General features: G+C 42.4%; 12 protein-coding genes across 21 annotated transcripts in view; 9 read left to right on the top strand and 3 right to left on the bottom strand.

The window, feature by feature from the left end:
- Positions 1–21,051, bottom strand: part of myt1b (myelin transcription factor 1b) — a 118,949-nt gene extending 97,898 nt beyond the window's left edge. The window contains exons 1-3 of the mRNA XM_085781047.1: positions 20,999–21,051; positions 20,653–20,725; positions 19,538–19,653 (exon numbers count right to left, since the gene is read on the bottom strand). Coding sequence (XP_085637173.1) covers positions 19,538–19,653; positions 20,653–20,725; positions 20,999–21,044 — 235 coding nt within the window. The 5' untranslated portion in view covers positions 21,045–21,051. The remainder of the gene's footprint in view (positions 1–19,537; positions 19,654–20,652; positions 20,726–20,998) is intronic.
- A 1,866-nt stretch (positions 21,052–22,917) lies between these two features.
- On the top strand, positions 22,918–37,525 carry tbc1d22b (TBC1 domain family, member 22B). 4 transcript variants are annotated; one of them, XM_085781034.1, is made up of 14 exons: positions 22,918–23,210; positions 27,749–27,805; positions 28,146–28,323; positions 29,248–29,407; positions 30,570–30,737; positions 30,910–30,980; positions 31,255–31,383; positions 31,489–31,554; positions 33,405–33,519; positions 33,672–33,778; positions 33,869–33,944; positions 34,038–34,165; positions 34,261–34,356; positions 35,115–37,525. In XM_085781034.1, the coding sequence occupies exons 1-14, from the start codon at positions 23,155–23,157 to the stop codon at positions 35,241–35,243; spliced, it is 1,536 nt and encodes a 511-aa protein (XP_085637160.1). In that variant the 5' UTR covers positions 22,918–23,154; the 3' UTR covers positions 35,244–37,525. The 4 variants fall into 4 exon arrangements, with proteins under 4 accessions (XP_085637160.1, XP_085637159.1, XP_085637163.1 ...); XM_085781033.1 differs by having other exon boundaries at positions 29,245–29,407; XM_085781037.1 differs by lacking the exon at positions 27,749–27,805.
- Positions 37,526–39,023: 1,498 nt separating this feature from the next.
- Positions 39,024–43,152, top strand: LOC146984139 (uncharacterized). 3 transcript variants are annotated; one of them, XM_085781031.1, is made up of 2 exons: positions 39,024–39,213; positions 39,626–43,152. In XM_085781031.1, the coding sequence occupies exon 2, from the start codon at positions 39,661–39,663 to the stop codon at positions 41,296–41,298; it is 1,638 nt and encodes a 545-aa protein (XP_085637157.1). In that variant the 5' UTR covers positions 39,024–39,213; positions 39,626–39,660; the 3' UTR covers positions 41,299–43,152. The 3 variants fall into 3 exon arrangements, with proteins under 3 accessions (XP_085637157.1, XP_085637158.1, XP_085637156.1); XM_085781032.1 differs by having other exon boundaries at positions 39,037–39,213; positions 39,623–43,152; XM_085781030.1 differs by having other exon boundaries at positions 39,037–39,213; positions 39,591–43,152.
- A 569-nt stretch (positions 43,153–43,721) lies between these two features.
- Positions 43,722–45,864, top strand: snrpg (small nuclear ribonucleoprotein polypeptide G). The gene is made up of 4 exons (XM_085783078.1): positions 43,722–43,871; positions 44,061–44,083; positions 44,663–44,787; positions 45,621–45,864. The coding sequence occupies exons 1-4, from the start codon at positions 43,840–43,842 to the stop codon at positions 45,669–45,671; spliced, it is 231 nt and encodes a 76-aa protein (XP_085639204.1). The 5' UTR covers positions 43,722–43,839; the 3' UTR covers positions 45,672–45,864.
- A 1,084-nt stretch (positions 45,865–46,948) lies between these two features.
- plpbp (pyridoxal phosphate binding protein) lies at positions 46,949–52,317 on the top strand. Its single transcript, XM_085781029.1, has 8 exons — positions 46,949–47,066; positions 47,820–47,927; positions 48,021–48,056; positions 48,159–48,234; positions 49,054–49,194; positions 49,301–49,443; positions 50,526–50,624; positions 51,600–52,317. The coding sequence occupies exons 1-8, from the start codon at positions 46,977–46,979 to the stop codon at positions 51,777–51,779; spliced, it is 873 nt and encodes a 290-aa protein (XP_085637155.1). The 5' UTR covers positions 46,949–46,976; the 3' UTR covers positions 51,780–52,317.
- Positions 52,318–54,110: 1,793 nt separating this feature from the next.
- tmed4 (transmembrane p24 trafficking protein 4) lies at positions 54,111–58,542 on the bottom strand. The gene is made up of 5 exons (XM_085781028.1): positions 58,358–58,542; positions 56,786–56,886; positions 56,569–56,694; positions 55,447–55,593; positions 54,111–54,999 (listed from the first exon to the last, which is right to left on the bottom strand). Exons 1-5 carry the CDS (start codon positions 58,491–58,493, stop codon positions 54,850–54,852), a joined length of 660 nt encoding a protein of 219 aa, XP_085637154.1. The 5' UTR covers positions 58,494–58,542; the 3' UTR covers positions 54,111–54,849.
- Positions 58,543–59,287: 745 nt separating this feature from the next.
- On the top strand, positions 59,288–76,731 carry ikbkg (inhibitor of nuclear factor kappa B kinase regulatory subunit gamma). 4 transcript variants are annotated; one of them, XM_085781023.1, is made up of 16 exons: positions 59,362–59,716; positions 60,291–60,431; positions 61,933–62,198; positions 64,350–64,424; positions 64,511–64,612; positions 65,138–65,323; positions 66,348–66,409; positions 66,695–66,742; positions 68,065–68,167; positions 68,285–68,400; positions 68,495–68,647; positions 69,596–69,668; positions 69,759–69,893; positions 73,146–73,282; positions 73,584–73,660; positions 75,512–75,981. In XM_085781023.1, exons 2-16 carry the CDS (start codon positions 60,293–60,295, stop codon positions 75,700–75,702), a joined length of 1,863 nt encoding a protein of 620 aa, XP_085637149.1. In that variant the 5' UTR covers positions 59,362–59,716; positions 60,291–60,292; the 3' UTR covers positions 75,703–75,981. The 4 variants fall into 4 exon arrangements, with proteins under 4 accessions (XP_085637150.1, XP_085637152.1, XP_085637149.1 ...); XM_085781024.1 differs by lacking the exon at positions 66,695–66,742 and having other exon boundaries at positions 59,288–59,716; positions 75,512–76,731; XM_085781025.1 differs by lacking the exon at positions 64,511–64,612.
- A 647-nt stretch (positions 76,732–77,378) lies between these two features.
- On the top strand, positions 77,379–84,791 carry sephs3 (selenophosphate synthetase 3). The gene is made up of 8 exons (XM_085781027.1): positions 77,379–77,726; positions 78,436–78,539; positions 79,536–79,643; positions 79,797–79,951; positions 81,918–82,008; positions 82,100–82,199; positions 82,306–82,518; positions 83,640–84,791. The coding sequence occupies exons 1-8, from the start codon at positions 77,450–77,452 to the stop codon at positions 83,888–83,890; spliced, it is 1,299 nt and encodes a 432-aa protein (XP_085637153.1). The 5' UTR covers positions 77,379–77,449; the 3' UTR covers positions 83,891–84,791.
- A 1,142-nt stretch (positions 84,792–85,933) lies between these two features.
- Positions 85,934–112,370, top strand: ap4b1 (adaptor related protein complex 4 subunit beta 1). Its single transcript, XM_085781019.1, has 14 exons — positions 85,934–86,026; positions 86,496–86,623; positions 86,776–87,000; positions 88,164–88,294; positions 88,439–88,586; positions 91,461–91,746; positions 93,669–93,767; positions 94,644–94,755; positions 96,018–96,101; positions 96,783–96,886; positions 104,084–104,291; positions 104,440–104,754; positions 109,058–109,210; positions 111,646–112,370. The coding sequence occupies exons 2-14, from the start codon at positions 86,511–86,513 to the stop codon at positions 112,125–112,127; spliced, it is 2,460 nt and encodes an 819-aa protein (XP_085637145.1). The 5' UTR covers positions 85,934–86,026; positions 86,496–86,510; the 3' UTR covers positions 112,128–112,370.
- Positions 112,037–119,213, top strand: LOC146984132 (alpha-1,3-mannosyl-glycoprotein 4-beta-N-acetylglucosaminyltransferase C-like). 2 transcript variants are annotated; one of them, XM_085781021.1, is made up of 5 exons: positions 112,037–112,123; positions 115,030–115,128; positions 115,376–115,526; positions 117,297–117,551; positions 117,652–118,854. In XM_085781021.1, exons 2-5 carry the CDS (start codon positions 115,033–115,035, stop codon positions 118,554–118,556), a joined length of 1,407 nt encoding a protein of 468 aa, XP_085637147.1. In that variant the 5' UTR covers positions 112,037–112,123; positions 115,030–115,032; the 3' UTR covers positions 118,557–118,854. The 2 variants fall into 2 exon arrangements, with proteins under 2 accessions (XP_085637147.1, XP_085637146.1); XM_085781020.1 differs by lacking the exon at positions 112,037–112,123 and adding an exon at positions 113,062–113,324 and having other exon boundaries at positions 117,652–119,213.
- A 6,146-nt stretch (positions 119,214–125,359) lies between these two features.
- On the bottom strand, positions 125,360–128,886 carry cfap126 (cilia and flagella associated protein 126). The gene is made up of 5 exons (XM_085783077.1): positions 128,814–128,886; positions 128,636–128,698; positions 126,897–126,971; positions 126,604–126,804; positions 125,360–125,719 (listed from the first exon to the last, which is right to left on the bottom strand). Exons 1-5 carry the CDS (start codon positions 128,838–128,840, stop codon positions 125,480–125,482), a joined length of 606 nt encoding a protein of 201 aa, XP_085639203.1. The 5' UTR covers positions 128,841–128,886; the 3' UTR covers positions 125,360–125,479.
- Positions 128,887–129,642: 756 nt separating this feature from the next.
- On the top strand, positions 129,643–137,219 carry ccnq (cyclin Q). The gene is made up of 5 exons (XM_085781018.1): positions 129,643–129,999; positions 130,808–130,991; positions 131,863–131,995; positions 132,369–132,587; positions 135,861–137,219. Exons 1-5 carry the CDS (start codon positions 129,879–129,881, stop codon positions 135,948–135,950), a joined length of 747 nt encoding a protein of 248 aa, XP_085637144.1. The 5' UTR covers positions 129,643–129,878; the 3' UTR covers positions 135,951–137,219.
- Positions 137,220–140,699: the final 3,480 nt, after the last annotated feature.

Below are 140,699 nucleotides of genomic sequence, written 5' to 3'. Positions count from 1 at the left end.
AGAGAGAGAGAGAGAGAGAGAGAAGGAAACACACTTCTTCCTTCATGTCATTACTTTTTGCTCCAGGTGCAGAACGTCACACGAGCACTGCGTCTCCTTCAGTCTTGACATGTCTGAATGACAAAAAGCCAGAACTGTGACAGATGAGCGAGCCGAGCAACGTTACATATTCTGTGTCTGAAAAGAGAGAGGGTCGAATCACTCAAGCGGCTGCCGACTGTGTTTACACCTGCACCGGCACAGAACGAGAGTTTGCTCATTTTGAAACCACAGTCCAACTGATTAATCATCTCCTTTGGCAAAAAGATATGGCAAGGCAGAAACATTGTTTTGCAGGAAAAGTTAGTGGCATAAATAATGAGTAAACCCTGGCTATGCCTGCTCAGCCCTGCAGTTGCAACGAGGCTAATTAGTCCTTAAGGGAGAAAAACACATTTTGAGAAGAAAATGAATGATCCTGCACTAATACAATGCTGTCATGGTTCTCAGAGAGGGGACCCAAGAGCACGACTCAGGAGGCAGATGTAAAAGTAAAGAGTCTTTACTTAGAGAAAAAAAAAACAAGGATACAAAAATCCAAGTGGGCAAACAAAGTACAAAGAGGTCGAGCTGAAAAAAATTCACTCGAAAAACAAACAAAATAAGACAAGGTCCAAAACATAGGCAGACTGGAAATAAGGTATAAAGACGACCTGACAGACAGCAAGTGGAAACTGACTGGTATATATTTATACTGTATGTTGTATAGCAGGAGCTAATGAGGGGATGGGGAACAGGTGAGCAGTAGAATAACACATGAATGCACAAACCATGCAAGGAAGGAATAAAATCAGAAAAATGTATAGCGACATGACTGAACAGCTACAGACCGACACAACAGTAACTAATGCAGTGTAGTGGGAAAACAAAGGAATCCAGTCGTTTACAGTAAATGGCAAAGTCCACTTCATTTGCTAGATGTGTGTTATTGACGGGAAAAGAAAAACAGATGCAGAGAGACAAGATAGAGAATCCAGATCAATAATGGGAGAGGGGTCACTGAATGCAACACACACACACACACATAAATAATGTCAGGGAAGAGGAATACTAAATCATGCTGGTGACAGCACATGCTGGCACGTAAGTGAAGACTGTCACACAAGCCTATACAAATTTAATGCATGCTACTACACTCTAGTGTAAGTGAATGCATCACTTCCAAACTGCAGTTCAGTGCACACAACAATAAGTGAATGCATCACCGTTCATACTGTTTGAAGTTCAGTAGGATGTTGCGTGTGGTGCTGGTTGAAGCTGTCAGGTGCAGTTCAGCAGCCCTGTGAGTTGTGCTACCTGCAATATGCTTCTGTAGCTCGTTGTGTTTGTAGCACAAATGTAATTAATGAAGTCTGATGAGTTGAGTACACTACTAGGCCCATTTTAGGCCCAATTTGTTAAAACATGTGTGATGGAAACAAAATAGTCTCCTGTTATTTTAACAGTTGTACCATTAGTTGAACACACAGTACTATCAGTCCACAATGAATCTAAGGATGAATTGGACTATGAAGGACAAGGAAACATTTAATGGGACAGCCTTGTTAGGGGTGGGAATACAAGTCACAATATGATATTATTTCTATTTTAAACATTTTGTGACATAAAGAGTATTGAAGTAACATATTGCGATAGCAATTTATTACCACCTGCAACTTACATTCTGTGAGGAAAACTTTGTTAAAGGGATTGTTCAACATTTTGACAAATTGGCGCATTGCCATAATCCCTACAGTTTTAGGAGTACAGTAGGTTTGTTACCTTTAATTGTCGGTGCAAGCTATTTTTAGAACGGTGGAGCAGAGCCGTGAGTTGCTCAGAGCTACGGAGGCTCATGGGATTTCTTGGTTTCCCTCATCAAACTCATCAAATACACAATCCAACAACTCCAAAACGCTCTGGTGGACAAGTTGTGACGTGTACATTCACCACGCTATGAGATAATAACGTAACGGAGAGACAGAGTTGTTTTCAAGGTAAATTCTTTGGGTTATTGAAAAGCGCTATATAAATTAAATGAATTATTAAATTCATGCAAAACCACTGATGCGCATTCCCGTCGGAGGCAGTTTTTCGACAAGCAGTCTCTGCATTTACCTCTAAAACAACTCTGTCTCGTAACGTTCCATTATTATGATGAATGGTGAATATGCAGGTCACAACTTGTCCACGAGAGCATTTTGGCATTGTTGGATTGATGACAATGGGCGAATTTGCCAATATGTTGAACTATCCCTTTAACATCTGTTTAATCTAATCAGATAAACTTCTCATCTCAATCAATCATTTTGATTCATACAAAATGGGATTTTGGGGGGAAAAAAAGTACTCCAGTATTCTAGTACTAAGATCCTACATTCATAATTGCAATTTACATCACAAAAAAACAATATTTAGCCTCCACAATACAACATTAAAACTAAATGTTGCAATACTATGCTGTATCTATTTTCCCCCTCATCCCATAACCAGTGACACCATCAGTCTTCATGCAGCCTCTGAACAGGGACATGTTGGTAAAGCAGCCTCGAGGTCAACAGCACTTCAGTTCAGTTTGAAAACTCATCCATGTCCTGAACTTCTACTCACTAGAGCTCATGTGTGTGATTGGGTTTGTATGTGAGAGGACATGGCATCCAATTTTGAAAAAAAAAAAAAAAAAAGCCCAGGTCTGGATGCACACACACACACACACACACACACACACAGACGTCTTGTCGTGTAAACAAATGTTTGCAGCACAAAAGAAACTCTTTATAACAAGTCAGACCTGTTTAAACGCTTTGTAGGTTTGACAGTCTGATCCCAGTTGGTTTATTTGGTTTATTGAGGCCTCATGCACAGTGCTCCCGCTCTAAGCCTTTTCCATATACGCAATAATGGGATTCATTGCTAGCCCCCCACCACCACCACCACCCCACCCCCGTGGTCCCCTCTATTTTTTTTTCTCCTGTTCCTGTCCTGCACGCCATCCATTTGAAAAGGAAGGCACTGCATTTAAATTACGCAGGCAGTTTACTGTAAGAGTCCACCAGGGAAATCGAAGAAGAGACAGAAAGAGAAAAGGGGGTGGGGGGTGGGGAGGGTGGGGGGGTATGGAGAGATGGGGACGGAGAAGGGAGTTATGGGAAATAGCAGAGGATGGAAGGAAGGCAAAGTATGCACAGAGAGATGGGAAAGATAGAGACGGTAGGATGGTGGGAAGACAAGAGCGGTGGGGGGGTGGATGATTGAACGCATGAGTGTGAGGGACGGGGGGCTGTAGAGTGAGTGAGTGAGTGAGTGAGTGAGTGAGTGAGTGAGTGAGTGAGTGAGTGAGTGAGTGAGTGAGTGAGTGAGTGAGTGAGTGAGTGAGTGAGTGAGTGAGTGAGTGAGATTGGGCAATAACAGCGAGAGTCAAGAAGGGCAGGGGGTCAAGGGAAGAATTAAAATTTGAATTAAGATGTGAGGAAGACAGAGAGAGAGAGAGAGAGAGAGAGAGAGAGAGAGGTTAGTAAACAGGAAGTGTCCTTGATTTGTGTTTTGTTGTTGACTATGGTGAATCCATTTGCCAAGTCTCTCTCCTTCTCTCCTCTGTTGGCTCTCTCTCTCTATACTCTGTCTCTCTCTCCTCCTCTCTTCTGTCTGCTCCCTCTCTCTCTCTCTCTCCTGTGTGTGTGTGTGTGTTGACCACGCTGACCGCCGTCCTCTCCTCTTCTCCACTGATGGATGACAAACAAGCCCAGGCAATCCCAGAATGCTCTTTGTCATCCCCGCAGCGGAGGACTGGTGCGTTTAGCTATTTACATGCAAATAGAGTCTCACCCCCCTCTATCCCATGCACGCACGCACACACACACACACACACACACACACACACCTTCTATCAGCCCTCTCTCCTCTCTTATTCATTTTGTCCTGCATTGTGTTCACTTTATTTCAGAGGTGTACTTACTGGGTTGTGTGTGTGTGTGTGTGTGTGTGTGTGTGTGTGTGTGTGTGTGTGTGTGTGTGTGTGTGTGTGTGTGTGTGTGTGTGTGTGTGTGTGTGTGTGTGTGTTGTGGAGAGAGTATTAAGGGGTTCCCTCTGACTGCAGCCACACATTATACTGCACATGCACAGTACACAGACACATACACACAACAAATGGTAATGTGTGTGTTATTATACTGAGTAGTTTCAGAAAGTATTCAGACCCCTGCACTCTCTGCACACTTGTGTTGTGTTAAGGGTTTAGTTTTAAATGTATTAAACTTATTTTTATGGCGAGCCAATAACGGGTTCAGAATCCCAAAATAATCAAAAAGAAAAACAGGAATATTCAGACCTTGTATTTTGTACTTTATAAAGGTTTTCATATGTGGTTCAACATACCCTCGTACAGACAGCGTGATGCTGTATCAATAAACAAGCAGCCGCAGACAAAAACAGCAGCAACATAACAATATAGGCTGTGAATGTGAGGTCAGAGAAACAGCCAACAGAGTGATGAATACACAGCTAAATGTTTGTGATTCAAATCCTTGAAATTGTTTAGTAGATTTGCTTTATAGTATAAATGCAGACAAACAGAGCAAGCTGACGTCCTTGGGTATTTTCATGCACCATGAAACAGTGAGGCATGAAAGACGATACAGGAAGTCCAGAGACAGATAAATGAGTCTTAAGGTTCAGCTCATCACAGTTTATGTTGAATACTCATCCTAATGCAGCTGCATGCAAGAGAGGAGTATTCATTAGTGTGTTTATTAACAACTCCATAACTATTATCCCTCTACTGAAGCATCTGTAACTTAATTAATGACTGAATATATTATATGTCACCAGATTGTTTCATATTCTATACGAATATTATATTTACAATTGCATTTCCTCTCTTCATTATTAAGTGGACTGTATTTTCTGATGAAGACCATGAGATGAAGCAGAAAGCTGCAAATGAGATAACACACAATTATTAAGTACGTTTCTCAGTCAATTTATTGACTGTTAATGCACAAGTCATGGATGTTAAACAGGAGGCGACGCATACTAGTTCATCATATTATATATATATTTTAGTAAGGCTTAAGTAAAATAATGTAAATTAAAGTTTTTATTTAAGAAAGGACTAAGGCAGAAAGCTGCATTTGTGGAAATCATCAATGATTCACACACAGGTGTTAACTTCTATAGAATAGTCTCCAGTCTCAGCCTCATAACACACCCTCTCGGCCGCAGCAGGAAAGTGTGTGTGTGTGTGTGTGTGTGTGTGTGTGTGTGTAAATCCTCCTCTGGCATCTTTCCCCTAACATCCTTTGCACTCAAGTTACTTATGGCTTCTCTCAGCTTGTATTCAGCGATAACGATGAAGAGTCTAACTTGTTACAGTGTCATAAAGAGGGGCTCATTTCTCACCGGGCCTCCATCACTGTAGCAGACGCAGTGTGGTTGCTATAGAAAAGCTTGTTTCTTGTTTCCATTAAATTCAACAGATAGATTATCGGTTTCTTCACTCAGTATATCTCCACCCCAACCTCCTGAACAGTTGGCAAAGATTGGGGCAGAGGAACATCGTCAAGACGGGAAAATTTGGTAATTATGTGGCTCTCAGAGGCCACATTTTGGCACAGATGTAAACCAAGCCGTTACCTCTGGGCCTGAAAAGTGAACTCAATACAGTAGTGCCTAAAACTGCCACAAGAGGTTAGCTCTAAAAGTGAGTCAATCCCATAGGCTGCCATGTTAAAACGTCCAACTTTACAGCAGAAAGAAATCTTCTGCATGGGCCACAATCACTGTTTAGTTGTTTTAGTTTCATGAAGTATAACGTATCAGAGTAGTAGCCTAACATTTGAAGAGAGGATCAGGTCAGTGTCTGATTGCTGCAGGCATTGCTCACTTCAAGAATTAACTAAATTTATAATTTGCTCACAAGTGGCAAAACTTGTGAAAGAGTTGTACTGAGTAGGTCCTCAGACCCACAGGAGAGCATCAGTGAACCCACATGCCCTCTGTGACCACTCTAAGCTAATGCTAATGCTGATGCTAATCACTTGTTAGTGTATGTTTGTGTTGGTAAACTCACTATCCTTCAATTGCCCTTTAAGGCCAAATAATGCATTTTGATTTGAACTGGACGGAAGATTTGCAATGCAACTAGAAAACTTCAGCAGGTCATAGTGTGGAAACAAGATGTAAAAACGTGGCCAAGAATTTGTTGTTGAGTTGCTAAAAAATAATCAGATGCAAATCTAGTTTTCCAGGCAAAGATATTTGCCTGCAGTGCCCTACATATTTTTAGTTGTTACACATAATACAAATGAGCAGAGCAACAACAATTAGTGTCAAGCACTTTGAGCCACAACTCCAGTATGATAAGTGCTTTAAAAGTAACGTTTTCTTTTTTTACTTTTTTTTTAAAGGGGAAAAAAAGCTATTTTTAGTATTATTGTATATTATTTATTCATTATTCCTAATTATTGATTAATGGGTTATTTTTTGTTTTGTTTTTTCAATTAAACATTTAGTGCCATCAGAATTTACAGGACCTGAATCTTGGCCAAAAGTAACCTATTGTTTGCTTGATTGATTTTTTTTAAACAGCTGATTGATTATCAGTATTCATGTGGTTTAATTTATGATTGATTGTTTCAGCTTAACAATTAGGCTACTAACCAAAGGAGAATCAGCATAGACAAGGCAAATAGATGGCAATGTGAATTTTGAGAAGCACACTTGTTTCCTCATGAGGAGTAAGATGAGTTGATCTACCTGCTAATGAACGCTGTTTGACCCCTTTGCCACTGTCAGTCAAATAGCGATGTGTACAGTTTCTATAGGCCAGGTTACATTTTGATGTGCCTAGTCTCCTCTCTATAGTCTGAAACTGAAAGTACTATGGACGACTACAAAATGACAGAATTACACTGTAGGAAGGTGGAGGTTGTTATTGAATAGGTTTTCAGTGTTTAAGCTAGCTTGAACAGACAAGAAGGCTGTCCCTCAAACTTAAAGGGATACTTCACCCAAAATCAATAATTCACCAATTGTCTATACTCACCGTCATGGAAGGGTTTGGAGAACTTTCAGAGTCATCAAAACGCTTCTGGAGGGGGGGGGGGTCCAGCTGGCAACAGATTTTCATATAACGGTGGCGGATAGAGCTGACTTTTGAATCATCCAAAACACACACTATGAAACGTCCGTACTGACCCTGAAGCCACCACATGAAAAAGTGTATTAGTGGCTCTGTTTATGTTTGTGCGCAGGCATGAGATTTGCTGCAAGATGTTCTTCCGTGTTTACATCGTACATCCACAACGACAAACGAACATCTCGCCATTGTATGAAAATCCGTTGCCAGCCGGACGCCCCCTGGAACTCCAAAAGCATTTTGATAACTCTGAAAGTTCTCCAAACCCTTCCTTGGCATGACGGTGAGTAGAAAATGGGTGAATTATCGATTTTGGGTTAAGTATCCCTTTAACAACCACACAGGTTTCTCAACCAGAGGAGTGTCTCGTGAAATTGTGCACCTCTGGTTAGCAAAATAAACATGCAACTGTACCAACATAAGGGTACCGATAGTTGCCGTGGTGACCATACTGTAAGACCAGTCATGGCTTGGTTAGGTCCATCCATCAAGTGGCTAGCCAATCCCAGCTGACGGAGGGTGAGGGGTGGGGTACACCCAGACAGGTCACCAGTCTATCACACAGAAACAAACAACCGCACACCCACTCACAGGACAATCTCAGGTACGGTATCGGTATGCATGTCTTCAGACTGGGATGGAAGCAGGACAACCTGGCAAGAACTCACACAAGCACAGAGAGTTCATGTTAACTCCACCCAGACTGAACCCAGGCCTTGTGATTGAACCCAGGACCTTCTTGCTGAGATGCAACATTGAGTTTGACATGAGTTTCACATGGGAATCAAACAACCTATGTGTAATTTCCTACAGGATAACAGTCTCTAACTCGTCTCATCTAATTCTTTATGACACAGCGTGCTGATAAGTCTATTTCCCAGCATGTCAAATCACTGCATTTAAATAGTTGAAAAAATGAACAGATGCAGATCCAAAGACAGATAGGTGAGAGGTTATTCTTGACTTTGGACCTCTGCTGCTCCCTCCCTGTCTCCTCTCCTCCAGCACTCTGGTACAAACAGGCCATTATTCCAGACAGGCAGACATGATTTCTTCTCTATCTGTCTCTCCCTCCAATACAAACACGCAGCACACAGCCCCGCCGCTTCCTCTGCCTGTGAATGAAAGAGGAAGTGCAGAGGAGACTGAAGTGTAAAGAGTCCTCTGTCTCCTCCGTCTCTCTCAGACAGGAGTGACACCACAGCCGACAACAACAACAACAACAACGACAGTGACAAGCGGTGCTGCCGAATTATTCATGAGGGCTGAAGAACGCAACAGCAAAGAGCTCAGTGTCTGAAAAACTCACTCGCTCAGCAGCCTGTGTGTTTTCAAAGCGGCCCCGTTCATGAGTTACAACCCCAAACTTACTCCCTCCAAGAAGAGATTTCCCTCTCAATGGCGCCCACCTGGTCTGAGAAAGGAAGGCGCCAAACTAAAGGCTCAAGTATCAAAGTGCCTATTCTCTAACTTGCTTGAAAAGTTTGCAGTTTGTCACAAGTGGCGCTCTGTTGCGAAACGAGACAACTTTGTGTGACACCTGAGCGCGAACAAAGCGGCTGTTAAAACGCACTGGTGCTGGTGGGAGATACGTTCCACATCCATAATGAGGAGATAAACAAACTTTGTCTCAAGTCACTTTCGACTCAGCGAGACTTTGCAAAAAGGAAACGGAAACGATACTTTTCCCCAGAAACAGCGTTTCTGAAAGACCAGACTGTGCTTTCGATGAAAAGCACCGATTATCACTCATCTTTAAAAGACAGCTGTGACTCCCTTATTGTAAAAGTGCATTTAGATGCCTTGTTATTGCCCTCATTATGCTGCAGTGGTTTATTTGTTTTGCTGACTGGGCCTTAAAAAGCTACAGGCCTCAGCGGAGTCAGTAGGGGCAGGCTCCTCGCTGCTGACACCATAGGAAAATTAGTTTTGTTGTTTTGTTCTTTTTATTTCACAGCAAGTTAATGTTAAGAAAACTCATTTCAAATCCCCTTAACACACTTAACTGTAAGCTGTTTGATGAAAGTAGAAGCTTCACCCCTAAAATATCCGTCCATCCATTTTCTGCTGGTTATCCGTGTTCAGGTTTCGGTGGCAAAAGGTCTCACTAAGTTTTCCCCACATTGCTCTTTGTAGCAGCATCTTCCAGCTCCTGAGGAGGGATCCTTAGGTGTTCCCTAGGCAGATGAGATATATAATCTCTTCAGAGCATACTGGGTCTACCCCCCGGGCCTCCTACTGGAATACTTCCAATGTAAGGTGCCCAGGAGGCATCCTAATTGTGAGGCACGAACCGCCTCACCTGGCTTCTTTCGACGCAAAAGAGCAGCTACTTTCCTGGTCTGAGCTCCCTACGGATGTCCCAGCTCCTCACCCATATCTCTGAGGCTCTGAGGCCCGTCAGTCTCACACTCCGCCCTACCCTGAACAACACTCTGAGATACTTGCACTCCTGCGTTCGTGGCAGAAACTCTATCCCAATCCCAAAGAGAGCAAATCCACCGTTTTTTTTCCGGCAGAGAACCACAGATTCAGACTCGGAGGTGCTGACCCTTGTTCCAACAGCTTCACGCTCAGCTGCAGACCGCCCCACTGCTCACTGAGGGTCACGGTCCGATGAGGCCGAAGGAACCACAGCACACATTCATTACATTCTTTCAAGGCAAACTGAGCGTTATTAAAGGATAAGTTCACTTTTTTTTCAAATATTATATACCATTCACACACCATGTCAGATGTGATTTCAAACTCCCCCATGTCTTCAGAACAAGCAGGTGGGTTGTTGTGAAATTGTCTCAACACATTCGCCTCTCCCTCCGGATGAACTGTACTGACTTTGGTGATTCCATGACTTCACATTTAACATCATCAACAGGTCCCAACTGAAAGTCATCCGATGTGTCAATTCACAAACAACACTGGAAACATTCCCATTATCCTCAGCTGTACTTTTCACATGCTAACCCAGTATTAAAGTGCGTTCACACCGGGCCTTTTATTTTTTTCGCTGTTGCTCGTATCGCCCCTTTGTTATCGCTATATCACTCAGCTGCAATCGCTCGTCCGTTTGGCACAATTCAAAAGACTCGGACGACACAAGAACTTCACTGCCATGTCTCTCTGTATACACGGCACCACTGGGATTACGGCAGCCAATCAGCATTGAGTGGCAAGCAACTGACGACCAGCAAAATGATGTCGACTTGGAGTTTCTCATCTCGAGCGATGAGCGAATTTTCCCTCTATTGCTCGGAGCGGCAGCGATTTTTCGCCTGAGCAAATATTCGCTCAATTGCCCATTTGCATTGATTTAATATGTAAACTTGTCACCAACGAAACCACCTTTAACATGCAAACGCACTAAACTAAGAGTGATTAAACAAACTGTTGGTGTTACTTTTCACATCACTATCCATGTTGCATTCAAAGCTTGCATGTGGTCACACTGCAAAAACTCAAAATCTTACCAAAAATCTGAAAGTTTTTCTTTCTTATTACAAGCACAAAAAACTTTCTTTCACTGGCAGATTTTTCTACTTATTTCAAGTAAAAATTATGTTTGAAACAAGTGAAATTATCTAAAAACAAGTACATTTTTAGGTGATGAGTCTTATTTTAAAAGAAAGAGATTAGTTTTGACTAGAAATGAGACATTTTGACAAGAAATACGACAAATATTCTTGGAAAGATTTTGAGTTTTTGCAGTGCAGGACTGATAAGACCTGATCATGGTCACCATTTACCTGTCCAGACCACCACACAACAACAATACAACCCCAGAGTCTTCAAAAGTTTCCAAAGTGGGTCCAAATGTCTCTTTTTGAGTGCAGTGGGCACCAGGAGTAAATGTGAGTTAAAGCCAAAGGGTGTTAATGTGGACTGTTTGGCTCTTTGGATATTATTTTATACTTTAGACTGAAGGTCAGTGTGTTCACTCATGTTGTTATATTGCCGGCTTCACTTTGTGCTAATACAGACTAATGTTAGTTGAAGAAGATGGAGGCATTTAACTGAATACAAGGTAGTATTCTTTAAAGGAGAGACTTCATGGACGCAAGTATCAGGGAAAATATTTAATCAATAAAACCAACACAAGCAGAATAAATTCAGTAAGAGGCTGTGGAAGTTTATCTAAAGCTTTTCTTTCTGTATTTCTGTATTGATCGTGCACCTGTTCTCATAAACAGAAAACAGCAACAAGGTGTATCCATTCAGATCACTGTGGCTCTGATGAAGGTCTGCATGAATCAACTGGCCGCGCCACTTCTCTAATCTCATCGTCTCAATGGCAAAACTCGCTCAAAGGTGGATCTGTGACAGTGGCAACAGGCAGCATTGATAACTGCTGGTCCCCCTGGACAGGATGGAGGGTCCCTGGTTCAGGGGCTTCATATCTCTGAGTCAAGGCCCTGCCACGGTGCACCCTGCTGGGGGCATGACTTCCCCGCAGCTCCCTGGAGGCCCCACGGCGTTGGATCTGATGAATGTGGGTCACAGGGAGCTCCCTCTGTATGCGCGCACATGTGAGTGCAAGTCTGTGTGTCTGTGTCTGTGTCTGTGTGTGTGCGTGTGTGTGTTTTTGAGACAGTCCACACCCAGACAGCCTTTGGGGTAATAATGAGGAATGGACCCATTTCTCAAAGCAGAGCAGTGGAGCGTAAAGAGGGCACATACAAACACATGAAACATGCACACGCCCGACTACGGCACGTGCATGAAGCAGGCAGCCCCCTACAAACGCACACAGATGCTCATGTGTGCACGGTATAGAGGGCACACACACACACATACACACACACAAAAAAAGAAAGAATTAATTCTCAAATATCAAAACAGTTCACACTTTGGGAAAAGAAGCAGTTCCACTTCACGGATCGCTCATCAAACACAAAAAAAACCCCACACATACACTCACAGCGGAGTGTATAGTGTATATTGTGTAACAGCAGCGGCGCCCCGTTCAGCTGCTTGCAGCGCACTTCTACAGTGTTTGCTGTTTCTCCCATCCCCGTGACTGAGCCATGAATACTGCATGGCTTTCCTGAAGCACAGGGTCCTGTGGAAGTAGCAGGAAAAGTGTACGGGTTCCTCTGCAGGTCACTGTGCCACAGTGTCTCCGCTCTAGATTTACTCCACATGAACCCGACTGTGAGTGCATACAGCGTCTGTGTGTGTATTTGTGTGTGTGTATGTGTGTGTGTGTGTGTGAGAGAGAGAGAGTTTGTTTGGGTGGACCAGAATGAGAGAGATTGTGAAAGAGCGTTTATGTTTGTATGCAGGAAGGTGATGTTTGTGTGCATGAGTGTGTGAATGCGCATATTTATGTGTTAATGTGAGAATCTGAGAGTGTGTGTTTATGTATGTGTGTATGTGTGTGTGTTGGGGGGGATGGAGGCACACACATGCATACAGAGTGTTTGTGTGCACATGAAGGTGAATGTGTATCAGTGCATCCATGACCTAATGGGTGTGTTTGTGGTTGTTTCATGAACCTGGGGATTCATGTGTGTGTGTGTGTATGCGCATGCGTGTGTGTGTTTGTGTGTGCATGTGTATATATGTGTGTGTGTGTGTGCTGGAGATGAAATAATACTCTTTTTCTGGTAATGTCATATGTTTGCCTGCATGGACCAATGCTTAGACTGCATGGAGAATTTATTCAGTGTACCAGAAGAATCATGATGTCTCACCCTGGGCAGGGGTGGGGGAAGGGTGTGTGTGTGTGTGTGTGTGTGTGTGTGTGTGTGTGTGTGTGTGTGTGTGTGTGATAGAGACAAAGATGACCAAACACTAGCTACAGACAATATGTGCAGCACATTTCCCATTTCCTTGTTGTTAAGTGGGGCAGCAGCTCTTTTGGTGATAACAGCAGGGAATATAGACAATGGCGAAGGTGATTCAATAAACAACCCAGATGCTTCATTTTGAAACGGAAAACACACAGGCATATTCATGTACACACACACACACACACAGCATAGGTGCACAATGAAAACCTCCTTTGCAGAACTTGACATATGGCACACACAATTTCCCTCTCAATTTCAGATCCAACTCCCACAGACGTCCTCGCACGTCGGCAAATTGCCACACCCCCCCTCCTCCTCCTCCTGTCCTCCTCCCCCTCCCCTCTCCCTCTGCTCCTCTTTCCTCATCTCCCCATCTCTTCATCCCTCCCTCCCAATTCACTCTTCTTTCTGAAAGTCATCTGCTCGCTAAGCAGTAAGCAACATCGCGGGCCGCTCGCAGAAATGAGAGTATACAAATGATTTGTGGCACAGGCGTCCCACTGGCGCCAGCCTAGATGGCTGTGCGGAGAGGAGGAAGGGGGGGAGGCGGAGATGTGGGAGGGGGTGGGGGGAGCGGGGGTCCAGGGTGGGGGGATAATGTCACTTTCACCTTGTGTTTCTCTAGCAGGCCCATGATGATCATTTTTCCCCATTTTCATCGCAAATTTGTTTCAGGCAAGGGAAGAGAGGGAGTAAGAGAGCATGAGGGAGAGGTGGTGGGTGAGAGCGAGTCCCCTATGCTTTGTAAAGTGGAGGCAGAGAGAGAGAGAGAGGGAGAGGGAGAATGAGGGGGGTAAACAGGAGAGAAAGGGGAGGAGGGTATATATAAGGGGGATGGAGCAAAGAGGAGAGAGGTGGGGGGCGCATCTGCACAGTGACCTTTTTCTGATCCAATCTCACTGATGAATCCTAATGAAGGATTTAATAAAATCACAGTTTACAATCTGTCTCTGCATCAAAGCGTGCAATCCAATTCAAAACACAGGGCCCATCTACATTTCCAATATTGTTGCAAACCCATCAACCCGACCAAGCCCTTCCCCGAAAATAAGTGCGCACATGTTTGTAGAGAGAGAGAGAGAGAGAGAGAGAGAGAGAGAGAGAGAGAGAGAGAGAGTGAAAGAGAGAGAAATATTGGCCAGGCTGGAGAGAGTGAGCGGCTGGCACATTTGTTCCAGCTGTAGCCTAATGTCACAACTCGTCATATTCATTTGGCCTTCTAATGAGGCTAAAGTCAACAAGGTGCAGCATACATGAGTGGAATTGCAGCACTAAATGAACAGAGAGAGGTAAGAGACACAGAGGACGTGATGCTGAGAGAGGGCAAGACACGGGAAATCATTTCAAACTTGATAATGTACAGGGCCCCACACACGCACGCACGCAAACACACACACACTTTTCATACACACCAGCATAAGATTGCGTTGACATTTCCCTGAAATCAAAAGGGCACACCTGTTACTCTGTCAGTACACTCAGTCTGCAGCGTAAACAAGACGGACGGGCAGATCAATGCAGCCGTTCAAATGTCTCTAAGTTGAGGCAGTGAAGTGAAGAGGAGAAAAGAGAAGAGAAGACCAACTGCTGTTAACTCAGCTCAGAGAAGTGAAGAGACTGGACTCCAAACCAGACGCTCAGGAAATACTCTGCAACAGTGACATCTGCTGGTAAGAAGTTACAATGACAAGACCCTCACAGCCTCCAGCAGGGACCACGATTCAACACATCAACACAAAACTGGACAAAGGTTTGATTTAGGTTTTGATTTAGACTTGATATGATTGATATAACATTAACTCTCAAGGCTTCACTTCTATCTACTTCCACTGATGCCAAGACTCTGCATGTTAACCGATCACCTGTGAAAGGGCTTCTTAACTTATGATACTTCAGTGATTTAACCTTTTAAATTTCCTATTCCCCTTCTGAAGCACTTAATTATCAACTGGACCTGTGGAGGTATTTTAACCTCAATGAAAACTGTGAAAATTAGTGGGTTTTCAAAAACATAATGAACTATAACTCATGACAAATTTGGGGTTTGAACCTTTCCCCAGTGAAAATCAAGTCTTAAAAGGTTTCAGCAGCACTAACATGAAGGGCCACTTCACCAGTTGTACACGTGGAGGTTAGTTCAGGAACACTACTCAGTGACAGTGTGTTTCTACAAATCAGTTATAGTGAAGCGGAAAAAATTGGAGATCAAAATAGCAGATTTAGCTTGACACAGAAATTCATTGCAACTCAGTGGGTATTTTAATGCAGCATTATGGCATCTGTTGTTTCCATTTTGACCTTTACTGGAGCACAAAACACTAACACATGTAGCTGAAGTGTAGAAATTATAAAGTGTGAAGGTAGGCTATACCGGAAGGATAAGAGCAAGGCGAGAAAGTTTAAAATGGAAGCCAACACTCTACTTTTAATTGTGTGTGTTTTAAATCTAAATCCACCACAAAGTTGGTTGGCTGCAAACACACCATTATCTAACAAGCAACTACAGACATGAGATGTAGGTCCTGCACCTGTACTTGAACTTCATAGAATACAGCAGAACTTAACGTATCATCATAACAGCTCTAATTTACCTTTCCGCATTTACAAATATGTTCTTCAAACACTTCCTGTTTCAGAAACCAGACCTGCACTCACTCTTTACTTCACTGCAGTGATACATTGCATGTTATTGATCCCTATAGTCAAATTATCAAACAGGAAGAGCACGTGTTCAACTACAGAGCAGACTCTTTGGAGGATAACTCAGCGGGGATAAGAGCAGCAGGATGTTTGCCCCGGCCACAGCCTCCCTGCTACATCTGCACAGTGTGTTAATACATAACATAACTCCATCTGCCTGTATCTACAAAAAATGGGATCAAAGCCACAAAACCAATACCCCGTTAATGGATCAGTGGTATCTCTGAGGAATAGGTGCATTGATTGGATATGAGATCTAATGTCTGACTGCTGCCTGCATCTGAACAGCTGTAATTTCTCTCTGATTAGACTTCAGATTGCAATTACTTTCTGTATCGACAACACACGTTAATGAGACTGTTTGTGCCAGAATCCCAATCTACATGGACTGGGCTGTGAGCATGTACGGTTTAATACGGATGTTTAGGTGAGGGGGTGCGCACTGAGTATTTGCTAATTCTCCACCCGTGTGTGTGTGTGTTTGTGTGTGTGTGAGAGAGAGAGAGTGTGTGTGTTTGTGTGTGTGTGTGCGTGTGTGTGTGTGTGTGTGTGTGTGTCTCCAGAAGGCCTGAGTTGATCAGAGTGTGGAGCGACAGCTGTGCTACAAATCAGAGCCCATTTACTGGTGACAGAGTCATTAAAGCCTGCTCATCTCATAAAACACAATGCACATGGTCAAATACCATTCACTCCATTCACGCTCATAACTCAGTCTACTGGGCACACACACACACACATAGTTGCACTCATTAACACACACAGAGGCACACATCCACACACTCACATTCACACATACAAACACACAATCGCTCACAAAGCTAAACCGAGTGTGTCAATTGGAATGAGTGGGGGACGGTTTCCTGTGTCTGTGTGTGTGTGTGTGTGGTGGTGTGTGGATCTATAATAAGTAGGGTGATAATGACAGAGGTAAAGGATATTTGCTAAAAGCACAGCAGCAGTAAACACTGCCACACTTCGTCTATGAGTAGTTTTACGATAAGTGCACAACACAACATTCACACTGCAGTATCCTCTTTTTCTTCATCTTTGTCTTCTTCTTCTCACTCTCAGTGCAGCACACATAGTACACAAAACACACAGGATTCATGCAAATCATTTGCAATCAGCAGAATTCAGATATGAACTCTTGTTTCGTTGCTTTCATACACAACCTTGACTCGTCCTGCCACTGCTAAGTCAGCAACCTCTCCACTTTATCACAGCCAGAGCTCATCAATATCGCTGGAAATATCACAATGTCATAGAGATGTTAGAAAATATAATGTCATACAGTGAGTCATAATGTACTTTATGGCAATATCTCTGTCATTAAGTTAAACCAAGAAGCTAAAGTAGAATCCACTGATAATATTCACCCATAGCATGAAATGCTAAATATTCGTGAATAATTGAACACAGTGGGTTCAAAAAGTATTCCGACCATTTTACATTTTATTGTGGTATTAATAAGATAAGGTGAAACATTGTTTTACAAACAAAAAAAAGAGATCAAATCAAAAACTAAACCAAACTCGAAACTGTTGTCAGCTTTAATTGTGCTTGTATCTAAATCTAAGTAGACTTCACCTGTGGCAAGAACTGAAAAGTCATACACCTGTGTATATATAAGGCCTTGCAATTCCTGCTGCATGTTGGAAGATAAACTACGAAGCCAAGTGAACTCTCCGTGGACCTTTGTGATGATATTGTGGTGATCAGAACAAGGTATTAAACCATTAAACCATTACACAGCCTCGCTAGAGCTTCAGGACTCCTCGGCAGAGATGACGGAAGGATGACGTCCGTTAGTCAGGCTGGATGCAAGCCTCTTTGTGTGCAAGACAATACAACAGCCGGCTGGAGTTTGTCAAACAGTATTTAAAGGACTCTGACAGCATGAGGGGAAAGATGCTCTGGTCTGATGAGATAAAAGTTCAACCCCTTTGGCCAGAGCTCCAAATACTGTATGTGATGAACAACAGTCACTGCTCATCACCTGGATAATAGCATCTCTACAGAGAAACATAGTGGTGGCAGCAGCATCATGCTGTGGGGATGGGGATTGGGCATGGAGACTGGTCTGAACAGAGGGAAAGATGAATGCAGCCAAATAAAGAAAATCTCATCCAGCGTGCACAAGACCCAAGACTGGGGTGGTGGTTCACCTTTCAACTGACGCTGTGTTTTAAACCCAACAGAACATGTGAGACCTGAAGATGACAGTTCAGATCCATCCTCTAACGGAGACACTGTAACCGGTGGGACGACTACAACATACTCCATGAGTCTTAATGAGAGATTTCAGCTTTTGAGTTTCAAATAAATTAGCAAACAGTTACTTAAAATATGGTTTCACGTTGGCAGCATGGAGCATTAAAAAAAAAAATCCAAATTATCAAAGAAACGTCTCAAAGAGCGAGCACCTATGTTTCTTTTTTAGTTTTTTCATGACTAACACTAACACAAGGAGAGGGTAGGTCAGCCTTCCCCGTCACAGATTTAAACACCACGTTACGAAATCCTATCAGAGGATTAATGTGCCATAAGCAGGCACCGGGGTGTAAAATGTCGCTAACCTCAATATGATCTGGGGTCAGCTGCTACACACTCAGAAGGTCATCAGCCATGTGTGAGCTTGCAGCAATGCCGGGATCATGTAGCATGCGTCAATATGAAAATGCAGCTGTGATTTATTTATTTTTTTAAATCTTGTGGTTACACCAACATCCAAAGCTGTGAACAATCTATATTAAGTTGATCAAGTTCAACTTTATGACATGAGACAACCAACACGGGCTATCATCTGACAGTATAGGCTATAACCAGACGCCTTGGCCAGGGTCTTTTCATCACAACCACATTGTCTCACAGCTCATTTAAATCCAACACTGACTGGTCTGTATGTCAGCCAATCAATGTGTTGTTGTTTAGGTTGTTTGGTGGCTTTTCCAGACAGAACCTGTCAGTATGCTAACGGTTAGCTGTTGTGCTGAAGAGACAGTTGGTCTTTTCTACAGAAATCCATGAGACTTCCTCCTTCATAACACACCTGGCAATAAAAAATGATGTCTTTGTAAGTGCAAACTTGTACATGCATATGGTCGCCATTGCCAGTAAGCTACCTTAAAAGATAATCAAGTGTTGTAGAGCCCAAATGGAGGACACTACTGTAACCTATTAGCTGCTCCATCCACTTTTCTACAGTCCCTCTCTCCCTATCAAGTATCAACTACTTCACATGAAAGCAAGGTTGAAAGGCAGATATGAGAAAATAATAAGTCACAGTGTGAACTTACTGTTTGCAAGAGTTTGTTTTTTCTACCCTCATTAGCTCATGTTGAATTTAATTTTGTACAATCCTGCAAACATGATGAGCAGCTAGTTTGCAAGTACAGCAGATCACCAGCTCTGTTGCTACGTCAGTAGACTTCTATGACCAAATGCATGACTTATATCTTTTCTTTGTTCGGGAATTGCAATATCCTGACCCACCGTGAGTCACCATTTTTAACTATGATTCTGGTCCAATATGTCTACAGCATGTCTGCTAGATACAAACACAGCCTCGCTGTAAAAATTTTATCTGTGCTCTTTCTTTCAGTTTCATAATTGGTCTTTTTTCTGACCAATAAGATGATTTAACTGACAGTCTTCTGTCACTATAATAAACCTTATTAGCTACCCATGACAACTAACAGGGGAAAACAACAACACATCCCCACGTGCTAGATGACATGTGGGAATAATAATCCATGTACGTAGACTTATAGTTCCACAGAACAGCGATTAATAAAAGTCTGAAAGTCACAAGAAGGAGGAGTAACACACACACACACACACACACACACACACACACACACACACACACACACACACACTGTCACAAGAGTCTTACCTTTGTCTGAGAATTCACAATCCTTCATGGCCTGGTCACAGTCCGAACATGTGAGAATAGCTGTCGATGACCTGGTGACCTTGTGATGAAGAACTTGACTGTACATCACCATGTGCCTGAAAAGGAAAATGACTTTGTTTTATTGTTTACAACAAAGTCATGTTTTTGGCAATTCAAATTACATTTCACTGTAAAATACATCATCATTCAAAATCCTCAAAGTGGAAAAAAAAAGAAAAATACCAATGCATTTCATCGTTTTTATTGCAAAATGCTAAAAACTTACCTCCTTTCCTCTTTTTGCTTTTTCCAAATACTTTCAACTCTAATTCTCCAAAGGTTCTCCTAACTTAGTAACTGTAAAGTAAGTGTAGAGCTGAAGGCAGCCACGATGACAGGACAACACAGTAAAAAAAAAAGTTCCTCTTTTCTTAAAGAATGCTGTCAGAGAGGTTTTGTTGCCACTAGAGCATCCAGGAAGAGAAGAAGTCACAATGCTCTCCATTCAGGGGTGAGAGAGAGCAAAACAAGGGGGTCACACAAACCAAAATATGGCTGGGGGCTTAAACTCCACTGAGCATGTGCCATGGAAAAGCACTCTACGCGTTTATTTGGAAAAACATTTATCTTCAATGAGAATTCAGAACCATGAAAAATGACCTTTTTTTTAGTTAAAAACAACAACAAACAGCAGCAGAAATTTAGTTTATACTTGGAGGAGAAATTAAGTGAGTAGCCATGGTGGTCTGGCAGGAAAAAGTTCAAAGTAAATGAAGAGTGTCATTCAGCAAACTGTTACGCCCCAGGCGACTCAAGCAGTCCTACACACAGTTGTCCATTGTCCCGCCTTGTGACTCTATAAGTGTATCTCCTCTCAGCCTGCTCCTTTCACACCACTGTTTTCCACACCAGAAGCATCGCAGCGGCAAAAAAGTCACAAGAGTTGCTTGAGGCAAGATTCAAAAATCTCTTAAAAAAAAAAAAAAAAAAGTCATAACAAGTGGATAATCCCAGAAAAATGCGTGAATGGAGCTGAGATCCACAACACACATTTGTTCCCAGACTGTAAAACTATCAGTGGTGGCACAGCAAAGGACCCAGACATAAACTCTCACCTGGAATTTGTCGGTTGAAGTTCGTTGGATGCTGGAGGATGTGAGGACAGGTGGGGGAGCTGCAGTGATTTCCCTAAACAAACAGACATGGGAGAGCACCTGCAATTCAAATGACAGACCGGCACTAAAAAACAAAACTACAGCACATCTCCAAAAAAGCTGCATTTGCCTGCATTTGAATAGAGCACAAGGACTTTAAAACGCTCAAGGAAAGCCACCGGGGTCACTGAGTCTGATACAATGATGATGAAAACAAAATAAAACGAGTATCAGTCAGTTTCATTTCAGCTGGCTACACATCTGTTCTGTCAGCTGTCTGTTGTCAATGCAGTAAAAAAAACCTCACTTTTCAAACATTTACAGTAAATAAGAGGTGGTGGAACCTGTTTCATTTTGAACAGGCTGTGGAACAGAGAATGTCTGCCCTCGTGTGGACAAAGCCTCAACATGCATGTGGGACAAAAGGAGAAGTATTACTCAGCATCAAACAAGATTCAAGCTTCAGAGAGCAGAGGAAGTCTTTTTGATTTGCGGTTTGTATGATTTGTAAAAATGAGTAGGCTTCTCCATTAGGAATCGGTCCGGTAAATATGGCAACATGGGTTTTATACACTTTTAATTAGTGCACTTAATAGCACCTGCACTTGAGTTGAAGTTATGGCACTTTATCTGATTTGCACAAGACTTTTTGCACATTGCATTTTTGAATATTTTGTATGGATTATTTAACTCATTTTTTGAATATTTTATCCATATCTATTGTCCTTTTTATACCATGGTTGTGTTGTCTTCTGGTAGGTGCTGTGGTGGCCACTCAGCTCCACCTGGAAGAGAGGGACTTTAGATTAGATGAGGAACCATGTGGTTTGAATTGATGGAACACTGGGTTAAGCAACTAAATATGATATGATGTGTTATGTTGTGGCATAAGTGTGCGTTTGTGCACTGAGCAAAGTTAAAGCAAAAGTCAGTGTATACAATACTCACCAGTCTCCTTGTCTTCTTCAGGGTGTACAGGCAAAGGCTTCCCCAGGGGACGGTGGCCTTTTCTTATAGCTTACTGTAGTTTCGGGGGCAATTCCATATGGGACAGGAGCATGGTGTGTTGGAGGAGGTGTATTTTTGTCAGTGCAAATTAAATGGGGTTTAGATTTCCTCATTTTTTGTATAGGCGAGGGAGATGGGTGCGTGTTAGTTTGTGAATTTGTTCATAGAATTAAAAATGGGGTGCGTTAGGAAACTGTGAGCAGGTTATAAATCTCTGGTGATGGAATTTTCCTGTGCATCATTTTTGCTGTATCACCCAGTCATTCCAACAGGTTTATAGCAAGAAGTAATAAATGTCTGTTATAGGTAGCCTATTATATAGGTTATAGGTTATAGGTTATATAGGTAGCCTATTATTGGCTAAACTTTAGTTTACTATCACAGAAAAAAAATGGTTGGAAACTGTGTAGGAGCCTTAGGCCCTTGTTGGTTCTTATCTTTTGGGTTTACATGATTAATCAGGAGTTATATTTTTCATTTCCTGTCTTGAACTATGTATTGGTTTAATACTGAGCTTTTCAAGTTTTCTTAATCAAATAGCTCATTGTTTTCTGCTTCAAGTAATAAAAACATAGAATTATACCATAGAGAAAAGTAGGCTACATGTTTTGCAATTATTAGCCTATCTTAATCAGAATTGAATGGGAGTTTTGACTGCCTCTAACAGTAGTAGCAGTAGTAGTAGCAATGTTCATAATAATATTGTCTGCATTTCAATTCTAGTCTGTAGCTTTGTAACCTTTAAATGTCCTAATTAATCACTTATCAAAAGTGTTGCCAATTAACTCTCCTGCAGCCTCTGGTGTAGTCATGGTTTCTGGGAGGGATGGAGGGATGAGGGCACTGTCATGTGCTAACAGGGGCCTGGGGCCCTCCAGATGACGGAAGGCCTCTTCAGCCATTTCACCGTGCTGCCTGGTGAAGACACACACACACACAAACAACATGCAGGCATCAACATGGCCGCACCAACACCTTTATCATCCAACAACAACAAACTCTCCCCCACGAGTAGCTGTGAGTGTTCAACCCCCCACCCCCACCCCCTGTGTGTGTGTGTGTGTGTGTGTGTGTGTGTGTGTGTGTGTGTGTGTGTGTGTGTGTGTGTGTGTGTGTGTGTGTGTGTGTGTGTGTGTGTGTGTGTGTGTGTGTGTGTGTGTGTGTGTCTCATCCTATTGGTCGGTCGCGCTGCACCTGTTCCAGCCGGAGCGCCTATCGCACGGATCGGCCGCTGTGCTCCAAGATGGCGGCTCCCAGTAACTCCGCTCAACACATCATCGCATCCGAAAGCTAAATATCTCTATCTCTCGACCGTGTGAAAACCCATGAGGGGGCAGAGCAGAGGGAGAAGAGCGGGCCCGAGCTGTCTCCGCTGAAACACGGAAACGGTTTCCCCCTCCTGCGGCGTGTTTATGCGGGGAGGAGCCGGTGTGACGGGGGCTGTGTTATCCGAGTATGGCCACCGAGAACAGGATCAATTTTTGGAGGAGAAACGCAAAGGTTCCCGGAAGGTGGGTTTTCGTTACTCTTAATTTCTTATCGAAACACGACGAGTTATGTTTCTTTAGTAAGTTTCAGAGCATTATCACCGACATTTATTGTTTGTTTGGCCTGAATCAACTCACAATAAAGAAGTGTGCAGGAAAACTAGCTTGAAGCCGTGGACGTCACCGTGTCAACCAGCAGCGTAAACACCCAATAATAATAATAATAGTCGTCAGGTGATAGTTTAGCAGTTGTGTGTGTGTTATTATTACATTCACTCCTCCTGGGGGCTCACTGACATCTCCGCCGTCCTGTGCTGTGAGTGTGTGTCAGTCCGCCGGAGGCAGCTAGACCTCCATCTCTGAGCTCGCCACCGGGCGGAGGTGTCAGCTGTCACAGCCGTGCACCGGCGCCATATGCTGCCTCCGCCTGAGCCAGAGAGACGGAGAGGCAGCCTGCTGGCTCACTGCAGCAATCTCAGACCTGCTATTGTTGAAATCCAAGAGCGGAGTAGTTGAGTCATGCAAGGGCAGAAGTTTAGTGAAACACATCCTCTTTTTTGTGTGGCGGTTTTAATGATGACTAACATCTCATCCTTGAAAGCAGTTGGTTAAACCATAGCTCATCTTTGGTTTACAGGGGGAACACTCATTGCAATGTGGAGATTAGCCTACATGTGTGGTGAAAAAATTGAATTAAGTGGGAGAAAGCACATAGCTAATTGGACCTAAGTTAGTCAAAAGCCCAGATCAGAGGCATTAGTGTATGACCTGGTTATAATCAAATAATAATTTTTATGCTCTTCCAAAAGATTTTAAAAAAAATGTATTTGTTTTTTAATCCAGGCCAGAAATTATATACATCCATGATCTGTACACATTTTGAAACCTTGTTGAGTTGACTTGAGTTAAGTTGAGTACTTTTATTTGTCAGTATCTCTTCTGAAATTTTTCTTATACCACACGTCCAAGACACTTCTAATAACAAAAAACATTACAAAATATAACACAATATAACACCAAACAAACATCAAACAAAATATCACATCAGACAATAACAAAAACATTAGAAAAATATAACACAAGACAAACATCAGCATTGCATTACAAAGAAATAAGATTTGTTTTAATTCAAATAATAATAGATATTCAAGAAGATTCAAGACAACTTAAGTAATCCCTTAAAGGGCAATTCCATTTGGTGGCTCCCACACCACATGCTCATAGCACAAAACACATAACAAAACAGAGAAACAAGGAAAGAAAAGAGAAGTTTAGCAGCTGTGTGCAAAGTCTGCTAGTTACATGTAAGGAATATGAATACATACATAACTTAATTAAAAGTAGGAATTTGAATAAATATCACCATTAAAAGTACATCTCTATATCTCTGAATAAAAAAAAATACATAAAAAGTACACAGTACCCAAATTCACATAGTTTTATTCAGTAGTCAGACAGCAGAGTGAACAAAAGACCTGGACAGACGGTTGCCTCTACTAGCAGGCTGGGCACAACGACGGCCCGAAGGCAACAGTGAAAAATCATTTGCCAAAATGTGCCGAGATGTGTGCAAAATACTATGTGATTTCCTCACTACCTGTTATTCCCATAGAAAACCTCACCCTCTCTGTTTAAGTCCAATAATCTTTGAGCAAGTTTTCACAACACTGTTAAGACTGTTTTTGTCCTTGAGTGACAGGTTGTTAAACCAACAGATAAAAGAATGATGATGCATTTTTGTTTTGGTTCACTTTGAACCGCCTTTTCTAGCAACTTATCTATCTGTGTTTGGATCAGGCCTCCTGAATCACAATTAGGTCACCGAAATGTCTTCCATTGTCATGGTAATGGCTGTTTTTTTTTTTTATTATCAAGATGGTTATTAGGGTCTGTGATGATTACACAATCATTGTCAAACTAATTTTTTAACCATGTTTTGTCAGAGACATGTGAAGATACCTCTGTGACTTGAAGAGAATCATCAGCTAGTCTAGTTTGTGCTCAACAGCCCTTAACGTTAATGCGCCGTAATTATCTCTGGTTATCTGCAGGTATTCACGTATTTCATTTCCTGTTATGTACACATGAATCCCATCATAACACACAAGTTGTTGCTACATAATGTGTTTGTGTCAGCTATGAGGACTGAGGGATCATCCTGCCCTGGCTGCATCCATGTGCCCAGCAGAGCGGGTGGAGCAGGTGGAGCGGGTGGGTGGGAGCCAGGGCAGTGTGTTTGGGTAATCTGAGAGGAGAGGATCTCTAAGGAGAGGGCGTTGCTGCCTTTGTCACACACACACACACACACACTGATCTCTCTCAAACTACGAACGGTGGAAAGGCTGGAAACCCAAACAAAAACATGTGTTTGAACAAGAAAGCGAGCAGCTAACAGTCTTAGCTGTCTGTCCTTGAGCTGCTCCTGATAAAACAAGTCTGACGTTGGTAAACAAGAGACTTTGGCAGTGCCAGATCATCAGCAGGCTCAGTTCTCAGCCACTGGGCTCGCTCGTCAGTTTATTCATGCAAATGACATGAATTAGGTCGACGTCTTTCAGCCTCAGGTGTTAGAAGCCACAGTCTGACACAGAGTCCACATGGTGATACTTATTGCTTGAATGAAATAAGTGAAATATCCGAGTCACTGATGACATTTTGGATAAACAGAGATAATAGATTAAGAGAATAGGCATTGGAAAATATACCTCATCAAAAGGAAAAGTGTGAACATAAATCTCCCAGTAACTTTGGCAAACAGCTGCAAGTCTGAAAAATGAATGGATGATATATAAATATATTATTTATTCACAAGAAAGTAACTGATTTCTGCAATTCCAGCGCTGTGTAAAGGCAGCTCTATCATGACTGTTGAGCATGAAGCAACTGAATCCAATATTCATTAATTTCTTTTTTATGTGTAAAAGTTTGTATATAATGGAGAAGGCTGCGACGAGAGGAGATGAGTGTTTGTTGATAATTGTGGGTCTAGCGCAGATCCCACGCTGTGACTCTCTTCGCTGTGCTTTGTGTCGCCAGAGAGTTGGAAAGAAGCTGAGCATGAAGATTCTCACATCCGCTGAACATAATGCCCGGCACAGGGTGGTGGTGACGAACGTGGGGGCCGCGCAAGCTGTCCCCTAGTTCTGTTCAATACTCAAAAAAAGAAAAAAAAGAAAACTAAAAACAGCACAGTCTAAATAAGACGGGGGTCGGTGGCTCTTTAACTGGAGGGAAGAACTGAGCTGTCATCTTGTTAGAGGCTGTGTGCGTGCTTGTCTCTGCTTCACCAAATGCTCCCTACGCTGTTTTCTAGCTGTGAGAAATCAATCACAAACACGCAAAAATTTGAACTCATATTGATCCCATATTGCAAATGTAAGTTTGCAGACAACCCTCTGCTTGTTCTTTGAAGGGTTTGCTTTTGTTGTTGGAAGTTTAGTTCACACTATCAATCTCCTTTCCTTGTAATAACACTGGACACAATTTGTCATCTGTGGCGCAGCATAAGGACCTGTAACTTTGTGATGTCACAACAAAGTAGTCACCAGAATCAACCGTGTGTTTTTTTTGTTTAGTTTTTTGGTTGTTTGCCTGAAATCTGCTATAGGCTATTTTTTATTTGATCACTTAGATAGTCAGCGAATCAGAAGCACAGCTCAGCTCTCTTCTGATTGGCTTACGCCTGAGAGAGGAGACATAAAACTACACAGATTATTTTTGTTTCTCAAAAAATATATATATATATCTTGAATCAGCACTTAAAGCAGATATCAGTGGAATGTTTTTGTTAATATAAGTCCTAAATAGTCCTATTTTCCGTCAGCAATCACTTACATGAAGTATTTCAGCCTAAACACGAGTCTCTCCGTCACTCTGCTCTGCTGTAACCCGAGGAGAAAATTTTCCTTGTGGGATACAAGTGTTATCCAATGAGGGGAGAGAACGGCATGAAGGGCTGTGTGTGCAGCCAAGGGATGCGCGTGAATGTGGTGACGTAGCACGAGGACTATCGCTCTGACGAGGACCAATTGATGCCTGACAAGGGCGGGGGCTGCTAACTCATGGTGCGTTCAAGGAAACTCGTACTTTGTGTTTTTCCTTCCTGTGAAGTCATACCAGTTCGATCTGGTACGAGTTCACGGGTCGGAAGTTACGAGTGGCCGTTATAGGGAACTTTCACAGACAACAGGACGGTAAAAACACGAGCTACGGGTTACCTGGAACGCTACCAAGTCGTAGTTGTGACTTGAAGCTGTAACTTACGGTTTCAAAAGCCTGCCTTGAACACAGCATTAGCCGAAACGGCCGTGCCGCTGTTATCTGCTTTAAGTTAAAACACAGGAAGATGGGCTCTGTTAAAGGAAATCAACCACATTTACTGACAGAAGACACGCAAGGACAAGACATATGGCTGCCAAACCTTTTTCTGAACAATAATTAATAATTAAGTAGACTTTCTGAAAAGTTGGTCTTTGACTAATACGACTGCCCTGGTCAAAGACTTGGAAGCTGCATGTGTGTGTCTGCACAGAGGTGACAGCATTTCACATCATCCTCTACAGCGTACAGCCAGTTTACGGAGCACAGCACCCGCCCCTCGACCCACGATTGCGACGCACGTGAGTGTGCTCAGCGTAGCTGGACTGCATGGCATCATGTCACCCACGTGGATGTATTTTTATTTGTGTCACTACTGTTTTCAGTCATTTGCTTTGAGGACTTGAACATGTGTGGCTTGCGTGCATGTACTGTACCAGTGTTGACATCTGCATAATGGAGCCTGTTTCAGAGAATTACTTTGTTTTATTGCTTTTTAAAAAAATGTTTCTTGCATTTGCTGTTTGGTGTTATTATTGTTTTGGTGATCTCATCTCCTAAAGTTTGTTGTCTTGTAGCTCCTAGTGCAGCCACGAGTGAGACTGTTGAACTCTTCTGACCTCTGGATCTGTCCTCCCGCAGGTATCCCAAAGACACAAAGCCCAAGTTCAACAATCTCAAGTCTAAAAAGGCCTCAAGCTTCCACGAGTTTGCCCGCAGCACCAACGACGCCTGGGACATCGACGATGAGGAAGACGAGGATTTCCTCGGGACCCCAGCCCCAGTTTCAGGCCTGCACACAACATCCACACAGAACCAGGTAGCTGCAAGTGTTAAAGGGATAGTTCAACATTTTGGCAAATTGGCCCATTGCCATAATCCCTATAGTTTTAGGAGCAGGTTCGTTACCTTTAATTGTCGGTGCAAGCTGTTTTTAGGACGCCGGAGAAGAGCCGTGAGCTGCTTAGAGCTACGCTACGGAAGCTAATGGGAATTCTTGGTTTCCCTCATGAAACTCATCAAATACACAATCCAACAACTCCAAAACGCTCTGGTGGACAAGTTGTGACCTGCACATTCACCACGCTATGAGATAATAACACAACGTTACGAGACGGAGTTGTTTTTGAGGCAAATTCATGCAAAACCACTGATGCGCGTTCCTGTGCGTCCCCTCGAAAACAACTCCATCTCGTAACATTCTGTTATTATCTCATAGCGTGGTGAATGTACAGGTCACAACTTGTCCACCAGAGCGTTTTGGAGTTGTTGGATTGTGTATTTGATGAGTTTGATGAGGGAAACCAAGAAAAGCAAAAAGGCTTTTAAATTTTCAGCCCCGTCGACCTGGAATGATGTGCAGAAGGACTTGAAACTGACACATCTTGTAACTCTGGGTGAATTCAGGTCAATTATAATAGACAGAGAATTGAGCTCAATCGGACTGTGTGATTGCGTTGTTTAATCATGTTTTCCTGAAATGTGTGATTGTATTTTATTTGAGTCTTGTGTGATGTGCAACTGAGCTGTTGTGTGCTGCCGTCTTGGCCAGGTCACTCTTGGAAAAGAGGTTTTTAAATCTCAATGAGTTTTTTACCCGGTTAAATAAAGGATATTTTAAAAAAAATAATTAAAAAAATCCCATTAGCCTCCGTAGCGTAGCTCTGAGCAGCTCGCGGCTCTGCTCCGCCGTTCTAAAAACAGCAGACGTTCTGACGTGTTTCCTTTGCTGTCTCATCAGCAGCAGAACGAGGCGGGTGACACGGACGGCAGGACCTCGCACACGCCGGCCCACCCAGACACTCCCAACCTCCAGGATGTTCAGGAGGACGACGCAGACTGTGAGCACGTCAACGGCAAGGTGGTCAAGTCCAACAGCGAGGCCCACCTGGACTCGCCCTCAGGTACGAGTTAATGTGCTGCAGCATTAAGATCCACTGAGCAGCTTATCAGAGGATTCATAGTGAAGATAATGACGTCACACTGCTGACAGGACGGCTGGGATTATATCAGGCTCTTATCCCCATGTGCACTAAGGTGGTTTCATATGAATGATGAGTCTGATCAAACTACCAGTGAGTTTATTACAAGTGCTATGTATTAGAAGACTGAGTAAAGAGTGATTAAAGCACACATGGATCACTCTTGAATAATACCATATGTCCTGAGCATCAGGCTTTTCATCAGTCCAGCCAACCTGCTGTGAATAGTCACCTGGACCTCTGCTCACAAGACTCCCACTGAGTCTGTGTAAGCAGGAGTGACTCATAAACAATAACACCTCTTAAATCACTACTTGATGTGCTGTTTTATTGTTTTATTTTCATCTGTTTTATTCTATACAGGAAGGACAGCATTTATTTAATTAGTTGTACAAAAACGAAAAAGGAAAAAGGAAAAAAGGAATGGTCTGTGTTGGGTGTGAGTGTTGTTTTGAAGGATCATACCAAAATAAATTAAAGCGATCCCTCAGCTCATAATGATGTTCCTGTGGAATAGATTTTACTAAGTTCATCATCCATGGTTATGCATCCATTTCTATATACTTCATCTGATCTGGTCCATCAGTTCTCCTTTTTAAACAGGAAACATCTCGGAGATAACAGGTGTTAAATAAAGAAGTAACTGGGTCATCTAAAGGGGACATTATATCTCCTGTTTATATGATTGGACTTGCATCTTGTTTTTTTTTGTTTTGTTTTGTTTTACTGATTTTTTATTTGACATAAAACTTTCCTTGTATCCTACAACCTCAACAAACTGAGGAGAGAGAAACAGTTATATTTGCTTGAAGTTCTTTTCTCCTTTTTTTCTTGTTGACTAGATCTTTGTAAATATCAGTATTCTTGTACTTGTACGTCATTTTTCCCATTGTCCAATCCTCATCTTCGTTCCATTAGCCTTGACTAGCTTTCCGCGTTTGTACGAGTACTTTACAAGTGAGAAAAACAACAATACAAAGTACGTTGCATCTTGTTTTGAGAAAAAAAAGTTTGTGACTCAAAGGTTTTTTTATATCACTATATTAACAGATTTGCTTTTTTCTTTTGTTTGGCCCTTTTACAGTTCGCTCAACGCTGCAGAAGCAGCAGTCGCTCCCAGTTCGTCCCATCATCCCGCTGGTGGCTCGCATCTCAGACCAGAACGCGTCAGGAGCGCCGCCCATGACGGTGCGGGAGAAGAGCCGGCTGGACAAGTTCAAGCAGCTGCTCGCCAGCCCAAACACTGATCTAGGTACAGCAGGACACCCAACAGCACATTGACACACTTTGACAGTGTAGACCACACTGATGTGGGGTCTGTCTGAATGCATCAACTTGCATCAGTGAGTCACGTTAGAGTGAATAGGAGGTCTGCTTTCTGACGGTGTTACAGTGAGTTACTGTGTTGCTCTATGTCGTTACAGAGGAACTCCGGAAGCACAGCTGGTCGGGAATTCCAAGAGAAGTCCGGCCGATCACATGGAGACTTCTTTCTGTGAGTCTCCCCTCCTTCTTCTTTCCTGTATCGTCCCAATTGGCCAGGGTACCGTAGATTTGGTTTTCTTAGTTTCTGTGCAGCCAGTTGCAGGCCTTCAACAAAATGCGCACATGCTGTCAAAAAGCCGTGTCCCTCCAGGCAGCCTTATCTGGCTTTTCTCTTATCTCAAATGGTCAGCCTGTTCTGTTCCTCGGAAACCGTCCACGCAATCAGAAAGTGAAGTTTTTTTCCCCTCCTCTGTGTTTTCTCTCCTGTCCCTGGTGTGTGACAGGGCTACCTGCCGGCCAACAAGGAGCGCAGAGAGCTGGTGCTGAGCAGGAAGCGAGAAGAATACTTTGGTTTCATAGAGCAGTATTACCACTCCAGAACAGACGAGCACTATAAAGACACATACAGACAGGTAACGGAGCGGTTGACGTTATCAGGCCTTTTAGACTGCTGCTGCACATCCGTCAAACACCTTATCATTTGCTTGGAGTGAAATCTCAATAATCCTTCCTGTTAGATCCACATCGACATTCCAAGAACCAACCCTCTGATCCCCCTGTTCCAGCAGCCGGTCGTACAAGAGGTAAGAGATTACGTTTACACACAGTGTCTGACTACATAATAATGCTTTATGGGTTCTGGTCCATGTGTAGCTTAGAAATATGTTTTTCTTTGCGGGGGGGGGGGTTATATATATATTTTATTTCACAAAAATGTAAATCATTGATACAAATCCATAGTGATAAACAAATAAATATCATTATGGTATACATGAAAAAATTAAACCAAAAAGGAAGGACAAAAAGAAGATCTTTTTCAAGTGTCCACTGAAATTTCAGGAACATTTTGAAGCATTCTAGATTTAATTGTAAAATAAATAATAATTGGAAAATAAAATCTTTTCCCACCATACTAATATTATTATTCAGGTCTTTTCCTATGAATCGTCTGAGAGATATGTTTGTGTTTGAGTTTGTTTTGGTTCACCACGAGCACGACCCTGGATCAGGAAGCCAGATTAGTGAGGGCATTGATGAACTAATTCGATTTTGGTGGTTCAAAGTCAAAGTCAATGACTCAATGGGTTTGATAGGTCAAAGGTCAACCTTACTGTAACATCATAAAAACTAATTTCCTACTGATATACACTTTCAAAGTCTTTAGTACACATTAATGAGTGTGGTGGTAAACAGGTGCTGGGCTGCAATTCACATCAATCTGTCTCTGGTGCATTCTCCAGGTGGAGGTGCAACACTGAACACTCATCACAGCGCGTCGACAATAATGAGACGCTAATGAGGATGATGTTGTTGAAATCAGGAGAAAATGGTGTTGCACCAATTCAGTGATCTGTTCTCTGTTAGTCAGTTTGCCTGGCTATTCATTTTTTTGATGTTTGTTTTTCAGGCGTTTTTGCCTCTATCAGATGAGGACAGTGGAGATGTGACAGGAAACAGGAGGGAACAGACACACAGTTAAAGAGATAGTTCAACATTTTGGCAAATTGGCCCATTGCCATAATCCCTATAGGTTTGTTACCTTTAATTGTCTGTGCAAGCTAATTTTAGAACGGCAGAGCAGAGCCGCGAGCTCCTCAGAGCTACCCTACGGTGGCTAATGGGATTTCTTGGTTTCCCTCATCAAACTCATCAAATACACAATCCAACAACTCCAAAACACTCTGATGGACAAGTTGTGACCTGCACATTCACCACGCTCTGAGATAATAACGGAACATTATGAGACAGTGTTGTTTTTGAGGTAAATGCAGAGACTGCTTGCCGAAAAACTGCGCACCAGCAGTTTTGCAGGAATTTACCTCGAAAACAATTCCGTCTCATAACGTTCCGTTATTATCTCATAGCGTGGTGAATGTGCAGGTCCCAACTCCGTAGCTTAGCTCTGAGCAGCTTGCGGCTCTGCTCCGCTGTTCTAAAAACAGCTTGCACCGACAATTAAAGGCAACAAAACTATATGGATTATGGCAATGGGCCAATTTGCCAAAATTTTGAACTATCCCTTTAACCGGGGTGGTGCTTAGCTCAGTTAGTAGAGCACCCGCCCCATGTGTTGAGGCTCTATCCTGCGTGTCATTCACCCCTCTCTGCCTCCCATTTCCTGTCTCTCTCTCGACTGTCCTGTACATTAAAGGCAAAAAAGCCCCAAAAAATATACTTTAAAAAGGGTTAAAAAAAACAACAACTATCCCTTTAACCATCAACAAAGGCTACAGGGGCCAGATCCCATATGGGACTTGCTCTCTAAAATGAGCTCTCACTTCATTTTACATGCTGAAACTGTTGTAAAAGCTGAACAAAAGAAACTGTAATTCAAAACCACCGAAAGTGGAAGTTACAAATCATAATGATCGCAGTGTTTTTGCCTTGTACTCTTGTGTTAAAGCTGCTCGTCTACCACTTTGATGTTCCTCAGGTGTTTGAGCGGATCCTCTTTATCTGGGCCATCCGTCACCCGGCCAGCGGCTACGTCCAGGGAATCAACGATCTGGTCACGCCCTTCTTTGTCGTCTTCCTGTCTGAGTTTGTCAGTAAGTTGCCGGAGGGAGAATTCCTGCATGTACTCGCGTCAGCCGGGCGACGGTCTGTTTCATCTCACAGTGTCTGATAGAATCATGTGCAGATCTCGCCCTCTATCCGCGTCCGTGTCATCATCAGTCAGCGTTGTGTGTTGTTGTTGCAGCGGAGGACGTGGAGAACTTTGACGTGGCAGCGCTGCCTCTGGAAACCCAGAGGAACATCGAGGCTGATAGCTTCTGGTGCATGAGCAAGCTGCTGGATGGAATACAGGTCTGCACGGACACAAACACCTCACTGAACATAAAACAATAAAAAATGAGCCAGTTTATTGATTGTATGTTTTGTTTTTTTTCCTTTCAGGACAACTACACCTTTGCCCAGCCTGGGATCCAGAACAAGGTGAAAGCGTTGGAGGAGCTGGTCAGCAGGATAGATGGTAAGTTGGCTCTTTTTCCTGTCGCGTGCTCGGATGTCGTACATGCAGAAAGTGACGGAGGGTCATGACTGTGCGTTCCCTCCCTGTCTCCAGAGGACATTCACAATCATTTCAAGAGGTACGAGGTGGAGTACCTGCAGTTTGCCTTCCGGTGGATGAACAACCTGCTGATGAGGGAGCTGCCACTTCGTTGCACTATCCGTCTCTGGGACACCTACCAGGTAAACTGCCCAGTTCACACTCTGCGAATCTGCTCCCATCACACAGCGTTTGTTGCCGATGCTGATGCTGATGGTCGGTGTTGTGTTCTCCACAGGCTGAAGCAGAGGGTTTCTCCCACTTCCACCTCTACGTCTGCGCTGCTTTCCTCATTGAGTGGCGCAAAGAAATCCTCTCCATGATCGACTTTCAGGTACCACTGCAGCTTTGTCACCGTTCACACACACACACACACACACAGTGCTGACAGACAAGCGCAAGATGTAGATTTATTGTGTAAGAGAGAAAAAAACAGAGTGGAGCCACTTTTCTAAGCCACACTCCTGAATTGAAATACCATAGAATTTTTTGTGTTTAAAAATTGTGCTTTAAAATGCATCTGGCTGACTTGGTGTGGTGTGAAGTCCCATCTTTTAAACCACAGGGGATGATTTCAGGCTTTGTGTGACTGAATTTGATGTGGATATTTGAATTTTCTATGTTTCTCATTTGGAACTTCCCTTCCTAAAAATACATGACTGAGAACAACCTGATAAGACAGCTGAGTCCTGTTTGCTTGAGTGCTCCGTTTACCACAAGTCTCGAATTTTTTGTCTGAATTTTTCACCAGTTCCACTTGAAAAGCCCCATTTTATTTTCTTTTTTCCCTGACTTGAATTCAGAGTTGGGGAAAACACACTAACCCTTTATAAAGAAGGAGGCGTACACTGTGTTCATTCGCTTAGAACTAGTTTGACTAGTACACTTTGTTTTTCAGCAGTTGCTCGGTGTTCAGCACAACATGTGCACTGTAAATGTGTACACTTGATTTTATTGGCTCAGAATTAGATTTCACAAACAACCCCACACACATTGTGTATGTCTGAAATGCTGTTTAAACTCTAGCATCAACCGCAGCCTTTCAAAAATAGCGTCCACCACGTCTTGAAATAAGTTTCTGTTGCTCCTCAGGGCCTCCTCATGCTACTGCAGAACGTTCCCACAATCCACTGGGGGAACGAGGAAGTGGGTCTCCTCCTGGCTGAGGCTTACAGACTGAAGTACATGTTTGCGGACGCACCGAGCCACTACAAGAGATAGAGCCGGGCGCTGCCCCATCACAGCAAACACAGGACTTCTTAAACTTCAGCAGACTGTGGACTGGATGGACTCCCACTGTCTGAAGACACTCTGGACAGAAAGTGTTGCCTCTGAGGCGACCTGGAAGAGACTGATGCGTTCAAATGCAGCTCCAGGAGACCCGCAGGGCGTTATCTCGGAGCCACTAAACTTATCCTGTGAAAACAATGTCCGCCGAGTATCACACACTGAAATTTGGGTTTTGGTGCATCTGTAGAGCTCAGCGAACATGAGACTATATATTTGCAGTGGACGCACTGCATCGCATCAGTGGACTGTTACAGTATGAACAAACCACAGCTATAGCATTTTGGTTCACCTGTACTGTTTTTGGTACCATGCATCATTGATTGTCTCTCAAGCGGAGTGTGCACTCAGAGGTACATGCTGTGATACAAAAAAAAAGGATGATGAATGTTTGTGAAATCATCCTCTTAGTGAAAGATGGTATCTACAGATTCTATTTTTTTGCAGATTTGTTTTAGTAGATGTTTTACAAGGGAAATAATATTCAGTGTAAACCAGGCAACTACAACATTTTGTCTTTGCAAATTGAATTAGTCTGACACTGGACTTTGCGACAGCTAACGTGTGAGTAGATGTATATTTTGGTTCAGGGTTACCAAATCTGCACTGCACAATCAACTCATCTAAGTCTTGAGTTTTAGCCTCAATCAGCGAGTTTAATCAGTTTCTAGCTCTGATATTTTGGTTTGTATGAAGGTAAAAAGGTAGCAGATAACACTCCAAGGCTCTTGGGTTGAGCTTATATATGTATATCAATGGAGGTAAGAATTCAACATTTCCCTGCAGACAAATTGGAGAACTTCTGGTTCATGTCCCAGTTAGTGTGTCGGCTGAAATAGCTCTAATTTTATGTTGGGACAGACGAATCGTAACTTTTTTAGTATATTTTAGACGATTAAAATAAAGTTTTAGTTCGAGCTTGTGGCACAAGATGAGATCAGTAACAACTGTGTTGATTTCACCAAAACTCAGTTTTTATGCATAACAGATGATAGTCTTATGATATTATGATAGTCTGTGAAGTCTAATTAAAAACCTGTGCCCACTGTAAAAAACCACATATAAAAAGTAGTGATGAAAATGTTCAATCCCCTGAGTTTAGCTACTGTATATGTGATATAGTAATTGAAGTATTTTTTTAAATTGAGGAAGTGCCCCTGTCGAAGACGTTTGGTCACACCATCCTACCTGTGGACACAGTGCAGCTCTGAATACATGATGATGCCTTTGTTATGAGCATTTGTAATGTAAAACTCTTAAATGTAACACGGATCAACGCTTTGTCATTAACGCTTGTGTTTTTCTATTTGGTTCAGGTTCAGGTTGGGGTGCTCTCGTGTCTCCTGTGTTTATTTGGAACTGCTTTTTTCTCTGTGCGTGTGCTACTATGACTCATCTACCTTCATTACCGGTGATAATTATGACACAATGTATGTTTGAACAGTAGCCTTTGGTATACTCAGCCATTCCCACCATTAGCTGTGTATTTAGGTTTTTCTTTTTTTGCTTCAGTCATTTGCTTCATGTGGAAATCAGGATTTAACGTCACCGTGGACCAGAGTCCTGGCTGTTTTCCTGGTTATTGTCAACTTCAAGGATTTGATCTTTCAAGAAAAGTCTTAATTCATGTCCAGGGATTATTCAATCCCTCTAAAAAAATGTGGTGGTTTAACCATAGACTGAAGTCTGACTTACTTTATTTCACTATATTCAGTGAATTATGACTGAAGACACTGTGGTACTGGAATAGACCTTTTCCCATTTTCTTTGATTGTCAGTTTTTGCATTATTGAGCCACTTGTAATCTTGTTTTACTCACTTGAACGTGTCATGTTGTGAGTGTTAACGTTACAGTATACCTTCAGCCTTGAGGTAGGTTTGCTTCATTCAGGTGCAACTACTGATCGTCTCCCTACCATGACGGTGTTGTACACTCCACGCTGTGTTCATGTGAAGGTCACGTGTCCTCAGACATGATGTTGATAGCTGAAGGTTGACAAAATGAAAATGTGTTTATTTGTTCCAAAAGTGTTTCTGCAGTGTTTTTTTTTTTTCATCGATAACATGCCAAATCTTTATCTGGCTAATACAATCTGTGCTTCAATAGTCAGTGCTGGCTTCAGCCTTTAAAGGAATAATTATTAAATTATTACAGTACCTGCTGTATATTAACTTTCTGTTTATATTAAACGATTGTTATACAAGTGCCAGAATGAGTTTTTGTTTTGATGTGCGTGTACTGGCTGTTTTTCCTGCTTTTATTTCAGGGGAAAAAAATCAAAAATCAAAATAAATAAATTAAAAGGTAATAAAAAAAAGATACTTATTATGGTAATGATAAAATCAAATACAAATAATAGTATAATAAATAAAGTGTGCTAGTCAGATGCATAAATTAATACAATAAAAGTAAAAAAAAAAAAAAAAACCCATTATAGCCCAATTTCAATGTTATGTTTTTTGAAGATGTTATTGTCTTTATATAGCTGCATTTCTTTGTTTATTTAAGCCAATTTACAGTTATGAATGTAAAACTTTGCAAATGATATAATGACATTGATGATAAAATACTCTTATTTGTCTTGACAATCAAGAAACCAAAAAAATACGTTTTCCAGTTCATTTTAAAGTTAAACTCACACCAAGACACTGTATTCAGTATATCCACATAGCCTACAACCTCAACACCATCATTATTATTAGAGTGGTCAAATGAGTTAAGTTTGTTTACATCAGCTCTTCTGTAGATAATAATTCTCCTGATAACAGGACAGATTATTCTAAACAGGAAATATGTTGCCATGGATGAAGTGAGTTGAGCTGTGAGCTTCAACTTGAGCCTCCTTTTACTTCCTTTAGCCCATGTTTGTTTATTTTTGGAAAATGAACTACACCAATACTGTCTTTGAAGCACTGGGCATACAGACAACTGTGAAGAGCTCCTTATTTTTTCTTTGATTTATGGATGATTATTTGTAATGATGCTACCATGTCTCTGTGTTCAACTTTGACTGAAACATTTCTCAGATTTTTGACACACAAAAAATGTTTTTGGTACAAAATGCCAGTTCTGGATGTTGACACAAGGTCAAATTAGAATGCCTCTCAGATTTGTATTTTTTGTTTTTTTGATTGATTTCTTTTTTTTTTTTTTACATCTCAAGGAACAGGTGCACATGAGAAAAAAAAACATACATTGGCTACATACATACATACATATATGTCTATAAAGAATATATAATACATAAACAAAGACAATTCAACTAGAATATAGGATAAACTAAAATAAACAAAGGCTAGGAGTTCTTCTGTAAATCATATTTATCAATAGGCTAATACTAAACAGTTTAATTGCATTTTTCTTTTTCATAAGATTGAGGGCTTTTATGAAATGAAGAAATTCGTTATGAAGCATGTAAAACCTAGAAGTCGGTTTTTAGAAATTTGCATATGTATGTAAAATTTACCCAGGATGAGAATGATGTTGATGAGAAAGTCATTTTCAAAATTGTCGGACTTAGTCCGGATCGATCGATGTATGAAGCCAGTTATGAATATCAGTCCACAAAACATCAGAAAACTAATGATCAGGGGTGTCAACATCCTCACAGGAACACAAATTGATTAGTTTCAGGTTTCACGTGTGTCTCAGAGTGATAAAGAGTGAAGATTTAAAGGGGGCGTGGCTGGTGACGTATCGGAAGTGACCCTGACAGCGATATGAAGTAAACCCCCCCTCCCCTTCCTCAACATCCCTACACTCAAACTTCGGTTTCACTTTTGCAGCCATGTCGTTTTGTTTCGTGCTTTCCGAGCTCAACACAAACACGACGCGCCGCCCGGGTTGTTGTCGCCTGTGTCCGGGGATGAAGTAGCCTCCACGCGCCTCTGTCCGCGCGCCGAGGTAAGAGCCGCTTTGAGCCTTTTAACCTGTTAGCGCAGCAGCAGCAGCAGCAGCTAGCCACGAGCTAACGCTAGCTAGCCCCACACGGAGGCAGCCTGTGGTGGTGCGCAGCGGTGGGGAAGCTCACGTAGCCCCGGGCTGCTCACTGGAAACACCCCTCCTGGCTGCTTATTCGACTAAATATCTCACCGATAATCGATTAGACGTGTGTTAATGAAGAGCTACAAGCTAACGAGGCTTGTGTGGGCTCACTGCCGGTCAAACTTGAGCAGCACTTAAGTCACACAACAACAACAGCAGCAGCAGCAGCTTCATAGCTTTCATGTTAAATGTAACGAGCTGTCGGGTGTTTTAACTTGTTATTGTGGTTTCTAAAGGTAAATGATTTAAACCTGTGTCTCTGCTGAAGCAGGAGAGGAGCTGGGTGAAAGGAGGGGGAGGAGGAGGATGGATGGAGTCAGCTGGAGCACCACCAGGGCCCCGGAGTCGTTCAGCCGCAGCAGCAGGACGGCAGCGGACACCCTGTCCCGCCTGGCCAGCTTCATCGCCCGGGCTGACACCAAGCAGCAAACGCGGAGCCAGAGGCAGAGAGACTCCTCCCACCTGCCCGCTGACGTTTGCCCAGAGTGTGGTAAGGTCTTCCCTTCTGCAGAAGATCTGTTGCATCACCAGGAGCTGAAACACTCATTACCCAAACCTCACCGCTGTCCCTCTTGTGGACAGGAGTTCTCCCTGAAGTCGTCCCTGCAGCTGCACCAGTGCGGCCGCGATTTCTCCATGTGCGAGCTCTGCCGTGGGGAGTCCCGGCTGGGCTCGCCCTGCCCGGCGTGTGCGACCCGCACCTTGGAGCCCAGCAGGCCGCAGGACAAGTCCCTTCATCGCCAGCCTCACCTCCCGGACAGCAGCCCGTACGCCTGCGCCCCGTGTGGGAGAGGCTTCAGCCAGAAGCAGGCCCTGCTGCACCACCAACAGGCCGGTTGCAGTGAACCACCGTCTCCGTCTGCTGATGCCAGCAGCCTTCCGGATGATTCTCCTCCGGTTTCTGAGGGAGACTCAGCCCGCTCTGATTGCTCGGAAACCCCAGGGCCCAGCAGCGGCGGCGGCTCCATCATTATGTGCCAATTCTGTCCGAGGACCTTCCGCACGGAGGCCGGACTGCAACGCCACGAGGAGACGAACCACAGTGAGGACTGGCTGATGGCTCCGCAGGGACAGAAAACCAAAGCAGAATGTACTGGTGGCGAAGCGAGGAAAGGAGCGAGCAGCAGTACAAACGAAGAGCCAAATACGAGGCAAAACCCCAAAAAGAAGTTCCTGAGCTGTCGCTCTTGTGACATGGTTTTCCGCAGCACCGCCAAGCTCTATGTTCACAGAAAAGAGAAGCACAGCAGGGAGAAAAACATGGGGAGAGAGCCGAGGCCGGTCATCACCAAGCGCAGGAGACGAGACGCGTATCCGTGTCAGATCTGTGGCAAAGTCTTCTTCCATCATTTGTCCCTTCGGGCGCATTACAGACAGCACACGGCCTCAAGCCTCGCCACAATCAAAAACAAAAGCCAGACTGTAGGGAGCACCGCCAAAGACTGCAAGTCCTCAGAAAATAGACCAAATAAATTAAAAACCAGCCTCGGAGATAAGACTGTGAGGGCCGGTACGGGGAGGTCCAGGGAAGGGGCCGGGGTAGAGCCCAGGGTCAGCCATGCAGGGAGGTGGAAGGAAGTGCCTGAACAGGAGGAGGAGGAGGAAGAAGAAGAAGAGGACAAGGACGAGGACGAGGAGGAAGAGGAGACAGAGTTCCCGTGCCCCTCCTGCGCAGAGGTTTTCTCTCTGCAGTCCCAGCTGAAGGAGCACATCGAGCTCCACCAGTCCTCGGTGAAGAGGCGGCAGTGCAGCGTGTGCACTCACGAGATGGACACGTGCAAGTGGCCCGGCTCCAAGAGGCAGCGGCTGTATCACTGTGTGCCCTGTCATCAGGGCTTCTCAGCACTGGACGCTTTCCTAGAACACTGTCAGGAGCACCTGCGAGTCCGGGTGGAGGAGGACAGCGCCACGGAGGGCTACACACAGCAGGCCCGCAAAGCCTGAGGCCCACTTTGAATGTCATCAGATTGCCTTTTTTTGTCTTTGTTTTTTTCTTATTGTCTTGAAGGGGTCAGGGAGCAGGCAGCAATGAAGTGTCTGGAGTCCTTGTTGATTCGCTAGTTCATCCACTGAGCATTCAGAACACCTTGTTTTCACATCTACACTGTCAGTTTAATTAGTTTAACGACTTAATTTATCCACAGATATATCAAGGGGTAAAGGAAATGGGTTGTTAAAAGACCATACCAGAGTTTTTGCATGTTTTTTTTTGGCCCATTTACCATAAATCGCATTAACTTTACTGCCAACTATTCTACAAAGCAAATTATAGCTCCTTACAGTTTTGCTCTTAAGAGGGGCCAAGGGCCTCCAGGGATGCATAAAGGGGGTCCTGGTGCTCCCAGCAAAAAGGGGATTAATTTATTTTTACTATCATGCCATTCATAATGTCATAAATGACAAGAGTGTGTGCCTATGTGTATGTAATATGACTTCCAGAAGCAAAAATCCTATCTAATCCTTGACATAAAAGTTTGAGACCCACTGTTCCTAAAGGGCCACATAATTGATTTTTTTTTTGTATAGTCTGTAAATCATTTTGGTTGAGATCAATTAGAGACTATTCCAGAAATGTAACAATATCACTGCGTGTTAATGTACCGGTATTTGAAAACTGGTCATTAGTGTGTTTAAGCGCTGATGGGATCGTCCACCCAGAAGCTAATGTGGACGTTACAAAAATGATTGTGAATACACTGTTTGGCGGACGGACTAAAGAATTCTGCAAGCGCTTTTATGCACCATGAATGAACAGTTTTCATAATAAAACATCAATTTAAGCCTTATTGACTAATCATGATGCTTACTGTGGTGCATTACCTCTGTCTAGGTGGTCTGCAGGTTGGTTTTCAGTGTGTATCAAATTATGCTGAAACCTGAAAAGTTGAAGGAGAACATGCAAAAACACCAGTATGCTTTTTTAAATTGAGTCTTGCATATCCCTTCATGTTTAACTGTCACTGACAAGTCAATATTTGATATAGATCGGGGCCCTTGTTTCCTTTTAGAGAGGGATTAAGAACATGTGGGAAACGATGCCATCTGCATAACCACGGTACGTTCCAGCCAAAGCACTGCCAGATCTTATTTGCTATAGTTTATTCTTACATCAGACAACTGGAGTGCTTCAGCTAAGTAACCTCATGTGTAAACTGCTGTATTTTGTTTGTCTTGGAGTTTTGGCAATAATTGGCCACATGTTAGTGGAAACTCTGGTGTGTCACTGGCTGGATTGCCCCTGTTGTCTGCTGGACCTGGGTATTTGCACTGTATTTGTGGCACTGCTTACAGTACTGGATGGAAGTTCAGTGCTTTGGTCAAGACTTCAAAGTATTTGCTAAGTGCATCACCAAGATTTTAAGGAGACATGTAAACATGGACTGACTTTTTTTTTTTTTTCTTCATGCTGTTTGACATGTGGTAGCTGAAACATGGTTGTTATGGATAAATATACCCAATACAATGCCTTTCATCGTGGCCTGTCTTATAGCTGGCTGTAACTCGGGTGATATTACCTAGCTATGCAAATAGATAGACTGATGGTAGCCGCAGCCCTTCCGTGTGTTTCTGATGTGTGGTGAGTGTGCTTTGGTTAATGAACGAGGATTAATGTGAGCTTTTTGTTTTGTTTTGTTCTTTTTGAATGATTTTCAGCTACTGTTTTGAAAGTGCAACTGTGAAAATATAGAACTTATAGAGTGAATAGGTTTTGAATCTTCCACTTTTTCAAGGTCTTTTGTAAATGAGTTTATGGCTCTTTATAGATAACATTATTAAAACTTCACAGTTCTCAAGGGATGTTTGTTGTGTTTTTTCAACAGATTTTATGGAGTTCTTGATGCTGATAAACTGGGCAGTCAGTAACTTCCTGTGGAAAGTGAACACAGAAAATGTATACACTTTTTTTTACATTACTTTGATTGCCCAATAATGACTGATCGTGATACTTGACAACAACATGAAGCCTTTTGTGTAGAGATATTTCCATATTCAAAAGACAGATGAAATCAGCAGGAAGTGGGTGTGATGCAAATTTCATTTTCAGACGCTGCTAGAAGCTCTCATCAAATCTATTTTGCTCTGGATTTAAGAGGAAGTCTTTTAAAAAATATGAAAATATGTATGGTTATTGGTTTATGATGGTCAGGTAAGAAAAAGAATAACTCTTCAAGCTCATCAGGTGGGTTATTCCATTCAGATTTATATTTATTTTATTCCCCCCTTCCTTTTACGTGCACTTTTTATGCTTAGATGTCAGAAATATGTCAACAAGAAATCAAAACAAGTTTATTTTTTGCATCGACACAAATCCTGCCGGTCCCTACATCCTCCTGGCCTCGCGGTGGCGCTGTGCAGGTTTGACCACAGACGTCAAGGAGGAAGTCCGCCGGTCTACTTCCGGTCTCCCGGTACACGCTTTCCTTCCGCGGGTTTGTGAAACGAAAATCGGACGTCTGCCTGTCGGTAATTGGAAATAAAGACACAATGAGCAAAGCGCATCCACCCGAGTTGAAGAAGTAAGTTGTTTTGATAAAACGTGCTCTTTAACCAGAACATACTCTGTATTTTAAGTGAAACACGCGCAGTGGGCCGCCTGCTTTGTTTGCATTGGAAACAAGCTAACGCTAGCTAGCCGCTCTGGTTGCCCTGTGTGTGTGTGTGGAGGCGCTCTCAGCTTAAGTTAATGTTATTTTTTTCTCTTTCAGGTTCATGGACAAGAAGCTTTCATGTGAGTCTGACCGGAGGCTGATAAACAAACCATCTCATTTAAAGGAAGCCAGAGCTTGTTCTCGTTGGTTTGAAAGGGTTTCTAATGTGATGAAGACTCATTGTGTAAAACATTATCCTTGTTTGCTGTGTTGTCTAAATCAACTGGCTTTGAAACTGCCTCCTAACATTTAACATAATGAATCAGCCCTTTAACTAACAGCTGTGTTCATTAATCTAATCTGTTTGGCCTTCATTAGTGAGAAAATAATGAAGAATCCCTGTTGTGATTCACCACAGACCAAGGAGATGTTTATTACAGACGTTCAGATTTATCCATCCATCAGCCCAGCACCCAGAGAGATTCAGTTTACAGTCACACTGATTCAGTAAATCCTCACATTTAGGAATAATGAACCAGGGAGTGTTAAAAAAAAGAAGAAAGGATGAACTATTAATGGACTTATTGGTGCAGCTCCAACAGTATAATAACGTTAATTCATACTAACAAAAGACACAATTGAGTCCTTTGAAAGCAGGCTGGATTGTAACTGCAGTGACTGAGCCTAACATGGAAGTTATGTCTTTCTCTGACCTCCAGTAAAGTTGAATGGAGGCCGACACGTGCAGGGCATCCTGCGAGGGTTCGACCCATTCATGAACCTGGTGGTGGACGACTGTCTGGAGATGGGCCCGGGAGGACAACAGAACACCATCGGCATGGTGGTCAGTATCTGTCAAACTGTGTAAAATGTCTAAATGTCAGCACTACTTCATCTGTCTCCCATGAGCAAATATCAGTGAATAGAAACAGATAACAGCTTGTTGTCAGATTTGTATTTTCTTTGTGAGTCTGTGTCTGTACTCGTCAAGATAGTCCTGTTGTGTTACACTATTGCACGACTGCTGGTGTAGTCCCAACAACTTCAGCACTGCGAGGTGTCTGCTTTCTAGCCAATCCTGTCACTTTCACTCTCATTCTTATCAATAATTGAAGCTCTTTAAATGAATCTTTCTGAACCGCTACCTTCAGTATATGGATGTAGCTCTAGAAAATTACAAAGCACAGTGTGTCAGATATATTTAGGTAAAATATAAACATTGGACTAAACTCTATTGGTTTCGGCAGAGAGCCAAAAAGGAGTTGGATCAGGGCCAGAAACTTGTGGCTTACTGATGTGTGTTTGGAAAACAATGAAGCTCTATACTCAGAGGAATAAAACTCTAGATATCAGGCTCCTTGGGGACATTTGTGTTAGCACCAGCCTGGCTGTGTTAATCATGTGGGACTTATCCTTTTTTCACAGCTTCAGTAGTTTGAGTTCTACTAGTGAACCTTTTTGTTTGCCTTTTTCACAGCAGACATTTAACACTGCTGTGGGAAATGCTGTGAGCTACGTTTGAATCATTATACTAGTATGATATTGGCATTGCAGGGTTTTAAACACTGATAAAACGGCACAGATTGAACAGTTCTGTTGTGACTTGCATGAGAGTTTGTCAGTGTTATGCAGAAGAAGTTTGTGTGAATGTCTGAACTCTGCTCTGCTTCCTCACAGGTCATCAGGGGAAACAGCATCATCATGTTGGAAGCCTTGGAGAGAGTATGAGAGATGGAGCGGAGGATCGACCCACACCTTTTTTTTTTTTTTTACATTTTGTTACCCCTTTTTAGTTTTTAGTTTTTTTTTGAAAGGCAATGTCAGTTTGTGTCTTTGAATTACAAGATTTCTATTTTCCATTGATGAGGGTGTTTGTTCCTTTTGATTGTTGATTTTGTGAATAAATCAGTCTTTCCTTGTATTTTGTCTGTGGATTCAGTTCATCACAACTAAACACAACACAACTCTGCCCACACCAGAACATCTTTCCCAGAATGAGGGTATAAATTAGCTCCATAAAATGCTTATTTATAAAAGAAAAATAGATATTTATATAATAGGATATTGACTGAAGGTGTGCAGTAACATGCAGCTTACTATTGCCATGGATTTGTTTTTAAGAAGGAGAATGATGACAATCATGCCTAGAAATTTCAGGGTCTTCACATAGCACATTATACTCAAAGGAAAGTGCATCAACCTGTGACTTTATATACCATGCTATCTATATTTCAGTTTAATGCTCATACATGGTGCGGAGAGGGAGACCGTATGAGTTCAACTGAAGACAATGAAGCTGTTTGGTACTTCTATTACTCTAGGACAAATAATTTATATATTTGAATGAATTTGTTTTGTTACATGATAAATGCCTAATTCTAAAGAAAGTATGTATGTCAGCGTGAATATTTTCCTTGAAAAGTTGATATCCATTAAAAGATGCCTTTCTGAATTTTAGTATCAAAAACTATCTCTTACATATCCTTATAGGCTTTTCTCTTGAGCTGTGGTGACAGCAGGTTGGTGGACATCTCCTTTGACTGTTTTCTGAGCAATCAATAAAAATAAACATAGAGTTGATTTCAGGTAAAACAACTCAAGAGAAACCAAACCTTGCCAGGTTGGCTGGTGGGTTCAGGTGAGCGGGGCTTGGGGCAGAGGTACCAACTTTGATATGACATCACAAAGTTACAGAAGTCTTGACGGCTTACAGAGTAAAAGCACAGTATTGATGTGGAACTTAGACATCCTTTACAAAATAAAAGGATGAAATAAATATAAATTGTATATAAAAAAGAGGCTATCATTAAAATACTTAACTTTAAGTGGTGAAAAATATTAAAAACACAGAATTATTTAAAACTTAACATCATAACTTTAGACTGCGTTAGAGGCTCCGTGGTCATCTTTGATCAATAGAGGGCGCTGTCTCGAAAACGCACTTCCTGCGCAGGTGGGCTTTTATTTTGAAAGGTGATTGTCGTCATCGCAGACACGTTTCTCTTACGTCGCGTGTCGTAGCCGTCTGACGGTATGTGGAAAGTAGCAATGTCGGAGGAGGTTGGGAAGGCGCTACAGTCTGTGGTGGAGCGGGTGAACCAGGCGGCGGCACGGCGGCCCAAGGTAACTGCAGCCCGGGGAGGCTCCGCTCAGGAGCCCCGCTGCCCTCCGCGCCGCTGTCCGGCTCCTGACAGAGTGGTGCTGCGGCAGCACGACTCGTTATGTAAGGCTGCCAAACACCTCAACCTTTGGAAGGGAGACAGTCGGTGGTAGTGTGGCAGCACTTTCATAACACACCACCATGCACTGCTCTGTCAGTGGCAGGCAGCGGGAACGGTACACGCGTGGGAGCCGGTGGATGGATGGATGGATGGATGGATGTCTCCCAGCGGGTGTGCATGTGCTGGGAACTACTTTATCAAGCACCATGTTGATGATTAACGTCTGGCATGTTTATTAGGCTTCATGTACTCGACTCGACTCGAGCAGCCTCTCCTCACTCCACTGTGTGTGTGTGTGCGTGTGTGTGTATGTGTAAGACGTCCATCAGTGGAGATGTCAGTGTTTACACAAAGCCTCAAGGTTGAGATCTAGGTCAGAGCACGTGCATCATCTTTTCCCAGCATCATCCAGATGTGGTCCCAGTGGTTGTTTGCTAAATCATAGGCAGAGATCAGAGCATGGTGCTCTGGAGCTTCATCACTGTTTTGTAGGATCCAGATGAGGCTGACTCACTGTTGTGCAAGAGCCAAAGGGGGCCTGAGCTCTCTCTCACACACACACACACACACACACACACACACACACTGAGCTCCTTGGCTGATGCACACACTGATACAGATGTGAGAGATGAGCCTGCTCTTGTCCTTTCCTCAGACGCTGCCAGCTGTGCCGCCCCGTCTCGTCGCTGTCAGCAAGACAAAACCCCCAGAGATGGTGGTGGAGGCCTACAGACAAGGGCAGCGCAACTTTGGAGAAAATTACGTGAGCATGAACGCAACACAAACACAAAAAAGCTCTCAGAGGAGTGAGGATGTGTGAGGAAAATAAATGACCTGGTCTTTTATCTCCAAACAGGTCAATGAACTTGTGGATAAAGCTTCAGACCCTCTGGTGAGTGTGTGTAGAAGTTTAGAAGTTTGTTTTTTTATATCTCCCAACGCTGCTCTTTCATATATTTTTACACACACACTCTCTCTCTTTCCCTCCATCCAGATTTTAGAATCATGTCCAGAGATCAAGTGGCACTTCATCGGCCACCTACAGAAGAATAACGTCAACAAACTTCTGGGTAAGTGCCGCGGCCAGAGGCGTTGCAACAGGGCAGGCAGCCCAGGAAATTGCCTATAGGGTCCTGAGCTGGAAGGGGCCCCCGGGGCCCCTAGGGGCGGCTGACATTGGTCCATATCGGTGACAACCTGATGTTGTCACTGGCTGTGTACATCGAATGTTGTGCATAGTCAACCCAGTATAAAAATGTAACCACCTAGCGACAGCAGAAAACATTGCCGTTTCTAATTATTCAGGTTGGATCTGAAAAAACAACAAGCAAGCGAATGATTATGTACATTCGCTGAGCAATTATTATGAAAATAAAATATATATTTCTCGCTAGAAATGTAATCACAGGACATTTTTATGCAGAAACTACCTCAAAATATAGATTTTTCCATTCAAAATTATAGAAATATTTGCTATGTTTTTTGTTCTCACGACCGGAAACTTGAGTCACGTGACTTGGACGCAAAACAATACGAAAAAAAATAGTCAGGAAAAATTTAACCGTTATACGATTTAAGAGCCGTTATTGTAAACCCTCTATGTTTTTGCACTTTGGACCAACGTAGCCAAGGTACGTTTTATATGAGACTGGGTTGGCCTAGTATGCAGAATTGAATCATCAATAGTTTGGGATTTTTGGATTCATTAACAGCTAATGTTTGTGGTCCCGGTTGGGGCTGGGGGCCCTCCAAGTTACCTCTTGCCCGGGGCCTCCAGAGTGTCTAGAAACGCCCCTGTAAGCGGCTCTCAGCTCTGAGACTGGAGCTCGGTGTCGGTGTGAGACCTCACACATTGAGTCTGTCTTCTTCTTGGTCTGTCTCGCTCCCAGGCGTGCCCAACCTGTTCCTGGTGGAGACGGTTGACTCGGTGAAACTGGCCGACAAGGTCAACAGCTCGTGGCAGCGTCTGAGGGGAGCCAGCACGCAGAGGCTAAAGATCATGGTGCAGATCAACACCAGCGGAGAACAGAGTCAGTGTTTGGTCTCATTTCTCCCTTCTCATTTTAGCACGCACGCACGCACACACATAAGTAAACTGATCACGATCGGTGTGTGTGTGTCTCATGTTTGCCACAGGTAAACACGGCCTGGCCCCCGAGGAGACGGTGGACACGGTGAAACACATCCTGTCCCAGTGCTCTGCCCTGCACTTCTTAGGACTCATGACCATCGGGCGCTACGGCTACAACCTCACCCTGGGGCCCAACCCTGACTTTCAGGTACGAAACACCCCTTTATCATTTCTGGCAAAACACTCACACATCTGCTCAGGGAAGATCATGAGCTAAAACTAGGAGCCTCAAAGCCTGATGTAAACACAAAAAAACTCAAAGCTTCTGGGCTTCAAAATGGGGGGGGGGGGGTGGCTTTAAAGGGATATTTCAACATTTTGGCAAATTAGCCCATTGCCATAATCCCTATAGTTTTAGGAGTAGGTTTGTTACCTTTAATTGTCGGTGTAAGCTATTTTTAGAACAGCGGAGCTGCTCAGAGCTATGCTACGGAGGCTAATGGGATTTCTTGGTTTACCTCATCAAATACACAATACAACAACTCCACAACGCTCTGGTGGACAAGTTGTGACCTTCACATTCACCACGCTATGAGATAATAACGGAACGTTACGAGACAGAGTTGTTTTAGAGGTAAATTCATGCAAAACCGCTGATGAGTGTGCCCGTCAGGGGCAGTTTTTTGGCAAGCAGTCTCTGCATTTGCCTCGAAAACAACTCTGTCTTGTAGCGTTCCGTTATTATCTCATAGCGTGGTGAAACCAAGAAATCCCATTAGCCTCCGTAGCGTAGCTCTGAGCAGCTCGCGGCTCTGCTCCGCCGTTCTAGAAATAGCTTGCAACCTACTGCTAAAACTATAGGAATTATGACAATGGGCCAATTTGCCAAAATGTTGAACTATCCCTTTAAAGACGGGGGCCAATGCACTGCAACACCTCACAGATTTTTAAATAAAGCAAATCTCATGATATATTTACTTTGCCTGGACACATTTTTTTTCCCAGCCCTGTGTTGTTGTTATGAAATCAACCCTTTTCTCTGAAGGGTTGGACTAAATATAATCTGCAGGAGAGCTGGTGATTCAGCAATATCAAATATCGCAACATTTTATTTTTTGATAACGGGAAATACAATTATTTATTTCTCTTTTAGAGTTTTGCGCAGTTTGGAAAAATAAAAAAAGCAAATCGCTGTTTTGTGATACACCACTTGGAGCTGAGACATCAAACACAATAATAGGATGTAAAAACCTCTACAGTATCAGTATGGTCAGGTGTTCCCTCCTGTAGATGCTGCTGAGTCGCAGGCAGGAGGTGTGTGACGGTCTGAAGGTGCCTCTGGAGGAGGTGGAGCTCAGCATGGGGATGTCCACAGACTTCGAACATGCGGTGAGTATCGCTCCTCGTCGTTCATAAACCACTTGCAATGCACACACAAACATTGAGGCAAATATCAGCAGGTGTAAATTTAAAGTCCATCCAAATGAATGGGTTTCTCCCCCCTCTTATTTGTGGCCTCACAAATCTCGCATAAAACATCAAAAAGGTACATGATTCAAAAACTAACATACAAGCGTTTCAAACAGGTGGGAACTATTTCCAAATAGTTGTTGAGGGGCTTTTTCCATCCTCGGATGAATCTACATTTTGTTTTCAGAAGGGCAGAGTGTGTGAATGTGTGCGTGCATGTGTATGCAGGTCAAACTGGGTCAAAATACACTGCATTGTGTGTTTGTGTTCCAGGTGACTCACTGATGTATTTTTCATAGTTTTTGGTGGCAATGGAGTTCTTTGGTATATAGATATAGCTAGAACTTGTCATCAATAATCTAACTTAATGGATCTTAACATGAATTTATATACTACTTACTTGAGCCTTCTAGCTGAACAGTTTGAATATTAGAGCTGAAATCAATACCTTGATGTTGATACCTGATCATAATGTTACTGTTTTCATCAAATCAACCCAAAATTAATCCAAAAAAAGGAAAAAAAACTTTATCAGTACATATCTTGGACATAACTGCTGCATATTGGACTAGGTCTTTAGATATTGGTAGCTTGATGTCAACACCAATTCTGTTTTCAAACAATTTGATCAAATCTGTTAAAAAATGAATTTGCTATTGATTAACAAGGTGTTTTCAATCATTAATGATACAGATTTTGTAGATTTTGCATTGCGTTCTTTGTTATTTCATTTCACAATTCACAACCATGTCTTCAGGTGCTTCCACAGAGTCTCATGCTCTGTATAGCACAACTCACATGCTGCTTAATGAAGCTGCAGGTTGAAGACGGTTAATATTTGATGTTATCTACAGTATCTCCATGCTTACATGTGTGTTTTCCCATCTGTCATAGATCGAGGTGGGAGCCACCAGCGTGCGAGTGGGCAGCATCATATTCGGAAACAGGGAGTATCCCAACAGTGCAGCAAACACTCCAAACCCCAGCCCGGCCCCCAGCCCAGAGAAAACAGCCAAGGTGGTGTCTGAGGAGGCCGCCAAGAAGATGCATCACCTCACTGTGTCTGAACACTAAGAAGAAAAAGAAGAAGCATCTCCTCCTCTGAAAAACCTTTAAGAAAATGAAACGAACAGATCAGTGAAGCAGAGTTAGGATTGCAAAGATTCTTGCATCATTTTAAAGTTGTACTTGCCTACTTCTCTTCACTCTTTTTGTGTGCCCTTCTTGCTCTTTTAAGCACTAAAATGTGGCGTTCGCTACTGAAATAATTAAACCATTTTTTAAAAAAGGTAATGTGTTACTAACCTGTAGTGCTCTGACTTCCTCTTTGTGGAAATCTCTCCTACAGCATTCACTGGATATACCGCAAAACATACAACCACTGAAAACACGACAACATGTGGAAAATGATTTCTCCTGAGTTAAGAGATAGTGAAGATTTGTTGTGCTGATGTGATATTTTCTATCTTTCCAACCCGACATGTTGCCGAAATGTGCTCAACTGTGTACAGTGTCCCGGGGGTCAGGAGCTCCAGACTACGATGTACTGTTTTTGTTGTACAGATGAAACAAAGACTTGATTTAATAAATCATTTATCCCTTTATAATGACACATAGTATTGTGCGTTTGATATTGTTTCGTACAGTGTGCCAAACGTGTCAAAACTTTACTATCAATATTAACAGAGTAAAACCTGGAGAAAATGTTCTTCTTCTTTTTTTTTTGTTCCTGTGTAACAGTGTTGTGTTGGTGTCATGGTGCATTGTTGGAGATGGGAGAGTCGTCCTATGCAAAGTGATGATCTTGTTTCAAACGTGTGTTTTCAACTAGATTCTTTTTACACTGCAGCTGTGGCGGTGTCGCAGTGTTCCTTCAAAGATGTCACAAGGTCAGTATGTTCTTGTCTCCATGGAAAAGTGCGATCAGTGATCAATGTCAGTGGTTTAAAAAAAAAAAAACAGCTCAATCAACTTGTGGTTTGACGTGGTTGCTGTCTGACCAAGGCATCCGGGCGTTTGTTCAGTTTGGAATCTGGCTCTGAGCGAAGCCTAAGCAATAAATTTTACTGTGGAAAATATCTGCAATTTACTGTGTGTTTCTTCTGGTTAAAGGTTAAAGGTCCCATAGTGTGTAAAGTGACACTACCGCATCTTCTTCGATGACAAGCCAGGCCTAGATTCTGTGTTAATGCTGTAAAAGTATCAAAGTCTTCAGTCCACAGAGAAATGCACACAGCTTGTGTTCAAACACTAAAATGAAAATGAGAACATCTGTAACTTTGTGATGTCACAACAAAACACAGCCATCTGGGAGAGGAGATTTACTACACTGAAACTACATAGGGATTCTTCTAAGTTCTTAAAACTATAAATATCGTATTATGGATAAACATAGATCAATTGTTGGACCTTTAAGGCAAAGATAAAAATATCAGAGACACAGTGTTTGGCCAAAGTTTCTTTATTAAGCTCATGGAGGTGACATCTGGACAGTAGGAACTGGAACACTTTAATGAGAGTGTTTCTTTAACCATTTAAAAAAAAATGTTCCAAACGTTTTGTATCAAGAACTGGACTATCTTTAAACATTTACAAGAAAAAAACAAAAAAACACATTGCCCGGGATTGATAACTGCTCGCACCATTTTTGGTCGATATCGAGACCACACGTCTCCACCCTGGCTGTTTCTGTGGGCGTGTCTGTTCCCGTCAATAAAGTCTGTCCGCCTGTGTTGTTAACCACTTTAAAAAAGAATTTAGTTCCAAACATAGTGTATCAAGAACAGTCTAAACTTTGAATGTGAAAAATTCACTTAGTTTCCTACCAATGATATGACTTAATCCCCCCAGAAATTAATAGAATTTGTGAAAGTATTAAAACACTGACAATGACAGTAAATGTCGCTAAGACACAGGTTACGGCTGCTCAATAAATAAGTTCTGAAAAAGCAAAAACCTGGAGACAACTAAAAAAAAAGTGTAAAGACTCATTCAATCCATGTAAAAGGCATTAGAAAACAGGACAGTCAATACGCTTTAACTGTTATTTACAACAAACAGTGAGCTCCTGTTATTATTCACAGGTGAGTATCACAAACTGTATCTACAGACCAAGCTCTGGTATAATATACAGGCAACTGGACTCAAGCTAGAAACTATATACAGTCAGTAGAGGGGTGAATGTAACAGTTTAGTTTGACTCTTTTCACATTTCTAAGCACAAAATAAATGGTTCACAAAAAAATGAATGTAGCTGTAATCAGATATTAAAGCATTTAAATGGTTTTTAATGTATTTGTGAAGCATCTGTAAAACTGATGTGTAATCATATGTTATTTATTACTGTTATATTATGGTTTTAACAAAAATAACTTCATCCTAACTCACAATGTGAGCTGATGAAGCCCTGATGAAGTTACTGTGTGTTATCATCAATATGATCACAGTGATGTCTTTGTGTAATTAAATATTAACTCCCTGTTTATTCACTAGTTGCAGGCGCTTTGTGGGATTTATAACTGTTCAGAAACACATTAAATAACATTTTAAATGTCCTCCTTGAAGCTTACAACTACATTATGAGGTTTTCGGAACCATTTATGTACTATTTATAAATGTTTTCCACAGGGTTTAAGTAAAGTGTAACAAAACGTACATGTGAGGAATAGAGATCTTGTACAATATTTGCATAAGTGTGATCACTCTGTGAAGATAGAAACAGGTGTAACATTCTCATTGTAACGTTTGTGCTGCTGCAGTCATTCACTCCTGTACCACCTTAAAAACACAATCTCAGTTCACTAACGTCGCCGCTGCTTCTTTGTGCACAGAAAACAGGAAATGACATGTCCAGTGAAAACAATAGTGAGCACAACAGGAAAGGAATTTGCAAAGTGGATGAACCATTGTGACGTTGCTAACGGAATAATAACAATATCTTAAAAACATTTACAAGAAAAAAACAAACAAAAACACATTGCTCGGGATTGATAACTGCTTCTTAAATCTGCTCGTACCATTTTTGGCTGATATTAAGACCACACGTCTGTCTCCCCCCCCCCTGGCTGTTTCTGTGGGCGTGTCTGTTCCCGTCAATCAAGTCTGTCCGCTTGTGTTCATGTTGTTCCAGATGCTCAGACGGACGCTACACCAGCTTCTTGGCCTCAAAGAAGCTTTTCAGGTGCTTCATCTGCCAGATCCCAGTGACGATGAGGATGAGCGTCTGAGCGATGGACCACCAGAGGACGCGCTGGTTGGTGCTCTCGCTCGTCATGCGGAAGCGCTCCTCGCGGTACTGCCAGAAGACAACGCAGAGTGAAATCATGTAACCCCTACTAAACATAGCAGTGACCCTGTCATCTTAAAGGGATACTTCACCCAAAATCGATAATTCACCAATTGCCTTGTTGTGGTTCAGAGAACTTTTGGAGTCATCAAAACGCTTTTGGAGTTCCAGAGGGGGTCCGGCTAGCAACGGATTTTCATATAATGGTGGCGGATAGTGCTCACTTTTGTGCTCACTGTAGTATGGAGGTATTTGGATGTTTCATAGTGTGTGTTTTGGACGATTCAAAAGTGAACTCTATCCGCTGTATGAAAATCCGTTGCCAGCCGGACCCCCCCTGAACTCTAAAAGCATTTTGATAATCCGAAAGTTCGCCAAACCCTTCCATGGCATGACAGTGAGTAGAAAATTGGTGAATTACTCCTTTAACATGGAGCATGTGTGTTTTTCACTGACCCTCTGGTAGTTCTGCTCCTTCTGGATCTGCTCCACCTGGTCCAGAAGCTGTCGGACTCGTAGCTGCAGCTCGGTCAATTTGTCTTTAGCTGCAATTTCAGGGTAGTTGTTGGTATGTTCCCCGACCTGAATGTCTAGATGCACTCTCTGTAACAGTGGAAAACAGACAGTGTGAACTCTTAACTGCTTATAATCTTATATCTATATATACTTATATTACAGTGGTTAGGACTCCAGAAAAGAAGCCTGAGAGAGACTGAGGTAGTTTTTGGTTAATAAAAAACCCACAACTTTATCTTCTTGTGGATCATTACTTCAAATATTATGATCTTTACCAGGTGATCTTGCGCAGTTTGCTCTATTCATTTTCCGTGGTGTCACCAGTACAGTCACAACCATTTGTGTGAAAGGAAAATGACTGATCAACTTTAGTTAAAGGGATAGTTCACCCAAAATTCAAATTTCACTCATTATCTACTCACCCTCATGTCAACTAAGAGCTGTGAGAATTTTCAGAGTCCTCCGTGCCTTCTCGGAGTTACGGGGGGGTCCGCGCAGCAATATTTGTCCATATAATGGTTGTGAATGGTGCTCACTTTTCTTCATCCAAAAAGACACACCAAAAAACATCCAAATACCTCCATACTGCTCGTCTGTAATATCCCTCTTGTATTGAAGCCTCGATATGAGAAATTTGCACGGACACAGGGAGAGCAGTGAACTGAGACACTGGGGGCTTCTGCTACAAACAAGCTTAAAATATAGACTTATTTAATTTTTTCGGAACAATTTCTCATGTCGGGGCTTCAATACAAGAGGGACATTACAGACGAGCTGTGTGGAGGTATTTGGATGTTTTTTGGTGTGTCTTTTTGGACGAAGAAAAGTGGTATCCATTCACAACCATTATATGGACAAATACTGCTGCGTGGACCCCCCCTGTAACTCAGAGAAGGCACGGAGGACTCTGAAAATTCTCCCAGCCCTTAGTCGACATGAGGGTGAGTAGATAATGAGTGAAATTTGAATTTTGGGTGAACTATCCCTACTACAACCATTTGTGTGAAAGGAAAATGACTGATCAGCTTTAGTTAAAAATCAGAGCAGTGACTGTGTTCATACCAGTTTTCCGCCTGCAAACAGAGCCATCTTGGTGGAGTTGGAGTGCAGACAGATCTGATGCTCTCCAGGAGTGTGGGAGGTGAAGGTGAACCGTCCGTCTGAGCCGTACTGACGAGAGAGGATAATCTGAGAGAGTAGTGAGAGGAAAGTCTTTAGTTTCCATATCTATTCATGTAGGCGTTTATTTTTTTTATGTTGCAACCAACGCCGTTCTTACTTTTGTATCCGGATCCTTGATCTCGACATGCATCCCAAGGCCGGGGGTGGCTGGGAGGAAAGAATTGGTCTGTTTATCCCACAGCTGAGTCCGGTACTTTCCTGTCAAATACACAAAACTATTCAACAAACAGCTGCTTATTCACACAATCTGACAGACGCATAGTAACATTATCATTCATTTGGAGGCCTGGCCACCAGTGTGTGAAATTTACTGATCTATTAGCTCTGTTTTTGGTCTACACCATCTAATGAGGGAAATATTCGATGTGTCGCTCACTCACACAGTCCTTCTGTGAACAGTGGATTAAACCTGAACCTTTCTAGTGAGAACAGCTGCCAGAGAGAGTGAATCTAAAGCCGTGAACCATAAAACCAAACAGTACCTCAGAAAAACTACTGAGCCTCGCCCTCTCATATAAATTATCTGTACAGCAGAATAAAGAATTAAGCAAACATTTAATGAATGAATTTCCACCAACTGTTATCAATAATATCAATATCAGGTATCCATTATCGGTCAGGCTAGGTACTTCTAATGGCAGATAAGACACAGAAGTCTTGTTAAATCAAACTTTTTCATTAGCGTGCTCTTTCCCTAAAATGGAACAGTTTGTATGACACAACATTACGCCCTCTTTCCATTTAGACACACGTTCCTTCTCATCCATTGTTTCAATATATAACCACAGGATTTATGTTAAACTGGGTTTGTGAAAGACGAACAGACTGTGGGCGGTGCAGATTGATGATTAGTGGTGGTGGTGAGTTTCTGTTGGAAATTGTTCCACATCACAATATTGCTTTCGTAACACTATTGATCTTCAGTCTCAGGTGGAAAACACTCAGTATTTACTGAGAGCTTTGTGCCTGGAGCTGAGCAGCACTTGTTCTGATCATGAATTAACCACTGAATTTTTTATCTCGAAGCATCGACTATAATTATTAATATGAATGTAAAGCATGCAGGTGTTGAGGCGTTCACAGCAGCTACAGACACATCAAGTGTTTTCTATTTTAAGACTTAAAAGCAGCCTGGACCGTGTGAACTCATGTGTCCAATGTGTATAATGTGATTGTGTCTTGTGTACTTTTTTTTTTTTTTTTTTCTGTTGGTGTTGCTGTTTAATGTTGCTTCTGTTTTGTCTGTAGCGGCTGCTGTTTGAGTTCAGTTTTATGTTAGTTTGTGTGTGTATGCATGGACCTCCACTGAGCTCTCTGTCTTTTGTCCACTATTCAGCTTTTTAATCATTGAATGTATTATTTGTATGTTGATAACCCAAATTTTTTTATTATTATTTTCCTTTTAGGGTGACTTTAAACATCAGTCCAGGGACAACAGATGCAAAATAGCCTTTTGGCTAATTCTGGCATGTTTACATTTGTTTAAATGTTTTTATTAATGTGCAATGTCCCTGATCCTTAAACCTTTAAATAAAATAAATAAACTCGATGCTTCACTGTGGTGGTTTCTGTCAGAGTCAGTGCAGCAGCATCTCTCCTGCACTGCAGCCAGCTGTTAGCCTACGCTGCTAGTTAGCGGTGTGTAGCTAACGAGCCCGCGGCGTCTTACCGATAACCATGGTCTCGTCGGGAATTTCCTCAATGAAGCATTTTTTCTCCGTCTCTCCGATGTGGAAGTAGAGAGCGTAGCCTGGATAAATCCAAGCGGCTATGAGGAGCAGTCCAGCGGCCGGGGTAGACAGCATTGTGCAGCCTCCTTCACTCTGCGCACATCAGCACCGGAAGTTCTGCCGCCGCTGCAGCGCGCTGACGTCACCTGGACGTCACCGTCACTGCGGAAGGAGGAAGGGGATTTCCTGGGTCGTGGGATTTTTCCCCCTCAGTTTAGCCTTCCAGGCCGCAGCAGCACTCAATCAGGGACTGTCCCTCCCCTCTCATACTAACAGAGAAAACTATTTCAGTTTGAATACGGTAATCAAGATAGATGCAGTTCGTGACAGCATTCATAGTTTTAGGTTCAATGCCACGAGTTCACGCTACATCAATTCTGAGTGTGTATGTAGATGCAAAAGAAAACCAAGAGAGCATTCACAGAAAGAAGTCATTTCACTGCACTATTTCCCACAAAGCTGTTTCAGCTCATGAAAGTTTAGAATCAGAAATGCTATATTTGGTAACTGATCAATATCAGGATACTAAAGAAATTTAAAAAGTTAATTTATTAGAACAAAGAGTAATGCATTTATGTGTTTCTTCATGCTTGAGCTCAGAAATTTGATGAGAAAATCTCAAATATCAAGTCACAGAGGAGGGGGGGGGGGGGGTAAAAATCTCATCATAGCAGTAATCATAAACATGATCAAAACTATTGATGAAGACAGTTAAATGCAGCTCAGAGGCAAAGAAAAATACATCCAGGGGATGATGCCTTTTTTTTTTAATTTCTAACTACTACTTCCTCTATTCAGCTTCACAATAAATTTCTCCTGAAATCAAATCAATCAAAGAGATTTCAAGCGTGGTTGGTTCTCTATAAAAGTGGGCTGTGTTTCAGCCTGAGAGGAAGTAGGCTACTTCCTGACAGACAAAACTCGGGAGAGAAAAGTCTCTGCATTTCCTGAGCTAACAACAGTCGCCTCGACACTGACAGAAAACCTCAACCCACTTTAAAATTACAAATAGCATTGGGTTAACGCTATGAAATTTAGACAAATAGGCTTCGGAGGGCATACAGTTCGTTGGTGTAGATAGGAGTTAATGTCACTTAACGTGTGCTGGATATTACTCAGCTGCTGCTTTGCTAAATTACCCTAGCAAGCTAATAAGCTAAATCGTTAAATAGCTTTCTAGCATCAACCAGCTCTGTGGCGTTGACTAAACAACACTAGCTGCGCTCAATAACAGGTTGTATGCGAGTGTCGGACCGACACACAGTTAACCCGGACAACATAGCGGATAAAAGGAGCGGGTAAGAGCAGTTTCGTTCATGTGATGTCCTCGTCGTTAGCTCTGAGATTAATCTGTACTGTGTAGTGAGGAGGACAGAGTTAGAGTTGATCCTGTGACGTTTATGTAACGTTAGCTGAGGTGGTCATGTGTTTCTGGTCAAACGACAGTATTGAAGGCGACCAGCAGATGTTTGGTGTAGTTAATGTTAACAAACTAATGTGGGTAAAGCATGATAATGTGTCTCAGATGAGCTGAGTGCCTCATGGTAGTGGGGATGACGTAATGTTTTCTTCCCGCACACCGCTACCTGTGCACCAGGTTAACAACAGCACCAAGCTGAGCACTGACACAGGAAACCAGTGAGTCATCAGCCTGAGCCCATCAGTCCGCCAGGATGGACACAGGCCTCTAAAAGAGGGACCAGGATTATTTTTTTCTGCCGAGGAATTGAACTGAAAGTAAAAAGTTCCTGTCCCGCCCACGGAGATGAGGCTGCACGTTAGCGGTGCAGTGATGCGTTGTCACAATACCAGTCAAATCATGTGTGTGTATGTGCGCGCGTGTCAGTGTGATTGTGGTTGTGTTTCTAAAAGGGATGGTGCAGCCCCAGCCTGACGGCCCGATGCAGTGGGACATGTCGGGAGAGGAGAGTGGAGGGGCCCTCCGGGTCCCCCCAGAGCTGGCTGCCAACGAGGTGGTGACCAGGCTGCTGGGGGACAACCAGCAGCTGAGAGGTAGGAGCTGCTCTCATGCTGTCAGCACAGGTCTTCAACAGGGGGTCCGTGACCCCTAGAGGGTCCGCGGAGATGCTGCAGGGGAGGGGGGGCAGTGCTTTATATCTTTTAGTTTCCACATTTATGTTTCAAATAAAAATGTCAATTTGAATAGCTTGTCTGCAGGATTATCATGCAGTTGACAGTGTTGATGGCATTGGTATCAATGAACAAGGTCTGTTTAAAAATGGCAGAGGGACAGCCCCCTACTCACTGTACCTTTTACACGTTTGGAAAAAACATGAATATATGAACCTGCGTATATTTGAATAGCTTAGTATTGAATTCGCAATGACAAGCTATGTTTATACTGGGCCCAGTTTAATATACATTAATTCACATTTTTCTAATATAGTAGGAGTCCCTGCTCCATCTCTCCGTCAGTTTGGGGGTCCTTGGCCTGAAAAACGTTGTAGAAATGTTTAAGTCAAATTAAAGCTCAGTGTGTATAGCAATGATTCATACAAAACCCAGACACTGTGTGTAGTCAAGCAATGTGTGAGCAATGCAATAGTAGAGGTTTTCATTGTTTATTAGCACTAGGCCAACCATCAGCAGGTACTGAGGCCAGTCTTGATTAAGGATGAGTCAATATGTGAAAGCTTTATCTTGCAATTAGGTAAGTAAGTAACATTTATTTGTATAGCACTTCTCACAGAAAGAACTCACAAAGTGCTTTACAGGGTTAAAATACAGAACAATAAATACATACATTCAATACCACAAAAATAATACAGCAGCAGCCCATGCAGGGCTGAATCACAGGAGACAGTCAGGGAATGCCTTTCTATACAGGTGCTTCTTAAAGCACTCTGTAACTTTTGCTTATGTGGCAACAAGTGGACCTTATGTACAGTTCATTCCAAAGTATAGAATAACAGTAGCACAAGTCGATGTATTAATTTAAATTTTCCATCAAATATGTACCTAAGGTTTGCAGACATGAGCATCCATATGGTATCGGTCATATCATACAAAGAGAGGTTGGACTAACAAGAACCTTTCAGAGTTTGTGGTAATTATCTGATGATGATGATGATGATGATGATGATGATGATGATGATGAAGGCAGAGATGTAGCGTAAGAGTAAAGAGGAGTTACACAGTCCATGAACACCCCACAGATTGACTCAGTAACACAATAATGTTAGTTACATTAGCTACTGTCTGTGCTCATAGACTCTATTGTGAAACACAACATGTGCATTGAGAGAACTGAACAACATGAATCCAGCCTTTAAGAGGAACAATGTTTTATTTAATCTTTCAGTATTGTGCATGTTGCCTCTTAAAGTCCTGGAAGTCATATAATAGATGCAGTACATAATTAGCCTAACTACTTCTTGTTCATCATCATAACATTGGTTTAATCTCTGTCCCCATTTGACCTGTTGTAGAACCTGTTTCCTTGTGTCATATCATTCTCCTCCATCTTTTACCTTCACCCCTGTGCGTCTTCCAGAGGCCTTGCGGCGGAGCAACCTGGCCTTGCGTCAGCGCTGCGAGGAGATGGAGGGATGGCAGCGAAGGACGAGGGAGGAAAGGGAATTTCTCAGCTCTCGTTTCCAGGAGGCCCGGGCCCTGGTGGAGCGGCTGGCCCAGGAGAACCACTCCTTACAGAGTCTGGTGAGCGGCCCGACCTCCTCGTCTAACCACTGCTGCAGCTCCAGCCAGACTGAAGACCTGCAGGGACGCCCGGCGAGGAACGGTCCACTGGAAGGACCACAGGTTAGAGATTCACACTTAACACTTGTTGTACATATTTACACACTAGATTTGTCATTTCATGTCTTCCATTGCGATATCTTTATCTTCTGTTGGTATGTGCATAGATTACTGTATATATAATATCATGATTTCACACAGTGGTAATTCTAGTTTCAATAGTTCATAGTCCATTTGCTCACTAAATCCTATTGCCCCTGACATAGTCATTTTAATTAAGCCATGTAGAGAGATGCAAAGGTTGCACATAAGACAAAACTTATGACAAAACGACAAAAAACTAATACCTGGAGTTTCCTGTGGACGGAATGAGTGTAAAGGCCAACATCGTGGCTGCAAAATTCACCCATGAGCGGTGTGCAGTGGCCATTTGACTGAAATCAGTATTTATTATTGCTACTTTTCACATCATGTCACTAATTTTATTCTCACACAATATGCTGTAAAGTTGTTTTTCTTGTTGGTAAATAATGAGATTTTTATAGAGAGAGCGAAAAATGGAGGAAAAAAAATTCAGGCGAGTAAAGCAGGCAGATGGTTTTCCTGCGACTACATCTCGTCTCCTTGATCCTCTTTTCTGTTGGCAAACAACAGAACTGTGAGTGACGTGGCCTGGTTTACTCTGCCGAGTCTCAGCCAGCTAAACCTTTCTTCTGTTCCCTCCGTGTTCACGTAGTCTGAGTTGGTTTGAAGCCAAACTCACTACACAGTTGTTACTAAGAGCAATGGCACTGTCTGGTAGTACAGCAAAAGCCAGTAACAACACATGGTCATGTGCCGCCACGAGACGTCTGTTAGTACCATATTAAACTGAGTAAAGGAAGAGCCAGTCTATTGACAATAGTAGAATATTAGAAGTTCTCTGGTAAAAGTGCATTTAAAAGTGTTGGCTACAAGTTTAATTCCTCCCAGCCAGTAAGTGTCATACACACACTTGCCCGCTCTCGCTCCAACATTCAATTGTACTGGTTGCCAGGTAGCGGGCTAGTAGCCAAAGCTAAGCGAACGCTAACTGTATTTAAAGCAGAAGTAAGCGGAATGTTTGTGTTAATATAAGTCTTAAATAGTTATATCTTCCGACGGCAATCACTTATAAAGTGTTTGGTCCGAAACACGGGTCTGTCAGTCACTCTGCTCTGCTGTAAGCCGAGGAGAAAACTTTCCTTGTATCCTACGAGCTTTATCCAATGAGGAGAGAGAACGGCATAAAGGGGCGGTCCTCTCTGTGTGTGCAGCCAAGGGATGCGCGTGAATGTGGTGACGTAGGGACGAGGATGGGGACTGCTAACTCCATCGGCTGACAAGAAGTTAGCCAAAACCACCGGATCGCTTACTTCTGCTTTAACGAGCGGCAGCTCCGGTTTTGACAGCGGACTGGAAACACATATAAATCATTTCACACTAACTCACCTGCAGATGAACCAGACAAACCCACAGCATCACGCCTGCACTGTAAACATTACAGTACCGACTGACCGTTGGTTAGCGTTAGCGTTAGCATTAGCACGATGCCATTTTTTCCACAGAGCTATCAGGATCTGGCCCCCTGAGCTCCGCCTCACGTGACATCAACGTACTAATGCTGTTGGTGCAGAGATCACATTATGCCGACGTTGCCAACGTAACCAGATGTAAATATTTGTATATTTTGGACCCGTCAAAATTTATAAAACAAATATTTATATACTATAAAAAAATTCAGTAAGGTTAATTATTATTCTGCACCCCTCTAGACGTTCTGTGGATGTATTCTTTTTGAAAAATTAATCCTCGATGAAAAAGTTGTAGCTATAACCTTTAATGTACCCACTAAACACCCATCTCACCACCCACCTTCCGCAGAAACGCAGATACAGAGCGCTGAGGCGTCAGGGCCCAACTTTTTTTTTTTGATTGTTAAATGTATACACTTCGGTCTCTGTGTTGTGTTATGTGTGTTTCCCCAGTGTTACCTTCTTGCTCTGTCCTCATGGTCGGAATGTGTAAATAAGAAGAACTGTGAAAAATAATTTCCCTTAAAGACAGCAAAGTCTAAAGTAAACTGGGTAAAACAAAACACAAAATGTGTAGAAGCTCCAAACTACATCTGCTGAAAAATAGATTTTCTTCTGCTTCTAATATATTGGACCCGTGTATTTCTGTTGCCTCTTTCAGACTCTGGATCAGCGGGAGAAGAAGAGGGTTGAAGAGACGGATCGGCACACACAGACCACGCCAGCTCGCAGCCTGGTAAGAGACGTCTGACGCTGCCTTTTGTTTGTTTGTTTGGATGTATGTGTTTATTGTACGACTAACGGGCCTGTCCGTGTGTCTAGGCCAGCGCAAGTGCGCATAGCTCCTTGGGTAGCCCCTTCCCCACTCCCCCCGCCTCCCTATCGGAGGCACTGGGGGAAGTGATGGGTAGGGAAAGCGGCCAGGTGAGACTGCTCACTTCATCCCGATCTCATCCGTGTGTCCCCCATCTTTATCTGTCTTCGTGTTCAGAGAGGGTCGGAAATCTGGACTTCACACCTGGAATAAATGCAACTGGAGCACAAAATGTAACACTAAGCTCTGTGCAGCATTTTCAAATGTTGTAATGATAAATTTAACACCAGCTGCATTATGGGAAACTGTGTTCCAAAATTGGGAGTTGTCCAGGTTTTATCCCCTGAGCAGGAACGCTGGATTGAATGGAGGTTGGGGCACCAGAAGTTTCTTTGCTTCTAACTTGATTAACACACAGAATCCAGCGCAGTTGACGCACACTGATTGATCTCTTTATAATCCCACTCTGCTTCTCTAAAGCCTTGTGTGTGTTACCTTCCATCTTGGTGTGTTTCTACCTGCCTTCCAGCCCAGGGTGAACTCGGTCTGTCCCTATCCACTTCCCTCCCTTCATCGGGTCTCCCTGCATCCATTTATCTCCAGGTTTCTCTCACTTTTCATGTGTTTCTCCGCAGCCCGTGGAAGGTGCGAACGACTTCCTGCAGCTGCTGAAGAGCCACAAAGAAAAGCTGGAGGAGGGGATGAGGGATCTGAGGAGGAAAAACGATGAGCTGGAGAGGGACAGAGAAGAGTGGGAGAAAGAGAGAGAGCGAATGCGCCGCTGCATCGACCAGCTCCGTGGCAAAGTAGCGCAGGCACAGGTGACACCATGATACAAACATGGAGAAAGTCTGTCCGAGGAACCACTACAGCAGTGATTCAAGATTGAAGATTTTTATTGTCAATTCAACCACATGTACCAGACATACAGATGAATCGAAAAAAGTAGTTTCTCACTGTCCTACGGTGACAGAATAAAATACAATACACAAGACAGGACATTACCTAACGCTAAAGTAGAATAAACAACTAAGTGCACAACAGATAAGACATTAACTGTTTCAATTGAGAACGATGTAGTTCTACAGATGGGAGTAATTGTGATGGTTAAATAAATGACTTGTAACTTGTTAGAGAATGAAAATGAGAATGGAAGCTCTCTGCCGTCCACCAACCATCTGACCCGGTGTCCCAGCTCTCGTCTCTGTGGCACCGCGACACAAACGCGGCCCGTAACCCGTAATCTCTTGTTTATGACAGATAAGACTACACAAATATACACGTCGTAACATCGTATATGGTATAGCATCTTAGCACCTCTTTTTTTTTTTTTAAGTATATTTTTTGGACTTTTTATTGCCTTTAATTGATAGCACAGTGAAGAGAGAAACAGGAAATGGGGAGGCAGAGAGGGGGAATGACATGCAGGAAAGGGCTGCCCGATGCGGGATTCGAACCAGGGCCGCCTGCAGTGAGGACTGTAGCCTCAACATGGGACAGCAGCTCTACCAAGTGAGCTAAACGCCGCCCCCATGGATTGCTTTCTCGCCGTCTTCATTGAAAACTAATGCACATGGCCAAGAGGAGGGTTAGCAAAACAGAGGAAAAGCGACCAGACTTGCATAGTTCCCCTTTAAGGAAATAAAAGCAACAACAGCACAACAGCAGCAGATCGGTCTGTTTCCATTAGCTAAGTGTTAAATAATCCATTTTTAGAAAGACTACACAAAGGTTAGAAGAGATTTGCAAGAGACAAACATCCCAAAAAAAACAAAAGCAGTTATTTATAGACGTAAGAATCAGCTTTCTCTGTGATCTAAAACACTTGTGTGACTGTTTTCACAGGCGAGCAATGTCACGGAGGAGGTTGTTCAGCAACGCTCTGAGGCGCAGCACTCCTCTGACTGGTATGATGCAGTTTCCCTCATCTCACTCTACAGAATATTGAAACTGCCAGCACCAAACTACTCACACTCTGTGTTTAACTTGTCATCACAACCTCTCAGACTGATTAAACTAATCAAACAGTATATTTGCTGAAGGCTTCTCTGTAACATGGGGATGCCTGCATGTACTTACATTTCTGTGTTTCCCCTGCTTAACTAAAGCCTGACTGCTGAGATGTCTTGTTCTTCTTCCTCCTCCTCCTCCTCCTCCTCTCTCCTTCTTCTCTTCCTCTTCCTTTCTTCCAGCTCTAGCCTGGCTAAACTCACAGAGCAGCTTCAGGCCACACAGGGCAGGTGAGCCCGCAGCTCTGTGTGGCTTTGTCTCTCTCACACTGTCCATGTCTGATATCTACACTGTCTCCTTCTCTTACTTTTTTAACTCATGTACCCACCTGTGTGATTTTTTTTTTTTTTTTTTGTTATTTTGGGATTTGTCTCATTTTTAGTTTACCTGTAAATATGACACACAAATATGCCATGTGTCTGTTATTCCACTGTCATACAGTTAAAACCAAGTTTTTCTCCAATCATAAGACGAGTGTAGGAGTTGAACTGTCTTCAGAACTGCAGCTGCTGTCTCTACATGAGAGAGTTAAAAGTTTTCGTTGAAATATTTAATGGATAAAGCCAAATGTACAGGAAATTATCTCCATTTAGATGTGTAACTTTGTGACACGGTTGAATGATTTGAAGAAATATTTCATACATTTCATATTTTCCCACTGTCACTTTCCATTTGTTATCCTCATTGTTTTGAACAAATATACAATATATATATATACAATATACAGACTTTTCTACTGGTCATCATGACTGGAACCCTTTATTGTTTTGAGGGAATGATATACAGGTGAAATAATTCAGTTTTTCTTATTCTTATTTTAAAATATTTTTAAAGAAAAGTCAGTTTTGTTAGTTTTATGTTTAACCAGCTCTGCATTGTAGCTATTTAACCTAAAAGACACAGACCAAAGCTACAATTGACAGCTCTGAGCTGTAGATGTTTACTGTAACATTTGCATCTCAGACTATTTTTAGTTGACAGCTCTAAGTTAACATTAGGGTCAGAGACCGATGGCACTGTTGATAACACTTGATATTTAAGCCAACGTCAGCATCACAAACAAATTTTACAGTTGACAGCTCTGAACTGTAGCTGCACATTTGCATCTCAGACCAAACGGGATAAGCTGCTTCACTGTAGTTAATCATCAAGACATATCACTTCAGAACTTATGAAAATTACAAGTGATTTAATTTTGCTTAAAACTTTTAAATAATTAAACCTGTAGTGTCCTCAAATTGCAATTTTGATATCAAATGATAAACCATTCAGCCTTACTAATTGCATTCAGAAAATTAATTTTTTTCCTCATGAATCTAAATTCATATCCCATTTGACTAAGCCAAGTTAGAATATGAGTAACTTCTGTAATTTAAATTTATTAAAAAGAAATTTAAAGTTAAAAATGTGAAATACATTATGTATTTATCACAATTGGACAGTACTCAAAGTGTAGAAACATCACAAAGATGACAAAGAAAAATGGAAAGTCCTCAAGCCTCGGTGTCGCAACAAAGTGTGTGAATGCTTATGAATCAGTTTTTTTCTGCAGGTATCGGGAACTTGAGGAGAAGCTTGATTACCTGCAGAAGAGTTCGGCTCAGCGAGACAGAACTGAAGCTCTGCTCAAGCAGAAAGACAAAGACTGTGCTCAGGTATCAACTTTTAAAATCTACAACCCCCCACACCAAATGAATTTACAAAGTTACGGTACAGGTGGTTAGGGTAGTGTAATGGTAGTATGGCGCCTTAAAATGTTTGTGTTTTTACAGCTGGCCAAAGACTGTGAGGCTCTGAAAGCTCAGGCAACTTCCCTGTTAGGAGAACTCAACGAGAGACAGAGCTGTCTGGAGAAAAGCGAGCATGAACGCAAGATTGTGGAGGAAAAGTAAGTCGTCACACAGTAGATGTGTATGTTGTGATCATCTGTAGGCGTGCATGCGCGTGCTAACATGTATACATCTTGTTCTGCCTGTGTCCAGGCTGTGCAGTAAGATGAAGTCCCTGCAGGCAGCGGAGCGGGAGCTGGAGCAGCAGAAGAAGCAGCATCATGTGGCCATGGACAAGCTGCTGCTGCAGACCCAGGGCCTGGAGCAGGCCCTGAAGACAGAGAGACACGTTGTCACGGAGGAGAAGTAGGTTCAGCACACACATACACATATAGACAGGTAGCCTTTTACCGACTGGTTATTGAATTCCTCAGCCAACCCATCACCTGGTAAACTGAGTTAGAGTTAAGCCTGGTGCACACCATAGACTGTAAAAAGAATGGACGTAGCATCCATGACGTCACCCATTGGTTTTGGGGAGTCGTTTTTGTGACTCAAATATGGCGGCCTGAACAGCGCCATGTTGGATTTACCGGCCGAGAACCCGCCCACTTGGCCTCGAAGCAGCGGTCTCCGGACCTGTCACTCAACGTTTTTGTGCTCTAATTGGTGAGAATTTGAACCTAATAATAGTAAAACGGTAGAGTTAAAAAAATATTCACCCCCTTCAGAGTGTGTGCGGGGGTAGAAACTATCGGTTGAGACCAAAAAACGTTATGACACCAGGCTTTGATCATGTTTACTGAGGATGTAAAGTCGGCGATTTTAACATGGGGGTCTATGGAGAATGCTGCTTTCTGGCACCAGCCCCCAGAGGAAGCCGAGGGGATTGCAGTTTTTTGAACGTGGAAGTGAGCTTCACTTCTCAGACCGACAACTGCCCCCTTGGTGCACACATAAAGATAGATCTGACTCTAGTGTGTCGTACTGTATGGCAAATCTTTATGTGCGTGGTGTGTTGTTTTGAGAATATCGAAGCACACAACACACAATACGATCAAAATGATTTTTTTTATCTTCACATGTGGGGTGTCCTACAGATAAATTTAGAAAATCTTTATGTGTGTAGTGTGTACCAGGCTTTAGCTATAGCTCGGCAGGTTTTCTCTAAAGACAGATCAGAGAGGGTTTTAACAAAATATTAATAATAATCATAATTCAGTCTTTGTGTTAGCATAATGGTTTTACAAGCACAATTTCTGAGATTTGATGTTTTATTCTGAAAGGTAAGATTCTCTTCCTTTTTATCCTCAGAAAAAAACTGACACAGCTGCAACACGCCTACACGTGTCTCTTCAGGGACTACGACTCTAAACTGAAGAGTGAGGTAAGAACACACAGTAACAGCCGTTGCCCTCATTAGCATGAGCTTCCTCAGCTTATGGACAGGTCTTAACACCGGGCGGTTGTCTTCCAGGGAGGAGATCTGTCCAGCCGGCTGGATGAGGCAGAGCGAGCGCTGGCCCTGAAGCAGGATCTGATCGATAAACTGAAGGAGGAGGTGGAGCAACAGAAAGGCTCGCTGGAGACTGTTCCTGTCCTCGCTGCACAGGTACGGTTACACACCTGGTCAACATCTGGAAACACAAGTGGCTCATGTGACAGGTTGAGGAAAGTTCCAAATCACTTTGTTTATTCACTCTGTGCTCAGCTCAGATGAGTTTTAAGTCATCGCACTAGTCTTTATATAAATATTGAAATCTCCTGGGCCGTAAAGTATACCCCCGCAGCCCCCGCGAGGCGGGGGGGCCCCGCATGCCGTGGGGGCCCCGCCCCCGCCCGTTAAGCCGAGTTTCCACCGAATCAACGGTCCTTCTTTTTTTTTTTTTTTTTTACACCACAACATATGGTTCACGTCATGATAACTTCTGTATTTTGGCCATTCAAGCTTCCACAGTCCATAGTTCTCTTCTTTGTTTGATATTTCAAGAGACTTTTGGTTAAGTAACCATGGACCAGAGGTTGCGCTAGACTTTTTCGTCGCCGGTCATTTTGACTGACGGGGTCATAAAAATTCCGTCATAATCTATTTTTACCGGTCACTTTAATTTTTAAAAAATGATAATAATGCCATATTCAATAGCATTCAATTTTAATTCATGTTTAATCCATATCAAGTCCAAACAAATTGAACAGAGGATGCTCCGGAGCAGAGTCTGCGTCAGAGCACATCTAACTGTGGGGTCAGTCAGTGAATGCGGGGGTCACTTTCTGCCACTCAACATCTAAATACAACGTAAATACCTGATGATGACATCAGTTTTCTGTCAACAATCAACATGCTAACCCATGTGTTATACCAAAACATCCAAAGGAGCACGTTTTACATAGGCACCTCATAGTGCACTGGCGTTAGCTCTCTCTCTCTCTCTCTCTCTCTCTCTCTCTCTCTCTCTCTCTCTCTCTCTCTCTCTCTCTCTCTCTCTCTCTCTCTCTCTCTCTCTCTCTCTCTCTCCTCTTTTACGCACGCACGCAGCCACTGCACATCACTGAAACAACTGAAGCTATAGACCACAGCCAGATGCAGCACAAATTCAGACAGGACAAGACCCACTCAGCTTTAAGTGTTATAAACAATGCCACGGCGGGCAGAATACATTAAAAGAAGGCTTAGCGTTACCTTTAGAAGAGTTGTGCGCGGCGAGTGTGTGAAACGGTGATGTCCTGCCCCCACCGCTCTACCTGTACCGAGACACACCTGTGTAGTGATGGTCCTTTGACACCGAGGCTCCGACACATGCGCCGTAGCTCATGAAGCAAATTGTATCGAACCAGTGTGCCGAGGCGTGGTTTGGTCACGTGACTTGTGACGTATGAACCACTTGGATGACGTTTGAAGCAGTTGAGTGGTTCAGTCATTCATGAAGCACCGTCAATGTTTTGGTTGTCTCGGCTCTCTGTGAGAGCTGAGCTGAGCCTTCGGTTCGGAGCACATAGAAACTGAGGCGGCAGAGATTTGGTTGGAAAGTGTAGCATTCAGTACCAGGAATTCTATAACATGATATGTGGAGCAGAGGAAAAATAATTTATTTAAGCGTTGTAACACGCATATTTGTAACGATTGAAGCGTCAACGACTGTATGGGCTTCAGAAATATTTAATACGTCCCGTACAACACATCGTGAAACTGACGGTGGCGCACCGTGATTACATCGGGCTTTCCCCCACAGACGTGAGATCGAATCCTTTGCCGAACTTGCCATATTTCTTTTCTATTTTGAAATGAGATCACATTTGCCATCTACACCATTTCACATCGTATAAAGCAATAGACTGTTTAGACTTGTTTCAGAGGAGAATGTAATTCATAGCAGAGCCTAATAGCTATATCAGGCTAAGTCAATACCGAAAGCCTATCACAATCATATGCCAAATGAGAAACTTCATGTTTATTTTATATTTTTATTTTTATTGTGTCAGCTTGAAACCATACAACCATGTAACGTTTGTTGAACAGGAGTGTGCATGGCAAATCAAATCTCAAACAATCAATGAACCGAATGACACGTCTCAATTGCACTTCATTTTATTGAACACTAGATGTCATACTCGAGCGACTGTGTCAGTGAAGCCTCGAGTAATGAACCATTACTCGAATAAGGTGTCGAAGCCTCAACAAAGCCTCGGTTGCCCATCACTGCACCTGTGTAGCTACAGCTACGTAACTTAACAGCTGACTACTGTCGGCCCCTCGGACACTGCAGCTGAATCTCGCCCGTTAAATCATTATCGACCGTCATATTTGCACTGACACGACTCCCATCAACATTTAATCCACTTGTAATGTTTGGAGTTTGAATACTGCGGGAAGCTTTCTGTCTTCTTCTCTGTTGTTGGTGTTTCTGTGTGGCAGCGCTACAGCGCCACACACGCTCCACACAGGCCTGGAGGAGGTACTACAGTGTTTTCTACTGAGCGCACCAGCCAGCTTTGAGGTTTTTTTTTTTTTTATCTAATTCTCACCGTAGTGACTTTGTGACATTGTATATGTTTTATATCGTTATCCACCGCTCCATGTATTGATTATCCGCCGGCTTCAGTGTAAACAAATGCACATGGCCAGACGCCATGGCTGTGAATTGCAATCTGTCAAAATGACGGATGGCCTCAAAATCTTTCCGTCAGCGTTTTAAAAAAACGGTCAATGACGGAAAATATCCGGTTAACGCGACCCCTGCCATGGACAGCTCCTAGGCAGGATTGTTCTGCTGTGTTGTCGCCGCCGTCAACCCCCGGCCCGCCCCCCGTCATCGCGGCCCTCGCCTCGCCGCCGCACCCCCCCCCCCCCCCGCCCCGCCGTCACCGCTGTCATCCGCGGCGAACGGCCGCGGGGGGGCCCCGCACGGTTACGTTACGGCGCTGGAAATCTCCTATATACAACCCCAATTCCAAAAAATTGTGACATTGTGTAAAATGTGAAAAAAATAAAAAACAATCATCTGCAAGTCTCACAAATCCATATTTTATTCACAATGGAATATAGTAAACATATCAAATGTTTAAACTAAGAAATTGTACAATTTTTTTTTAACCAAAAAATAAGGTAATTTTGAATTTGACAGCAGCAACACATCTCAAAAATGTTGGGACAGGGAATTTGGAATATGGGTTGTAGATTGATATGATTAAGATTAAATGCTGGAGTAGCATTAGATCTCTGGAGTGGAACAGATACATGTTCGGTGGAGGATAAATAGCTGAGGTAAACCCTGGAGTAAAATAAATGATATGAATTAATTAATTGTTTACTTGGATTTGGAGAATGAATACTGTCAATCCTCCCTCTCTCACTCCGTTTGCTCAGGCTGAGATCTACAAGGCAGATTTCCTAGCAGAGCGGGAAGCAAGAGAGAAGCTGAACCAAAAGAAGGAGGAGCTGCAAGATGAACTAAATAAGGCCCGGGTTGAGATCGACAGGTTCAAACAGGATGCTGCGACACGGTAAACAAAACAACCACAAAAAAACTGCATACCACATGCTCACTTCAGTATTTCAGATATGATAACTATTTGTTCCCTGTATCTGAGTATGTGGAAGGTTTATGCAGAGGTCATACAGCTCCATCTGTCTTTTTTGAGGGAAATTCAAATGCCTGTTCACACAATTTTGCTGAATTGTGTCGACTGACATGTCACATCTGAAATTACAGCTGTATCTACGTATATCATGAAATGCTGATTCCTCCAGGCATTTATTAAAACTGTGATTAAGCATGAATGTTATCTGTGTTCACCTCTGTAGCGCACGTATGGAGCAAATGAAGATGAGGCACATGGAGGACTTTCCAGCCCGGGCCCCGCTTATTCCTCCTCCACAAAGTACAGCACAACCAACACACACAAAAGCACATATGCAAAATCACATCTACTTAGGTTTGAAATGCTACTCATTTAATTTGTTTGAAATAAAAGCTTTTATGAATTAAGTCAGTTTTTTTAAAGAGGTTACTGATGTGTCCATTCTGGAGGATATTATTTATTTGCATATTTAAAGCAGATATCAGTGGAATGTTTTTGTTAATATAAGTCCTAAATAGTCCTATTTTCCGTCAGCAATCACTTACATGAAGTATTTCAGCCTAAACACGAGTCTCTCCGTCACTCTGCTCTGCTGTAACCCGAGGAGAAAATTTTCCTTGTGGGATACAAGTGTTATCCAATGAGGAGAGAGAACGGCATGAAGGGCTGTGTGTGCAGCCAAGGGATGCGTGAATGTGTTGGCTGCTACGTCACCAATTGATGCCTGACAAGGGCGGGGGCTGCTAACTCATGGTGCGTTCAAGGAAACTCGTACTTTGTGTTTTTCCTTCCTGTGAAGTCATACCAGTTCGATCTGGTACGAGTTCACGGGTCGGAAGTTACGAGTGGCCGTTATAGGGAACTTTCACAGACAACAGGACGGTAAAAACACGAGCTACGGGTTACCTGGAACGCTACCAAGTCGTAGTTGTGACTTGAAGCTGTAACTTACGGTTTCAAAAGCCTGCCTTGAACACAGCATTAGCCGAAACGGCCGTGCCGCTGTTATCTGCTTTAATGATAAACTAATTAATACAATAATCAACAATGTCAAACCTTCCTTTCAAACTTTACCTAATGATGTATGTGATGATCAAGATGCTACATACAATAGACCGGTTGGATAGTTCATGACAAAAATTAAAAATGTAAATAAATGTAATACAGTATAGATTTTCCTCAGAAACTTAGTGGAGTAGAAGTATGAGGTGACATGAATTTGAAACGAATCAAAGTGTATGTACCTCAAGTAGGAGTAGGTTCGTTACTATTAATTGTCGGTGCAAGCTGTTTTTAGAACGGCGGAGCAGAGCCTCAAGCTGCTCAGAGCTATGCTACGGAGGCTAATGGAATTTCTTGGTTACCCTCATCAAACTCATCAAATACACAATCCAACAACTCCACAATGCTCTCGTGGACAAGTTGTGACCTGCACATTCACCACACTGTGAGATAATCAGTGGTTTTGCATGAATTTACGGCAGTGGGCCAATTTGTCAAAAATGTTTAACTATAGCTTTAAAGCAGATATCAGTGGAATGTTTTTGTTAATATAAGTCCTAAATAGTCCTATTTTCTGTCAGCAATCACTTACATGAAGTATTTCAGCCTAAACACGAGTCTCTCCGTCACTCTGCTCTGCTGTAACCCGAGGAGAAAATTTTCCTTGTGGGATACAAGTGTTATCCAATGAGGGGAGAGAACGGCATGAAGGGCTGTGTGTGTGCAGCCAAGGGATGCGCGTGAATGTGGTGACGTAGCACGAGGACCAATTGATGCCTGACAAGGGCGGGGGCTGCTAACTCATGGTGCGTTCAAGGAAACTCGTACTTTGTGTTTTTCCTTCCTGTGAAGTCATACCAGTTCGATCTGGTACGAGTTCACGGGTCGGAAGTTACGAGTGGCCGTTATAGGGAACTTTCACAGACAACAGGACGGTAAAAACACGAGCTACGGGTTACCTGGAACGCTACCAAGTCGTAGTTGTGACTTGAAGCTGTAACTTACGGTTTCAAAAGCCTGCCTTGAACACAGCATTAGCCGAAACGGCCGTGCCACTGATATCTGCTTTAAGTACCTAAAAATTGTACCTTAGTGGGGTACTGAAATATAATCAGTTTTTTTCATCTTTTCTGTCTCCTTCGCCTTTAGGTGTGTTTCCAGGTCCAGCTTTCAACACAGTGCCCCCCGCCCCCTCATTCCGCAATCAGGGTTTGGTACCGGTGGGTGATCAAGGAGCAGCCGGAGCTGAGGAAGTGCCCGATTTATGTTGTCCCAAGTGCAAGTACCAGGCTCCAGATATGGACACACTGCAGATACATGTCATGGACTGTATACAGTAACATGAGCTTAGCTCAACACATGACACCAACACACACATGCAGACTTACACATGGTATATTTACATTTTTGAAACTCAGTGAGTCTGCCGCCAGCTCCGGGGAAAGCCTGGGAAAAACATATTTGGTTGTTGCACCTTACTCCCTCATTCACACAAACAAAATACGTTCTCCATTCTAGCTGAATGTGTTGGAATCAAGTGGCAATCAGATGACAGTATGAGTAAGTGACAAACAAGAACAATAGCAAGATAATCAGTACGGTATTTTCCTATAACTTCTCCAAGACCCTGTTTCTGCTGTAGCTTTTTTAACTCTGCAATCTGTCCACTTCTCGTCATCCTTTTTGTCTCTTAGCATCAGATTGTTTTATTTCCCCTCTTCCTGTGCCTTAGCTGGCACATTGATGCACCTCCATCAGTATTTGTAGATTCATCCCTTGTTTCTTGTCATAGTCCCACCCATCTCTAGTCTCTCTTCACTTCAGTGACATGCTGGTGACTGAGGAGGTGATTACATATCAGAGATCAGGCATGTATACTTTGACTGCATCATCCACGCTGAACACATCAGTAATCATTGGTCCTAAAGTGATGACATGTCAAAAAGGGGGGTTGCTCTTTAACTTAAAACACATGACAATGTGAATAATCTAGTGAGCTTTAAATAGTAAAGAATATTTAAATATGTTTTGGTCATAAATGTTGCTTGTCTACATTACCTCAAAACATGTATTATTATGTATTAGAGATGGATTTACTCTTGTTAAAAAAGTAGCCATTCTCTGTGTTCTGTGCCTGTGTACACCTTTGACTGCACCACTGCTTTCTTATCTCGGTTGATAGACCTGACCCCTACCCTCCCCCATGGCCCCGACTCTGTCTAATCTTTACCTGTGGCTCCTAGCTATTTATCGTTCTGAATGTAAGCACATTGAAGTTCGTTCACAGTTTGTGTGAATATCATACGTAATTAGAGATCATTCGGTGCAAAGAATATTGTTTTAAAATGAAATAAATCAGTTACTCATTAGCCCTTTGTGTGTGCTTTGTCATGTGTTATTCATCGTCTTCATTTTGAAAGAATGGCGATACAAAATATATTTGATGTGATAATCCCAGAGCAGTGAAATTGGTTGATTATTATTATATTATATTGTAATGATTTTCTTCTCTTAATGACTTTATTACTGAAAACATTTTTCCATTTCATGTTATTATAAGTATTAAACTGTGAAAATAGACGACATTCAAAACTGGTATTGTCCTGTATGAACAATACATGCGATATAAATGAATGAAAATGTGACGCACATAAGGACAATGAAATAGATATATAGCAATGACACACGAGCGCATATTGTAACGCTGTGCAAGGTGTCCTGTGCTGCGCGAGAGAGACGTCAGCAACAGTTCTTTCAAAATAAGATATTTTCTCCTTTAGGTCTGACGAATACGACTTTGCTAACGGTTAAATTTCCCTTAATATGATATTAATAACCCGGAATGAATGTCCAATCCATTTTCATTTAAGTGTATAGCTGCGGTTTTGTGAATCTCTTGCACTGTGTTGTGTTTTACGCCTTTTACGCTGAAAGTTCCGACCGGAAGTCATTGCGGTTTTATTTCAGTTGCCTTGACAGCAGCCTCCTTACGCAGCGCTCGCCGGCCGCACGCTCCATTCATCCTTGCGTCTTATTTACCGGTGTGCGCGACTGGCGTCGTGTGTTTGAAGAGGTCTTCAGGCAGGCATGTCAGGCTCAACTCCCCCGCCTCCTTCGGTGGAGGCTGTGCGGACCGAGGGATGTTTTCCCCCCGGATACAAGCCTTTCAAACCCGAAGACCACGGCCTGGAGCGCGGGTTTCGTCTCACAGCATTTTCGGACCTGAAGGGATGAGGCTGCAAGGTCCCGCAGGAGGCTCTGCTCAAACTCCTGGCGGGACTGGAGACGGACCGGGCCGACGGGACAGGAAAGGCCGGAGACCAGGCAACGGAGTTCGGCCAACAGTTGCCCAGCCCCCGACTCGGTAAGGAATAAATTAGTTTGCAGAGCTGGCCGTCAAACAAGCCAGAGGTCCTGGTGGCTAGCCTTAGTTGGCTAGCGGAACTGTTGCTAACCATGCTAGCTCGTCTCTACTGACACTGCACCTCATTTGACAGTTGGGCAGGTACGAGACATTACAGTTAACTTGTTTCTGACAGTCACCACCTAACTAAACTGATGATATATCGACCGAGTCCACATACAAGTTGTAACGATACTACAACGTCGCTTTAAATAATAAATAGAAACTTAGGTTGTACAGGAAGAGACCACAAGTTCCGTGAGTTGTTAAATAAGCAGAGTAGGAATGATTCAGCAGAAATAATTTTGATTGTTTCGGGGCAAAGGTCATCCTCGTGATTAAGCTTCTTTTTTTTTCTTTTTTTTTCGTGTGGAAGAGTTTCGCAACTTAGTGTGGAAACTGTGCTGTTCGTTTGATCTGATCAGAGTTACAGCAATCGGCCCTGTGTTGAAAGTTAGACATGAAGTAACACACTTGTTCGTGCAATAATGCAATCCCACATAACGGGTCTGTAGAAAACATTAACTACATGTAACAACAAAAGTTACACACAAACCACACACAGAAGTTACACAATATTTTAAAAAGTGCGCAGTACATGTCTAGTTAACTGTAACCCATTGTCTAAAATTGCACACTTCCTTCCTTCCTCATCCTGATGTGTTTCCAGGTGTGGGGATGGACTGCTGTGTGATTCCCCTGAGACATGGAGGACTCTCACTGGTCCAGACCACAGACTTCTTCTACCCCCTGGTGGAGGATCCCTACATGATGGTAAGAGGCTGACAGGTGTTTCTCTCTCTCTCTCTCTCATAGGTGGGCACTCTGCCACTGTTGACTGGGAAACTATCCGAGAAGAAGTGAGGCATGTTCAAACCCAGAAATATTTGTGGAATTGCGATGAACTCATTGAGTTCAAAAAACACAGCAACGGGCAGCCACACACATGGTTACACTTCGGCACTTGTGTAACCCAAAACAATCACTCCTCTGCCATTCCTAAGCCAGAGTCATTTGTCATTACTCAAGATGTGTATCTTTTATTAAGGTTATTTTTCTTCCTAATTATCTTTTTAAAATTGCTTTAACATTTCATGCTCCCACAAGAGTGGGTGGTGCACTTTTTAGTTAATGGCTGCACATGTGCACACTGACGAAAGTTCAAAATCCACAAAACAGACATAACTTTCTTGTGTTGTTATTCCTTTGGTGAAAGCCAGAGCTGGAGGCTTGTTGTTTTGGCGTTGTTCTTGCAAACATGATTTCTCAGTAATGCCTTAAATTTGTTTTTGTTACCACAGTTCCTTAAGATCTGGCACAAAAACATTCACATGGACAAAATGTCAAAGACAAAACATTTCGAATGTCACAGTGACCTCACGATGTTCCTGAAAACTGTTCTGGCCATTATTCACCACAGTAACTCAGGAAGAGCCAGGGGAGTCGGCCATCCGCTGGGTGGTCGTCACCCCCTCGCTGCAGGTCCTTCCTCTCCTCCGCAGTGCAGCTGGAGGACCAGATTGTGCAGCAGTAGACACAGTGAGCAGGAGTTTCCAGAGGAGTTTGCCACATTTTTTAATGAACCATCTCAAGACAAAAACAGGAAAAGACAGAGTCATTCTGCCAAGAAACAAAATCTTAAAGCTGAATATTATCCAGTAGCTGATGCAGTAAAGTCAGGTTCCAGGTTGAAAATAATTATTTTTATCAACGATGATAAAAGTCTGAAAGTTGTTTGTCTTGTGTCCTCTTTGTGCCTGTGTCTCTCAGGGCAGGATAGCGTGCGCTAACGTGCTCAGTGACCTCTACGCCATGGGCATCACAGAGTGTGACAACATGCTGATGCTGCTGAGCGTCAGCCAGAAGATGAATGACAAGGTAGCGTTATGTGTGTTCACAGGTGGATGTACTGATGTACAGTATATAATATGTATATCCTCTGCTAGTCTAATACGTCCATATGTACATGTGTCAAAGGTGGACCAAAGTCTCATATCCATTCATGTCGGTGTGTGTGTGTGTGTGACACAGGACCGCGAGCGGGTGATGCCGCTGATGATTCAAGGGTTTCGAGACGCAGCAGAGGAGGGCGGGACTTCAGTAACGGGCGGCCAGACTGTGATCAACCCCTGGATCATCGTAGGAGGGGTGGCGTCCGTGGTCTGCCAGCCTAACGAGTTCATCATGTGAGTTTGTTAAAAGTCCGTTGCCGTGGCGTTCTGTCAGCTGCTTTTTTTTTTTACACTGAGGATCAGATAGATTAACAGATTAACAGAATGTAACTAACCTCCATGATGTCAGAACAACACATAGAAGCATTTATAGCGTCCCGTGTTGACACAAAGCTCAGGTCCTCCTTCGGCTACATGTCGTTTGATCTCATGCAGGAACAAAACTCACAGGTGAAAATAATATTTAAAACGAGTGCAGTGCTTAAAGTGACACACAAGTGACACATAAGCCGTTTACAGTTCAGGGGCTGTGTAGACGAGGAGCCAGAAACCACCAAAGTGAGACAACCTGATCTCCTAATTATCTGCTGCAAAGTCCACCATGTTCACTTTTTGAAAAATGATTAAACCAAAAATTGATTTTTTTGAAATTATTAACATGTCAATGTAGTGTTTGGGTTCTGCTACAAGACATTTCAGCAGCGAAGATGCTAATGCAGCCACAACTGAGCATTCTAGATTTGGAAATGCAGTTTCAAAGAGTCTGAAAAAGTTGGATTCAGTTTTTCAGCACCCAGTCAGGTTTAATACGTCAGAATCCCTAGCAACCAATCCCGTAGATTTTTTTTGCATCTGATTTGTTGTTCACTGTGATGGTGACACTTCACATCTACTTACACAGCACTTTGATGCGGGAGACCAGGTTCGAATCTCAGTGCAAGCCTCATGTTTTGATATCGGCCCTCTGTCTCCCCTGCTCCCGCTGACGCTCACTGCCGTTACCGAGCAACACGGTGGCGGTGGGTGGGTGCAAGTCATGATGCATTTGCATACCCATGAATATTCATAGAACCCGGATTTCTTAATGAGGGAGAGATAGTAGACGTGTTTTTAGCCTCTTTGAGAGTTTTTTAAACAACTTTTTTTTGTGGGAAATCAATTTAAATAAAAAAATAGTCATAGCTGAGCATTTTTACAATTTTTAAAATGCCTCTTTAGGCGGACTTTAATAAATGGTGTGGGTTGATGTTTATATATAAATAATTGGGGCAGTAAGGATCCACCAGCTGGATCCATGTTGTCCAGGAAACAAAGGATGCTTTTCCCTGTCACATCTGAAGGAGCCTTTTAAATAGGACAGGCTTATCGCGCCGCTTTAACGCCATCGGTTTTCAAATGCAGCCTTTGAAGGATGAAGCAGCTGAATGGGGACGGAGCTACAAGCGCACTGAGCCATCGTTAGTGCCACCTGTACTTTTCTGCCACGACAAGTTAAAGTATTGTGAAGAGGGAGGAGGGAGGTCGCTATTATATAAACTGTGCCATGAAGGATCTGTCCCCGCATTTGTGAAATAGATCACCTGTTGATGGTTTTGTTAAATTAATGTCTCATTCTGGTCCTTTATGTAAAAACACTCATGTCACGCCTCCTCAGATATGAGGGTTTGTATATGACAATAACTCTTTGGTTTGATGTGTCTGGCATATCACACACCTGTTTTTCACATCTTCTGATATGTTACACAGATAGAATGAATAATTAATCAGGTAACCAATCAACACATAATACACCACAAAAATACCTAGGGGGCTAGGACGTTATCAGTAGCTGTTTTTTTGTTGTTGTTGTTGTCGTTAGTTTGTTTTTTTGAATAAATTAACAAATTCAGTTTTCACATTAATACATTAATACGCAGTTTTGAATAAACAAAATGCACAAGTAACATAAAGTCATAGAAACCAAAGCAAATTAAAGGGGAATAACCGTAACTGCAACATCCTCAGTTCTACCGTCCATCTCTTGTCTCCAGTGACACTTTGTACTAAAGGACAGATGCCAAAGAAAACAGGTTACAGGACTCTCCACTTTTTTAAAATGGGCTTCTATATACTTTGCTTGTAATTGAATTTCAGTTCACGTGGAAAAGCTGCACGTGACTGAGTATAGTGATATATTTTTGTCATATTTGTGTTTTTCCAGGCCGGATGGAGCCGTGCCAGGCGACGTCTTGGTTCTGACTAAACCTCTGGGGACGCAGGTGGCCGTGAACGCCCACCAGTGGCTCGACCAGGTCAGTCAGTCGACTCCACTCACCTGAACATGAACGTTACATGACGTGTTGTCGTTCTACACTGACACTCCCCCACTGCCTCTCTCATCAGCCTGAAAGGTGGAACAAGATCAAGCTAGTCGTCACCAAAGAGGAAGTTAAAGAGGCCTATCAGGAAGCCATGTTCTCCATGGCAACGCTAAACCGCACAGGTACACTTTGTCACTGATGTTTTTGACTTATTTCATTTACAGTCTCTTTTAAAACGCTTCACGGAAACGTTCTGCGATCTCGAAAGTGAGTCTTTTTTGTCCGTAGCGGCCGGTCTGATGCACAAGTTCCAGGCCCACGCTGCAACTGACGTGACAGGTTTCGGACTGTTGGGACACGCCAACAACCTGGCAGAACAGCAACGGAACGAAGTGGCCTTTGTCATCCACAACCTACCAATCATAGCCAAGATGACTGCTATCAGTAAAGCCTGTGGAAACGTGTTCAACCTGGTTCAGGGCACGTCAGCAGAGACGTCTGGTATGAGCGCTGAGATGTATACGCTTGAATCAAGATTGATCAAACCATGTTGATATCAGCAGTTGAAGCCAATGTCATGATTTTAAAGATTAAATATTCAGTATAAAGCGAGATTCCTACGTAGTTTTTGACCCACCAGGCATGGGCGTGGTAGTGGGGGGAAAAGGGGGCCTGACTACCCAGGGCCCGAGTAGGGGGAGGGCCCATGAAAATCCTGAAATTATAATTTTTTTGTGTGATGTTTTTATTTCGAATGAATTGCCCCCCCCCAATTAATTGGTGTCATAATTTATTTCAAATATATTGATAACATCAACTGAGAGAATGAACTCTGTGTCAAAGTCCTCCCAACATATTAGACATTCTGGGGACAATTCCTCTTGGAGGCGTAAAATTGGTTTAGTCCGCCCATAGACAGCGGCCAACAGCAAGTGTAACGTCAGTGAGCCCAGATTGAATGAGACTAGCTTTCATCATGCCACCCAAAATACATAAATCGGGGTAGAAGAAGGCAGAATTAGGGGAAGCAACTGTTAAAGTGAAAGTTCAACATTTTGGCAAATTGGCCCAATGCCATAATCCCTATAGTTTTAGGAGTAGATTTGTTACCTTTAATTGTCTGTGCAAGCTATTTTTAGAACGGCGGAGATATGATATGAGATAATAACGGAACGTTACGAGTTGTTTTCGAGGTAAATGCAAAGCCAGTATAGTGCCGAAAAGAGATTACTTGCCGAAAAACTGCCCCCGACGGAAACACGCTTTGGCGGCTTTGTATAAATTTAACTCAAAAACAACTCTGCGCTTCGAGCACTGGCGTGGACAGGGGCCCACTGACATTATGAGTGTATAGGGCCTAGAATTTGGTGCTACGCCCCTGCCACCAGGACCCACCATTCAAACTTGTAGGATTTATTCAATTGGGAGAGATGCCCAGAGCCTCCTCTCTTCTGATTGGTCACAGACCTGTTGTTACTAGCCTGACAGATGAGATATAAAACCACAAATATATAATCTTATGCATCAACATTTGAAAATAAAACACCTGAAATGTTAAAAAAAAAAAAAAAAAAGGAAAGGAGAAAGGGACCTTTAATAATAACTCTCTTCCTCTCCTGCAGGGGGGCTGCTTGTTTGCCTGCCCAGAGAGCAGGCGGCCAAGTTCTGCTCGGAGATGAAGAGTCAGACCTCTGGAGCCGGCAGTCAGGGGTCGGCGGGCGGAGCCTGGATAATCGGAATCGTGGAGAAAGGCGACCGCCGCGCGCGCATCATCGACAAGCCCCGCATCATCGAGGTCCCGCCGCGGACAAGCCAGGCAGCGAATCAGGAGAACAGCTCCACCAGCCCCAACCCCAGCCCCAATCTGTCATAGACACTGCCGCTCCTCTGACACTGGTCCAGGGTGTGTGAGTGTGTGTGTGTGTGTGTGAGTGTGCGTTTGTTTGCGTGCGTGCATGTGCTGATGTTGCTGTCCATCTCATCCCCCTCTTCAGTCAGTCAAAATGCTGAGAGCACACCGACCAAAATCACTGTCATTGTTTTCCAGTGGGAGAGGAAATGGACGGCACACACTGTTATTTATCCATGTTTCGAAGGAGCTGCTGGAAAAGGCCTTTCACCATTTCACCATTTTGGAACGACTGTAAAAATTCAGGGTAGTACACTTAACTGATCCCACGCCCTTTATTTAGATCTGCACTTCTTCCCTTTCTAATCCATTTATTATTTTTTATTTTACTTAAATTTATCTTAATGCAAAATAATATTCTTGTGAAAACATTCCATGTTAGTTTAGCCAAATTCAGCAAATAATGAAAATTGTGTATAAGCGTGTGTGTGTGTGTGTTTGAGTATTTTATCATTTGACTGGGGTGCTTTGCTGTGATGAAGTTGGGCGAGGTGGATGATGATGATGATGATGATGATGATGTCTCACGTTGGTGAATGTATCGTGTGAAAAAAGAAATAATTCATCGGGGCCCCCGGCACCTGACGCCTCCGCCCACACAGATCCAGAGGAAGGCTTGAGCAGCTTCCTCCGGAGCGGCCGGGTGGAGTCCAGAGTGTCCGTCTGTGTCAGCTGACGCCGTCCGGCACCGAGTCCCTCCCACCCTTCCTTTTTCATGAAGCTCCGCCTGGTAAACCTCGGTCAGCGGGGGCAGGTGGAGCGGATGTTCGCCTTTGGATTGGGGTCGGACTCGGAGTGCCGGAGGTCTGGAGCTGTGTTTGTAGGTTTCCTTTTCACATTCAATAAAAACCATCATCAACGCAGACTTCAGCAGTGTTTGGATGTTGTGTTAACAACCTTCGGTGCATGTTAGAGCCTGTCAAGGAAAATATGTAGAATTTTTTTATGAGACTGTTTCCATCACCACCCAGGCATTTTTACAGAAGATATTATAAATTGTCTCAGTGGGAAAGTTCTCATAACTAATGAGTCATCACCTCTTATTTGTGTTTGTTTGTCAGAAATAATTTCACAGTGAAAATAATTACATAAAAAAAAACATTAAGATTTAAAAGATTTAAATCCATTGTTATCAGGTCATGGATTTCCCTATAAGTCAGCAGCACAGTCTAACCAAGTTCAAAGCTGACCTGTAGAGCACCCGTGGTTTGATAAATACCTAGATTGACTGCAACAATTTGATTATTTTCTCTTTCGTAAATATAGAAATATAGATATAGAGCAAGTTTAATGAAAATAGTAAAAGTAAAAAAATATATACTACACAGTATATTCCAAACTGCATTATGTCACTGAGGTTGACAATGTGCCCAACACTGAGTAGCACCCTGGACAGTTCCTCAGTGCTCTGCTGCTTCAGGACAAGTCAGTTAGGATGTTAAAGGAGTAGTAAATTTTACACATTTTATTTACAGTGATTTTATTATTGAGAAGTTATTGAGAGTTTTTTGTTTTTGTTTTTCATTATGACCATTATTTTTGTACTTTAATTACAGAACTTTCAAATCAGCAGCATTTTTGAAACAAGCACATTTTATTTCTAATAGATTGTATAGTTTTTTTTTTTTTTTAATTACTTTTTAATTCTTATTCTCTTCTGTCTCAATGGGTCTGTGAAATGTACACACTGTAGTGGCCGGTGTGCGGTGCTTTACGTCCCAGAGGAACAGCTGTAGTTCAGGGACTGGTCAAGCCCCCTGTCGCCAGCAGGGGGCAGCACCTGGCTAGACAGAGACTGAATACAGAAGTAGAAGAAGAAAAGGCGGAAGTGTTTGTGTTTTGTTTTTTAATCTTTTTTGTTTGGAGTTAAGACACCACTTTCACGGGGTAAAACTACTCAATCATTATTTTGGGGTTTTTTGTAAACTTTTATTGGCGTAAATTTAGTATCACTACAGGTTTAAAAACACTCCCTCAGTACACGAAGACAGCGTCACTTCCGGTAGTGACAGGAAAAACAGATGTGTGCCCTGCGTAAACAATCGAGTCATCCAGGGAGAGCGGACTGCAGATGAGATCTATTATCTAAAGTATTAAACGGTAATGTTGCCAACAAATCTATATGTAAAGAGAGGCGAGCTGTAGCCTGTGATCATTTTGATGTATGAGGTTGACACGTCTCTGTGTCAGTGAATCAAATTTCTGCAATGACTCTCGTGATAAGCCTGACTTACTCCTGCTCATTGTATTTATTAAAATAAAAGCCTGACTTATCTGTTCTGTAATAGTTCACGCAAAAGCTTGAATTGTACTCCCCTGGTTTAAATTATGATGTCTGAGATCAAAACCTGACTTACTCTCCCTCTAGCCTGACTTATTCTCCTCTAGTTTGTAATAATTCACATGAAAGCCTGACTTATCCTCCTATAATTTTATATGATCCCTTTCATAAACTTGTCGTCCTTGTTTCAGTTAAACGTCAGCAGGCCCTGTAGTTGCTTTTTTGCAACAGGCTAATGTTTCCCATGGTGTGTAAAGTGATCAGTGTTGTGTGTGTTCTGTGCATCAGCTGTCTGCGGCCACCATGCCTTATCTGGGCAGTGAGGACACAGTGCGAGAGCTGAGGAGAGCTCTGTCCAACCCCAATGTCCAGTCTGACCCGCTGCGCTACAGGAACACCATCCTCAAAGTCATCAGGTAGGTGACAGACAGACACGCACCCAGCAAGCAGGAGTGACACTGCAACAAACCTGACACATTTTATTGTCATTGTTTCCTCTTTCTTTTCTTTCCATCTTCCTTCCACACAATTTTTTTTCCCCCTTTGCTCCTCTCTTCCTCTGTCTCAGGGCCATGTCGCAGGGTGTGGACGTATCAGGCCTGTTCAGTGAAATGGTCAAAGCGTGTGCCACGGTGGATGTAGTCCAGAAGAAACTGGTCTACGTCTTCCTCTGTTCCTACGCCGCCTTAAACCCGGAGCTGTCTCTGCTGGTCATCAACACGCTGAGGAAAGACTGTCAGGACCCAAACCCCATGGTCCGCAGTCTGGCCCTGAGGAACATGACCAACCTTAGGTGAGGGTCCCACACACACACACACACACACACACACACACACATCGACCTCAGTACAGATCAGCCTGTGATTGTGAATGAATGAATGAAAGTTTACACAGAGTAAAAGAAGGACATAAATACAACACAACAACGCAAAATAAAACAACGAAACTTAACAATGGAGTGGGAAGAAGCTGAAGCTTATTAAATCCCACCTCTCCTCCCTATGTTAATTCCAATATATACTATAATAGGTTATAAAATAGTAACAATACTATGATAATAAATAAACATTTTTTATTTTATTTTATTATTTGTCAAAGACCAAATTTGTTACAAACAAAGGCAAAAAATAAGAAACAATTAAATTATAACAAAAATGAGTAGGAAAAAGAAGCAATAGACTGAGTGATCATACAGTGAATATAAAAATACATACATGAATGAATAATGTAAAACAATAAAGATACATGCATACATTAAAAACAGAGTAGGCTAAGACAATAAATAAACAGCATAACTATATATGCCTTATTATGTTTGATAGTACATAGTTTGGCTGACAACATATATGAGTATATAACCACATAAACATATATATATATATATATATATTTTATATTTATATTTACGAGGATATGTATGTAGTATATATTTATTTATTTTTAAAGTATTGTACTTCTTCCCACTCCTTTTTCGAACAATGTGCGGCGTTTTGTTATGTCTTAGCTCTTTATTTTATTGTATTTGTTTAATTTCTCTTTTTCTTTCTTTTGTATGTACAATAGTTACATACATTTTTTTTATACATGTTCGAAAATAAAATTCATTCATTCATTCAACATATATACACACACACATAATACACATACACACATTGTAGTCACAATGAGACATAAAATAACAAAAAATGAGAAGCCATAATAGATTAAGACGTCAATAACAATAGCAGTACCCTGTATCACTTGGTGTCTTTTTACACCCCAATTTCATCCTGTACCTTATAAAGACATGCTCTCTATGCTTTACTTTATTGTTTTAATTGACATGAATTAAATTGTTTGAATTTTTCACACATCCTATTACATATTTTTACTCGGCAGAATGAAATGCAAAATCTTTTCTTATTTGTGCGATTGTTGGGATGACCAGACCTGTGACTGTGTGTCTGTGTGTCCCAGGTTGCCCAGTCTGGTGGAGTATGTGGAGCAGCCTCTGACAGCCGGACTGAGGGACCGAGCAGCGTGTGTGCGACGAGTGGCCGTGCTCGGCTGGGCCAAACTGCACAATCTCCAAACCAGCTCAGAGATAGGTACAGCGTCTGGATGACTCGGCTGTCTGTCACAACCTCACCTGGTTGTAGGGTGCATCATGGATGGGGAGAGCGGGCCTGGAGCACTGAAGCCGCCCCGCAGGAGCTTTCATGTCCTTAACCTCTTGCCCGTGACTCCTGTAGATGCTGCGGTGGTGAACGAGCTGTACAGCCTGCTCAGGGACCCAGACCCCGTCGTCATGGTGAACTGTCTCCGAGCCCTGGAGGAGATCCTGAAGGATGAGGGGGGGGTCGCCATCAACAAACCCATCACCCATCACCTCCTCAACAGGTCAGTTTGGAGTCAAGTCATGATGTGAAGTGAAGGAAGTTTAAACATGTGCTTGATGCATGTTTTAAGGATAATGTTGTAGAGGGACTAAGTCAGTGTTTTTCAACCTTGGGGAATTCAAATGGGGTCGCCGGAAATGTCTAGTAATTGATGAAAATAAAATAAATATAAAATATAAAAATATATTTAACTAATTATTATTCTTTTTAAAATTATGATTTAAAACACCACAGACAATCTTCAATCAGACTTTATTTACAGAGCACTTTTCATACAAAAGACATGTAGCACAAAGTGCTTTACACCATAAAAGCAGACAAAACAAAGCAAAAATAAAACCCAAAGTCATGCAGCTACATACACGCTTGCGCACGCACACACACACACACACACACACTCTGTTATAAAGCTTAAAAGAAGGCAACTGAAGCGCTATCTTACTCTACAATTTGCCGTGAGGAAACACCAGGGACTGGATAAAACCAAATAATTAAAAGAAATGATAAAAAATAACTAAAATTATACCATAAATATGCTAAGACTAAAAAGATTAAATGTAAAAATAAATACAAAATAAAATAAAATAAAAATCTTAAACAACTGTATTCTATACTTTCACTTTCTCGAATATAAATCGAGTTCAAATAAAATGCAACATATAAAATCTGAGCTGGTGCATCTTGACTGATGGGGGTCACCAGAAATTTGTGATGTCAAAATGGGATCACGAGCCAAAAAATGTTGGATGGAAACCCCTGGACTAAGTGGTTGTTCACTGCTGCGCCACATGTTAATGATGGAGTCAGAAAAAAGCGATTAATATATCAGATCAGTGCCATTCCTGCTCACAAGACAGTCTCAGTCCAGACTGCTCTCATCCGTGTTTCTCTGTTGGTGGAACAAGCCACTGAACGCAGAGGAGAACCACCATTTCAATTAAACACACACAATTTGAATGCAGTCTGATCTGACTTGAAACACTATTGTTTTTCAGTTTACACAATGTAACAGAGAGAACATCCTGACACATGTTTATTTATTACTCTGATAGCACTGTTTGGCGTATTGAATAGGCCTAATAATTATTTTTTCAGTCTTCAGTTAATAATGGTTTTAATTCACCTAATTTAACACATATAAATAAGTAATATTACAGTGTGTAATTCAGTCGTCCTTAATGTAAAATATGTGTTGATACTATAACAAATCTAAAAAAGCGATTAGTATTGGTAGTGGATTGGCTCATTTCACCCATAACTGATTGATATTGGTATTGGCAGCAAATAAACTGTAGTCAGGACGTTACTAATAGGTTATACTTACACCAAGGTTTCCCTCTGCACTGATCTCCTTCACTTTGGATTGAAGCACCTGCCAAATGAGTGAATGAGATCCCTGCTCCGATTGAAGTGTGTAATGTACAGCCTGTTCTGCTGAATGTTTTTTTTTTTTACTTGTCCTTGTTTCTGTGCGTCTTAGTAAACGTGAACAAGAGCCTGAATCTGCAGAGGTTGTCTCTCTGTGTAAAACCCTCAACCACTCATCTCAACTTAATCAAATCAGAGCAGCCAAATTGCTTCCTGACAGATTCTCTTTAGAGATTCTCTTGCTGCCAGTGAAGCACCACAGGAGATTCTGTACATTTCCAGGAAGTTGCTGTTTTCTTTTGGGATTTTATTCCTCCCAGAGGGAAACCATCAAGTCTCCCCTGTTCTCTAGTCTTTAATTCAAGATGAACAAAAAAAACAAATACTTGCAGGAAAAACTGAACATGATGAACATTCACAAAGTGCAGTTTAAAAGACTTTGGAAATGCACAAATTTGTGTAAATTGGTGGCACTGCTGTGTCTGTGAGACAAATTTAACAACTAAAAACATGTATTTACCAGAAGTAGATGGGAATTGAACTTGAAAACTGACAGAATTGGATTGATACCATCATTAAATACCAAATTTTGATACCTAAGTAAATCAATATGTAGTGTACTTGTTGCACATGATCATTTTCTTCCTGTTAAAAGTAATTTGATTAAATTGGTATAAAAACAGTTTATTGACAATACCCAGTCCCAAGCTACTTAACTCTGATCTCCTGACTGATTAATCTGAGCAGAAACTACAGTATAAAAAACTACAGCCGGACCGATACGGTCTGGTTGGGGCTGATGCTGATACTACATTTCAGATTCCAGGCAGATATTCCCCATTTGCAACGATCCCTCCATCAGATATGGTTCAACCACTTGTGACAAATGTGTTGGAGACTCAACAGTTTACTGTTGAACAATAAATAACTTTAATTGCTCAAAATGGCCTCAGTGCAGCACTGCTGTAAACTCTTTGAAAATGTCACTTAAATAACTGAAAATAACTATTAAAAAAAAAACAAAGATCAAAAGCTTCTTATTAATAATTACACACTTACAAGCCCCTGTCAGTCCGACTGTGTTATGTGGAGCAAACCTACAGAAATGAGAGAACCACAAGCTGAATGAACACAACACTTAACATTAGTTTTCTCGACAATCAATTAAACTGTTAACAGTTTACAGTTCACCTGCAAAGTTTGAGCAGTTTGACATTAGTTCTTATAAGCCAAGTACAAAAATACCACATGTCTGAAAAGAGAAAGGCTCAAGCCAGATGATGAAATCAGCTGATTAATCGTTTAGGCCCTAGGAGTAAAATCTACATGTTGTGTTTCTATGAGGGTTTGTGTGCTGGACTATATCTTGGCTGTGAGCACCGAGCACTTCTTTAGCTAACTCATGTTGACTGTTTTTACCTGTGCAGCTTCATATTTAATGGACAGATAGGAGTGTGAAGTCGGTTGTGGGCGGTGGTCTGAGGCCTTTGTGTGTCTGTGGTCCCAGGCTGAAGGAGTGCGACATCTGGGGTCAGTGCGAGGTGCTGAGGACCCTCCAGCGCTACCGGCCTCAGTCAGAGGACGAGCTCTTCGACATCCTGTCCCTGCTGGACGCGTCCCTGGTCAGCCCCCACCCCCCCGTCATGGCCGCCACCCTCAGCCTGTTCCTCAGCCTCAGCGCCGCGCTGCCCGCCGTCGGCCTGGCCGCCCTGGAGCGGGTGCGGGGCCCCCTGCTGGCCACCTGTGGCAGCGCGTCCAGAGAGATGAGGTTCACCGCACTCTGCCACATACAGGTCAGTTTTAAACGGGTCAAGTTTGGAGGCAGACGTCTAGTGTGTGTGTGTGTGTGTGTGTGTGTGTGTGTGTGTGTGTGTGTGCGTGTGCGTGTGTGTGTGTAATAAGGAGAAGACAGTGTGAGGTAAAGGTTCATACGACCCCCCCCCCCCCCCAAAAAAAGAGTCTGTTTCCACATTTTTTATGAAAACCCTGTCTCTTTCTATTTCTTTTCTTTTCACCAGCCCTCCTGTTGTCCACCTTGGTCAAGGAAGGCAGGAAGGACGAAGGGATAGATGAAAGAAAGGAACGAAAGACAAAGGGAAAGATGGGAGGAAAGAAGGAAGGGGAAAAGGAAGGAAAGATAGATGGAGGGAGGGAACAGATTGGGTCAAAAAGGAAGGAAGGAAGGGAGGGAGGGAAAAAGGATTGTGGAAAGAAGGAAAGGAAAAAGGAAGGAAAGAAAGATGGAGGGAGGGAGGGAGGGAGGGAGGGAGGGAACAGATTCGTTCTAGGAAGAAAGAAGGAAGGAAGAAGGGAAAGAAGGAAGGGGAAAGGGGAAGGAAAGAAAGATGGAGGGTCAATTGGATCAAAAGAGTAAGGAAGAAGAAGTAAGGACGAAGGGAATGAAGGAAGGAAGGAAGAAAGGAAGGGAAAAAGGATTGTGGAAAGAAGGAAGAGAGAAAGAAAGAAAGAAAGAAAGAAAGAAAGAAAGAAAGAAAGAAAGAAAGAAAGAAAGATGGAGGAAGGGAACATATTGGGTCAATTTGACCCAGAAGGACGACAGGAGGGTTAAATCCACATTAGGTAGTAGTAGTAGGTGTGTGCGTGTAATAAGGAGAAGACAGTGTGAGGTAAAGGTTCATACGACAAAAATAAGAAAGAGTCTGTTACCTCCACATATTTTATGACACCTCTATGTCACCTTTAACCTCTCATCTCTCCTACATGTCAGCAAGTTGTTTTGAAAATCTGTATCTTTGTGTATATGCATCTAGGATATGGAATCCAAAAAACAACGCACTCACCCTCTAAAAATATAAATGGCTGCTGGATCCTCAAACAAAAGTCCATGTAGAAAATGTACAAACAGTAGAGGACTGCACTGCAAATTCAAGTATTTTATTATAGATATAAAATACTTGAATTTTGTGTATATGCATCCAATTGTATTTGAACTTTTGATTCAGTTTGACATTTTGTAAATATACGTATTTGCTTTTTTACTGAGAGTTCAATGAGTAAATTGGTAGCAGTGTCATGTCCGTTAGATAAATTCAAAGCATAACTGCCCATGAAACACAGCTTTACCATCAGACTTTTATTCTATAATGGTTTATTTTATCTAATCAGCTCAGAGCAGTCTACACAAAGCAACATGGTTCATATAGCACATGGTATGAAAGTGTGTGTTCAAGAAGAATACAAGTAAATGCATAAGAAAAAGAAGAAACATGAATAGACAAATAAAATAACAATAAAGTTTTGTTATAAAAAGGGTTATAAATAATATAATATGTTGCAGCCAACACAAATAATTCATATCCAGGTACATAAAACCATAAGTAAACACGCACTAATGTATACATATACTGAGCATACACAGCATTAGGGCTAATGTGTATTGTTGGACAATATATTTTCACCATTAATAATAAATAAATGAGATAATTCTATGAGATGTTAGACATCAGCAACAAACGCTTGTACTGTAAATCCTCACAATGGGTAACAAGTACAAAGACGTTGTATAAACCTTGATGTGATTATTATGCTGTCATTAATTTGTTCATTCAAAGCAACATCGTAATATTATAATAATAATAATTATAATATTTGGCAATTTTGCATGAAAAAGGCATTTTCCAGATAAATTATTGAGAAATGCAAATTGTGCCTTTTTTTTCAAGAGAGTCCCTCTCCTCTTTTTGTCCCTTTCCAGCTGCTGTTGCGTTCCCTCCCTGGCCTGATGGGGGCGCACTACAAGCGTTTCTTCTGTGGCTATGCTGAACCAGCCTACATCAAACAGAGGAAGATGCAGGTCGGTGCCTGTTTGACTCACTATCGACGTTTTTATTTACTGTCACCTCCACCCTCCTTGTTTTATTACATGTGTTCCCATGTGAACCATTGAGTTGCTAATCTAATCTCAGGTACAGTTAAATTGCAACGAAAGAATCAGATGCCATAAACTTCTCTCTTTACCAGACAGCGCATAAACACTGCTTTGTGTTTTACACTGTGCTGGATCCAAAAAATAAATAACCCTTTATGAGCTTCATCCGTGTTATGAAATGACACTTTCCTGTGTGTTATGTATAATGATTAACAGGTGGATGCAGGGCGTCTTGTATAACAGGAGTATTAGTGTCTCCACTGAGTGTGATTAAAGCACAGACGGTTTGAACTGCTTTTGGCTGATTGATCAGGGAACGTCCCTGCCCTCCTGAGCTAATGCATGTATTACCATGGTTACCAAATCATTTAAATAGAGATATTAAAGATCCCACATGAGTTTTTTTTTTTTCATTATAAAGCAGGTCTAGGTTCTACGCTGATACTGTGAGGGTAGTGAAAGGACATGAATACAAGAAAAGTTTGTTTTCTTAAATGTAAAGAAACTATATATAGAAATGAATTTTACCACACATAAAGTGGAATCACAACAGGCCTTTACTTTTCTCTTAAAAAGGCTCATGAAGTGTATGAAAGACGATCCTGATCCACACCAGAGACAACCAGTCTGCCTCTGTTTGACCCTCAGTATTGACCGCCAGCTGCACAGCAGCACAGCAGCACAGCAGCACAGCATTAAATCACTGGAGTATCAACACTCCTCCAACAGGACCGGCAGCAGCAGCAGCAGCAGCAGCAGCAGTAACACCATAGTGCTTAACAATATAATTGTGTTGTGCAGGTGCTGGTGGAGCTGGTGAATGACGAGAACGTAACGATGCTGCTGGACGAGCTGAGAGGTTACTGCACCGACGTCAACGCTGACACCGCGCACGCCGCCATCTCAGCCATCGGTAAACACGCTCACTCCCATGCACAGGCCTTGTTGTGGGTGCTTTAAGTGGATACTATGGTGGCCCTGACAGCTCAACCCACTGCAACCTAAGAAAAACACATGCAAAAATATATGACAAACATTTTTGTCTTTGCACGCATTTGCTTTAGTTGCAGCGTGTTGAGCTCTCAGGGCCACCACACTATAGTTCAGACAGTCAGTGTGGGTACTGTTTGATCCTTGCAGGCACCTGTACTACTTGACAGGGGAACCATTTGTAGCTGGTGCTTTATTAGCGTTACATTTAGAAGTTGTATTCCTAGTTTCCTCCATTGTAATCTCTGCAGTAAGCACTTTACTCTGGTCTTCACCTATAGAAGGTAAATCTAATGATTCCAGGACAGTATTCATTTCCTGCAGGGAAGTTGCATTTTGCTCCTTACATAGATCTCTGTAATAATTCTCAAAACAATTTTGTGGCGTCATGTTTTAGTTTTTATTTTAAGTGTCCCTATTTAAGTATATAGTGCTCTCTGATTGTTAGCCTGGTCCTTGATCCATTCTTATTATATCTGTTTGACAAATTCAGCTTTTTTCCTTATTCTTATTCTTATTTGTAGATTTATTTATTTATTTCCTAATATATTTACCCTAATATATTCGGTTTTCCCATTTCAATATGTTGCATTTCCAAAGCCCGCAGATTTTCCCTTGCACTACCTCCCACCATGAGTTATTATCAGTATAATGCATGCAGGTGTTCAGACAAACATGTCCAGATAATGGCTTTATTCTTTCATCTCACAGTCTGAAGAAGTATCACATCAAACATTGATAGGAGGGTCAGTTTTTTATGGCTCCTACTCTGACTATTGATTTCCTCTTTATTTCCACTTATACTGTAAGAGTTTACATCTGACTTCATGTTTCTATGGCTTATTACCTAACTGGGGTAAGTACAAATGGTGTCTATCCATTCATTTCCTGTCAAACACCACTTCCCTGTAATGCAATGGTCAACATTGTGCACACCACAGCTGTTGAACAGTAACTAGAGGATGATGAGAGAGACACCGTGCCCCCTTGGTTTAGTCACATTTTCAGTGGAGTCGTTCCTGTGTGTTTCTAAACACACAGGAAGGACCTGAACGTATCCTGCATTTAGAAAACGGAGGAAATTCAGTTATTAAAATCTAATTTCCTGCGTTTATAACCCCACCTCCTGACTTGGCTTCTCTGTCTTTGATCAGCCTCACTTATGTCCTGTGTTTTCATGTGTAGGTCGCATCGGACGGAGCTACAGTGACAAATGTCTGGAGATCCTCACTGGACTCCTCGGCCTCAAACAGGAGCACATCACCTCTGGTAAAACACATTTCCCCTCCATATCCAACATATTTGATATTTATCAATATTTCGATTATACTGAATATCACGATATTGCCATTCTTCATAAAATTGCACATTGCTCCGCTGCTGAGTCCGACCCTCGTCTCACAGCTTTTCTCCCCCTGGCATGTGACAAATAAAACAGTGAACGGCTGTTTAGTGGCAGCAGTGGTTCGCTCTGAGTCATACAATGATATGATTGTGTTTTAGTCACGGTGATGCAGAAAGAAAGTGCGTGTAGAAAAAAGCTGTTTGGTTAGCAGCTTCCTCCCACAGTCCATACACATGCAAGTTACAAGTTGCAATGCAAGTTAACCAGTAATACTGATAGGAATACATTTGGCAATAATGAGCGATAATAATGTAGTGATAGGAATAAGCAGAGGAATCAATACACAATACGCAATAATAACAGAAACATGAAATATAAGAATTGATATTATCATATCGTGATGCTTGTGATGAAATGTATTGAGATATTAGATTTATCAAGGTCAATATCCACCAGTTTCAATTCACTTCAGTTAGATTCAGACTACTCTATTGATCCCAATTGTGCTGCAGCCATTGAGAATAAAAATAAAATTGAAAAAATTTAAATCACACAAGTCTACTGCCAACTGTCTCCAGAACAACTCTGTCTCTCTCCTCCCTCAGCCGTGGTGCAGACAATGCGTGACCTGGTGTGGGTGTGCCCTCAGTCCAGCGACACGGTGTGTTTGGCAATCGAAGGCTGTGAGGATTCTCTGCAGGACAGCCAGGTCAGACACACCCTGTCAGACACACTCACACACACAATGCATCTGTGTGTGGCTTAGTGTCATGTTGAACAGCCACTTAACAGGTTTATTTGTTTTTTCAAAAAACGCAGGCATTGTCTTGTGTGGTTGTTTCTTGGAACCAGTTTACATACTCTAGGTTTGATGACAGGGGCGGTCTATACAGAACAAATAAAGAAAGTGATAGACAATAGTTAAAGGAAACTATTTAGTGAATATGGAATGTATTCTGACACACCCTAACACAGGAAATAATACTGTAACTAGACTAACTTGGATTACCAGCTATGAATATTTATTTGATATCTATTTATCTATTTATTAACTTATTATTTTTTAATATTGTTTAGTTTTGAAGCAATACCAAAGATATGAAGCTAATTTGTCTGTGGTTTTAAAATGCAAACAAACAGCATTTAAAGTTCATGGTGCAACTAATTTGTCTGTTGCATATCCTGTTGGGTAGTTTAATCTGTGACTAGGCTCCATGTTTCAGTTCTTTGTTTATCCCAGTCTAAATACAACTATCAAATAGATCAAGTAGAAAGGATAATATTTGCCACTCAAATGTCAGGCAGTGGAGGTGTAAAGTGACACAACTTAAATATTGTCCTCCCATGGAACGTATGGTGGTTTAAGAGCTTTCATTGAACTGTTGGTGCAGTCTGTCAGAACTTGATCGTGGGAATTTCAACCAGGAAACTCACTCAGGATTTCACAATCCAAGATGGCTGCTCTGAGTGTCAACAGTGACTAGAAGCTCTGCATTACTGACTGTTTATCAGCCACAGGACTGTGCAATGTCTATCAATCAATCAATCAATTTGTTTATTTCGGGCATGTCAATTTAAATCATCGTCAGCACACTTCATCCTAGTTCAAATAATACAATACACATGGCCGAAAGGGAAAGCGGGAGAAGCAAAAGCTTATCTAGTCCCGCCCCCATTACCCACAGAATAAAAAATATTTATCATAATCTTTTCTTTTTTGCTTTTTTTTCCCCTTTTTGCATTTTGATATAACATTCTTTTACTTATGACATTTTGACATAACATGTTAACAGCAGTAGGTAGTATACAGATCATATCATAATCTTTTCCTTTGTTTTTGCTTTTTTTACATTTTGATATAACATACTTTTACTTATGACATTTGACATAACATGTTGGCAGCAGGTAGTAAACAGAGCTGAAGTTTAGCTCTAGACAGTACATACAGATTACGTGTGTGTTTGCACATGTGTCCATATTTGTCCGTCATGAGTGAACAACAGTCTCATCTTGTAGCCTGGCATGTCACAAAGTCACGGAATGGTCCAATCGACAGTATCTACAGATACCTGTAGACATGTATGTGATGTTGCTTTCACTCGCCAACTACTTTACCATGTAGTGTGTTGTTATCGGCAGCCAGGTGTAAGATGACAATGCTAACAACAAAAAATGCTAATGTGTTAGCGAGTAACTTTTTCTTGTAATCCCGCTATCTATTACTTTGTACAGAATATAATTCCTGCACATGATTAAAGCAGAAGTAAGTGATATATTTGTGTTAATATAAGTCTTAAATAGTTATATCTTCCGACAGCAATCACTTACATAGAGTGTTTGGTCTGAAACACGGGTCTGTCAGTCCCTCTGCTCTGCTCTGAGCCGAAGAGAAAACATTTATCGTATCCTACAGTTTTTATCCAATGAGGAGAGAGAACGGCATGCAGGGCTGTGTGTGCAGCCAAGGGACGCAGTGAATGTGGCGACGTAGGGACGAGGACTGTTATGGTGCGTTCAAGGAAACTCGTATTTTTCCGACCGTGAAGTGGTACCAGTTCGATCTGGTACGAGTTCACCGGTCGGAAGTTACGAGTGGCCGTTATAGTGACTTTCACGGGTAAAACAGGTCGGAAAAACACGAGTGGGTTGCCTGAAACGCTACAAAGTCGTAAGTTGTGACTTGAAGCTGTAATTTACGATTTCAAAAGCCTGCCTGGAACGCAGCATTAGCGAAAACGACCGGACCACTTACTTCTGCTTTAAATCACGGCCAGATCGTGAGGGAATTTGACATGGGGTCACAGGCACATGCATGAAAGGCTCTGCATCGCTTGCGGGTTCACCCTCTGTTTAATATCTAAACAATTTATTGCTGCAGCAGAACCTGAACTTATTCCATGTTTGTGTAGTATGTTCAGTTAGTCTGTAACTTTGTGTTTTGTTGCTGCCTACCCGGAATAGGTCTCTATTGTAAATGAGACCCCATGGGTGATGGGTCTCATGAGATTTTACCTGTTTAAATAAAGGTTAATAAAATAAAATCCCCACAGCACAGATATTATACTGTAGTGTAGTCATGTAAAATGTTAAAGGAGTCATATTATGCCCCTTTTCCATGAATTAAAATAGTTCCCAGGTGTCTTAAAGACATGTCTGTGACATGCTTAGGTCAAAATACCCCAAGGATCGAACATCACAGATGTTCTTAATATATTATGAAAGTTCATTATGTCCGTATGAAATAATTAGTTTCCTTTTTTCTTTTCCAAGATAAGAAATTTCGTGTACCTTTTTGTTGACAGTTTCAACGTTTTCTTCTGCCTAGCTATTTGGTTAGCAGCTTCCTTCCACAGTCCACACACATGCAGGGCTCCAGAGTGCGACCTATTGACATAATTTCTTAAGGTGCGAGTTAAAATTTAATGAGGTCGCTCCGGTGCTACTTGCAGGAGGACGAGTGAAAAAAAAAAGTTTTATTTTTTCATTTTAAGTAGCTTCCGTTACAAAGTAAAAAAATAAATAGATGAACTTGCACTGCGTCTGCATGGGTTGTCAGTCAAAAATATGCCGCCGCCTCTCTCTCTCTCTCTCTCTCTACACACGCACACAGCAGCAGGCCCCTCTCCCCCTCGCTACGTGAGTTAGTGCATAACAGCGCGAGTCGCTACAATGTTGTCGTCTTATTATTAGCCATTAGCAGCAGCTAGCTCAGCTGACGTTAACTTTTATCAGTTATTATATCCATCTATTTTGCTACGTTTACGGTGACCAAACGTCCTGTTTTGCCACCTGGTGGATGAACAAAACATTGCAGCCCCGACATGCCTCAGGCCCCGCGGTCGCATGTGTGAGCGAGGGCCCGTCATCGCCGCTTGCGGCTTTAATTCTAAATGAAATCATGAACATGTCCGGCGGTGTTCATTGTTTTTAACGGGACCGCTGACCGGCGCGGTCCGTCTTAATTCTCGGTTCCGGCCCGTTGAGAAGTTAAATGTAGGAGCATCTAGGAGCTCAGAGGAACAGACAAGAAGCGCACTGCTTCAGAGCAGTTACAGTAAAGAAGGAGGTGTGTGTGAGAGTGAGGGAGGGAGAGAGAGAGAGAGAGAGAGAGAGAGAGAGAGAGAACCTACAGTAAAATACCCCCCCTCCTTGAGAGCAGACAGGAAAGACAGTAAAGAAGCAGGTGTGTGTGAGGGAGGGAGGGAGGGAGAGGGAGATTTTTATTGTATTTTTTTTTTTATCCCTGTGGTATCGAAAATGGTATCGAGTATTGAATATTTTCCTGAATATCGATATTGAGTTGAAAATGTTAGTATCGTGACCATGATCGTGACAACCTGAGTGCCAGTAACTGTCCATCTGATTATCTGGACAACTGCAGTGTCAGAAGGTCAGAATAGAGAAGTTGGTGCCACGAGGAGCTAAAAGATGATGGAGACCAGTGTATGGATGGAGAAGGGATGGATTTGGTACACAGAGACAAGCATGGAGAATGTGATTTTCACACCAGTACTTTTACTTGAGTAAAATGTCATCAAGGTAACAGTACTGTTACTTGAGTAGATTTTTTTGGTACTCTTTCCACCCCTGTGGTCTAGTTGATTATTTTAGCATTCTTACCTCATCAACAGCCCACTGCAGCCTCTTTAAACATGCCGCTCTGTGTATTAGGTATTAATAACACGCCATACAAAGAAAATATGGTACTACCTAATTTGTTTTGGTGCTACTAAATGGAAAAACTAGGTGGCACCAGTGCTACCTGTGAAAAAGTTAGTCTGGAGCCCTGCACACATGCAAGTTACAAGATGCAATGCAAGTTAACCAGTAACTGGACTTGACATTAGATGTCTAAAGGAGGAACACATTTGGCAATAATGAGCGATAATAATGCCATGGTGCTTTCCTCAGAACTGTCACCGGTTCTGAGGAAGGCGGAAGAAAACGCTGAAACTGTCAACAAAAAGGTATGAGAAATTTCTTGTCTTGGAAAAGGAAAAAGCAAACTACGGTAATCACAGATGTTCTGTTCAGAACATCTGGTTTCAGTGCCTGTCCCTTTAAATGCAAATGAGCTACTGCTCACCCCGCCCCTACCCCTACCACCCCTACTCACAGGTAGGTGGTAGGTGGTATTATGCAAATTTGAAAACTAACGACATCTTTGGATGACAACTGAGGGAACAGCTCGTAAAACCTTCAAAATCAAAACGTGATATTTTTCCATAATATGTCCCCTTTAAAGAAAATCAGCATCAATAACAGCTTTGAAAGAAGCAAACACAATTTTTATTTCTATACTTCCATGTATTTTTTTTTATTATCAGGCAGGTTCTGCTTCTGTATTACAGTTTGTTTTTTTCCACCACTCTTAATGCAGTTCTCACTCACACACTTCATTCCCCCCCACACATTAGCATTTCTCCTTGTGATTGTACAAAGCACCATTGTGTCCAATCATACAGTAGTTCACCACAAACGACATCTCCTCATCATGTTGACTTATTTCTCAGTGTTGTCACAAGAGCTGTAGACAGAAGCCATTTGATTTGATTTTTTGTTTTTAAAATAAAACACAGGGACCTGTATGTAGATGAACAGTTTGTCATTTAAGAGTTATGCACAATATACTTTTTGCTGTATTATAATGATCGAATCAGGGAAGCTTTTGAATTTATCCCCAATTACTAGAAGTCTGAGATCATCTTAATTTACTACAATACATCATAATTTTGTTTTGTATTCTTAATCTAGATATGCAAAGTAAATAGTTAGCCTACTAAATTCCTCACGTGAATGAGAGTAAAATGATGTATGTGAGCTGTAACAGGAAACCCTGCTTCTGTTTAACCATGAGAGTACTGCTTTGCATCTGGTTTTAATGAAAACTACTCAGTTGATATGTTTACATGTGAACACACTCCCTCTCCCAGAGTTACTTCTCTTTTTCTGTTGTTTCTCTGCCCACCTGCACTTCCTTTATTTTTCCTTTCCCTTATATTTGAATTCCCAACCGCTGCTATGAAATGCTGCTGTGGCAAAAAACAAAAGGTCCTCCTGCATAATGACTCTGTGAGGGTTATACCAGTAAACCTTTGTTAGTGGATCATAATCACAACTGAAGCTAAATGTTGTAGCTAATCTTTATCAGGAATTCCCCAGGTTTTCTAAGGTTATAATTCTTTATTTATTGGGATTACACTACTATACGTCGTGTTGGTTGTACAAACCCATGCAAAATAATTACAGTGTAGCAAAAGTAACAATGCAACTCTTTTGTTTTCACTCTATTGAAATAATAGATCGAGGATATTTTTCTGTAAACAGATTTATTTCTCTTTAATACCAGGATCAGACTACACAAATGTCCACACAATTTTGTCATGGCCCACAAATTTCCAGCGATGTGTAGTGTAATATAACTAGAGAACAGCCATTTTGCATTCAGGACGCTCCACGACACCTCGACGAGAAGTCAAGCATGTTAGAATCTTTTTGCATTTCCCTGCCTAGTTTGACGGTGAAGATGGTGATGTCAGAGCAGACCACTCACCTCAACACCTGCTGTATCATCAAGTGAAAACTATGGTTGATGTCGAAGAGGTTACATCTATATATACAGTGTGTGTTCTGGAGCACTTCTCCTTTCAATTGAAATGAACCACAGAGCTCACGACACACATGTGCAATAATCACACTGTACAATCAGCACCGTGATATGCTAAACCTGTCAGGTGGAGGGACTAGCTTCTCTCCAACACAGATTTGTGAATAAAATGTGAAAGAAATGTAAAATTAAACGCGAAAACAAAATATTTGGAGTATTGTAGTTCTTCAGTGTATATCTCAGCCTTTATTCTCTGGCTAGAAACTCAGCCAACCTGGCAACACTACCTGACATCACTGACACCACCCACGCTGGACTTCCTGCAGGTCAAATGTGCTGTCAGTTCCATTGAAATTCACTTCCACTGTTGTCGTTTAGCAGGTTTCAGTTGACATTACAGTAAATGTTCGACTGATCTCAGGCATTGTGTGGTTTTTCTTTAGGAGGAGTTTGTTTTTTACCACCATGAGTGTGTCTTTGCCCTTATTGACATGTGGAGTAGAAAGTGAGGTGTAATTTGGTGCGTTTCCAGTTGCACTCGGAAGTTAGAATTTCTGAGCTTTAAATTGTAATTTTAATCAGGAGCCCTCTAAAGCCAGATCTTGGACGCAGAAATTTTGACTAATTCGACTAACCCGAAAATAATTCAAGATGGCTGCTTCTCGCGTCAACAGTAGTGAACATTCTGCAGTTTTAATGTTTATTTTATTTCTCCCATAACATTTTTCTACACTGTATGTGTAAGAACCACCAAGAGCGTTGCACGTTACATGTTTCTGTTGTGAGTTTTCTACTGCTTTTTAAAAATTATTGCAAATAACATTTACAAGGATTAAAGCAGAAGTAAGCGATCCGGTGGTTTTGGCTAACTTCCTGTCAGCGGATGGAGTTAGCAGTCCCCGCCCTCGTCCCCACGTCACCACATTCACGCGCATCCCTTGGCTGCACACACAGAGAGGACCGCCCCTTTATGCCGTTCTCTCTCCTCATTGGATAAAGGTTGTAGGATACAAGGAAAGTTTTCTCCTCGGCTTACAGCAGAGCAGAGTGACTGACAGACCTGTGTTTCAGACCAAACACTCTATATAAGTGATTGCCGTCGGAAGATATAACTATTTAAGACTTATATTAACACAAACATTCCGCTTACTTCTGCTTTAAATTGTTGCGTTTTCATTTTGTTATATTAGTCATCTATTTTTCCGACTTCTGTTTGTTTTTCAACTGGAAAGCTCTCAACTCGGAGGTGACGTCATTCCGAGCTCTGACTTCTGACATATTCTTCTCACCCTCCATTAGGGCAGGCAGGCCTTGCTGTGGTTGCTTGGTGTGTATGGGGAGCGAGTCTCCAGCGCCCCCTACACTCTGGAGGTGTTCATTGATGGAGTGAGGAGCGAGGCCTCTCTGGGAGTGAAGATGGAGCTGCTGACGGCCACCATGAGGCTGTTCTTGTGCCGCCCTGCAGAGACGCAGGACATGCTGGGAAGACTGCTGCACTACTGCATCGGTGAGTGTGTGTGCGTGTGTGTGTGTGTGTGTGTGAGAGAGAGAGAGAGAGAGAGAGAGAGAGAGAGAGAGAGAGAGAGAGAGAGAGAGAGAGAGAGAGAGAGAGAGAGAGAGAGAAACGTACTTGTTAACATCCTTGTGTTTTCCAGAGGAGGAGACAGACATGTGCGTCCGGGACCAGGCCCTTCTCTACTACCGCCTGTTGCATTGTGGGATAGAAGAGACACGGAAGGTCCTACAGGGTCGGAGGTCGGACCCTTCCCTGGGCGTTCTCATCGGCCGCCCCGCCGAGCCCATCGGCCAGTGGGCTGGTAGCTTCAACACTCTGGAGCCTCTCGGGCGGGGCGCCGTCGACACTGAGCCCACCAGCAGAGGAAGCCCCGAGCACCTGACCTTTGACCCCAAGCCGAGCACTGACCTCTCAGACACACTGAACAGCAGCCACGTCACCGCCGTCTATTCAGGTGAGTGAGGACGTTGATAGTGTTGCATCCTGCTGTATGAGACACTGTTTAAAGGGATAGTTCAACATTTTTGGCAAATTCGCCTATCACCATAATCCCTATAGTCATAGCAGTAGGTTCATTACCTTTAATTATCGGTGCAAGTTGTTTGGAGATCAGTGGGGCAGAGACGTGAGCTGCTCAGCGAACACAATGGAGGTGAACGGTGCATTTTCCCCTGTCCCTCATCAAACTCATCAAATACACAATCCAACAACTCCACAACGCTCTGGTGGACAAGTTGTGACCTGCACATTCACCACACTATGAAATAATAATGTAACATTACGAGACAGAGTTGTTTTCGAGGCAAATGCAGCAGCAACTACATTTCAGACACGACTGCTGGGCGAAGTGATTTCAAAAGCACAAGTAGTTCCGAGTATTTGCTTCATGAGTCGTAATGTTACATAATTATACATGATTATTTCATAGCGTGGTGAATGTGCAGATGACACCTTGTCAAGAGTGTTTTGGAGTTGTTGGATTGTGTATTTGATGAGTTTGATGAGGGACAGGGGACCTGTACCACTCACCTCTATTGTGTTCACTGATCAGCTCACGTCTCTGCCCCGCTGATCTCCAAACAACATGCACCGATAATTAAAGGTAATGAACCCACTGCTATGACTATAAGGATTATGGTGATAGGCGAATTTGGCAAAACGTTGAACTATCCCTTCAAGACTGATTAGCCACCCAGCCAATCAGATTCTGATTATAGTCAGTGGGCGTGTTCTTTCACTTGACTGACTCATCACTACGCCTTTGCTTGGGATGTTAAGTCTTACTAGCAGAACAGTTGTAGTCCGCTTGTTGTCATGGCCGACAGCCTGTGTTGAATTTGCAGTCAGTCTGTGTTGAATTAAATTTGAAGAGCAGCTCAGGATTCATGAGTCATGAGTTAGTAAATAAAGATGGTGTGTGTGTAAAATGCTCATCATTTTTCAACTATGCACTTGGAAAATGGATTATTGTGCAAAAGGCTAGGTGTGTGTGGAGAAAATGAGCCACTCTGAAAAGTTCCTCTCTGCTCTCAGCCAGCTCCATCTTTAAAACAACACATCTCCTATGCAGATCCTGGTTTTATTTCTGCTTTTTTCCTGCCATTTTTGAGAGTCAAAGCGATATCTTTTTATTGTAGTAAAGTCAGATATGATCCACAACGCTTGTAGCCTCAGCTCAGTGGTAACTGGGATACTGGATGCCCAAATGCCACTGACGCTAACCCTAACCCCATAAACATGATTTGCATGCTGCAAATAAAAAATTTAAATGTGAATATTCTGGCTGTGCTATTGTTGTCAGTTAGATTCAAATTAACATAACTCCTTCTTCTCTGGTGACATATTGGATGATACGTATAGCTCCTTTAAGTTTTAGTAAAGTATAAAGGTGGTTTTTACACAGACCAGGCTGTGAACATTCATTTCTGTTTAAAGTTTGGCATTTTCACATGGAAGGCTGTGGTGATTAACTCACTTCTGGAGTCGGCAGCGGACATGCTGCTGCTGGTTTTATTTTTCGGCCTCGGAAGGCGTTCTGCATTCTTTCTCATGCAGATGTTCATAGGCGATTTCTGCAGAAACTTGTGTACATCCGTTTTGCCAGGGTGTGTGAGTCAAAATATTGCCTGGGAGAGAGAGAGAGAGTCCGGACTGATGCCATCTGCGGTGTGCCAAACAAAAACCAGGGCAAAGTGCAACCGGGGCAGTCTTACTCACCCTGGCAGAAACCACACTGCAGCATTCTTGACAATAATTCTTCCACCGATAAGAGACACATTCAAAGAGCAGGATAATCATGTGTTTCCCTTCTGGACCCAGAGAGCTGAGCAACAGGACCCTCTTTGATCTGAGGAAAGCAGAGTTCCAGCTGCTGTATCCATGGCCACTAGCTGTAATATAACATTAGCTTGAGCGGGCGCGGCCTTTTGCCGTTGCTATGGCTATCTCTGAGGTAGGGCTGCAGCTCTGATTGTTCCTGATTGTGGCTAAAGGCTTTTGCTACAGCTGCGACTTTACCTAACAACCTCAACAGTCTGACTCAGCAGCCCAGACGGCATCACCGGCCAAGACAAGTGTTGTTGACCCAGATGTGAACACCTGGTATTTATATTAGATGAGACATACACCTTTAATGTACACCTCAGGGGGGCAGGGATAGCTTCCCCAAATGCAACCTGCATCCGTAGCCTAATCAACAGCCAGGCAGCAGCTAATCATAACAGGCTCTGTTGGTTATATAGACATTGATCCACCAGACATTGATCACACCACCAGGTAGACAAAACCTTCAGCTCCGAGTGATTTTTCCATTTTAAAGCCACGCTCCCTGGATTTGAAAACCAATAATCTGCTCTGATTGTGTCATTACCTGCTTTATTCAAAGAAAGAAGGAATTTTGTATGCAAGTAAACACCTTTATAAGTGTATATTGCTGTTGGTTGTTTGATGAAATGATTGTTTGTGTTGTTGTTTAGGCATGCTGCTTGTTTTATCCACTATGTTTTGTCCTTTGATATCGTCATTGCTTGTTCTCTAGGCATATTGGTGAATGACATAGTCAGCTGTGTGTAGCAAATAGCAATACACTCATTTTATAATTGAAGCTGTAGAATCTAATAGGTCTGTCGTGCTATGAAGTCGACTTTTATGGTGCCTTTAATGTTCCGGTTTCTGTAATGTTTGTCCCAATCATTCACTGGCTTCTCAGCAGTCTGATATTTCTAGTTTTCATGAATAGTGTTTTTGGCCTGCGCTTTCTCTGCGGCAGCAGAAGTCCTTACCTAATGTCAGCGCTGATCAGTATGTGACCAGAATGAAAAGAAGAGGCTTTGAGCTCCAGCCAAAACTGATAGCGGCCGGTGTGTTACTGTAAGCGGGAACATGGAGTATTTTTAAATGATGATATCATGTGTCAGTATGCAGCATGTACTGCCCTGGCTGGCACACAGTAACCCATAATGACAAAGCAAAACATGCTTTTAGATGCACTAAATAGGTATCCAGAGTCTTTGCTGTGACACTCCAGGCTGTGCTAAGGACCAGTCTGTTTAATTTGATTATCCTTGAGGCATGAGTTGTTTTCTCATGCAGCAGAAACCAGACAGTTGGACATGATACAGTGGTACTTGGTTCAGTATAATCAGTAACTAACGGTGGTTAGTGTGTCAGCAGTCCTCAGGTGGATACAGTATGTTTCCAGAGACTGAGTCTTTTTAGCCACCTACCCGTCCCTGTAGGAGACAAACAGCTTGTCTGAGAAAAGAACGTGTTCACAGATTATTTGCCTGATTATTTTTGCCCCACTCGGTCAACTAAGAGAACATTTTTACAAGCCAGATGTCTTATGAACAATGTGACACTATAATGGCAATTTTTAGACAGAGAAATCAGCAGAACATTAACTCTGCTCATGATGCATCTGGTTAAGATCTGGTTTGCACAGAAAACAGATGTGGTTTTCCCACAACAGCATTTTATTTTTTTTGGCCTTTTGCCTTTATTTGATAGCACGTAGTAGAGTTAGACAGGAAAGGGGGAGGCAGAGAGAGGGGGAATGACATGCAGGAAAAGGCTACCCGACGCGGGATTCGAACCGGCGGTGAGGACTGTAGCCTCTACATGGGGCGGCCTCTCTAACCACTGCACCACGCACCGCCCCGCAACAGCATTTTTTAAATTTGATTCTGGGCTAAAATAATAAGTATTTGTTTATCCCTGAATCCAACTGAAAACAAGAGTTTGATAACATCCTCCACTGCAGGCATGATCTAAAACAGCTTAACAATGTGTAAAGATGTGAGCCCTCCTTGAAAAAAAACACACATTTTGGAGTTTTCTCTTGTAAATCTGCATCTGAAAAACTTGATCATTCTGAATTTTAACCCATAAAAGCTCATTTTTTAACCTACGACTGCCCAGACATAGCATGTGTAATTTTAGAGGAGCCCAAAGAGCAGGTCTACAACTGAAGCTTGATGGTCACACACATCTTCAGGCCACTTTAAATTGATTATACTAAGACAGAGAAAGTTTTGGTTGTCCAACGCTTGGGTCCATTTCTGGGATTGCAGCACAAATCACAAATCTCCTCCTCTGGCAGTCGTCCTAACTGCCTGTCCCCCACACCCCCCCTCCCTGCTTCCACTCCATCCTTATTCTCTGTCCTTCTTTTGCATCCTTCCCCTCTCTTCCTCCTCTTTCCTCCCTCCCTGCGTCCTCCCCTTCTTGCTCTCCTTGTCCTCCCGTGTCCTCTCCAGGCTCAGACGGCGCCACTCGGTGTACAGACCCCTCCACTGATGTGCCGTCTTCTGGCGTCGCGGCCCCCCTCACTTTGTCCCTCTCGCCGCCTCTCAGCCCCGAGGAGTTCGAACGCCTGTGGCTGCGGCGACAGGTCCTGCATGCTGAGCAAGGTAATTAAATGGAGAGAGGTTATAGTGTAAACAATCACTGCACATCTCAGAAATACTTTCAGGCTGAAAGCTTCCTCTTCTCGGGCCAGGAGGTGTGTTTGGCAGGAGCTAACTGAAGGGCCTGCTGAAGAATCTGTAAAACAGAGAGAAATCTCCAAATCTCAACAACTGTACTTATGTAAGCACACAATTTAGGAACGTGTACTTTACATGAGTATTTTCTGTTACAGCGAAACATTGTACAATTCAGTCTATTACATTAATGAGCCAGCTTTAGTTATGATTTTTTTTTTGCTCACAAAATATATTAATGGTTCATGAAATAGGGTAATTTATTAGAGGTTAAACTACCCATTAGGCTATAGAAATGCAGCCCCATTAACATAAATATACAGGTAATAATGATCTTGTGAGATAATGTATAATCATATAGATAATCTTTTATTACGGACTCAGGTCCATTATAGGGAAACAATACAAAAACACATACAATACAAGATAAAAAACACCATCATAAATTTAAAACACATACAGACACCTGTTCCAGTGTCTCCAAAGACCTGACAACAGCTACACATGCGTGAATCACCTTTCTTATAACTCTAAGATTGTTTTTCTGATTATATTTATATACTTAAATGGTATTTCCCATTCAGCACTGACTTGTATTTTTACAGAGTGGCATTTTTGCTCAAGTGCAGGGTCAGAATACTTCATCCTACACTATAAATCTTAAAGCCCAGGTTAAATATTAGCCATAGGGGATGAGTGTCAGGTGCGCCCTGTTTGTTTTGCTCCACCTCAACCACGAGTGTGTCAATCTTGAGTTAAAGAAAATCTTATTTTCTTTCCAGACTGAAACCTCTTAGCACATACAGACTTGCTGTGGGAGATAATGTACACAGGGCTTTATAAGTTAGATATTAGAATTGTAATAGGAAATCTTCATCTCACCAAGAGAATGGCAACAAATCTATTTAATAATTTTATACCAATTATGTGCAACGGGTGGACAACCATGTACAAATTGTTGCTTTTTCTGCCATTATAGATCATTTCAGGAGGTATCAATGACTTCCTGTTATTCCCTCAGGCAGCTCACCTAAGTAGTGGCATGTCAATGGGATCTGCAATGTGAGAATATGTTAAGTGATTCTTCAATTTGTATGACAAATTGCTCTGTTTTTCCCAAAGAAAATATTACGAAAACAATTCATGGAAATCTATCAGGAAGCAGAAAAAAAACATTTCTCACTGTGGACTAAATGTTTGATTAGATCAACTGTTATGTGTGTATTTAGGTTCAGTTGCTCTGAATTGTACTTGTAATATTTGTCTTAGAATCCATAATTGTAACTAGTTCATGACATCAATCCAGGTTAGTATGTAACAGTTATATGATACTGCTCGTTTCTGATCCTATCATTTGTAACTGCTGTTCATGCCACAGAGCGATCTGTGGGTCACAGCGTTAGCTTCTGTTAGCTCCTGTTAGCTCCAACGAGCTTTCTGTGCCTCTTTCTCTTAAAAATAGCTTCAGAATCCAGTTCCTGTGCTTGTTTGTTTATTTCTTCATTCATTTTAAGTGGCAGCTGTATAGCCTACGTCTCAATGACTTTGACATTTTTGTTGCACAAGCTAACAGAAGCTAACTGGCTAGGTAGCTATTGCTACTGCTTAATAGTCAAATGGTAATTGGTAAATGAAAACATAATGAAATGAAGTGACATGAGCTTTGGAAGAGGGAACCTATGAATAAAAGTTTTGTCTTAGTAAAATTTTGTTATTATCAAAATAAGAATATTGAAATTATATTTTAGAATAATTAAGTTAAGTTTTAAAGTCCCCCTCCCACGACCCTTTTTGGTTATTTTAAAACATTCTCTGTGGTCTTTAAATTGTGATTATGAAGTTTTTAGCCAAAATCACAAAACCTGTGCCATTTCCCAGGGCTCTCCTTCTGCATAACACCAGCAGCTCATTAGCAATGCACCTCTGGAGGGTGGGCGGAGCCTGCGCTGCCCCGCCCAGCAGAAATGCAATTTTGCACTTCCTTTTCTGCTGATATGTCCTCTAACACAAGAAAAATGCCACAGGAAAAGCACGAAAAACACGATTTTCATGGGAGGGGGTCTTTTAGAAATCATGGGTTGGGGTATAAGTGTTAGAGTTATTTTCCTGTTACACTGTTGTTATTTTCTTCAAAATTGTCCACAGTGTATTCATTATTATTAATTGTTTATTTTGTTCATATTAAACCCTTTGGGGCTCTACTCATATTGGAAATTGGGGTTAATGTGTCTCATCTTGTGCATAAGATAACACTTAGATAGTTCCCATATCCCCTGTTTTATGAAGTAACAAAACAATGAGTGTTGTTCTTGACTTTTGAAAGCCTTTAGTATTGACTTTTCTAATTGTTTTGTTGTTGCTAGGTGCTGAGGAGATTCAACAGGAGGAGGATTATATGTTCATGGAAGAACACATCCAGTGCCCCAGGATACCTCACTGTTCCCCGCAAAGCCTTCAGGCAGCGATGCAGCTGGTCAATATCCAGACACTGGCCTTCACGCCGCCACACACACTCCCCTGGAGAGTTTACTTGTACACACACACCCAGCACACACACTCTGCTGACACGCCCCACAGCACGCTCATACTGGGGGAGCTGTTGCACACTGGAGAAGCAAATCAAAACACAGGAGCGAAGAAAGGTGACGGAAAAGGGGCGGTGAAGGGCAAAGACGACGAGCAAATGAAAGAGGGAGAAGAAGCCCCGGCTGGAGCGCTGAACGGGAGAGATGGAGAGGAAGGAGGAGTAACAGTGACTCTTAAACAGCAGCCAAGAGATGAAAAAGCTCTGAAGGGATTTCTGTCCATCCTTACCACTGTATTGCACACACTATCCTCAGAGTGAGCTTAAATATACCCCACCCCCACCATCAACACCAACACCAACACCACACACGTCACTGCTCTTGCTTCACATCCTTTCAAAGATGCTCATTGACCACAATATGTAAAATAGTTCCCCGACGGAAGCAAGCAGCAGCAAAGATGCTATCACTCTGGAAAAAAAGCAAACATTAATTTTAAGCTGTAGAGATAACAAAATGACAGGAAACCACACACACACACCGCAGACATAGATAGAAGGCATTACTGTAAAGCCTAGGTGAGAGACAAGTTGCATCAGCCTAAATATTCACGCAAGAGTGGAGTTTTTAAAAGGTGAGTTAACAAGAGTGGAGAGAAAATTTCGGCTGAAGGCCATTAATCTCTTCAGTTTTTTTCCACAGTTGAACCTTAATAAGAAGATTAAAAAATATTTCAGGTTAGGTCGTGTTTGGCCTGGTGGGGGCGCTGTTGACGACGAATCTCACTACAGTGTGTCTCATTGCAGCAAAATCAACAGTCAGACACATTGTTGCTCATCTACAAACACATGTCATGATGAAAGTGGAGGAGGGGGGGGTCCTTTAACTAACTTATTCAAAGTATGCAGAGGTGGATAGCCGCCTCTGAAGCAACGAGCTACTGTGGATATTGTTTTATTTTGATTCATGGTGATGACTGGCTGAAAGTAAATGCACACACCAGCTGACTTGAAATAATAAAACGTGCGGACTGTGGACTGCTTTCTTCTTCTGAGTTTGCCTGTGTTGTGTGTGTGTGTGTGTGTGTGTGTGTGTGTGTGTGTGTGTGTGTGTGTGTGTGTGTGTGTGTGTGTGTGTGTGTTTTAATGAGACGGTTTGGCCTGAGAGAGCAGAGAGTGGGCTGGAGATGGCCCAACAGTGACGACACACCTGGGTGATATAAAAGCACGGCCACCTACGGTCCGCGGCTCACTCACGCCCTTACAGCGTGTTGCTGCTGCTGCTGCCGCTGCTGCTGCTCCGTGTGGGAAGGACCGGGGTGGGACGTCGACGCGGACACGGGGAGGGAGGATGTTGTAGCCACCTCTTCGCACTATCATCGGGAGAGTGTCCGTTTTGTTTTTCTTTTTTCTTTTTTCCGTTGACGTCTTCTTTTTCCGTGCCTTATAAGTAGAAAGTAGAGGAGAGTAACCTGCTGTCAGTGACGGTCAGCCGCTGAGGCGAACCGGCGGGGGGAGGTTAGTACCCTGAACATTAGTTATTATTATTTTATCAGACTCATAACGGCTACTTTTTGTATTAACTTTATTCACACACGCACACAGACTGAAATAACTTTCACCTCTCTTATGTGGATACGCTACGACATTAATCGCTAACGGTACCTAAATCATGAATTTTCAAATTATGTTTCTCTGTAACAGTTAATAATATCGGGAGTTGTTGACGTTTTATCTGTCGGAAAACCAGGCTCAAACAAACCCTCCAACTTGGCCGTCAACAGTTAGTCGCCTAACGTTACCAAACTATCTTAACGTCACATGTGTCTCAATAAAACTAACGTTACTGTAGCTGCTCCACCTTTTATATCTGTCTTATCCTACGAGAGTAAGTTACCTTCAGGCTACATTAACGGCGCTTGGACCGACACGTAGTGAGGCTATCTGTGAAGTTGATCCACGTCCAGGCACACCTGTCCTGTCAATCACATCTGCAGATTAACTCTGACTGATATTTGCGCTGTTATGCGTTATCCCATAAACACGCTCATTAACTCTGTAAAAAGCCTGTTCATCGTAGAGGAAATGGACTAACGCAGCTTCATGAGGAGAAGGAGACCTAGAACTGGAGTCAGTCAGAGGCTGAGTGAAGGGACTTGTTGACAAAACAAACACGGTGCCCTATTGGAAATGCTAGGAAGCCCGTACAGCAGATATAGTAGGCCTAGCCTATCTTCCTCTCATCTTAATGTCACTTGTGGACTGGCTATGAAATCCTTACTTGCCAGTGCAAATAATTAAATTGCACTATCTTGGCTAAAAAAAAAAAAAATAGGCTACATGTAGGCCTAAAAGATTTTTAAAAAAATCAGTGTTAAAATCTCACTGTCTCTGGTTCCCCACCTGTTGTCAGGAACACATGTATCTCCTCCCCTGCCTTTTTCTTCTCAAACCGATCAGACAAGACTGCCGCCCACCATGAGCCTAGTCCTGTCAGGGGTATTTCCTGGTTCTTTTTTTTTTTTCAGCCTTAAAATCACATCCCTTGCCATAAAGAATCAGGCTTTTTTTTAAAACAAGAATACTCACAATATGATTTGTAATAAAAGTTGTCATCTATTCAAATGAATGATATGTGCTATTATTATTATTAATTAAGTTGGAATTTTAGCCTGTAAAACTTGCTAGACACATGGATTAGGTAACAGGAGTTACCAGACTGGATTGGGAAAGCATATAGCCTGAGGTTACAGGTCCAAGCTAGTTTTTGACACCTGTAGGTAGATTCAGTCAGTGAGACCACATGCAAGACAACACACGACAAGGACTCAGCAGGATGCAAGTTTTGGTATTTTTTGTTTTTTGTTGTTGTTTTTGAGACGGGTGGTAGAATGCAATGTTGAAGAGTTCAGCATGTCACGGGGGATAATTCACTAGTGACTAGTGTAATCATTAAAATGTCCTTCACTTAACTTGTCTTGATGTTAAGTATGAGTTTGTAGATTCAAAGCAACACAGGGGGAAGCTTGTCTAATTAGTTCCCTCAACACACAGTCCATCTAAGCCGTCACTGTCTGAGCCCTATGAAACATTAATTAACTGTTGGCTGAATTATTTACTGTTGTGTTGACTAAGTTACACAGCAGTATAAAATGGATGGGATATCCACTGTGTGCATCTGTGTGTGTGCGTGTGTGTGTGTGTGTGGGTGGCTATCTGATAGGAAATGCGACTTTATTCAAGAAAGAAGAATGTGTTTTTGGCAGCGCTCCTTCTCGGCGCAGGATTGTACTTCATTATCCATTCGGACTCCCTCATTTCTGTGAGTACACCCCCCCCCACCCCACCCCCCATCTACCGTCCATCAGATGTAATATTTGCACTGTCACTGCTTGTATAAAACAAAGTGCACATCAACTTCCAAGTAACTTGAATGTGAGGTTTCACTTACACTTGCAGAGCATCTGTGGTTGCAGATTGATGGCTAAGTGACCTTCAGAGCCAAACATTTTACGCACGCACACTCTGACAATACATGTGTGTGTGTGTTTTTTTGTTTTTTTTTGCAGGGCCTGACAAGGTCACATGAACAGATTCCAAAAGACTTATCCTGGCAAGCAGAGAGGCTGGTCAGTAAGGAGTCCTGGGTTGAGCACGGAAACTTCCTGCCTCTCAATGTGTCCTATCAGCTGCTTGCTGGAGCGCCGTCCACTCAACAGAGTAAGTGGTGCTGTCTGTTTGGTTCCATCAAGGTGAAAGCTGAATTAATGTGATGATTAACTTTGTGCAAAAGTTGGGTTTTTTTCGAGCTCTTGTCACAGAAGGCCGTCATGGTAACAGCTGCTAGTGGGGCAGAGTGGGGCAGAGTGTGTCACAGCGGTTACACAAGAAAACGTGGTATATAATGTTCATGCGCTACTCCCACATTTGCATATTTTCACATGAGAAATAGCTGTGTCAAAAGAGTGTGTTATGTCACTTAATGGTAAATATTATAAAGATTACCATAGAATGGTCTTTAAATGTTTTCATCTCTGTTACACCATTTGGTATGCTATGTTTACTGTCAGTTAAAGGGGAAAAGATCCTAAAGTGTTTTCAGACAGGGAGGTGAGAGGTGGAGACGTCCAGAAAGCAGCATGAGACAGGAGAGAGTTTTTCAGCTCAGGAAAGACTGGCGGCACAAAATCATGAGACAAGACAAGTCTGAAATTGAAGACGGATTAGCTACTGTAATGTAGTGTGATGGTGAGAGATGGATGGGCGTGTGTGTGTGTGTGTGTGTGTGTAGACTGAAGACAGGCTGATCCTCTGTTTCCTGTAATTAACATTTGCTCTGGAGTTGGATGTAAAGAGGAGATGATTTCAAAGAGTAAAAAAAAAATCTCAATCTAGTGGCCATGCGGTGTTAAATGACGCTTCTATGACTCCATGCTGCTAACAGTCAGAGCTGAAGGGATTATGTTCTGGGCTTTTCCATAAACATAACATATCCATCCAGCACATTCTCACGAGCATAACATCTCAGGAACATCTTGAGAGAATTTCTTCAAATTGGACACAAATGTCCACCTGGACTGAATGATAAACTCCTTAGAATTTGATTGACCTCACATAAGACTGAATATTACAAATTCATACACTTTTGTTTTTGTTTTTTACCTCAAATGTCTGTAAAGATAAAAGGAGGCCCTGGGGTTTTATATCCAATTTGCCAACTTCATTTTAGTGCTGTTACTCAGGAAGGAAGTGTAAGTTATGATCATATTTCCTTCAAGTAGGAGGGGACAGCTGCGGTAGATTGTTGGTGGGACTGATAGCTGCAGTTAAACCCAGTGTGGTCGAGCCTTCTTGGTGTAACAGGCCATTGTGAACTACCTTTTTGTCTTTTCGAAGACAAATCAAAGGACAAACTCGTGGAGGGAGAAGTTTGACTGAGATTGGACATATTATTGATCAGAATAGTGGAAGCGGATTAACAGGAATGACAGTTTAACCACAGGCCAGACTGAAACTGCCCGCCTGGCCAGTTGGACCGGTACTGTAACTGTAGTTTGACCTAAAGCTGTACTTGGACTGAGCCCTAGTGAAAGATGCACACCTACACAAGTATCCTGGGCAACAAGTTTACCCTGATTCCTGTTGCAGTTGGATTTTAGCTTTGAGCAGTCAAATAAATACAAGAGGACATTCCAGTAATATGATAGGCTGCTGCCAGCTTAGGAGTCAAGGCACAGGCACTCTTTGAAGACAGGTCAGGGTGGAAAATGGTGTCATCTGTCAGGGCCCAGTACTTGTGTGATTGCACAACTGTTTAACGTGAGGACTTGCCGTCCATAAGAATGCTCATCCAAACTTTTGGCACAATGCATTGAGTGTTTAGAGAGTGGAAAAAACTATTTTTATTGATTTATTGATACCAGTTAGAGATTATATGGAGTTAATAAAACAACAACTCACTTATCACGTTCCTGTCTGACCATGTTTCAGGGTATTTATCTATTGGACTATCATCAGTAAAGAGGAAGAAGGGCAGCTATCTGATCTCCACCTTGCAGTCGATCTTCTCCCAGTCGTCAGCGGATGAGCGCTCGTCCATGGTGGTGGTCGCGCTGCTGGCAGATTTCGACGATAGCTGGAGAGTCACTACGGTGAGGGACATCAAAACTGCGTTCGCCTCAGAGCTGGAACAAGGCCAGCTGGTGGTCCTTCACGTTCCTCAGGATTTTTACCCTCCTCTTACAGGTGCAGTGCACGTGTAATCCCATACAAATTCTTTCACACCCTTGTCATGACTGTTTGTTGATGCTTTGACACTGATGCCGTTTTGGTGATACCTCCGCAGGTCTAAAGAGGAACTTCAATGACGCTCCAGATAGAGTGTCGTTCCGCTCCAAGCAGAACTTGGATTACGCATTCCTGATCCACTACAGCGCCGGTCTCGGTCAGTACTACCTCCAGCTCGAGGATGACGTCTCCTCTGCCAAAAACTTCCTCAGCTCTATCAAGAGGCACGTCAAGGAGCAAGAGGCGAAGAAGACCACCTGGGCAACGCTGGAGTTTTCAGCCCTCGGCTACATCGGGAAACTCTACAGGTCGGCCCACCTTCCCCTCCTGGCCCGCTTCCTCTACATCTTCTACCAGGAGATGCCCTGCGACTGGTTGATGTCTCACTTCCGAGAGCTGTTGACTCAGAAAGAACAAATCCTCTTCAAACCCTCTCTTTTTCAGCACATGGGGACTTTCTCTTCGTTCCAAGGGACCTACAACAAGCTGAAAGACAAGGACTTTGAGGAGGGGCTCTACACCAACCCTGCAGCTGAAGTTTACTCCGATATGTCAACCTACCAGAAAAACTTCCCCAAACTGGCGTGGGATGCTGGGGAGGGATTCTTTTGGGGACGCTCGCCAGAGAAAGGCAATTACATGAGGGTGGTCTTCAACGAGCCCACAGTGGTGACGGGGATATTAATAGAAACGGGGGCAGGAGGCAAAGACCTCCTGGAGTCAGCTCAGGTGGAGATGGGCCACGTGGTGGTTACCAACCAGAGAGGGGAGAAGAGTTGTCAGGAGTTCCAGTCAGTGGGGACGTTGGAGAACGGGAGGTTCGAAATGCAGGAGATAGACACGAAGCACGGCTCTGCCTCCTCCTGCCTCAGGATACAGGTCACCAACGGGCAGAAGGACTGGGTTATCATTCAGAAAATCAGGATTACCACAAAGCAAAATACACCTCCACACCAATCATAGGTGTGAATTCCTCTTCCTGCCAGGTTAATTATTTACCCGCCAGACCTGATATGCAAACTGATCCTGTGACTTTTGTGCCTTGTTAAACAGTTTCATCAATGAAACAGTTCAGTGCTTTATGATACCATGTGAAGCTATTGTAAGAATGAAGAGGAATGTTTGACCAAGCTCTGTGATCTGTTTTTTAAACATAATGACGAGATATGCAATGATAAGTTATTATCTGCAATAATTAAAAAAAACAGTTCCATGTGTTTATATATTTAATGTATTTATTTAAGAAAATACACAAATCAGAGTGACCTTAAGACACCAACACTAGAGGTGGCAGTTTGTATTGTCTATTGTTTCTGAATGCTGAGGTGTGGGAGAGGGAATAACTCTCATAATGTTGAGTCATGCGGACAGGGACGCTCTGTGTCGCAGGCGAGCGTATCGTGGTTTTCATAGCTGACAGGGCTGAACTGTAACACACAGTCTCTCTAATGTGGACACGCAAAGTTTACCCAGAGTTGACCACCGTACCTGCACATGCTGACGGCCAGCTTCTTTCCACAGAGGACAGAATAAAAGTGAAGTCTTTTGTGATGTTTACTGTCACTGCAACTCCTGTTGTAGCTCTGTTCAGCTCGCAGAACAATAAGACAACTGATAAAATAGTAACCACAACAGAGGAAGCGACTGCACAGAGAGAGGAAGTGGAAAACACAAATGCAGTGTCAAAGTTTAGGGGCTTTGGGGGTGGGGGCTCTCTCATTATGAGTCAAAGGGAGTCATCTTAACATTGAGTTCCCAGAAAAGTTGGTTGAACTTGAAAATTCAGCTTTTAAATGAACATTTCTATAACAATGCACATTGTTGTCCATAAAGTTGAAATAATTTTGTTTTCAGACACATTCCTCTTTTCATTCCTATAAAGGTTAATTGTGATTCAATTTTCACAGTGGTGTGTTTGGAAGAGATTGATCAATAAAGTTTTAAGAAGATATACACTTTATCTATCAAGAATAAATCACATTCTCACAGTTATTTCATGAGAAGAGGTAAAAAAGAAAAAAAATATTCCAACTTTATGGGCAACTATGGAAGTCCTAAAGAGTCATACATACGTACATTTTATTTCCGTTTTCCGTGATAACGAGATAAAGAACGTGATAGGCCTAAGATTTCCATCATATGTGACATGTCATGCTCAACTCAACTAAACTTTATTTATAAAGCCCTTTAAAATAACCACAGCTGAAACAAAGTGCTGTACATAATGCAACATATGAAAATAAAACAATTAGCGGAAAAATTTACAATTTAAATAAAACAATTAAAATAAAAACCAATAAAAACATTAAATAAAACAGACCATAAAACACTAAAACAGAGGTAGAGTCTCATGCTGAGTTGAAAGCCAAGGAATAAAAATGGGTTTTAAGACGAGTTTTTAAAAATGGACAGTGAGGAGGCCTGTCTAATGTGGATGGGAAGTTCCTTCCACAGTTTTGGAGCGGCAAAGGAAAAGGCTCTGTCCCCTCTGAGCTTCCGTTTGGACCTCGGTACCTCCAGGAGCAGCAGATCAGCTGAGCGGAGGCACCGAGCAGGAGCGTAGGAGCAGGGCCGTTGCTAGGAATTCTGGGCCCCCTTAAAGAATACTAAAGTGGGCCCCTCCCCCTAACTTTTCCTTTTTTTTCTTAGACTACGTATGTATTATCGTTTTTTATTTAGCCTTCTTTGTTTTGATGCTAATGCAGCATTACACTGCAAAAACTCAAGTATCTTAGCAAGAATATTTGTCTTATTTCTAGTCAAAATGTAATTTCTAGTCAAAACAAATCTCATTATACTTAAAATAAGACATCATATTAAAAGTAGCTTGTTTTTAGACACTTTTTACTTCTTTTTTTACAGTGTACCATGAGTATTAGTCAGGGTCTTACGCAGAATAAATCAGTCATACAAAGATTAGACTACTGGGGTTTTTTATGGGCCCCACTGGGCGCTGGGCCCCTAGAATTATCATCACCTTTCTCCCCTATATAACGGCCCTGTGTAGGGGTGAAGAAGCTCAGAGAGGTAAGAAGGGGCCAGTCCATTTAAAGATTTAAAAACAAATAAAAGAATCTTAAGATGAACTCTAAAGTGCACAGGCAGCCAGTGGAGGGAGGCCAGGATGGGGGTGATGTGCTCCCTCTTACGTACTCCAGTTAGCAGGCGTGCGGCCGCATTTTGCACCAACTGGAGATGTGGAAGGGAGGACTGGCTGACTCCAAAATAATGCTGACTGACGTCTCATTGAACACCAATGTAAGTAACGTTAAAGGACAATTCCAGGCGAATTCAACTTGGGGGTGTATTTTCCTATCATTTTAGGTCTAAAACAGGGGTCTTCAACGTTTTCCAGGCCAAGGACCCCCAAACTGATGGAGAGATGGAGCGGGGACCCCCTACTTATATATAGGCTATTGTATAAAATTGTGTTTTATACTTCACTGGTCCTGTAGTGCCATATGCCAAAAGTGCCATATTCTGGACTATAAGTCATGCTTTTTTTTTTAGGAGTTTGGCTGGTCATGGGACTCTTTATATTTCAAAGGGACTTACATAAAAAATATATGCCATGCCATCTATGATCACAACAGGTCACAACTGCTCGTGGTAACTGAAAGCTGCTACTGCACCAATGAAAGAATTACACAACTAAACCATAAAAAGACAGAAAACACAAAGCAGTGTTTCTCCCACTGTGTTTTTTTTTTCTCAGGGTTTTTATGCATTTATTTGGAAAGGGCAGCTGGAGAGAGACGGGGGCGCGGAGAGAAAGTGAGAGGGGGGGTTGACACGCAGCAATGGGACTGTCGGAGGGTCGCTGCAGTCGTGCTCTACCAAGACATATGACGCTCGTGACTCACCCCCAGTCGTCAGCGCCGCGGTCACCGGAGCTGATTCTGGGAACATTTACACCGGGCCCGCCGTGTCATGTCTCGGTTCCACGGAGCGTTTCAGTGACGGCCTGACGCTGCTTCATTATTGCTCCCTATTTGTCATGCAAACAAGGGGGGATGGGGCTGTCGGTGAAAAGAGAAGGCAACAATGCCACACTGTTACATGTTGTAGTTGGCACTACGTTGGCTATTCCAGTTTAAAAAAATAAGAGCGTCAGGTATGCAGCAGGACCAGTGGTACAGCGTCCTACTAGCCTCGTAAACCAGCCGCCCCCGAGAAATGAAATGAATTGCATTTCCGCGAGAGACTGGTTTACGAGGCTAGCGTCCTACAGCGTCCTTCCGCATACATTTTAGCCCGGTCGTTACCAGAGTTTTTTTGTTTTTTTTGTTTTAATGACTGGAGCATGAGCCAAGTTTTCCTCCTAGACCTAGCACAGTCTCATCGGTGCATTTCATTATTATAAACTTCAACTTGAAAGCTCTCTGTCCTCAGACTGTCCACTACCCAGGCCATCACACAGGGAGAGCATGTGTGGCTTGTGTCATGAGTGTGTTACAGAGTTCGATATGAATGTTCACATCAGTCTTATTTGTCAGTGCTTTGTTGTCATGATAGTTAATAATAGGTATGCTGAGAAAAAGGCTTGTAGCCTAGATCCTACAGGAAAGACCAGTTTATGTTTAATAAATCAAACATTGTTCAATAGCTTCAAGCGAGAGAGAGAGAGAGAGAGAGAGAGAGAGAGAGACGGTGCGCCGTGTTTGTATCGGATACAATGCAAAGGCTTGCCTCAGTTGCCTGACACCTATAGGGAAAACAAAGGACTTGTATGTAAAAATCCGATGTTCAGCAGCAGGGAACAATATTCACAATGGATCTTTTTTTCATAACTTCCACAACTTTTTTCGTATTTGTTTTCCCTCAACCAAAACTTTCACGACCCCCCTGCAGTACCTTCGCGGACCCCCTAGGGGTCGCGGACCCCCTGTTGAAGACCTCTGGTCTAAAAGAAGTAATCTGAAGATTTTCAGTTTAATCGCTCCTGTTTTGTGATAGTTGCGTCTGTCCCCGCATCGTCACGGCAGCAATGAATGGGAGTGGATGTAAGTTCCGCTGTTTAGACTGTTTACATCCCTCAAAGCCGCAATTTTTTTCCACAGACAGTGTCAGATGGAGACTCAAACATGCACCGAGAAGTTTATTTACTTCAAGCAAGCCGACATGTTTGTAAAACTAGATCTAATTCAAAGTCTCCCGGAGTCTCGCGCGAGCCCGAAGTTGCAGTGCTGGTGTATTCAGGTGCAGTAGGAGCTACCGTTTGTGTCATAAACACAGGAATATCAACTCTTTACTTGCTTCAAGTGTACATTTTTTTCCACAGACAGCGTCAGGTGGCTACTCAAACATGCCCAGAGAAGTTATTTTTACTTGAAGCAAGTAAAGAGTTGATATTCCTGTGTTTATGACACAAACAGGAGCTTCCCACTGCACCTGAACACACCAAGCATGGCAACTGGGGCTCGCGCGAGACTCCGGGAGACTTTGAATTAGATCTAGTTTTACAAACATGTCGGCTTGCTTGAAGTAAATAAACTTCTCGGTGCATGTTTGAGTCGCCATCTGACGCTGTCTGTGGAAAAAAAATGTGGCTTTGAGGGTTGTAAACAGCCTAAACAGCGGAACTTACATCCGCTCCCATTCATCGCTGCCATGGCGATGCAGGGACAGACTACCGCAAAACAGGAGCGATTAAACTGAAAACTTCAGATTCCTTCTTTTAGACCTAAAATGATAGGAAAATACACCCCAGAGTTGAATTCGCCTGGAATTGTCCTTTAAGCTTAGTTCTCTCACTAGCTAACCATCAAGTGAGCTGACAAACAGCTGTTGTAACATTAATGCATTCTTTGTGTGGCAAGGTGAAGAGGGCCTGGGCGAGAATTGAACCCACACCTCCCGGGTAAGAGTCACGCACACTCGCCAGTCACCCAAAGGGACATCCTCTTGGCCAAGTAGCCAGGGCACATGATCAATTGGAGGCATAGTGACAGGAACCTCAACTGTCACACTGTCGCACAAAACAAAAGACAAACAAACAGAGAACTGGGCTTAGAACGGGCTTCCATAGGCAACAGTGTGTATACTGGTAAAAGATCTACTGAATGGACACTGTGCGAGGGTCATGTTATCCAACATTTAATCCATGCACCATTGTGGCTAAAGTATTTAAAAGGGTGTTGGGGAAACAACCATTTTTAGGTGTTATGAACACATTTATTTGTTGTAGCTCAGATAAGGTCCAGTGAAAGCAGCTTTTGGAGAGGAACTGTTCCAAATGTTCCCATCAGCCTGCATGCGGAGGAGGAGGTACATTTTAATCTTAACTCAGGAACATGCAAGATGAACCTTTTGCCACAAATTAGCAGAGCATATTGTTTCATGTTCTGTATCTGTACTGCACCGAAACTTGAGGCCCTCAGCCCAAGACTGGCCGTTAAATATTCACATCTCTCTGGTTTCTTATACTGTTGTCTGACAGCCACAACATTTTCTGTGTTATTATTTGGTATCTTTAGGCCAAGAAACCCGGTGAACATGGGGCCAGAGTAAAACAAACATGTGGTCCTTGTATGGGCCACAGTCATTTTAAAATCTGGTAGCTAATGTTAGTTCAAGTCTACCATACCAAACCTGTGCCATTATCTCTTTGTGATATCTGATAATTATGGACTGGTTTCTCTGCGTCACTCTGAGACAGGATATTCCTATTTTAGCTATAGTGCACAGGTGGAAGAAGGCAGTTCTAGTGACATGCTTTATGTGGGAGTTGAAGGATAACTCCTGGTCAAAAATGACTCCATGGTTCTTCCAGATTGTAAACGGAATTAGATATTATATTGTAGTTGAAAGTGGCAGTCATTTTTCAAAATAAAAGCAAAATGCTTTGTTTTATGTTTATGTTGAGAATTAAATAATGTAATACAAACGTAAAGGGAAAAAGGTCTATCAGTAGAAATGGTGGTATTTAATTGTTGTAGCTTTTTTTCAGTATATCAAAATTAACTCTCTTTTTGGCATCTGTGTGGTTGAGTGTCAGTGTGTGTTGGAGATCAAAGTAGATCCATTACCTGTTTTAATATTGATTCAATCATAATTTATTCACTATGTTGTATGATCTACAAATAGCCCCTAAGTACTTTTATTGCAGTAGAAGACTCTCTGCACTCCTCCCGTTAGCAACGCCAGCCCATAGCCCTGCCCAGAGATTTACAACATACATTGTTGTGAATGGACCCAAAGAAACGGCCTATTTTCGTGGCCTAAAAGAGGTTTTACCTGAAAAAAAAAATACACAGTTCCATTGTTCGCTATAATATAATTTTTTCCAGGCCCTCAAAGTGGAGGAAAAACGCAGTTTTTATTTGGAGCTAACCAACTGCTGATCGGCGGGCGCTAACCCTGGGCGGAGGGATACGTGAGTTGGTTAGGTCCAAATAAAAACTGTGTTTTTCCTGCACTTTGAAGGGCTGGAAAAAATTATATTATAGCGAACAATGGAACTGTGTATTTTTTTTTCACATAAAACCTCTTTTAGGCCGTGAAAATAGGCCGTTTCTTTGGGTCCATTCACAACAATGTATGTTGTAAATCTCTGGGCAGGGCTATGGGCTGGCGTTGCTAACGGGAGGAGTGCAGAGTCTTCTACTGCAATTAAAGTACTTAGGGGCTATTTGTAGATCATACAACCCCACTTTAAAAAAAATGCTACTATCCCTTTAAGTAGCCTAGTATTAAAGACATTTTTTCTTCTCTAACGACCTTATTGACTTTTCATGAAGTACAACATTGAAATAATTGCAGCCATGTTAAAATCAGTGGAAACTGCATTTATTGTTGTCATTATTTTCATCCAACAGACTGGTCTTTCTGTGTGTTTCTGAGTCTCTGCCTCGAGGACGACGGTGTTGCTTTTTCTGACACACTGCTCACTGGTCTCCTGTTGCCGGTGGTTTCTCTTCAGCCACGGAGCACTGGCCTGATGGACGGTCTGCCCCGGTAGCCTGAGTAGCTTGATTGTCCTCTGCGGGCGGAGCGACTCCAGCTCCCTGCAAGTCCTGGTTTTGGCTGGCAGTTCTCTCAGCTCCGGTGTTGGGACGGCTCTGCGATGCTGGTCGGGCCTCAGCTGCAGATGGGGAGGCACAATCCTGAAGTATGTCTGCACTGGTCTGAAAGACAAGAGAACAGAGATCATGGCAAAATATGATGATGGGATCACATTAAGTTATTTCAATCAAATCACATCTTTTAGAAGAAAATGACAAATACATTTCTGAGACGGAGTTAGTAACACAGAGTACTTAGCTAATTTATCCTCCCTAACCTTAGATCATTTGTTTGGGTGGTCTTTCTCATCCATGGAGGGAAACTCCACATCATGGCAGACAGAGTTTCAACTCAGCTGACCCCACCTGAGAGGCCCACCACCTGAAGGCATTGCATATTTCTTGTGTGTTGTGTGAAAGTCAAGCCTGTAAACCCTTATTGTTCAGGAAAGCATTATCTTGTTTTGTGTGTGTGAATCCTTTAACCCCCCCACACCCCTTTGCCCACAGCCTCTCTGTTGAATAATGCTTGTTTTGATTTATTCTTCTCTCTCCCTAAAATTACATTTCATAAAATGCATTACTTTTAATATGAGTTTTGGGGGTAAGAAATTGCAGTTTGTCTTGTCTCAGCACATATGCATACAGTATATTATGTAGCTGTATTGTTGGGAAACATGCTGTATTTGTCCTGTAGCTAGTAACTTTACTCTGTCTTTGAGTGAAGATGATGAGTCCTTTCTCTGTGGGGTGTTGGTCACTGCTGAGTTTCACCTCAGAGGACACATCTGTCAGGTTTTACCTTGAAACAGTAAAAGCTTGACAAGAAAAACTGGGTCATCCTGAATATTATAGTTACTGTAATGTCTGACATCCTGTAAACAACCACTGAAGGAAAACGGTACGAAAACATCTCACAAACTAGTAAAGCAAGGTATGAAGAAACTAGTGCATATGAATCATGTGTGCATTTGTGTGTGTCTCTGTAAACAGACGAGGGGACAAACCTGCTCGCCAACATCCTGCAGCCTTTCGGAGTTTTTGCTGCAGCTGCGTGTCTGAGATTTTTCAGTGCATTGTGGGTCAACACCCCAGGACTTCAGCCTTTTTAGACCCTCCACTGAGCGGCCTGTAGGGTTGATGCGGTGGACCGGGATACGAGCCGGTAGATCCCAGGTCCCCTTAAAGTCTGGCCACGCACTGCCACTCTGTAGTATCACAGACACACACACAAGAGGGAGTGGGTTTGTAAAGTTACATTTTTAATTAAAAGAAAAGCTGAAGGATGATATGCTCTAACCTGAGCTACTCCTGGGAGCAGATGTCCTCTATCGTTGGCAATGAAGGTGGTGTGACCCCTCTGTGCAGTGGGTCTCTGCATACACACGTACAGCCGCATGGAGCAAAACATACAAACACAAATGATAATAATTGAGATAAATTAAATGACTGGACTACCCTTGGTCACATGATCCACCTAGACGTGTGGTATTCGTGCACATTGTAAGGTGTATGACCTGATGAAGTGAACATTCTGTGCGTGTGTGTGACTACTGCAACACACCTGTACTATAGCTGCCAGAGTGAGTTTGAGGCCTCTAGCACGGCAGATGTAAAATTCCCACCACACAATTATAATTTACCACAGAATGACTCCTTTGAGTCCAAGGGAAAAAACAGTCATTTCAGTTTTCATTTCTCATATGATGTTTGATGACGCTATTAAAATGAAAATGAAAAATGTTGGACACAATGCTCAGTTGTAAAATTAATGATATGCTATTATGAATAATTTTACCCGATATTTCATTTATGAAATATATGTTCAAGTCACAATTAAAATGTAATTTTCCAACAATTTAAGAATAAAAACAGCACTTTGAATAAAACATTTTGCCTTAATTGACCTGCCACAGCTACACTGTGTTCAAAAGGCAGCATGAGAACTAGCAGCCCTACTTTATTGCATCTAGACCTACATTTCTTCAAGTTCTGAGTGCTTTAAATGGAAATGAAAATACAGGGGCACGTGAAGGGGGGGTGGCAGCCTGGAGCACCTGCCCCTTTGCCCCTTCATGCCCAAAGTGCCCTTTTGTCGCTGCCTTTTTTCCTCTTCTTTTTTGCATGTGTAGCCTATGTGCGTGAAGGCCTGCCTGTGGCCCTTCAAGAACATTTAACAAATAATGATAATAATTGAGATAAATGAAATGACCGGACTAGCCTTGGTCACATGATCCACCTAGACATGTGGTATCCGTGCACATTGTTAGGTGTATTGTTAGGTGTACCTGACGAAGTGAACATCCTGTGCGTGTGTGTGACTACTGCGTTACTACACACATGCACCCTATAAGTTATAGCCGCCATAGCCTAGACTAGAGCTAAACGAACGGCTGTGTAGTGAATTCTAGTTGGTTGGTGTCATTGTTCATGTAGCCTAGACATTGAGCTGTGTGTAAGTCATGTATCACTTCGGTGTGAACTGTGTCAATTTCACATCAAGGGGATGTGGTTTACCTGCCGGATAGAAGCAAATCTGTGAGAACCGTTGTCAGCTGAAAATCTCAGGTCATGTCTGCTCTGATTACTGAGCAGTGTAAAGCTCAAGCATGTATTAATATCTGAAAGTAGGCTACAGCTATCAAGATACAGATGGGGCAGAAGTGGCGGAAGAAGAAAGTGTGGCCTGAAAGAGGCTCATGAGAAGCAGAGGAAGCAACCCTTTGAAAGGCTGGTCCAGGCCAAAATATTTTAAAACATTATTTTGATTGTGCTCACAAGACCAGTTTCACACACTCCAGCCATTCTTGCCATTACAATTATAGGAACATCAGTCAGTAGGCCTACTAAATGTACCTCAATGAGTTTATAGTAGGTGTGTGAATGATCAACAATATTATTGAAAATAGAGGGGCCCCAAATAAAATTTAGCTTAGGGCCCCATGGAGGCTTGGGCCGGCCCTGGGCTTCTATAATGTTTTGAAGCTACTAAGCAATGTGGACAGGCCTGCAGGACAGGTGTCTGACTCTGTAGCCTACCTCTTTGAAGCCCTTCGTCTCACACCAGTTCTGCAGCCTCTGCGACCTGAAGGCGCTGTCATACTGATGATGGATAGACAGTGTAAACCAGGTTATGCGTGAATGCGTGAGCAAAACATAACAAATAAAATAAAATGAACTTAACGTTTTCCAACCTGGAAGCAAACTTTTATCTCACCTGATTTGCTGAATAGCTGGACGACATCTCTGCATCTGCCTAAAAGCGTCTGGGCAAAGTCCTTCTGGGTCTGTTTTTGTTGACTCGTTGCATAGCAACACGACCAAACCGACTGTCCTAAATGGCAACTGAGTAGCGACCATACATGGGGGAACCTTACACCTGAAGCTGATGAGTTGGTTTGAGTCCTTTTTTTTCTTTTTTTTATCAATCATGTGTCATGGTGTTGTCCTCCAATTTACTTAAAAAAAAAAAATCTAACCGGAACTTGTTTGATTTGATAGTGACTGCGGAGGAAAGCATACAATTTTAAGATCTGTCGTTTAAAATTACTTTTATTTTCTTACACTTTGCCTCTGTTAAAACGACATTTATTTTTTAAACATTTCACCGGAAAACCAACTGTTATTCTTCCGGTACCAAACGTCTTCAGTAGCCGTAGACGTCTGGGTTGCCAGATCCGCATTTTTCCCGCGGAATTGAAATACTTTTGTAGCGCTGTAACTGGTTGATTTTTTTTTGTCTGCTACTTCGGCACACGTAAATAACATGAATAATATCTATGAAAAAGAAATCAGAAAGTAAATAAGTCATTCGTGTAGACCAAAATGCTACCAAACTGACTCAAGATGACAGAATCGCCTACTGCTACGGTGTTAAGGGATACCTGCTTTTAATGCTGACACACTTAATATTCACGATGATATTTTGTAGGTATCACGATACGGTAGGTAATGACTGTAATGACTGCTTACTAGCAGCGTATGTGCCTGACCAGAGGCATATTTTAAGTTGTGGCATTGGGCTGTGTATGTCACACAGATCTGGCAACCTTGAGGCATGTATGCTCACAACGGAATGGACTGGTAGCTGGTAGTAGTAGGAAGGTGCAGAAAACACAACAGTTACACCACGTTTGTTTTCTAAAGTAGTTTATACTTAGTCCCCGTTACACTAGCAGGCTGATGGTGTTGTTTGCTCGCTGGTTGCCCTCTTGTTGACTATCGAACCAGGGTTTCATTGTGCTATACGACGTTTGATTCTCCCGCTGATGCTCGATGAGCTATGGAGGGAAATGGACGTGTGTGGCAGGCGGACAGGAGAGACTCCGGCCCGGACACAGAGTCCGAGTCCGGCCGGGACACCAAGACACACTTCCGCGTCTGTCGCTTCATCATGGAAACGGGTAACTCACAGGAGGCTGTGTCAACACGGTTCTTACATTCCTACTGGATGTTAGACTGATTCTCCTCAAAAGAAATGTGCTCAAAATGTCTTAGTTTTAATGTAATCTGGTGGGTAAATACACTTAAAATAGTCTTAAATATTCACATCTCCTCAATTGAAATACATTAACATTACAGTTCACACACCTGCTGAAAAATAACTTAAAGGGATAGTTCAACATTTTTGGCAAATTCGCCTATCACCATAATCCTTATAGTCATAGCAGTAGGTTCATTACCTTTAATTATCGGTGCATGTTGTTTTGAGATCAGCGGGGCAGAGACGTGAGCTGCTCAGCGAAAACAATGGACGTGAATGGTACAGGTCCCCTGTCCCTCATCAAACTCATCAAATACACAATCCAACAACTCCAAAACACTCTGTGGACAAGTTGTGTTCTTTTTACAGTCTATGGTTGTGACCTGCACATTCACCACACTTTTGGAGTTGTTGGATTGTGTATATGAGTTTTGGGACAAAACAACATGCACCGATATTTAAACGTAATGAACCTACCACTATTACTGTATGGCAAGCAAGTTACCAGCTTTGGTCTTGTTGATTATTTACTAATATGTACTCTGTTGAGAAGAAAATCTTTTACTTATCATAATTACTGAGTTTGACATTTGAGCCATAATGATACTAATCTTGGTCCAGAAGTCTGAAGTGACTGAATAGGATAATGGAGCGAAACCCGCAGTATATGAATATGTTGAGTGTACTCTCAGTTCAAGTATTGGCACCTGCTCCCTCTGCTGTCTCAGGGGTGAAGCTGGGGATGCGCTCGGTGCCCGTGGCCACAGCCTGTGTGCTGTACCACCGTTTCTTTGAGCGTTGTAGCCTGCACGCGTATGAACCTTACCTGGTGGCCATGAGCTGTGTTTACCTGGCCGGCAAAGTGGAGGAGCAGCACATCAGGACCCGTGACATCATCAACGTCAGCCACAGGTAACATGCAGGATGCTGCCTGAAGCTCATAACTGCTGTGAGAGGTTGTGAGTGAGGGTCATGTCAACTAGTTTGAAAATGAGAAAATATTGGATATGATTCAAAAGAGTGTGATGAATTTGTTAGTTATGCACTGGCAGTATTCAGATCTGGATGTTTGCTTCAGGTCATAATGTAAACTGAACCTACATCCCAGTCTCAGGTCATGTGAACTCTGGAGCACAATAAACGGTGATGAGGTCATCACCTGAACCACATCTGACTTTATAGGAAGATTATAAAAACCACTGCTGGGATTAAACATTGACATTATCCCACAAAAACTGATTTATAAACTCTTCCTGAGTTAAAATATTCTTGCTGTGTTGTTTAATATGAGCATGTTTTCTTTGCATTATTATTATTCAAGTTCTGAAAAGACTTGATATTTTTTGTTATTTAGACTAGTTAAGTCATTTTCAGCCAATAAAAGCTCTAAATGACAATATCTTTATTTCAATTTTGGGAGAAATGTTGTCAGTAGTTGATGGAATAAAACAAAACATTTTTAATTTAATTTTACTCAAACACATACCTATAAATAGTAAAACCAGTTAAACTGATCATATATATATGTATAGTTTTATGTACTGTATGTCGTCCACTGTCTAAAACAGTAGGCTATATTTACCCCACAAATAGTCAGAGTTAAATGCTGTGTTTACTGAAGTGGGTCAGCATCATGAGTGTTTTACTGCAGGATATGTTGAAAAGAGCAAAAACTTTTCTTTCTTTCATTTTGTTTATCACTGCTTTTACGTCTTCACCTCAGATGCTCTCCACCTACTCCTCCCTCACCCTCTCCATCTCTCCTTCCGTTCCTCCCTCGCAGGTATTTCAACAGTGGCAGCGCTCCTCTAGAATGTGACAAGGAGTTCTGGGACCTGAGGGACAGCGTGGTGCAGTGTGAGCTCCTCATCCTCCGACAGCTCAACTTCCACGTCTGCTTTGAACACCCTCACAAGGTAAGGTGCGTTTGTGTGCACGTGTGCGCATCCCTGTCCCCGCTGTTTAGTGTTGAGCCTCCTTGTCGGCCTCTGTTACCGTCTGATGTTGTCATGCTTGTCCCGCTGTGTTTGTGTACAGCCGCTGTAAAAATCGATTGAAGTGGTGTTTTCAGATATTAACTGCAAGTGCTGCGTCACCTTCCCCCGGCTGATCTGATCTTTTTGCTTTTCTAATTTCACCCTTTTATTTGACCCTTGGGATTCACTGATCCAGAAACAGTGAGTCTCCTGTGATTGGCTGATCGCCCATGCACGCATTATTAACCTCCTGTCTAAACGTAAACGATGACACTGAATCACAGTTTGACTTCCTCTGTCTCTCTCTCCTCAGTATTTACTCCACTACCTGTTGTCTGTGAAGTCGCTGGTGAACCGCCACGCCTGGTCTCGAACCCCCGTCGCTGAGACTTCTTGGGCGTTGCTTAGAGACTGTTACCATGGAGCCATGTGCATCCGCCACAGACCCCAACACGTCGCCATTGCGACGCTGTACCTGGCTTTGAACAGCTACGGCGTAGAGCTTCCTGTTGGGGAGAGAGAGTGGTGGCAGGTGTGTGTTCGTGTTTTTTTGTTTTTTTATTGTGTGTGTGTGTGCATGTGAGCTGGGAATTTAATGACTGGACTTTGAAATGCTATATAAAGTTACAGGTTTTGGTAAACGCATTGGCAGATAGACACAGGCTAACAGTAGCATTTATCTTAAATCATGCCTGTGGCTTATAATTAAAGGTGCCATATGTAAGAATGTGGCCAAAAACGGTTACTGCAGTCAAATTCAAAACACAGCGATCTCGTTTTATCTCCCAGCCGTAGCGGCAGCTCAGTGGAAGCAGACTGAGGCTGAAATGCCACTGACGCCGCCGTGACTAGGAGAGAGGGCTAGGTGGCGCAACATGCCAACACGTAAATTCAAAACATAAACATGATTTGCAGTCTGCAAAAAAAGATTTTTAATGTGAATACTCTGGCTGTGCTATTGTTGTTGGTGAGTTCATCATGTTATATGAACATTATTCCTGAGTCTCTGTGACATATTAGGAGGATTTTACGGCCAGTTGCTTTAGATTTCTTACATATTGTACCTTTAATTTAATTTAATTATTCACCAACATTCACATTTTTAGAACTTGTTAGAGATGAAAGCAGATAATCAGTCATTTACAGAGCAGTGATGACACGTGAATCATTCAGCTCACTTCAGTTTGTTTATTTAGGTCTTTCTTATTGATAGTTATAGAAGCTACATGTAGAAAATAAAATATAAGGTTGAAGCTATAGCTCGTAACACCTTCCCTCTTTGTATTGTCGTGGAAATTTTGGTTCTGCCGGTGGAGAGTCAAAGAACAAGACTGGAGAGGTAGCATGCAACCAAGTTTATTCTCTATAGAGAAGGGAACAGTGCTCAGTCAGAACTACACAGCAGACAGCAGTTTAGAGTAGTGCAGCCAGAACAGAGATTGCAGTCACTTCTTATACCCCACTTTATGACTCTGGTTACTTCATTACTACAAGCACTGGCTTCCCCAGGCCATAAAACAATTCAACAGATGTGTTACTCAACAAATGTCTACCCCAGTTGTTGTTTTTCCTATAGGATCAGTTAGTAAACAAGGTTGTACGTGGGTCATCCTCCTTCCTCTGTCCCCTGTTCATTGTAGTCAGTACACAAATGTCTCCTCTAATGGAGTTAACAGGATTGCTACAAAGTTTGACTACAACCTCTACAAAGACTACGTTGCTACTTATTACAAGGAGAATACCAATGTCAGCTAATTTTCCACCACATGTGAATCAATAATGTTCTCACCTCCAGTCAGTGTATAGTGAGAGGAAATTGAAGGAAGCAGAAGAAGACACTTATATTAAAAAAAAACATTGTAAATAACAAAATCAAATTTATATTAATTTGATTTTGACTGCAGTGAAAGTGCTACAGTAACTAGTTGGCCATGTCAAAACTGATGATGGAGAGAGAGAAGACGTGACGTGGTTTAGGTTTAGAGAGCTACAGGTTTGAACTTCTAACCCTAACTCCAGCTGCAGGGGTTAAAGGTCCTGCCATACACAAGCCTTTCACTGCTATTCACTATTAATCAAAGCCTCCTCTCCTCCTCTGGAATATGCTAAATACTAAATTTCTGACTGGCTTCAGCAAACAAAGCCCCGAGATGAGGTTACTGTATCAAGACATTAAAGGGATAGTTCACCCAAAATTCAAATTGCACTCATTATCTACTCACCCTCATGTCGACTAAGGGCTGGGAGAAGTTTCAGAGTCCTCCGTGGCTTCTCTGAGTTACAGGGGGTCTCGGCGTAGCAGTGCATGTCCATGTAACGGTTGCAAATGGATACCACTTTTCTTCGTAACAAAAAGACACACCAAAAAACATCCAAATACCTCCATGCTGCTCGTATGTAATGTCCGTCTTGTATTGAAGGCCCGAAATGCGATTTGCGCCAACGTCAGTGCGATTACTGACGCTGGCGCAAATCTCGCGAGATGTGGACGGACCAGGAAGAGGAGCTTCGAGAAGCTTCCGCTACAAACAAGCTTGAAATATAGACTTATTTAATTTTTTTCGGAACAATTTCGCATTTCGGGGCTTCAATACAAGACGGACATTACATACGAGCAGCATGGAGGTATTTGGATGTTTTTTGGTGTGTCTTTTTGTTACGAAGAAAAGTGGTATCCATTTGGACATGCAGTGCTGCACGGAGACCCTCTGTAACTCAGAGAAGCCATGGATAACTCTGAAACTTCTCCCAGCCCTTAGTCCACATGAGGGTGAGTAGATAATGAGTGCAATTTGAATTTTGGGTGAACTATCCCTTTAACTTCAATAATGTGGCGTTATTATAAGATGATGCATCAAGGAAGCACATAACATAAAAATGAGATTTTCTTTATTTTCCAAATGATAATTATAATATTTGAATATGAAAAATATTTGGATCCAAATCATTATCTGTGCCTTTCCAAATACATTTAAGATTCAGGCACATCATCTGTGACCTCTGTAAGAAGCCGCAGAGGTTTCCGTTTGTAAAGCAGCTGCTGTAGTGGAGGGTGATTTGCCTCAGAATACAAACACCAGGAACACGCTTCATATTTTTCGATGATACTGGACAAGAAATTGTGCCAAGTTAGAGAAGCTAGTGGATCCAGCTTGCTTGTGTTGTTCGTATCTTGTTTTTGCTTCCCCCTAGTGGCCAAAAAAATAAATAAAAATCAAAAATCAAAGCAGGTTTTTAAAATTCCCAAAGGCCTTTTCCTTTATGCCCTTCTTCTGATACAGAGTGCAACATTTAAATTTAGATGAAGGTAAAGCATCTGCGTAATGCAAATAGAGTCATAAGGGAACTGTCACAGTCTGATGCACACACACAGACAGACAGACAGACAGACAGACAGCAGTTGTTGCCTTGCACAGATGTTCCCTTGCTTTTAGGGTCATGCCAGCAGCAGCAAACCGAGTGACGCCGTCCAGCTCCAGCCCGGCTTCAAAGCAGACGTGTCTCATGTAGGCGTTAGGTATTAATTGAAGGGTGGTGGCAATTATAGTTTTCCATTGTCAAGCAGTTTCACAAATGAGGTCTCTTTTGTTTGAGCTGTGATTTTATAAGTCACTCCATCCGCATGCAAATGGAAACAGGTCTGGATTTGTTCTGGTTTTCTGCTTCAGTTCTAAGGGCAATAAAATCTAGGTCATTTGAAATGGTGTGTGGACCTTTGATGTCCACTGTTTATTGAGGCCAGGTGTGTAGCTCAAATCTGTCTGTGTGTGTGTGTGTGTGTGTTTGTGTGTGTGTGTGTGTGCAGGTGCTGTGTGAGGATGTGACCAAAGCAGACATCAACGCTGTGATCTCAGACCTTCTTCAGCTCTACGACATGGAGGCCAAGTGTATCTAAGGGACTCAGCCGCAGACCTGCACAGAGGAGACACACGGGAGCCGTTCTGTCTGGGTGTGTTTGCTTGACTCTGTGTCATCGCGGCATGAATGTGCGTGCTGCGTTCGCTGCATGTAAGGGTTCAGGTGCGTTTGTCTGTTTGTGTGTGTGTATGTGTGTGAGAGAGAAAGAGAGAGAGAAGTACACACTGTATTGCCCCAGTTAGTCTGTGAGCTGTGACAAAAACACACCTGCATTACTGACTACTGCCACCGGGGGGAGACGTTTCTGCTCCTTCAGCCCTGCAGAATACTGATGTGCTGTGGACTCCATCATCATCACCATCATCATTAACACCAGGCTTCACAAAAACACCTCCGACACACACACAAAACATACTGAACAAATGCCTCTATTTGAATATAAGCTCAATTTATTAAATAATTCACCAATATTTCCTACAAATGACTGAAAAAGCAGAGGAATATAATGACATCAATTTGATATCTGCCATTAAATTATATTTTCCTAAGGCATTTGTTCATTCAGAGAAAACTAGCCAATAATAAACCTGTAGTTGAGGTGAAGTCTTAAATGCCTAATCAGCAACCAGATAACTTCACACCGCATAAATCTACATATTAACAAGGACAGTTAGATTTGCTCTGCTAATAATACATGTCCTCAATTTATTAAGATACACATTGTAACTCATGTTGACATTGCATATTATTGCATAAAAAAAGCTTTATGCATTAATTGGCTCAATGGCTTCTTCATCACACACAGTTTGTAATTTTAAAATAACAGGGGACATTTGCTGTATGAGTGAGACAAATGCTTTAGATATTTGCTTTACGTATGTGTGGATTGTGTATTCAATTCAAGAAACTTCCCTTGTCCCTATGGGGCAATTTAAAAGGCAAATAGAGTAGATGTCAGAACACACACAAACACTGAGACAAACTGTGCACATTAAGAAAGACCAAATTCAAACAACAGTAAAGGTGCAAATAAAGTAAATAAATAACAAAGACACATTTAAATGCCACATAGTACACACTCAGATAAAAATGTCACCATGTGCCCATCCTGTTCCAAGAATATGTTTGGTGATGTTAGTTCATATGTTTTTCTATATATTACTGTCTGTGAATCCCATGAAGTGATCAAGACCAACAGTGTATTGGCAGCATTGCAAGTCTGTCTGTGTATCAAAGGCAGTTGTATCATGTTCCTCTGAGCCACAGAGCATTGTTTTTTAAATCTATTAAAAATACATCAATGAGACACACTGTTGCTCTGGGCGACTCGTTCCTTCATCACCATGAACACACGCTGTAGTTTGTTTTGACTCAATGCTACATCGTTCTGCCGCCCCGCATATTCACTACAGCACCAAATTGTGGATGAATGCGCTGCTGGAAATAGTCCCCTTAACAAATGTACCATTTCCTCCTGTTTGACTATGGAGAAAATAACTTTCTAATCTTATTTGGTGCGATACATCTTTGCAGAGTTGATTGGTTGTTGATTAGTGGCCAGGTGGAATCTGGACCCACTCATCCTCAGTGGCTCTTAAGTTGTTGGATATTGGATATTGGCAGGAAGTTGATGTGCAGCCTGGCCAAACACGCAAGATCTGTGGAATAGTTTTGTGTGATAAAACAGCACATCATTAAAGTCTTAAAATCTTAAAGTGGCCTTGAACTGTTTCCAGAACAAGAAACACGTGATATACAGAGATGATATGCCACGTCTGTCAGCTGGGTGGATGATGGCAAAGGAGAAGTGCTCAATACACAGATGTAAACACATTTGTGGAGGAAAATCTCCAAGAAATAAAGTCTGTATATGCAAAAAAAAAATTTAATTCCTTGATTTCAACAAGATCCGACTGATGTGGAATTTTTGGCGCAGTATTGACAGTAGAAAAATTGTTATTAATCAGCCGATATTCCTCGTGTTTACATAAACACACTTTCTTTTTTTTGCAATGATACCTCAGATGTGGTTTAAACACTTGGAGCTACAACGTTTTACTGTTTTCTTCATAATAGCATCAGTGCAGCACTGCGACGCATACACCAATACTGACACATCTGAGAAATACTCAAATCAGATGGCCCTACGTTGAACTAATGAAAAGTGGCAGTGAAAATAAAAATGCCTTTATATTTGTGTTTTTTTTAAAATTGAGATGTATTTAAAATAATAAAAAACTAAAACATCGTCACCTTTATATTTTCAGACTGAGCTTTGCTCGTGGATAAACTCACAATTAGTCCATCTGTGAACACGCCAGTGGGAAGCCGTGTGGCAGCCCAGAGCTGAAAGCCCAGGTAGCCCGGAGGTAGCCCCGGCTCGCTGCGTGGTGCGTTTGGCCTGAGTGGAGAGTTTGGGTGATGTGAGGACACATCGCCCTGATTTTTTTTTTTTTTTTTTTCCTCCTCCTAACAGCGAGAATGTTTTAGGGGAATGTAAAGAAACAATGTTGTGACAGTGGAAGCTGAATGAGTCATGAAAAGTCAGCCATCACTGCTGTTTATCATCACAACATGTTTGACTTGTCATGTCTGTGAACACTCTCTTTACTGTACAAAGCCTCTCAGACCTGGTATTTTTAGAAGGAGAGTGTTTTGGCGTTTTTATTTTATTTATTTATTTTTTTGCATTTATCTTGTAAAATCAGGTCTGCCTATCTCAAATATGTGTGTGTTTCTGTGTGTGTGTGTGTGTGTCCAGGATAAAGGAGTCACAGTCACATGATCAACACTGACACATCTGAGTCTCTCTTTCTGTCTTTTCCTCTTTCCTCCTGCTTTCGTTCTGCCTCTCTTCACAGGACATGAGACATTGCGTGCATCCTAATAGCATCACATGTTATACAATATTCTTCCTGACACATTCTCTCCCTTCTCATCTGTCACTCTCCTCCAACTCCCAATGTTGTTTTTCCCTCCCCTCCCTCCCTTTTGTAGCTGCTGGGGAAGAATCTGGTTTGTCTCTTCATTTGCTCCATCCCTGTCACCATCTCTCCACCTTTTTTTTCTGCCCTCTGTCCTCTCTGTCCCCCTTTCTCACCCTCTCCCTAATTCCTCATCCTCCTTCCACTTCATTCCTCCTGCTGTTCCTCCTCTGTGTCTCCCTCTCTCTCCTCCTTCCTCTGTCTCCCTAATGTTATATTAATAATGGAGAGGCTGCGTGTTCAGCCAGACTCCATGAATTAACCATCAGACGGGAAGGAGTACTGAGGGAAGGAGTTGGAGGAGTGAGGAAGAAAAAAAGGGAGCATGACATGGATGGATGAGGGGTGGAGGGGATACAGGAGCGGGGAATGTAGGGGTGAGGAAGAGAAAAAAGGAGGTAAAGAGGGAAAATTGCAAGTGAGAGAGGAGCTTATCTTTATATCACACTTCAGTGCTCTCCAGCCTGTTGTGATCGCCTCTCCTCTGTACTCTGGGCTTCTGATCTGCTTACACATCACTTCAGCCTTCACTGTGGGCTTGAGGGGAAGTCAGAAGGTCACACACACACGACCAGCTGTGCGTGTACGTTTCAGTGTACATGTGTGTTTGCATCGAAATGACAGTTTGGGATGTTAATATTGTGTTAGGCCCTGCAGTCTCAGAGCTGAGTGCCCTTGAACTGATAAAAGCTCTGTAGCCGTCAGCCTCAGACCTATTAGACATCAACTCAGCGCTCCTAAACACTCTAAATGCCTAATGCATAGACAATAGATTTAAGAGAGCAAGTGTGTGTGTGCGTGCGTGTGTGAGTGTGTATCAAGGGTGGAGCAAAAAGAGCAGTCTGCATGATGTAAACAGTAAGATGAAAAGATGGATGGGTCAGCAGACAGACGGCATCAAACCATCAGTCAAAAGTCTATCAAGACCTCTCTGGATGCAACCTTTCTGACCGGTAACATTAATGCAAAGCAACAGAGATTGACCGGTGGAGCTGACATTGGGAGTTTGAAAGCCCCTCAAAACTTGTTTTCAGATTTTCAAATGTGTCTCAAAGGATACTTTCACTTTTGATAAAGTGAAAGTATATAAAAGTGTCAAAGCATTAAGTTCACGCATAAAACAGACACAGCTCATATAAGGAAACTGAGCCTTAAAACAGGCCAGCAGGACTTCTGTAACTTTGTGATGTCATGACCCCAAGCCCCAAGCCCCGCCCACCCATCTGGATCCACCATGCAAACAAGCAGTTTTGATTTCTCAAAGTGTTAACCTGGAATTTGCTGTACTTTGAGTACATTACAATGAGCAAATCAAAAGAGAGGCTTAGAGCCATCTCATCTGATTGGTTACTACTGACCTGTTGGTACTGGAGCTCCTGAGAGAAGCCTGAGAGAGGAAATGTAAAACTACAGTGAGATGGTTTTTGGTTCTTAAAAGCACAAATATATGTTCCAATGGATGGAAAGAAGAGTGTAAAACATGGGACCTTTCACATTATCAATACAGAACCTAAACCTCTCAAGGAAATGTAAATTGAACGCTGTATAATCAAATAATGTACATGTAAATCTTTGCTTTATACAATATGGGACCTATTAGGAATCAGAGTGATCACAGTTAATCCCCAAAATACAAATGTCTACTATTTCAAATGTGATGGCAATGCATCAAATAGTTGAGAGATGTTTTACTCAGAACCATAAATGTCAACCTCATGGTGTCAATAGAGGAAAAGTTGGGCTATCACCTAAGTCAAATAACATAGTTTGAAAGTGTCTCTCCAAAATGTCATGGTCATCCC

This window comes from Trachurus japonicus, chromosome 7 (genome assembly GCF_045865225.1).
Source record: "Trachurus japonicus isolate A0001 chromosome 7, Traja_1.0".
NCBI classification, from domain to species: domain Eukaryota; kingdom Metazoa; phylum Chordata; class Actinopteri; order Carangiformes; family Carangidae; genus Trachurus; species Trachurus japonicus.
The sequence above is the reverse complement of the archived record's forward strand: the minus strand, read 5'-3'. Positions and strand labels throughout refer to the sequence as shown.

Excerpts from the sequence above, each read along its gene's own strand:
- LOC146984139 (XM_085781031.1), top strand. The coding sequence starts at position 39,661 with ATGGATGGAGTCAGCTGGAGCACCACCAGGGCCCCGGAGTCGTTCAGC.
- tbc1d22b (XM_085781033.1), top strand. The coding sequence starts at position 23,155 with ATGGCCACCGAGAACAGGATCAATTTTTGGAGGAGAAACGCAAAGGTT. Across the intron at positions 23,211-27,748 it reads AACGCAAAGGTTCCCGGAAG|CGTACAGCCAGTTTACGGAG; the intron begins GTGGGTTTTCGT and ends CATCCTCTACAG. Across the intron at positions 34,166-34,260 it reads GTCTCTGGGACACCTACCAG|GCTGAAGCAGAGGGTTTCTC; the intron begins GTAAACTGCCCA and ends TGTTCTCCACAG.
- LOC146984132 (XM_085781020.1), top strand. The coding sequence starts at position 115,033 with ATGCGACTTTATTCAAGAAAGAAGAATGTGTTTTTGGCAGCGCTCCTT. Across the intron at positions 115,129-115,375 it reads ATTCGGACTCCCTCATTTCT|GGCCTGACAAGGTCACATGA; the intron begins GTGAGTACACCC and ends TTTTTTTTGCAG. Across the intron at positions 115,527-117,296 it reads AGCGCCGTCCACTCAACAGA|GGTATTTATCTATTGGACTA; the intron begins GTAAGTGGTGCT and ends ACCATGTTTCAG.
- ccnq (XM_085781018.1), top strand. The coding sequence starts at position 129,879 with ATGGAGGGAAATGGACGTGTGTGGCAGGCGGACAGGAGAGACTCCGGC. Across the intron at positions 130,992-131,862 it reads ATCATCAACGTCAGCCACAG|GTATTTCAACAGTGGCAGCG; the intron begins GTAACATGCAGG and ends CCTCCCTCGCAG. Across the intron at positions 132,588-135,860 it reads GGGAGAGAGAGTGGTGGCAG|GTGCTGTGTGAGGATGTGAC; the intron begins GTGTGTGTTCGT and ends GTGTGTGTGCAG.
- cfap126 (XM_085783077.1), bottom strand. The coding sequence starts at position 128,840 with ATGTCGTCCAGCTATTCAGCAAATCAG. Across the intron at positions 126,972-128,635 it reads AGACGAAGGGCTTCAAAGAG|AGACCCACTGCACAGAGGGG; the intron begins GTAGGCTACAGA and ends GTGTGTATGCAG. Across the intron at positions 125,720-126,603 it reads TGCAGGATGTTGGCGAGCAG|ACCAGTGCAGACATACTTCA; the intron begins GTTTGTCCCCTC and ends CTTGTCTTTCAG.
- snrpg (XM_085783078.1), top strand. The coding sequence starts at position 43,840 with ATGAGCAAAGCGCATCCACCCGAGTTGAAGAA. Across the intron at positions 44,084-44,662 it reads CATGGACAAGAAGCTTTCAT|TAAAGTTGAATGGAGGCCGA; the intron begins GTGAGTCTGACC and ends TCTGACCTCCAG. Across the intron at positions 44,788-45,620 it reads AGAACACCATCGGCATGGTG|GTCATCAGGGGAAACAGCAT; the intron begins GTCAGTATCTGT and ends GCTTCCTCACAG.
- ap4b1 (XM_085781019.1), top strand. The coding sequence starts at position 86,511 with ATGCCTTATCTGGGCAGTGAGGACACAGTGCGAGAGCTGAGGAGAGCT. Across the intron at positions 93,768-94,643 it reads TCAAACAGAGGAAGATGCAG|GTGCTGGTGGAGCTGGTGAA; the intron begins GTCGGTGCCTGT and ends TGTGTTGTGCAG. Across the intron at positions 104,755-109,057 it reads CGTCACCGCCGTCTATTCAG|GCTCAGACGGCGCCACTCGG; the intron begins GTGAGTGAGGAC and ends TGTCCTCTCCAG.
- ikbkg (XM_085781023.1), top strand. The coding sequence starts at position 60,293 with ATGGTGCAGCCCCAGCCTGACGGCCCGATGCAGTGGGACATGTCGGGA. Across the intron at positions 65,324-66,347 it reads GCAAAGTAGCGCAGGCACAG|GCGAGCAATGTCACGGAGGA; the intron begins GTGACACCATGA and ends CTGTTTTCACAG. Across the intron at positions 69,669-69,758 it reads ACTCTAAACTGAAGAGTGAG|GGAGGAGATCTGTCCAGCCG; the intron begins GTAAGAACACAC and ends GTTGTCTTCCAG.
- plpbp (XM_085781029.1), top strand. The coding sequence starts at position 46,977 with ATGTGGAAAGTAGCAATGTCGGAGGAGGTTGGGAAGGCGCTACAGTCT. Across the intron at positions 49,444-50,525 it reads GGCCCAACCCTGACTTTCAG|ATGCTGCTGAGTCGCAGGCA; the intron begins GTACGAAACACC and ends TCCCTCCTGTAG. Across the intron at positions 50,625-51,599 it reads CCACAGACTTCGAACATGCG|ATCGAGGTGGGAGCCACCAG; the intron begins GTGAGTATCGCT and ends CATCTGTCATAG.
- tmed4 (XM_085781028.1), bottom strand. The coding sequence starts at position 58,493 with ATGCTGTCTACCCCGGCCGCTGGACTGCTCCTCATAGCCGCTTGGATT. Across the intron at positions 55,594-56,568 it reads TGTTTGCAGGCGGAAAACTG|AGAGTGCATCTAGACATTCA; the intron begins GTATGAACACAG and ends CCACTGTTACAG. Across the intron at positions 55,000-55,446 it reads AGGAGCAGAACTACCAGAGG|TACCGCGAGGAGCGCTTCCG; the intron begins GTCAGTGAAAAA and ends GTCTTCTGGCAG.